General features: G+C 39.9%; 1 protein-coding gene, 2 long non-coding RNA genes and 1 pseudogene across 11 annotated transcripts in view; 2 read left to right on the top strand and 2 right to left on the bottom strand.

Moving 5' to 3' along the window:
• Nucleotides 1-20,064: 20,064 nt before the first annotated feature.
• Acvr1c (activin A receptor, type IC) lies at nucleotides 20,065-110,508 on the bottom strand. Of its 6 annotated transcripts, none has more exons than XR_374097.4 (10): nucleotides 110,220-110,506; nucleotides 68,405-68,635; nucleotides 48,538-48,777; nucleotides 40,293-40,523; nucleotides 37,444-37,611; nucleotides 36,001-36,157; nucleotides 34,209-34,333; nucleotides 32,851-32,981; nucleotides 27,472-27,655; nucleotides 20,065-25,449 (listed from the first exon to the last, which is right to left on the bottom strand). XR_374097.4 is itself a non-coding variant. In XM_011239108.2 (10 exons), exons 3-10 carry the CDS (start codon nucleotides 68,556-68,558, stop codon nucleotides 27,530-27,532), a joined length of 1,332 nt encoding a protein of 443 aa, XP_011237410.1. In that variant the 5' UTR covers nucleotides 68,559-68,635; nucleotides 71,186-71,333; nucleotides 110,220-110,288; the 3' UTR covers nucleotides 20,065-27,529. The 6 variants fall into 6 exon arrangements, 5 of the variants coding, with proteins under 5 accessions (XP_011237410.1, NP_001104500.1, XP_006498148.1 ...); XM_011239108.2 differs by adding an exon at nucleotides 71,186-71,333 and having other exon boundaries at nucleotides 20,065-27,655; nucleotides 110,220-110,288; NM_001111030.1 differs by having other exon boundaries at nucleotides 20,065-27,655; nucleotides 110,220-110,370.
• Nucleotides 29,391-39,514, top strand: Gm13544 (predicted gene 13544). The gene is made up of 4 exons (NR_040365.1): nucleotides 29,391-29,474; nucleotides 32,166-32,376; nucleotides 33,750-33,911; nucleotides 37,032-39,514. It is a non-coding gene; the product is annotated as a predicted gene 13544 (long non-coding RNA).
• Nucleotides 90,932-91,455, top strand: Gm13545 (annotated as a pseudogene).
• Nucleotides 110,509-128,210: 17,702 nt separating the features above from the next.
• LOC108168760 overlaps nucleotides 128,211-144,179 on the bottom strand; it is a 64,492-nt gene continuing 48,523 nt past the window's right edge. The window contains exons 1-4 of one of the 4 annotated variants that reach the window (XR_001783310.2): nucleotides 141,588-142,170; nucleotides 132,731-132,902; nucleotides 129,545-129,633; nucleotides 128,211-128,494 (exon numbers count right to left, since the gene is read on the bottom strand). This is a non-coding gene — a long non-coding RNA (uncharacterized LOC108168760). Of the gene's footprint in view, nucleotides 128,495-129,544; nucleotides 129,634-132,730; nucleotides 136,183-141,587; nucleotides 142,171-144,179 lie in introns of those variants that run through there. The other 3 variants (XR_001783309.1, XR_001783307.2, XR_001783308.1) reach the window with 3 other exon arrangements.

The following is a 144,179-nucleotide window of genomic DNA, read 5'->3' on the forward strand; positions in this document are numbered from 1 at the left end:
TAAAAAAAATTACCACTGACCTCAGAAATGAGGAGAATTTTGATTTAATGAAATATGTTTAGATCCTGACAAAACAGTAAATTAAAAAGTCAAAAACTGGTACAGGGTCATAGAGATGGTTCCATTCATAAAATGCTTGCTAGGCAAATATGAGGACCAGAATTTGGATGTTTAGAAGACACTTAAAAGCAAGACAAGCATAGAAGCCAGGTATAATCCCAGCATTCAGAAGACAGGACAGGGATGTCTAGGATGAGCTGGCTAGCTAGCCTAGCAGGAATTGGTGAACTCAAGACCATGCCTCAGTAAAGAATTGAAAGCAATGGAAGAAGACACCAGCCAACTCAGTCCTCTGTTCAGAGGCACACATGCATACACATACAGAAATACACACACATGTATCAACAGACACACATACGCATATACACACATGCATGAACACACATACCATAAATTATAAACACAATCTGAAAATATCTTAGCAACAATTCTATACCCACTAAAAGAAACCTTTAAGATTAAGATATTTGCAAACTGAAGATGCGGAGAGAATTTAAGCTTCCATAAATAGTGTTAAAACAAATATTTTTCATTTAAAATTTTAATTATGTAAACTATAATTGTTTTAGATGGAAATTATCAATACATTATAAATGCTATGGTAAGTCCAAGAAGAAACAGATTTTCTCCCACACCTTCTTTGCTCATTCCAACTCTTTGTCTTGTCACCAACACCCCTCTCTCCCTGGAAACACATAGCCAGTGAATCAATAGGAATCTTGTCTTCAAAATAGCTATTCTGACTATCTTCAAAGATATTACAGAGAATATGAATAAATCCAAATGCATTAATAAAATCTATGAAAACAAAAGCAGTGGAGTGATGAAGAAAACTGTGCAAGACATGGAAGTAGAAAAAGAATCTGTAAAGAAAGCCCAAAGAGAAAATTAGAGATAAAACTCAATCAGGAACTCAATTAGGAGCTGCAGAGGCAAGCCTCACCAAGAGAATATGAGAGAAGAAAGACAAGAGGTTTACCATTGAAGAAAAGCTAGAAAAAAAGGATACTTCAAAGAAAATACTAAGGAGAGAGAGAGAGAGAGAGAGAGAGAGAGAGAGAGAGAGAGAGAGAGAGAGAAACACAAGTCAAGGGCCCAGAAAATACTTTCTAAAAATCATAGAAGAAAATTTCCATAACCTAAAAAAGAAGATGCCTATAAAGGTACAAGAAGCAAACAAAACACTAACTAGATTGGACTAGAAAATAAATTCCCAAACACATAATAATGAGAACATCACATAAACAGAAGAAAAATATTAAAAGCAGCAAGTAACATATAGAGGAACACCTACTAGAATAGTACCTGATACTTCATTGGAGACTTCTAAAGCTCTAAGGACTTGGCAGGATGTTCTACACATTTTAATAGACCACAAACACCAGTCTAGACTATTATACCCAACAAAATGTTCAATCACAATAAACGGGAAAAAAATCAATGATAAAATTTATGTAATATCTATAGACAAATATAGCTATTCAGAAGACATTAGAAAAAATATTTCAACATGAAAAGGCCAAACCTGCCTAAGAAAACACAAGGCTTAAATCTCAGATGAACAAATCAAAAGATAGAAAAAATCTACACCACAACTAAAAAGTGACAGGAATCAACAAACACTATTCATTAATAACCTTCAGTTCCCTAATCAAAAAGACAGAGGATAACAACTTAGGAAACATCAAATTAGATAACAGATTAAAAAATAAGATCCATCCTTCTGTGACATCTAATAAGCACACTTTAACATCAAGGATGGATATCACCTCAAGGTAAAAGGATGAAAAAAAATATTCGAAGCAAATGGACCCACAAGACTTTGTATCCATTTTACTATCTGAAAAAAAAATAGACTTCAGACCAACACTAATCAGAGGAAATAAGGAAGGATACTACATACTCATTAAAGAAAAAAACTCCCAAGAGGACACTGCAAATCTAAACATCTATGCCATAAAAAGGTCACTCAAGTTCATAAAAGAAGCATGACTACACCTAAAATCATATATTGACCTCCACACAGTGATTGTGGACAACTTCAAACATCCAGATAAAAAACTAAACAGAGAGCATGCTGGAGCTAAAGGAAATCATGAACCAAATGGACCTAACAGATATTTACATATTCACAGAACATTTCAACCAGCATAGAAGGATACATCTTCTTCTAAGCACCCCATAGAACACTCTCCAAAATTGACCACATGTAAGAACACATAGGAAGTCTCAACATATATAAGAAAATTAAAACAACACCCTGAATCCTATGTGATCACCATGGATTAAAACTGAATATCAACAAGAACAACAATGACTCACAAGCACATAGAAACATATTAACTCACTATAGCATGAAAAAATGGGTGAAGACCAAGATTAAGAAAAATTAAAACTTAGAATTATACCAGGTAGCAGTGAAGCACATCTTTAATCCCCATACTCAGGAGGCTGGGACTGGCAGATCTCTGTGAGCTTGAGGCCTGTCTGATCTAGAGAATGCATTTCGTCCCAGCTAAGGCTTCACAGAAAACTTTTAGAAGTTAATAAAAAAGAAACAACATACATAAGCTTAGGGGAGAGTACAAAGTCAGTTCTGAGAGGCAACTGACTAAATAGTGCTGAAGTGCCACCATAAACACTGGAGAAATTTCCTGCTGGTAACTTAATATACCTGAAAGCTCTGGAACAAAAAACAGGAAAAAAAAGAAGAGAGAGAGAGAGAGAGAGAGAGAGAGAGAGAAAGGGAAAGGGAAAGGGAAAGGGAAAGGGAAAGGGAAAGGGAAAGGGAAAGGGAAAGGGAAAGGGAAAGGGAAAGGGAAAGGGAAAGGGAAAGAGAAAGAGAAAGAGAAAGAGAAAGAGAAAGAGAAAGAGAAAGAGAAAGAGAAAGAGAAAGAGAAAGAGAAAGAGAAAGAGAAAGAGAAAGAGAAAAAGAAATCACACTCAAATGGTGCTTATTGCAAGAAATAATCAAACTCAGTGCTGAAATCAATAAAATACAAACACCAACAGAAAAAAAAATAAAACGAGGAATTGATCAAAAGAAGAGTTGGTTCTTTGATAATTGATGTGATTGTCAAACTCTTAGCCACATTACCTAAAGAGCTGAGGAAGAAGACCCAAATTAATAAATTTAGAAATGAAAAGGGGGGACATAATAACCAACACTGACGTAATCTAGGGAATTTTAAGGACATAATTTGAAAAACCTGTACGCCACCAAATTGGAAAACCTAAAAGAAATGGGAAATTATCTTGATATATACCACCTATCAAAGTTAAATCAAGATCAGATAAGAAATTTAAACAGACCTACATCAGCCCTAGTGAAAATGAAGCAGTCATTAAAAGTTTCCCAGCGATTTAATACTAGGCACAGCTTTCTCATTGTAAAACAATCAATGTTGTAGAAATTTAACTGTCCCAGGACTTCTCGCCATCCTTGCAACTACAGTAAGTGAAAAACTGCTACAGTGAGAGCTAAGCCTATGAGGAACTAATCTAGTGAAACTAATTCATTTCCAAATATTAACACAGTGAAGAAAGTTAAACAAAATAGGTGCAAGACTAAGAGACGAAAATCCCTAAAACATTCCTGAGACAAATTAAAGAAAACACAAGAAATGAAGAGATACAACAATTAGATGCCCTCATAGTTTCAAGAAAGCCAATTTCTCCAAATTAAGCTATGGCATCAATCAAAGTATCTTGGTATTTTTTTTTCTAGAAAATTTAAATCTGAAAGGAGGGTTAAGCCAGATTAACCAAAACTAGCGATATATGAAGAACACTATGGAAAACTATTACTTTGTAAACTAATTTTTAAAACATAACCAAAGAACAGAGTTGAAACAAAGATATCCCTCATATATGTCTTCCCCTAGAAGATATGAGTCATTGGACTAAACTTAGTAACAGATATGGGATACCTCCCTCTGAGTTATTAGTTAGAAAAACTCACCAAGTCACCCACACCCCCACATCCTCACACTCCCAAAGGGCTATTATTGTTTTGGGTTTTTTCCATTACAATATGTTTTGTTCATGAGTTGCTCAAAGCCTACAGCTGAAGATTCCAATACATTTGATTGCAAGATATAGAGAACTCAGGGTAGAACTAACCTAAAGATATCCTTCCTTCATGTTGGCTACATTTCATGGTGCTAGAAGGTACTTATTCAAACTTCTGGGGGGGGGGGGCAACAATTCATGGTATTCCTCATCAGTGAATGTTTATGCTTTAACTAACCAGTCAGGCATGTTCTGCCCAATAGCACAATAGTGGCAAGAAGACTATGGAGATAACCACCTACTTTTTTTTTTTTTTAGGTATTTTCCTCCTTTACATTTTCAATGCTATCCCAAAGGTCCCCCATACCCACCCCCCCAGCCCCCTACCCACCCACTCCCCCTTTTTGGCCCTGGCGTTCCCCTGTACTGGGGCATATAAAGTTTGCAAGTCCAAGTGCTGTAAGATCAAGAATCGATAAATGGGACCTCATAAAATTGCAAAGCTTCTGCAAAGCAAAAGACACCATCAATAAGACAAAAAGGCCACCAGCAGATTGGGAAAGGATCTTTACCTATCCCAAATCGGATAGGGGACTAATATCCAATATATATAAAGAACTCAAGAAGGTGGACTTCAGAAAATCAAATAACCCCATTAAAAAATGGGGCTCAGAGCTGAACAAAGAATTCTCACCTGAGGAATACCGAATGGCAGAGAAGCACCTGAAAAAATGTTCAACATCCTTAATCACCAGGGAAATGCAAATCAAAACAACACTGAGATTCCACTTCACTCCAGTCAGAATGGCTAAGATCAAAAACTCAGGTGACAGCAGATGCTGGTGAGGATGTGGAGAAAGGGGAACACTCCTCCATTGTTGGTGGGATTGCAAGCTTGTACAACCACTCTGGAAATCAGTCTGTCGGTTCCTCAGAAAATTAGACATAGTACTACCAGAGGATCCTGCAATACCTCTCCTGGGCATATATCCAGAAGATGTCCCAACCGGTAAGAAGAACACATGCTCCACTATGTTCATAGCAGCCTTGTTTATAATAGCCAGAAGCTGGAAAGAACCCAGATGCCCCTCAACAGAGGAATGGATACAGAAAATGTGGTACATTTACACAATGGAATACTACTCAGCTATTTAAAAAAATGAATTTATGAAATTCCTAGGCAAATGGATGGACCTGGAGGGTATCATCCTGAGTGAAGTAACCCAATCACAAAGGAACTCGCACAATATGTACTCACTGATAAGTGGATATTAGCCCAGAAACTTAGGATACCCAAGATATAAGATACAACTTGCCAAACGCATGAAATTCAAGAAGAACGAAGACCAAAGTGTGGACACTTTACCCTTTCTTAGAAATGGGAACAAAACACCCATGGAAGGAGTTACAGAGACAAAATTTGGAGCTGTGACGAAAGGATGGACCATCTAGTGATTGCCATATCCAGGGATCCATCCCATAATCAGCTTCCGAATCCTGACACCATTGCATACACTAGCAAGATTTTGCTGAAAGGACCCAGATATAGCTCTCTCTTGTGAGACTATGCCGGGGCCTAGCAAACACAGAAGTGGATGATCACAGTCAGCTATTGGATGGGTCACACGGCCCCCAATGGAGGAGCTAGAGAAATTACCCAAGTACCCGGGAGCTCTTGTCTTTAGCTGCATATGTATCAAATGATGGCCTAGTCGGCCATCACTGCAAAGAGAGAACCACCTACTTTTGAATTGAGTTTGGGGCCTGCTCCACAGGAGGAAATGCGTGTCTGGTACTATAAACCTAGCTAGAAGTATATACCTCTGCATGTGACAGACCCAAGGAAAGGACATTTTCCTGTTGTTTTGCTAAACTGTCATGTTGTCATACCACCTTCTAAATGTCTATCACATTATGTATGTATCCAAAGATTAGTGCTGCCCTTGACTTTGGCCAGAAAAGTTCCTCTCTGCAGTGGTCAGGAATTCATAATAAGACTCTTAATTGGTCACAGTGCTGAGAAAGTCCTCAGAGTTCTCAGGCATGAATGAACATCTGTACCAACCCACACCTAAGGTGTAGAGAATATTATGAAAGAAGGAATGTTAAGAGCCAGAGCATGGTGAAGAGTTCTGGGGAATGGTCACATAGCCATTGCAATCACTGTATCTATAGCCACCTACACAAGACTAAGCTGACAAGATCAATCATGATTCCGAAATAAAGCAATAATTGAATGTTGTGGGTTGTGTTGAGGGCTCATGAAAGGGAGATGGAAAAATAAAAACAGAAGTGGAAGTCTGATTGGACAAGGTCTCCTGAAGCCCAAGGATCGATCAGCACAAAACAAGCTCAAAATAAAATGACAAAGTTGGAGGCATTGTGTTGCTTCTTTAGAGACTTATTAGAAGAATAATACAGATAATAATGCTTGAGTAGTATATTTATAGACATGCAGTTATAAGAAACAGAGCCAAAACCACACATCAAAGTAATTTTTAACATTGTCAATATTTAAATATAGGAAGAAACTCCTGTTGAAAGATGCTGGAGTAATCAGGCCTGCATACAGGGATGGCCTTCTTCCCACCATGCACAGAAACTAGAATAAGATGCATGGAACACTTCAACCCAAAATCTAGAACTCTGAACCATCTAGAATCCATAGAATAGAATTCTTTAATATTTTAGAGTAGAGAGAGATTAATTAAAACATAAAGTTACTCCACACATTACATAGACAACTAACAAATGGTTCTTAGTGATCTTATAAATTCAAATGTCTGCTTTTCAAAAAACACTGTAAGTTAAAATTAAATTATCAACTAAAACGTTTTTGAATTAAAGAGAACTCAATTTTGCATGGTATTTCCAATTCTGTCTTACATAGAGTTCTATTTACACTACATTGATTTCTGCAGCTTGGCCATATCTCGGAACCTTGCTAAATTATTTTTACTAGTTCTTGTAGAGTTTTTACAGCAGATTTGTCAAGATTTTTGCATATACATAATCACTTTATCAACCACTTATTTCTTCCTTTTCAATCTGTGTTACTTTATTTCTTTCTCTTATTTTATTTAATGAGTTATTTCTCTGGTGGAATGCTAAATTGAAATTGGAAAAACAAACATTATTTGCTCATCCCTGATCTAAGAAAAAGACATTCAGTTTCCAATTGTTAAATATGACAACTATTGCTGGTCCATAGTTTGGTTGGTTTTATTGTTTTGTTTTGCTTTCTTGTTTTGTTCGTGTTTGTTTTTTTGTTTGTTTGGTTTTTGTTTTGTTTTGCTTTAAGACAGGGTTTCTCTGTGTATTCTTCGCTGTTCTGAAACTCACTCTGTAGCTTAGGCTGACCTTGAACTAATAGATCCACCTACCTCTCCTCCCAAATGCTGGAATTAAAGACATGCTTATTTCTTTAAAAATCCATACAAGGATCCAACCATACATACAAACTTTACTTATCTCCTGTTTTCCTTTGTTTGGCCTACAGTGTGAGTCCATCTTTTTTATTACATTCACCTTGTATCTCCTAAATATATATATACTATCACCATCCAAGCCCTTCCACTGGTTCTTTTCTAAGGCTGCTAAGACTAAGACACTTAGCTACTTTAACAGTGAATAGTGGCAGAATATCTCACTGAAAAACACACTTAGAGTGAATTTTCTAGGAAAAATATATGATAATCAGGTAGGTTATACAAGGAAGTTCCAGAAACATAAGAAAAAATTCCAAAAACATAGATAATAAACATGAATTGTTCTGGTATTTGAGGTTAACAGACATATTAGAGAAAGAAATGGGGCTGATCCTGGACATGACAAGTGAAAGGAAGTGTTATTACAAAATATTAATATCCAGACTGGAGAAATGGTTCGGTGGTTAAGGGCTCTTCCATAGTGCGCTCTCTCTCTCTCTCTCTCTCTCTCTCTCTCCTCTCTCTCTCTCTCTCTCTGTGTGTGTGTGTGTGTGTGTGTGTGTGTGTATCTGTGTCTGTGTGTCTGTGTGTATCTCTTTTTCTCTCTCACACACACAAACACACACACACCTACACTAAAAAACAAAAATTTAAAAAGAATGGCCATTTAAATTCTAGTGCCTTGAAGTGGAACATTTTTAAACAGGATTTTAAAAGAGCAGGTGAGATGATACTTGTAACCAAAAATCACCATGTGCCTGCTTTGGCAAATATATAGCAAGGTAAACCAAAATGGACCACTCCTGACTCCAGTGTAGTGGTGAGCCATAGAGTGGAGACCACAAAGTCATAGGAAAGGTTAGACAGACAGAAAACATAGAAACAAGAGGACATGGCTATTGAGCAGAAGAAGAGGGACCAGAGGCAGGTCTATCATTAAAGAAACTGAGTTCCAGTTGGAAAGAAACTGACCCTATTATGAATATAATGTTTACTTGAAATTCAACAGTAAAAAAAAAAAAAAATCAATCAACCAAAAATGTGAACAAAGTAATTTAATGACCCAAATGCTAGATGAAGTCAGTGTCTACAGGAAAAGAAGCCAGGTAGAGTTAATGATTGTGAAGGGATAACTTAAAATGACAGTGAGGTATCACTACATTCTCAGCAGAGAAGATAAACTGACAGCCTGGGCATCTGCTACCCTCATGCATGGCAAGCGAAATAACACGGGACTAACCCATTTACAATTCCCACTGAATTAATATCTACACTAATCATTATTCCCCTAAGTATCTACTCAAGAGAAACAAAAAAGCAGAGCTTCTAAAATCTAGCACATGAATGTTTGTAGCAGATATATTCATAACAGCTTCAAACTGGAAACAATCTAAATATTCATCAGGTGAAGGGGAACAAACACCAAGTGAGAGGGGCCCGAAGAGCAGGATTATACCCAGTGAGGCACTAAAACAGTCTACAGCCCGATAGGATCTCAAAATCAATATACAAAGTCAAGGAAGGTGAAAACCAAAAGGCATCCTTTTCTCTGAAAGGATGGTATCATACTCAAGCCGATGCATCAGAAAGCTGCTAGACATCAGGCCTATGAAATGGAGTTCCCTAGGGGGTGTGGAGGACACACTCACCTAGGCTGACAATTCTTCAAGGCTGACTGGCTAGAACTTCAGGTTTGTAGAGAGTTGGAATGTGGCTGATCCAGAGCCAAATTATTATAGGCTTTGTTTAGCTCCCTTGATAAACAGTTAATTGATGTCTTATCTAGCATCCTTGTAGCTATCACACTGAAGATGGTTACCTGCAATCTATTTGTAGACTGAAAGCTTCCACTAAACTAATTTTTTTAAGTACCATCAGAAACCTGTAACAGGCCGCTCGACTCGAGACTCGAGCCCCGGGCTACCTTGCCAGCAGAGTCTTGCCCAACACCCGCAAGGGTCCACACGGGACTCCCCACGGGACCCTAAGACCTCTGGTGAGTGGATCACAGTGCCTGCCCCAATCCAATCGCGCGGAACTTGAGACTGCGGTACATAGGGAAGCAGGCTACCCGGGCCTGATCTGGGGCACAAGTCCCTTCCGCTCGACTCGTGACTCGAGCCCCGGGCTACCTTGCCAGCAGAGTCTTGCCCAACACCCTCAAGGGTCCACACGGGACTCCCCACGGGACCCTAAGACCTCTGGTGAGTGGATCACAGCGCCTGCCCCAATCCAATCGCGTGGAACTTGAGACTGCGGTACATAGGGAAGCAGGCTACCCGGGCTTGATCTGGGGCACAAACCCCTTCCACTCCACTCGAGCCCCGGCTACCTTGCCAGCTGAGTCGCCTGACACCCGCAAGGGCTCACACAGGATTCCACACGTGATCCTAAGACCTCTAGTGAGTGGAACACAACTTCTGCCAGGAGTCTGGTTCGAACACCAGATATCTGGGTACCTGCCTTGCAAGAAGAGAGCTTGCCTGCAGAGAATACTCTGCCCACTGAAACTAAGGAGAGTGCTACCCTCCAGGTCTGCTCATAGAGGCTAACAGAGTCACCTGAAGAACAAGGTCTTAACAGTGACAACTAAAACAGCTAGCTTCAGAGATTACCAGATGGCGAAAGGCAAACGTAAGAATCCTACTAACAGAAATCAAGACCACTCACCATCATCAGAACACAGCACTCCCACCCCACCTAGTCCTGGGCACCCCAACACAACCGAAAATCTAGACCCAGATTTAAAAACATTTCTCATGATGATGATAGAGGACATCAAGAAGGACTTTCATAAGTCACTTAAAGATTTACAGGAGAGCACTGCTAAAGAGTTACAGGCTCTTAAAGAAAAGCAGGAAAACACAGCCAAACAGGTGATGGAAATGAACAAAACCATACTAGAACTAAAAGGGGAAGTAGACACAATAAAGAAAACCCAAAGCGAGGCAACGCTGGAGATAGAAACCCTAGGAAAGAGATCTGGAACCATAGATGCAAGCATCAGCAACAGAATACAAGAAATGGAAGAGAGAATCTCAGGTGCAGAAGATTCCATAGAGAACATCGACACAACAGTCAAAGAAAATACAAAATGCAAAAGGATCCTAACTCAAAACATCCAGGTAATCCAGGACACAATGAGAAGACCAAACCTACGGATAATAGGAATTGATGAGAATGAAGATTTTCAACTTAAAGGGCCAGCTAATATCTTCAACAAAATAATAGAAGAAAACTTCCCAAACATAAAAAAAGAGATGCCCATGATCATACAAGAAGCATACAGAACTCCAAATAGACTGGACCAGAAAAGAAATTCCTCCCGACACATAATAATCAGAACAACAAATGCACTAAATAAAGATAGAATATTAAAAGCAGTAAGGGAGAAAGGTCAAGTAACATATAAAGGAAGGCCTATCAGAATTACACCAGACTTTTCACCAGAGACTATGAAAGCCAGAAGAGCCTGGACAGATGTTATACAGACACTAAGAGAACACAAATGCCAGCCCAGGCTACTATACCCGGCCAAACTCTCAATTACCATAGATGGAGAAACCAAAGTATTCCACGACAAAACCAAGTTCACACAATATCTTTCCACGAATCCAGCCCTTCAAAGGATAATAACAGAAAAGAAGCAATACAAGGACGGAAATCACGCCCTAGAACAACCAAGAAAGTAATCATTCAACAAACCAAAAAGAAGAGAGCCACAAGAACAGAATGCCAACTCTAACAACAAAAATAAAAGGGAGCAACAATTACTTTTCCTTAATATCTCTTAATATCAATGGACTCAATTCCCCAATAAAAAGACATAGACTAACAGACTGGCTACACAAACAGGACCCAACATTCTGCTGCTTACAGGAAACCCATCTCAGGGAAAAAGACAGACACTACCTCAGAGTGAAAGGCTGGAAAACAATTTTCCAAGCAAATGGACTGAAGAAACAAGCTGGAGTAGCCATTTTAATATCGGATAAAATCGACTTCCAACCCAAAGTTATCAAAAAAGACAAGGAGGGACACTTCATACTCATCAAAGGTAAAATCCTCCAAGAGGAACTCTCAATTCTGAATATCTACGCACCAAATGCAAGGGCAGCCACATTCATTAGAGACACTTTAGTAAAGCTCAAAGCATACATTGCACCTCACACAATAATAGTGGGAGACTTCAACACACCACTTTCTTCAAAGGACAGATCGTGGAAACAGAAACTAAACAGGGACACAGTGAAACTAACAGAAGTTATGAAACAAATGGACCTGACAGATATCTACAGAACATTTTATCCTAAAACAAAAGGATATACCTTCTTCTCAGCACCTCACGGGACCTTCTCCAAAATTGACCATATAATTGGTCACAAAACAGGCCTCAATAGATACAAAAATATTGAAATTGTCCCATGTATCCTATCAGACCACCATGGCCTAAGACTGATCTTCAATAACAACATAAATAATGGAAAGCCAACATTCACGTGGAAACTGAATAACACTCTTCTCAATGATACCTTGGTCAAGGAAGGAATAAAGAAAGAAATTAAAGACTTTTTAGAGTTTAATGAAAATGAAGCCACAACGTACCCAAACCTATGGGACACAATGAAAGCATTTCTAAGAGGGAAACTCATAGCGCTGAGTGCCTCCAAGAAGAAAAGGGAGACAGCACATACTAGCAGCTTGACAACACATCTAAAAGCCCTAGAAAAAAAGGAAGCAAATTCACCCAAGAGGAGTAGACAGCAGGAAATAATCAAACTCAGGGGTGAAATCAACCAAGTGGAAACAAGAAGAACTATTCAAAGAATTAACCAAACGAGGAGTTGGTTCTTTGAGAAAATCAACAAGATAGATAAACCCTTAGCTAGACTCAATAAAGGGCACAGGGACAAAATCCTAATTAACAAAATCAGAAATGAAAAGGGAGACATAACAACAGATCCTGAAGAAATCCAAAACACCATCAGATCCTTCTACAAAAGGCTATACTCAACAAAACTGGAAAACCTGGACGAAATGGACAAATTTCTGGACAGATACCAGGTACCAAAGTTGAATCAGGATCAAGTTGACCATCTAAACAGTCCCATATCACCTAAAGAAATAGAAGCAGTTATTAATAGTCTCCCAACCAAAAAAAGCCCAGGACCAGATGGGTTTAGTGCAGAGTTCTATCAGACCTTCAAAGAAGATCTAATTCCAATTCTGCACAAACTATTTCACAAAATAGAAGTAGAAGGTACTCTACCCAACTCATTTTATGAAGCCACTATTACTCTGATACCTAAACCACAGAAAGATCCAACAAAGATAGAGAACTTCAGACCAATTTCTCTTATGAATATCGATGCAAAAATCCTCAATAAAATTCTCGCTAACCGAATCCAAGAACACATTAAAGCAATCATCCATCCTGACCAAGTAGGTTTTATTCCAGGGATGCAGGGATGGTTTAATATACGAAAATCCATCAATGTAATCCATTATATAAACAAACTCAAAGACAAAAACCACATGATCATCTCGTTAGATGCAGAAAAAGCATTTGACAAGATCCAACACCCATTCATGATAAAAGTTTTGGAAAGATCAGGAATTCAAGGCCCATACCTAAACATGATAAAAGCAATCTACAGCAAACCAGTAGCCAACATCAAAGTAAATGGAGAGAAGCTGGAAGCAATCCCACTAAAATCAGGGACTAGACAAGGCTGCCCACTTTCTCCCTACCTTTTCAACATAGTACTTGAAGTATTAGCCAGAGCAATTCGACAACAAAAGGAGATCAAGGGGATACAAATTGGAAAAGAGGAAGTCAAAATATCACTTTTTGCAGATGATATGATAGTATATATAAGTGACCCTAAAAATTCTACCAGAGAACTCCTAAACCTGATAAACAGCTTCGGTGAAGTAGCTGGATATAAAATAAACTCAAACAAGTCAATGGCCTTTCTCTATACAAAGAATAAACAGGCTGAGAAAGAAATTAGGGAAACAACACCCTTCTCAATAGTCACAAATAATATAAAATATCTTGGCGTGACTCTAACTAAGGAGGTGAAAGATCTGTATGATAAAAACTTCAAATCTCTGAAGAAAGAAATTAAAGAAGATCTCAGAAGATGGAAAGATCTCCCATGCTCATGGATTGGCAGGATCAACATTGTAAAAATGGCTATCTTGCCAAAAGCAATCTACAGATTCAATGCAATCCCCATCAAAATTCCAACTCAATTCTTCAACGAATTGGAAGGAGCAATTTGCAAATTTGTCTGGAATAACAAAAAACCTAGGATAGCAAAAAGTCTTCTCAAGGATAAAAGAACTTCTGGCGGAATCACCATGCCAGACCTAAAGCTTTACTACAGAGCAATTGTGATAAAAACTGCATGGTACTGGTATAGAGACAGACAAGTAGACCAATGGAATAGAATTGAAGATCCAGAAATGAACCCACACACCTATGGTCACTTGATCTTCGACAAGGGAGCTAAAACCATCCAGTGGAAGAAAGACAGCATTTTCAACAATTGGTGCTGGCACAACTGGTTGTTATCGTGTAGAAGAATGCGAATCGATCCATACTTATCTCCTTGTACTAAGGTCAAATCTAAGTGGATCAAGGAACTTCACATAAAACCAGAGACACTGAAACTTATAGAGGAGAAAGTGGGGAAAAGCCTTGAAGATATGGGCACAGAGGAAAAATTCCTGAACAGAACAGCAATGGCTTGTGCTGTAAGATCGAGAATCGACAAATGGGACCTAATGAAACTCCAAAGTTTCTGCAAGGCAAAAGACACCGTCAATAAGACAAAGAGACCACCAACAGATTGGGAAAGGATCTTTACCTATCCTAAATCAGATAGGGGACTAATATCCAACATATATAAAGAACTCAAGAAGGTGGACTTCAGAAAATCAAATAACCCCATTAAAAAATGGGGCTCAGAACTGAACAAAGAATTCTCACCTGAGGAATACCGAATGGCAGAGAAGCACTTGAAAAAATGTTCAACATCCTTAATCATCAGGGAAATGCAAATCAAAACAACCCTGAGATTCCACCTCACACCAGTCAGAATGGCTAAGATCAAAAATTCAGGTGACAGCAGATGCTGGCGAGGATGTGGAGAAAGAGGAACACTCCTCCATTGTTGGTGGGAGTGCAGGCTTGTACAACCACTCTGGAAATCAGTCTGGCGGTTCCTCAGAAAACTGGACATAGTACTACCGGAGGATCCAGCAATACCTCTCCTGGGCATATATCCAGAAGATGCCCCAACAGGTAAGAAGGACACATGCTCCACTATGTTCATAGCAGCCTTATTTATAATAGCCAGAAGCTGGAAAGAACCTAGATGCCCCTCAACAGAGGAATGGATACAGAAAATGTGGTACATCTACACAATGGAGTACTACTCAGCTATTAAAAAGAATGAATTTATGAAATTCCTAGCCAAATGGATGGACCTGGAGGGCATCATCCTGAGTGAGGTAACACATTCACAAAGAAACTCACACAATATGTATTCACTGATATGTGGATATTAGCCCCAAACCTAGGATACCCAAGATATAAGATATAATTTGCTAAACACATGAAACTCAAGGAGAATGAAGACTGAAGTGTGGACACTATGCCCCTCCTTAGATTTGGGAACAAAACACCCATGGAAGGAGTTACAGAGACGGAGTTTGGAGCTGAGATGAAAGGATGGACCATGTAGAGACTGCCATAGCCAGGGATCCACCCCATAATCAGCATCCAAACGCTGACACCATTGCATACACTAGCAAGATTTTATTGAAAGGACGCAGATGTAGCTGTCTCTTGTGAGACTATGCCGGGGCCCAGCAAACACAAAAGTGGATGCTCACAGTCAGCTAATGGATGGATCATAGGGCTCCCAATGGAGGAGCTAGAGAAAGTAGCCAAGGAGCTAAAGGGATCTGCAACCCTATAGGTGGAACAACATTATGAGCTAACCAGTACCCCGGAGCTCTTGACTCTAGCTGCATATATATCAAAAGATGGCCTAGTCGGCCATCACTGGAAAGAGAGGCCCATTGGACTTGCAAACTTTATATGCCCCAGTACAGGGGAATACCAGGGCCAAAAAGGGGGAGTGGGTGGGCAGGGGAGTGGGGGTGGGTGGATATGGGGGACTTTTGGTATAGCATTGGAAATGTAAATGAGCTAAATACCTAATAAAAAATGGAAAAAAAAAAAGAAGTTTATAAATCTCTAAAAAAAAAAAAAAAAAAAAAAAAAAAAAAAAAAAAAAGAAACCTGTAACAGAGATTTCCTATAACCAGTACAGGTAATGCTTCTTCCATCATTACATTCTAAATACTTTAGTGTATGCTTTTTTGTTCTATAACTATAAAAACTTCATGAAGCTGTTACCGCATTGAAACATATCATTTGGGGCAACAGGATGGCAAGTTTCTGAACAACAGTCTTCTGTGTTTGAATACACTCTCCTCTATTCCCTTTGAGGTGAGCATTGTGGTTCCATCAACAGTTCTGGATCTGAGGAGGAAGACTGGAGCAAATTTGCAGATTAGGGAGTCCCCAGCCTTGGTAAAGACAACAATTAAAGAAAGTCAGCAAGAAGGGATATTTGAGAAGAATCTCAAGCATTAGTCCTGGGTAAACATTAGACTTTAGAAACATGGATACAGTCCTTGGTGAGCACAGAGAAAAGAAAGCATTCAGATGAGGGAACAAGAGTTCTCCTCTGGGAGGGGTAGGGCAGAGAAGCAGAAGAGAGAAGGCATCCTCCACCCACAGAAGCCTACGAAAGAAAGAAAAAAAGAAAGAAAGAAAGAAAGAAAGAAAGAAAGAAAGAAAGAAAGAAAGAAAGATAGGAAAGAGAGAGAGAGAGAGAGAGAAAGAAAGAAGGGAGGGAGGGAGGGAGGGAGGGAGGGAGGGAGGGAGGGAGGGAGGGAGGAAGGAAGGAAGGAAGGAAGGAAGGAAGGAAGGAAGGAAGGAAGGAAGGAAGGAAGGAAGGAAAGATACCATGTCTACATTTCCAAACATTACCTCCCTGCCTGCCTGTAAACTTTCCATGTATAAGTGCCTCTGGAAAGCAGGCTTCTAGTGGGATGTTATGGTATCACCCATATATTCTGACAAAGGAAAAGCTGAACTATAGAAATGAACACTTCATGAACTAGCTCATGGATTTCCTGAATGTAAAGATCTAGTCTGCTGCACAAGGTCGAAACGAGTTCTTGCAAAGCTATACATTGAACCTGGGCTGTATATCCTCGTTCTGGTTCACTATCTTATATGATTATGTCACTCTGTGTTTCTCCATTAAAAATAAGGCAAACTCAGCAATTCCTTTTTCTTACACCGCTTCAATAACCAGCACTTGCCATATTAGAAGCTTTAACTGGAAGGCTATAAAAAATATCTTATATACCCTAGCAGGTAACTACAGTGAAGCCAATTCTCTTTCCAGGGATGTAGCAAGGTCAAATGAAATGACCAGGGAAGGACAAGTTGTGATAGTGAATGGAAAGGCAGCTGATATTCAAAGGGCAACAGTACATTGTGCTGGGAACATTTTGTGTAAATGTTAAATAGGTTCCCGCATTTAACCACCTGCTTCTTGTTTAGAAGGGTTCAAATGAACAATTTCAAGCACAATTGAGTTACACTCAAAAGAAAACCAAGTGTAATTTCCTAAGTTGCTGAAGCAAGGGTTCTTCTATGGAATAGCCATTAGTAGCTCTAAATCCAATTTGACTGTATTTGAAATTTAATGCACACAGTTCAGTGGCACCTGGAAATTTCTTCATGTAGAGAGAAAATGATAAGGTAGTCTTTTTCCAATGGTGTGTGTGTGTGTGTGTGTGTGTGTGTGTGTGTGTGTGTGTGTGTGCTTTTAAAAATTACCTGGGTCATATTTACTATGCTAAATGATTTTAAGATGAAATATTTTACTTCTTTTTCTGCCTCTTGAGATACTACATTGTATTGCTTCAGAGACACAGCAGGTCATCTTGAAATTCTGCACCAATGTAACAACATCTCTAAAGATTTACTGATGAGAGGAGATAGGATACTGAGGAGCCTTCGTGTTATTTTGAGAAGATCTTCAAGGACATGCTTTCATCTGCATTTATTAAACGCAAGCTTTGCAATTAGTGCTCCTTTAGAGCCTTCAGAAGCTCCCTCAACAACAGTTTCCAACACAAAGGTCTGATCCTTGTACACACCTGTCTCCATGCATGAATGACATATGACATCCCTGCATCTCTTTGGGGAAGTTTCCTATCCGGAAGTTTTTTATATTGTTGTTTTGGTGTTTTTGGTTTTGTTTGTTTGTTTGTTTGTTTGTTTTCTCTTCTCATATTGGACTCAGGTCAATGTTTCCTTCCTGCAAGGTTCAAATTGCCAAGTTCCCTGATCTTTCATGGGAATTGACACTCAGGTCCTATGTCCTCTCTGATGTTTAATATTTGTCCCCATACCAAGCACGGTTATGATTTTGTTTAGAGTAGCTCCATTTGCACCCTCTAAAGTCAGACAGAATTACCTTCCTTACTTTTCCACTTCTCAAATCTGCAGCCTTGTTTTCTTGACATTAAATATGTTTTACCATCAAGATTTTGGGAGTTATTTAATTTTTCTCTGAAAGCTCTTGGAAACCATCCTATTTAAATAAATGTTTGCTTTGTATATCTTGTGGGTGTTATATCATTTTTTTATTACATAATACAAAAACAATATATGTTTTCCTGGACTGGCTTTCCAAATTGTATGTACTTAACTCATCAGTCAGATTTGAAATCTTCTGACAATGACTCTTATATTGCAACAGTATCTGATAAAGATTGATTGAATAATAGATGAAGGAAAAATAATATTAAAATATTTTAATTACAGTGATTATGATTATAATTATAATTATAATGTTGTTAGACATTGTAATAAGAACCACCCTCTCGGGAAACTGTTGTAATTAAATAGACTTTAGGAAAGCTACCCAATTCAAGATTTAGTAAGCAAGACCTCCTGAACACAGCTTTCCTACTTTCATCTTTTCTTATCTCCTGGTCCTTTCTATCAGGAATGTGTTGCAGAAGAACCACCTACTGGTCCAGATCAGTGAAAGTGTAAATCTAACCAGAACCTCCACGATTTTAACAGTACAGTTCACTGAGCTATATAGACTTTGGGTCTGGTTAATTTTGGTGTGTGATTTTTCTTTTCTTTGTATCTTTTTTTATTTGCAAGTTCTTTTAAATATATAAGTAGATAAAATAAAAGTTTTTATAAATAATAATTGCTTACAAATCTGCTTAGTATTTAATGCAAGATCATGGGGGTGCCTATTAAAAAATAATAATCCCTAAAAATAAAATTTAAAAGTAGCAAAAGAATTTCAGGGCTTTTACCAAGAGAAAAAAACAACAACATAGTATCCTGCCAGTTTTGCCAAGTGCTCAAAGCATCAAAACTGTAACATTATTCCCAAATAACCACCATTAGTTAGGGTCAAAAGTTCTCCTGCTTATTATAGACAGTTGGGGGTAATAAGGTCCACAGAGTTTTCTCATCGGGTAAAGTAATACACTACTCTTAAGGTTTTAAAACTGTGTCTCCACGTTCTGTAAGCCAACACTCAGGGAGTTAGACCCTGTGAGTCTATATCCACTATTTATACGTTAGAAAATAATGCCAAGTAGTACTAAGTGCAGTAAAGCACACCTGGAAGACGCAGCTCATGGTGGATGATAAGGGAAGACAGAAAAGGCAGCACCCTCCCTGGCACCCACAGTGCATTCACCTCTAAGGAATGGGCATTCTGGGAAAACGCCTGGGACAGGCTTATGCTTGGAAGGCCCAAGAAACAGCAGGAAGGCAGAATCTGGAGATGAAGATAGGGACCCCAGAGGTGAAGCCACTGAGTTTGCACTTTCTGGGAAGGCCCATCAATGACTTGAGTGGTTGTCACTTTTAAATGGGATAGAAGCAGGTTAAACTGGTACGTTCTCAATAACTTATGTTTAAAATTCAACATGCGGTAGGGAGATGGAGAGATGATTCAGTAGAGAAGAGCAATAGCTTCTCTTCCAGGGGACCTGAGTTCCATTTCCAGGACCTACATGGTGAGCCACAACCATCTGTAACTCTAGTTCCAAAGGATGCAATGCTGTTTTCTAGTCTCTTGAACATAGCATACACTTTGTGCACATAGACACATGTAGGCAAAGCACACAGATAAAAACTAAAAATGGGAAAAAATGAATGCAAAAGACTGAAAAGATAAACCCCGTAAGAATATATTGCCCTATGTGTCATTCAGGAAAAAAAAAAGCTTTAAATAAGTGTGTCTTCTGGCTTTGAAATTGTAGAATTCTATAAAACTTGGTAGGAAAGAAGGAAAGAGAGGAGGGAGGGGGGAAGGAGGAGATTCCAGCACTAGCAGAACCAGTTCTCAATCCCCAGTCCCCTGCCTGCACTCTGCATACAAATATAAACACAGTTGTGAAAGAGAATATGAGCACATGGACACCAACATATGACACGTTTTCTTTTATTTAAAATAGAGCTCTTTATGCTTTACAGAAACAAGTGCAACGAGTGCTTAATTCATTGTCTTTGCCACTTTCCAAAACAATATGCTTTCTGAAAATGCATACATAAAAATATAACATTTAGGCAGAGAAGAATGTACACCTGGAGGCGGCAAGAAGTTATGCAATTGTATTAAAAAGCTTTAAAATAAATACTTTTTTATGACTAGCTGTTGGCAAAGTTAAACATTTTGGTATGAAGGCTATCACTGAGTTCTTACTAAATTCTAAAATATGATTATTTCTTAACAATATAAGTATACATGACTATAAAATGCATATGTTCGCAGATCCAAAAGTCATGAAACATCTGAATGTCATCCACGACTCTGTAGAACTCTGTTCAACCTTCAACAATGAAAACACAGCCGCACGACGATGCCCATCTGCGCAGTTTAGATACAATTTATCGCCCAGTTCTTATTTTAAAACCCAATTTATTTTTTTTTCACAGTCCTTATGTACATTCATTTGAGCCTGTGGAAGCCGACATCTTTTTACATACTTAAGAATACCAGCAAGCTTACCAAAAAAAAAAAAAAAAAAAAAAATCTTTACAACAGTGATTCTGCTCACAGTAGTTCAAGAGTTCAAGGTGTGTTTCGCAATGTCAAAATGCAATGGTTTTGACATGTGTAATATGTTCTTAGGTATAAGAAGAGAATCACTACCCCAAGAAAAGTATAATTAGTATTAGTGCTTTGAAAATTAATACAAAATCCTTTTTTTTTTTTATAGACCTGAATCCAATTTTTTCTTTTGAGACCCTTTTAAAACCTGAAACAACAATCAAGTGTAAACAATCCTATCCAGTTCAGGGTCAGGAGAGTACAAGAGCTTGATATAAGCCATTCTAGAAATGAACTGGAGTCTAATATTTTACTCAGATTCTCTCACTTGGTAAAGAGAACAGGAAACTGCTACATCTTTAAAATTGCCTAGATACTACTGTTCTGCCAATGAAAAACCAAACATATTGATAAATCTCTTAGTATGGTTAACTTTCTTAGAGCCTGACACTCAAGCCTCCCTTTACAGGTGAAGCAAATGAGTAGGTTCATCCACAGAATGAAAACTTGGTGGATGTATAGAAATTGAGGTTACTGTGCCTTGCAGCCAATGACTTAGGTTGGGGAAAAGATACACCCATCACCAGGATAAAGAGTCCACCTTGTTACTCTTGTTACTCTTGGGAATACAGAGAAGAAAAGTCAGAGTATTCTATTCTTCCAAATTCTGTGTTCAGTTTGCATATGTCAAGAACCATTTCTAAATTTAGCATCTATTTCATAATGATGGATAAGCCTGGGCATTTTATGTTGATATAGAAACACACAATGTCTTTCTCTGTAAGGTCTAGAACTGTCTCTATAGGGAAGAGCTAGTTCCAGCGCTCACCCCAGTCCTCAGCTGCCCCAATCTGTTGAGTTCCCTGTGGAGAATTTATATGTGGGATGCTGGAAAGAAAGGTGAATTTCCTACCACACTCAGGCTGTGTGAACAGTCAGATTCCTAAAACCCGGGGAAGAATTGCATATTCCAATGAAAGTGTTGGGTCCAGGAGGAAATTTTCTTGTAGTGTAACATAAACCAACAAGGAGAAAAATACATTTCTGGCATTATTAAAATGAGGATGAGCTGGAGCTCATATTCTCCCAAATGTTGTGTTCATCTATGACTAACTGCAGGAGAATCCTGGCAGCTATCAATATCAAATTTTAAAGTGGAGATCGTTACCTAATTTCAGCATAATCTGCATTCTAAGCAGCATGGCACATGGCTTAGTCTAAAAACATGGCAGAAGCAGAAGAGAGATGGCTTAGCAGTTAGAAGCACTGGCTGATGCTCTTCCAGAGGACCAAGTTCTGGTTTCCAGCACCCACATGGCAGCTTACAACTACCTGTAATTCTAGTTTCAGGGGATCAGACTCTTTTGGCCTACCCAAGCACCGGATATGCATATGGTACACAGACCCACATTCAATCAAAACTCCCATAACACATAAAAATAAATAAATAAAAATATTTCAAAGGATGGCAGGAATAAAACAAACCAATGGCTCAATTATCACAGGCGTAACATGAGCAATCACATTATGGGATATGTATTTCACAGTCTTTGTTCAAGTCGCTGTTGAAGCTGAGTTCAGCATGAAAGCAGAAGCGGACATTCTTTATGCACTAGCCAAAAGCTACAAGATAACCAGACAGTCTGACTAAAATGGAAGAGAAAGAAAGTCATGTCTGCCATTAACAGAGCCCTCTTCCCAGTGTCAGGAGAACGATCACTAATGAACTGGTGAGCCGAGGCCTCTTATACACAGTGGGGAAATTAAAACCTTGTTAAGACGTTCCGTGTGTAACAGTCTGGACAGGGCTCAAATACATGAAAGGACAGAGCTGAGTAGAGTGGTGGGGGCAGGGCTCAGGAAATCTGCCACCAGGGGAGACAATGATGTCAAAGACAAAACAAACAAGAGAGAGACTATAAATGACACTAAACATAGTCTCCAGTTCGTGTACCAAATCACCTTTCACCATTCCAACACACAAGGGAAAGGAACAATGCATTCAGGAAGGGAGCAAGGAAGGTCCAGAGGCTTCGATAATCATTATTCATACTAAGAATGCTTTCTTTTATCCTTCCTTTCCTCCTTTCTTCCTTCCTCACTTCCTTCCTTCCCTTCTTACCTCCTTCCTATCTTCCTTCTCTTACCAGTGCTGAAAATTGAACCCAAATCTTTTCACTTTCGAGGCAAGTCCTCTCGGCCTCTGCTCTACACCTCCAGCCAGCACTAAAACCCTCCACACACTAAATTTCTTCAATTACATTTCCAAACTCATCAGTGCTTCATGGCTTTTCTGCCTATCTCGATAACAACTTTTAGGTTTTTGCTTTGTCTATTTTCATTTTTTCCCTAGTGACCTTGGCCTAAGCCATCTATTTTAATAGAAATGCATCAACAAGTAGGGTCTGACCACCAGCACTGAATGGCATGTGATGTTAATATGTGCATGAAGCAGTGTTAAATCCATGCTGATTGACTTTTCAATTTGTAAACGTGGGCGAGGCTGCAGAAGTAGGTGTCACCACTGTGTTTCTACAACCATTAGCTGCCATCTAATGACCGGTCTTCAGTTTCTTCGTCTACAAAATATTAGAACCAAGATCTGAGGCTCAGAGTCCCTTTAACTTTTACATTCTCATTTTCATTTTGTGCTGTGGCACATATAAAAGAATTTAGAACACTAAGGGATTTCTTCTCCATTATAAATGTGCAATTCTATAATGATTAAGTTAAATAATAGCTATGTTTAAAAATAATTAGGAAGTAACTATAATTTTGGAAGGTGATGAAAGAACATCAAGTTTAATAGTAGAAGAAAGATAATGAAACGAAGCTAAGGTGGAGGGTAAAGAGAAAGCCAGGCACCAGGGAGTTTGCATCAGTATCCTCAGAAGAACATGAACACTATAGAAATTCTGACTAATACTAGACTTAATGAATGTTTTGCCTTCTAGATTTTCTTCCTTTGCCTCTTTCTTCCTTCTTCCTTTCTTCCTTTCTTTCTCTCTTTCTTTCTTTCTGTCCATCTATCTGTTTCTCTATCTTTTTTGGTTTAGTTTTAAAGAATCCTGCAAAAAAAAAAAAAATTAAAAGCCCTTAAAATGATGACTGTCTTCACTAAGACAGTGAATAAAATCTAAGTGAATATCAGGATCTGGAATTAAAACACAGTATTGTTATTCATGGAGATAATACATTCCACAAGTGAAAAAAGAGAGAGGGGAGCTTCAAAAACTACAGTGACACCATTTTAGGACACTAAGCATAAACATTTCTGAGTGATTGATAATATTAGTTTTTCAAGTTACATAAAGGAAACGAATACTGAAGAATTCAGCAACCAACTTGGATGCATTTGTTATTGTTCCCTAACTGCTTGATAGAAATCAAAATTTCCACATTTTAAATGAATTAATTTAGCCATGTAAATGTTCATATTTCCTTTCAAGAATCAGTCAAAAATCATTGCCTGCCAAGTAATTTCAAGTTGTTCTCTTGCTCCTTGTATGATGGCAGATGCCTGCTCCCTGCCTTCAGGCAGTGCACTGCGGTCTTCCCTGGGACTTTTGCTTCCACTCCAAGATTGCCCTGAGTTTGCTCTGTCTCAGTAAGTCCCATGGTGGCAAAATTCCAGGACAGTAGACATTTCTTTTATTTAATCATTCTGCAATAGACGAAGCACTCAAAACAATAAGTGATTGTGGAACTTCTGATCTAATGAATGTGTTGTAGTTTTTTTTTTTTCATTTTAAAATAAACGCCGATTTGAAACTCTTCAGACATTGCGATCAGGTTACTATTTTCATACAATTATGGAAATTTAAAATGCAAAGTTAATTGAAAAGTATAAAGATGAAAAGCAAGTGCTGCGCTTAAAATAGAGCATGACAGTCATGTTTCACTTAACTCTCATGGCAGAACATAAATTAAGAATTCTAGATGTGACATGCCAAATATTTTAGACGTGGAAGGATGCATACAACAGAGTCAGTACTGATTACAAACTCAAAACGCAGGACTTATAAGGCAACAAATTCATGCTCAAATGTAGACAACAAATAATGCGTTCTGTATTTCAAGAAGTGATGCTGTATATAAACCCCACCATTTTTTGCATACAGTACTAAAAATTCATAATAGCATTCCTAAGCTCTATGTTATACCCAGAGCCAAAATATCCATAAGGAGCAAAGCAATGGTGTCACTTTGCACCTAACCTAAGAAGATATTTTTGCTCGTAACAAAATTTACAAGGACCAAGTGTTACATAAGATTCCATCAAAAACACATAATACAAAATTGAACTGCATAGATATATACAGTAAATATGCCTTATGCTCTAAAAATTACTCTATTTTTTATAAGTGAGCAGTATCTATGTAGAACTATGTTGAGAGTTAAGCAAAAACTACAACTTCTATTGTTCCCTGACTACTTCTGTGGCTCTGCTCTTTAAGATTATTCACTTAGGGATTACAGTTCAGCAACAGAATAATGAGCAAAAGTCTCAAAATGTACCAATGTGCAGATTTCTCCACTGTGAAATCTAAACCAAGAAAATATAAGTTATGTTTGTATATACCCTGAAATAAATTATAAAACATAATGACCAAAATAAAGATGTTACAACACCCTCTTTTAAAATCTAGAAAATATACTTCCCTAACAGTGGTGAATGGAACAGGATAGAGTAGGTTTTTTTCATTGGATATCTGGATACAATCATTGAAGTAAATAATTCCATTGCCGTCATGTAGAAACTGTGAAATAAGATAATAGACATAAGCCAGCTCTCCCTTCGCACGGTTCTTCTTAACATCCATTCACGTAGGCGCACCTTTTGATGCTGATGATATAATTAGGCTGTAATATCTAAATAAAGATCCCTTCTAAATGTGTTGCAAATTGGAAGTGATTTTAAGACCTATTCTAGAAGCCATTGTCACATAGAACTCAAAGGCATCCCACTGCATATTTTATCTGTCAATTTACTCGCTTCCCTCATACTCACATGTCTTTCCCCACTCCCAAATTAGACTTTAAAATCCCCGAGGGCAGGACCTATCTATCTTGTTATTCCCTCTTGTACCCAATATTGTGGCAAGTAAGTTATGGGGTGCCCTGTGCTTATAAATGGATGAGGACATGACTGAGAATGGAAGTACATGCAAACTCCACAGCTGTCAGCTTTTGTTTCTCTTATCTCCACTTAGTCAAATGAGATGGATCGAGTAGCATATCTCCATAGTGATATGTAGACATCAAGTTACCCTCTTATGGGATACATAACGTATTCTTCACAACATCATTTACCATGTTGGGCTTTAGAAGATGCTAGATAGTAAAACTTCACCTTACTCATAATAGAAAGGCTACAATCAAATATTTACCCTTAAAAATATCCATGGAATGTGTCTTTGCTGCTAGAACTATCAAAGAATAGAATATGTTAACATATCACTTTTCAAGACCTTGTTAGAGTGCACATCCATTCTAACAACTTCTAGGTAGATGAAAGTTCTAAGGAATGGGGTTCGGGAAACTGTTTCAGAACACTGAAAGACGTTGAGTTAAACCATCTTCACTAAAGCCTATAGGACATTTGAAAGAAATATCTGGTGTCCTGTTAAATATTCTGAACTTCAAAAATGGAGAATAGAGGTAGATCCTCCAAACCCTTCCATGCATGGTCCCTGTTAAAAGGCCAGGAATGCCTTGTAATCACTGATGTGATCTTCTGTTACCAGTAAGGGGTTACACTCCTTCGGGAGAGTTCTCTGAACTCTCCTCAAATTCTTTCCGTGTTTATCTTTCTGTCATTTTCTTTCCAACCATGAACCTCAAAAGCAATGACATCTTATGACATACATCTTTAGAAAATGGATGTTTATAATTGGTCAATATTTGGCAATGTTCAGAAAACATTTTTTTTCATTATCGAATGGGATAATGATGACATTTCTTTGATGAAATTCTAATAGATTGGTTCTGAAATTCTAGAAAATCTATTATGGTCTTACAAAATACTCAATGCATTCACTATGTGACTAAATTTAAAATATTATAACTGATGATTGATCTTCCCACTTGGGAAGAAACGCTCTATGGGAATTCAAGGGAGTATAATGGCCAGCAAACTTCACAGTGCTAGTTGTCACAGGGTTCGTAACCAGCTCTGGCAAGAGCTCTGTGACTCTGGGCCATTTCACAGTGTTTGAGACATATGGACCTCTGTTATGTATCAGGAGGAGTAATGGCTCAGGTGGTTTTCGAACTACTTAGGGACAGCTGTCGTAGTGATGCAGAGTGGCAAATAGGCAGAGAAAGCAAGTCCTGAGAACGTGGTGTCACTTTGTTACTCCACCTTTCCACTCTTTAGATGTTAAAATTCTGAGCAAAATTTACTTTTTAAGGACCCAGTTAATTTTTACAGTTCCATTTCACCATAATATACAGTAGTTCACATTTTAAATATGTCTTCATCTCATTTGTGGATGCTCTTGGTTCAAGTACAACAAAAATTTAATATTTTTTTTACCATTGTATGTAGCTTATCTTATACTCATAACATCTTCCTCCTTAAATAAAAAGAAAAAACGAGTCGTGTCCCCTTTAAACATAAAACTAAGGACAACATGGAAACTGGGAAAGTCAAGACCTGCCCATGCTTAACTTTAGCGTTATCTTTACATGCTGCCTTTGGGACACTTCAACACTGTAGTGAGTCATCCTTGAGGTAGAACTAAAATAAAACACAGCAGAAAAGAAGCAAAAACATTTACACAAAGCGGGAGACGGGAAGGAAAGCTGTGAGCACTCTTCCTTTGCCTGTACGCAGAGCTAAGCTTTACAGTCTTCCTTGACACACAGCTGGGAGATGGTCTTCTTCACGCGCAGGGCTGTCAGGCGTGCTGCCCCGTTGGCGTACCAGCACTCACGCATTATTCTTCCCATGACCCGCAGCGCCTTCAGGAGAGAGAGAGACAGCAAAGGTTTGAGGTGTGCAGAACAGAGGATAAAAGAAGTGAAGTCAGAGATCAGGGGATGATCGAGGAAACTGGGCCAAACTTCTGTAAAAATCCTGTTATAAAGACACAAACGTTAACCTTGCAAAGACTAGCTGAAACTTCTGGGATGCGATGATGGCTATTTTTGAACTCTGCTAAGACAGGCGATGATAACTGAGTGCTGCGGTACAAGCTCATAGTTCCAGTACTGGGGAGGCGGAGGCAAAAGCAGCAGGAATTCAAGGTCAGGCCAATTCCATGAATCCCTGTCTCAAATAGAACAACTAAAAGGAGTCATGAGCTGTGGAAGGCTGTGGAAACGGTATCAATTCCCAGTCATATTTAATCAGATGCGCACACGCGTGAAAAGAAAGTCATCAGACTGGCAACTAAGATTTATACTTTCACCATTCATATTGTGTGTGGCGAACGATGGTCTGAGGGTAAATAGAAAAACTCAGTATAAACGAACTGTCAAAGAAAAAAAAAAAAAAAAAAGACATCCACTTAGGCGAGAAGTCAACGTAAAAGCAAGAAACATGAGAGACCCGGGGAGTCGCTGAAGATGGGCACCCCAGTAGCATATGCTCAACTACTAATGTAGAACCTCGGAGATGAGGGACCACATGTGAAAGACAGGAAAGTCAACACAAAGCAGAGAAGAAGTTGCAGATGGGAAAGGGAGGCCCTAGATTTAAGCAGGAAGCTTGAACTAGTGAGATGGCTCAGCAGGTAAAGGCATCTTTCCACTGAGCCTGGAAATCTAATTCAATCTCAGGACTCGCATGCGCAACGAGAAAACTGCTCCCCGCAGGTTGTCCTTTGGCCATTGCCACTATGCTCTGGTACATCCATGCATGTCCACATACATGTAAGAAAACAAACATAAAAAAAAAAGTGTGCTTGTGAATCTTCCTCCAAATGGAAGTCCCTAAGAAAATTCACTTACTTTGACTTTCGGTAAAGAAAAAAAAAAAAAAAAAAAAAAAAAAAAGAAGTCTGTCCTAATTTTTTCAGTAAACCTGAATTCATAATGAAATCTGCATTCAGAGAGGGAGGGGAAGGGTTGCCAATAATCAAAAAAAAAAAAATCAATCAAAACAATAAAGAGCAAAATCAGATCCATAAAGGAAAATATATTAAGAATCAATGATAATAAAAATATTAAAAAAGAAATAGAGCTCCAACTCTCTGGGGCGGGGGCGGGGGGGGGGGAACAATACTTTCAGAACCAGTAAAAGTTCTTGGTACGAAAATAAAGAATCTCGTAGATACGTTAAGTGGCAAATGAGACAAACCTGAGGCAGAAGCAAAGAAGTGGAAAATGAATCCACTAGAACAAGTAGGAAATACAGGTGACACAAAGTAGAATCTGAAAGGTATAATAGCAGACACTGAGTTTTCCAAAAATAGAAATGAAGACAATGAGAGAAGAATTATTTGAAGACATATTCTTACAGAATTTTCTAGAACAGAGGAAGGTCACAAGTCCTTAGAACTAGAGCAGTCTTTGTTCAAACAAGTTTAACCGCAAAACTGGGTTCAGTGGTGCACACTGTGACATTAGCACTCAGAGGCTACCGCAGGCGTTGTAGCAGAATTTTCCACGTCCAATCTATTTAAATATTAGTGCAGTAGGAGGCCCGTGATTGGACAGGGAAAAGGGAGGTGGGGCTAAGAGTTGGAGAGGCAGAGAGGATTGGAGAGAGGAGAAGCCAAGATGGAGGCAGATGGACAGGAAGAAGATCCCGATCCCCCGAGGTTTTAAATAGTCACAGGTACATATGAGTATCATCTAGGGATAGAATAATTGGAATAGCTTGTCTGATCTAGGTGGACAACTTGTATCATTATCATTTGGCTCTGAAATTATTGTGTGGGCATCTTGTGAGTTGAGAATTTATTGATGTATAAATCGGACTTGTTAATTATAAGCTTCTAGAGTTTTGTTTTGCTGGATTACTGGAAGGTGGGACTGCTGACCACAGGGGGGATTATGGCTGAAAGGGTAAGGGTGGTACTGAGGCAGCAAAATGGATCGCGTGGCCGGTTGCTGATGGGGCTGGTCTAGAGGCAGAGGCACAGAGACCATGCCAGGGCAGAGAGTTGCCAGCAGTAGCCTAGGATGCCTGCTGGTCATTTTTAATATTTCCTGCAACAGGAGTGTGGGCTACATGGAGAGAATGGAGAGAGCTTCAAAAACAAACAAACAAACAAACAAACAAACCCTGAAGTACCTACAACCAGAAAGACTAGCCATGAGACAGAAATTGCAGAACACTAAGGACAAAAAAGTTCCTAAAAGCAAGTAGAGGGCCGGAGAAATGCTCAGTAGTTAGGAGCACTCCTTCTTACAGAGGACCTGGGTTCTATTCCAAATACTCACATGGTGACTCACAGCCACCCATGACTCCAGTTCCAGGGAATCCAAACCCCTCTTCTGGGCTTCCTAGGATCCAGGCCAACACATGGTATATACACATACATGCAGGCAAAACACTCATTCACATAAAGACTAACACACATTTAAAGCAAGTAGAAATGACACTGAGGCAAACTCAAATTAACATCAAAGTCTATTTCCTTTTAATCTAAAAGGAAAAATATGTAGCAGTTAAAAAAAATCTTTTAAAGAGCAAAAGGTTACCTGATACCACTTTCAGGTAAGAGATTCCAAAATCAGAGGAAGAAAGAATGAGCAGAAATTTCATCTGTCTAAGTGGATGTGTCAGAAGAACTAATAGCTTCAAAACTTGTTGGACATATATATTTATATACTGCCACTCTCCTTTTATAATTTTTAAGTGTGTTTGTGTGTGTGTGTGTGTGTGTGTGTGTGTGTGTGTGGTCATATACCCTTGAGCTGGAGTTACAGACAGTTGTGAGCTTCTGAGAACCAAATTCTGGTCCTATGTGAAAGCAGCAAGTGGTCTTAACCACTGAGCCATCTTTCCAGTCCTGCAAAATGGATAATCTTATATGTCAATTTGACAGAATTTAGAATCACCTTGGTAACACATTGGTTGCATATGTTCATGAGGTTATTTCCAGAAAGGATTAATAGAAAGTACAGGATTCATCTGAAATGTAGCTGACCTTATCCCATGGGCTGATGCCCTGGACTGAATGACTGCCTGTCTGGTGTCATGCACCTCTCCATGATGGTCAGGCACTCTCATGCTCTGGGACCATGAGACTCCAGCTAAATGCCTTCTTTTTAAGTTGCTTTGGTCATGGTGTGTCTTCACATCAATAGAAAACTAACTAAGACACAGTGTGTCCAGCTGCTGTGTTCCGGCTGGCATGCCTTTCCCATCATAATGTTGTTTCCTTCAAGCTTAGAGCTAAGCTTAACACTTCCTTCCTTAGGTTCTTGTCATTAGGTATTCTGTCACAGCAACTATAATATATTCACTATTACATTTAGTGGCATCCTTTTTAACAATGCTAACTATAAATCACATATGATAACTAATACTAGAACAAAGAAATATCCACACAGGAAAATGCTACATAGAAATGAAAATGGACAGATTTTTATATGTCTGTGTGTAATGAAAAAAATAAGAACACATGTAACAGGTTTTACTCCTAATTTTCATGAACACATAAATGCAAGTATTTTTCAGGATATATCTATATATGTGGTAAAATCTAAATAAAACCAGGGAATAATAAAATCATTAATATCAACATTAACAGCTCAAGCAGAAAATTCCTCAAAGATTTCTGAAAATAATCTGCTTTTCAAACTGTGTATTGACAGGTTTTCATTTAATTATTATCCTTTATATCCCTCATGTGACTACAACTAACAATATCAGAAAAATTAATTCTTTCAGTATGGTATACAAGTCTCTAAGTCTGATTCTCAGGTAAATATAGAGTTGAGGTAAGTAGACAAAAGACAAAAATACTAACACTTGCCTTAAAGGAAAGGATTAAAATCCTGGAAGAGGGCAACAGATGAAGTAAAAGAGCAACTAAGTAAAACAATCCTATAAGAAAACAAAAAGTAACATGTCACCTAAATGGCTTAGTTATTATGTTCAACTATGGCAGAAAATAAAGTGAATGGGACTGAGAGGTGGAGGCACCGAAGAGAGGAGCTCTGCCCTTCCTCTGTCTGACAAGAGCTTACAGGCAGCAAAATGAGCACTGCGTGCCCATCATGGCTTGGTCAGAGTCCAGTATTGCTTGTGCAAACAAGACAGATAACAACTGGATCTAAGGTGAGGGGGTTTATTGTATGAGGGAGATTAAGGTTTCAGATAGTCTGAGATCAAGCATAAAGTACCAGCTATAGTACAATTACCCACGGACTTTGCTCATGCCCTTCAGTTCCCAACTCCTTGCCCTGTGATGGGGCCGTGCCACTGGTTCTGCTAGGAGGCAAGAGAGGAAACTTTGTATTCCTTGTGGGGAACCCTGAAGAGCCACGATGCACCTCTGTTTCCTTTGTTGGCCAGATGTCCAGACCTGGATGTCAGGGAGCAGTGAGGATGAGAATTGAGCCACCTTGGGGAGGACATACATCCAGAACAATCACCCAAGCCAGAGAGGACTTCAGAGGAGCACTACTCACTGTCCTGTTGTCTAAAACCATCTGAGCTTCAGGGTTTGCGTCATAGACACATACTACCAGAGAGAATAAAATCCCTCTAAAGATGTAAAACAAAGGTACCCTTCATAATGGAATGAATTAAGCAACTGGGTTTAGGAAAAAAAAAAACCTACACATTCTCTGAAAATGTTTGCTGATGCTAGTCTGAACAACGAAAAAGAAAGAAATGTGTAAGAACATAGTTTATGTTGTTCTCCAGGAGATGAAGAAGGGGAAGAGAGGAGAAGGGGTGGAGGGCAGAGGAGAGTGACTGGGGAGGAGCATGACAGAGGAGGAAGAGACAGGGGAGGATGACTGGGGAGGAGCATGACAGAGAAGGAAAATGCAGGGGATGATGACTGGGGAGGAGCATGACAGATGAGGAAGAGACAGGGGAGGATGACTGGGGAGGAGCATGACAGAGAAGGAAAATGCAGGGGAGGATGACTGGGGAGGAGCATGACAGGGAGGAGGAAAAGACAGGGGAGGATGACTGGGGAGGAGCATGACAGGGAGGAGGAAGAGAAAGGAAGAGAACATAGTAGCCTTACTTCACAGCTTTGCCACTGGTTTGGGAGATTTGGTCGGAGTTTCTGATCACAGACAACCTTCCTCATTTCTTCTATCGAAGGATCTGAAGGCACCATGTCATAGTAAGGCAACTGGTACTCCTCAACAACTCCTATAAGAAAGATGAAAATACATTTTCCTACATGTATCATCAATAATGATGCATATTTCAAGTTAATAACACTGACTTCCGCCCAACACACACGGTATCCTGGAAAAATAGAGCCTCACATTTGTTAAAATAATATATCTCTGTAAAATAGACTTCACTTCAAATCACTCCATTAAATACTTATATAGAGTTATGATACTTATAATATAAAGTAAACTTTTATAAGATGTAAAGTTAATAAAGGTATCATATGTAATACATAAAACACTGCATAAATAATGTACATAATTTTACAATATATTATAAAACAAATATCATCGCCAATAAAAGCATTGTGACTTTTTATTTCATAAATTGTCACTATATAATAAAAATGTAATCCTAATTTCCCTAATTGCAATATCTATAGCAGAACATCAGGGCTCTGTAAATAGAGTATATTTACCTACAAAACAACTGTTTTGGTTTTAGAATGTCCAGGTATCTGGTTCATCAGGTACATTTCTACTGCCAAACCTTTCTAAATGATCCATACATATACAGACACATATGTGCACACACACGCACACACACACACACACACACACACACACACACACACACATACATGCATGCACACACACATGCACATAGGAAATCCTAAGCCAAGCTGCATCCTACCTGCATCTCACTTACAAGGGAATACCTGTAAACTGCTTTAAGCAGCATTTAACTTTTCTCCACTGATACAGCAATTTCATTACTCTCATTTCTCTTACGAATTCCTAGGCTCTGCAGAGCAGTCGTGGGCAAGAGGTGAGCTACCACTCATTTCTCCACTCTATTTAGTCTGGTGTTGCAGTTTACATCACGGGAGAAAGAGGAAGGAAAGCTTGGGAAACAGAAGGCTCACAGACCTGCTGCCTTGGCAAGCCATTTAGCTTCTCTGGGGTAAGTGTAGGGATACCAGCTGCCTCCAGACTCCAATCAGATAATTTTCAAGTGACTCAAAATAGTCATGTGGGCATCAGAATAATCAGAACTGTCACCCTCATCTAAGCAGAATTCAAAAGATAACCTCCACACACTCCACAGGAGGTTCCTCTTTTGCCTCTGTAAAGAAATCACTGAATGGAACTCTCTTAACTATTCAGAAACAGTTCAGTATGGTGAGGAGAAAATAAAGAAAATCACATCTTGTTCTCGGTGTCTAGGGAAGGGGAACAACGGGTATTTCCAAAAGCTTACCTCCAACTGAACACCTTCGAGCTATTTCCCAGTAAACCAGCCCCACCGAATAGATGTCAGCTCGCTTGAAGGACTCAAAGATGCTCAGGTTCATTGTATCATCAAGCATTTCGGGAGCCATGTACCTTCAAAAACGTGCACATTGAGCTTGGTGCAGTGAAACACGACTTTAATACATTTTGATACAAAACATAAATCAAAGTAACACATCAGTTTCAAGAGAATATCTCAGATACCATAATAGGGTGGAATAAAAGTAAATAACACAGTATTGACACAGCCATCATTTTTGAAACATTTTAAACAAAGGTAAAGGTTTTAAAATTTCACATTGTGGCAGGATCAACAGCAGCCCAGTACTTGGAAGGAGTAAATTGGGAAGGTCCACAAGGAAAGCACTCAATAACTGAAATGCAGCTCAATGCCTCAAGAATCTGTCATCATAGAAAGTTCCCTTCTAACAAGCAGGGGATTTCCCTCACCACAGGGGGCTCGATTGCCAACCCACAGCTACATGGTATTCCACAAATATTTTATCAGAATGAAGAATGTTATTACGTACTATGACCAAGAAAAGTATATCCTTGTTCAAACAAAGTTTAATGGAAGAAGGCTTATACTCACAGGACCTGACAGAGTCTAACTGGCCCATACAGAGTTGGGCATTTTTCCAGACTATATAATCTTTGGGATTTTTTCAAAGTATTGGGCTCCTCCAAAGAAAAGCAGCACCCAAGCCTTGCCTGAGTGTCCCTGATGGGGGACTAGTAAGAGAGATGCCCTTATTAAGAAAAGAAGAGATGTCCGTTAGGGCTGCTCATTCTGAACGTGCTTCGCTGGGGTGACACTGCCTACTAAGTCTACAGCAGACAGCAGATGGCTTGCACTCATTGTCCTGAAATCTCAGCTGGCTCAGTAGCCAGCTCTACCTCCTTAGAAATTCTCTAGTCTCAAGTGCTTTAGTGTGTCCAGGAAAATAAGTTGACTGTTGTGATTCCAAGGTCAAGAACTCTGGAATTGTGAAAAAGTACCACGAATCCCGGAACCCAAGTAAAGGACAGGGAAGTGAACTAGCTGAGGAGCCACCTGCTGGTCAGACAAGGAAACACAGCAGACACGTGGTGACTGATGAGCCTGTCACAGCCACAGCTGGCGTGCTCCTTTTACTTCCTGCCTCCCCCTGGTGACATCATACTCTGTCCCTTGGAGGTGGAAATGGAATTCAAATGCATATTACCGCAAAACACTTTATTCTGTGAGACTAGGGGCAAGTCTGGCTATCAATAAAATACAAATTGATACACAATATCTTTGTGTGTTAAGAGCATGGATTATCACATAAATGACTTAATTATATATCGTCCCTAACCTATCTATTCCAGTGCACTGGTTTTGCTTGGGTTCTTTAAAACTCGAGCCTGTACAACAAGACCTGAATTTCAGTTCACTGATGATACACAAGGGTGTTAGAGTTCCGAGGTGGTTTCTTTTGATTTTTCCAAGAAAGACATCAAAAAATGTGTCACATTGCCAGGGCATGCCAATTGTCTCTTTGCCACGGCCATGCGCTAGATTCTGGCCCCAATTGGCTACTTCACCTGGCTAAAAAGTCAACCCTCTGTCTTTGTAATCCCACCTTGTGGTCACTGGTGTCTCTATATCTCCAGAAAGACTTGGTTGTTTTTTTTTTTTCAGCCTAACATTTTTTCACATTTGGACACACATCACAAGTGCTCAGGGTGTTTAATCAACCATTTAAGCTTTAGTAAGCCACCAAGGAAAGCCATCTTACCTCTTGGTTCCCACTTTAGGATTCTGGGGTATGTCTATAGTGTTCATGATAGAATCGTGCTTCACAGCCAGCCCTAAGTCAGCTATGGCACAAGTGTCACATTTTTTGACTAGGATATTCTTTGACTTTATATCTCGGTGAGCAATAGCAGGCTTACCTATAAAGCATAAGAAAAGTATGTTAAATTTTTTTTCTCAGTGAAGCAAACCATTTAGAAGACTTAGCTCAAAAGTCACCTCCTCAGACACATTGTCTCTGACTGCACCCAAGTCCAGCTGATCTTTCTAAGTAGTCTCCTCTTCAAACTCCAAGCCAAGTGAGGGCAGACTCTTGCTTTGTGCTCAAGCAGTTCCAATATGAGGAGCACCAGGTGACCATTGTGAACATTAATAACCAGACTGTTCAGTAAATGACTTACAGCTACTATTTTGAGTGATTACAATAGAGCAAGTGTTTTCTAACAAAACATTTACTCAAACTTTTACTGCCCTAGAATAGTAATTCCCAAATGAGAACAGAAGGACCAAGGGGGTCCTTAAAACCACTGTACATATACACCACCATTTCTTCACTTACTTCAAACAAAACCATATAGGGAGACAAATAGTATAAAGAGGAGCATGTGTGAAATTTCAGACAATGGGCTAGATATTTAATATATTTTCAAAAATGTAAAACAAACACCACTCTTTTTACTACATTGCATTAGAAAGCTATAAAACATTTGGAAGCTGTTACTCACATTAATATTTAATTGGCTAATTACAGTCCCTTGAAGTAAACATTTTTTTCAATTTCTCAATGAAAATCTTTAATGTGGAAATTATTAATAAATATAACCTACATTTACCAAAACCTTGTGGCTTTCAATAATTTTTAAGAGTATAAAGGGGTCATGAACCTAGTGGCCTGTTTAAACTAATGACATGAGAGTCACTTTCCAGTAGGCTCAGCAAATCAACAAGACAGGGCATATCTTTTGGCCTTCACGTATGATATTCATATATTCTTTTCTATCTTTTTTGAGACAGTTCCAGCCTAGCATGGAACTCACATGGAGCCCTGGATGACCTCAAACTCACCGGCAATCCTTCTGTCCCAGCTTCCCCCCACCCGGTTTCTACTCACGGTCACATTATCTTTACCAAATTACATTTTAATTATCAAAAGCAAGCATTTATATCATCTGCAATAGATGACTGTATTTGCCTTGACCACCAAGACAAGAACTCCAGGTATGCAGTCTATTGGCAAGGATGGAGCTACTGAGATGAAAATACATCAGGAATATCATGTGTGGTGCTGAGACTACGAGAAAGATGCTTTCATCGTGACCAGAACCTCACTTTTGTGAAGGACTTCCACTGTTCCTCTGTATTTGGTGATGGTACTAATTAAAATAAAGTCAATACAAAGGCCAGCTTTCTGGAAGGCGATACAGACCTTGAGTACCCACGATCTCCATGTGCAGGTGAGCCAGACCACTCGCTATGGAAAGCGCCAGCTTGACCATTCCAGCCACAGTCACTATGTTTCTGTTCAAATAGTCATACAAGGAGCCCTGCTCGTGATACTCTGACACAAGCCAGAGTTGTGTCCAAGTTCCATTATCTGTTGAGAGAACATCATTTGTTGTTGTAAATGCTGAGGAAGAAAAAGAGCACTTTTTCAACTCTTGTAGATGTGGGTACCATGGGAGCTTCCATTGAAACAGGAAGTTGTGTAAGGTAGTTCTAATAAATGAGTGATCCTTCTCCTGTATGCATTCATCAGTAGTTGCTGGTGATAGTTAGAGCAGTGCAGGGCAACCTTCTGAGAGAGGCACTGTGGGAGAAACTTCCGAGAGGCAACTTTGGCCTCAGGATGGCCTTGCACATTACTATTAAGCATTTAAGAACGATTAAGGCAATAAATCCGAAGAAATTTACACCATAATTACTACCATGGGAGTGCTGACATTCTAACAATGTCCGAGAAATTTGCCTAAAAAAATAGGAAGTCATGCATTCCAAACAGTTTTATAAAGAGCCAAGATGTTGCTAGATATTCTCAGATAGCATGCCCATTTAAACAAAAACTAGCCTGTCATATTTTTTAAAAAGCTGTTTAAGCAGACTAGAAGTTAGCTTAGGGTTCCAACCGTTAGATGTAGCTCTCTAAACAGTGTCTGTGACAGTTTGGGCAACCCTGACCAGTCCCGAGATTCCTGAGCAGTTTGCTTGGATGCTGCCCAGCCAGGTGCTACATGTTCAGGAGCAGGAGGTTGTCCGAAGATCTCATTTCCACAACCAGGCAGTGAGAAATTTTCACGACTTACAAAAGCTCACTAACTCTAAAGCTCACTAACAAGCTCCAGACAGTAAACCCACCCTCGGACTCCCCGCTGATCCCATTCGTAGGCATTGTCTCTCACAAGGGCTATAAGTTAAAAGTGTGACTGTTATACGAAATAAATAATTTGTGAAAGTGATATCAGAGACCGTGTAGGATCTGTACAACTGACTGACAAGTAAGGATATGCCCAAGGCAATCCAGTTGCATGCAAGGAAACAAGAATGGCCTCTTTAGGGCACTAGCTTTAAACTAGTTCATCAAGACGAGCTGTAGGGCTGCTTCCTGCTGCACTAATATCACTGCTGGGTAACCTGACCAGGAAATAGCTCAGCTCAACATTGGCAGGGGTTTGGAAAGTGGGTCCTTAGCTGTGTAACAAAATGTCTAGTTTTCAAAACTCTTGGAGATAGTGTTAAAGTATATGTCCTTAAGAAGTTGGAAAGAAGGACTGGAGAAATGGCTCAGCAGTTAAGAGCATGGGCTGCTCTTCCACAGGACCCAGGTTCAATTCCCAGCATCCACATAGTGGCTCACAATAAATTGTAGCTCCAATTCCAGAGGATCCAGTGTCCTCTTCTGGCCTCACTGGGCACTAGGCACAGACATGCATGCAGACAAACTACCCAAACACTGAAATAATAATCATAATCATAATCATAATAGATAGATAGATAGATAGATAGATAGATAGATAGATAGATAGATAGATAGATAGAACCTGTGAAGAACTTTCTGTCTTAGCTCAGCTCTCCTTCACTCTCTCAACAAATCCTAACTAGAAAACTAAATTATAATCAAAATATGCAAAACTGTTAAAGATCTCTTTTTCCATCTAATTAATAAGAAATGCCAAATTATTATTTCCATTCTTAATATTAACAGTGATATTATTACAATATATTATATATTATTTTCATATTACATAATATATAACATATAACATAATATAATATATTGTTGATATTACTACTATTAATATTAATAATGAGTATAAAATATTATCATGTTTCTATTAGACAAAAGTGGAGGGTTTTTTTTTAATTTTCCAGGAAATAGTAAATGTGTAAAATTCACACATAATTTAGTTTAAACACTTTTGCTTTTTTTATGAGAATGTAACTGTGGCTGCATCAAAGTTCTTCATTATATTAAAATTATTAAAGTTCCAGTTTGAAACCTGACCGGATTGAGTTTCCTCATTTCTGTCTGCATTTCCTCTTTTTGTACAATAAAATGAGTCAAAGCTTTGTAGGAATGGGAAAGCCACAGAGGTGATCCACCAACTCCATCCTTCCCTCACTACCCCAGCATGTGTACAATATTTTGAGAGTACTGGCTTTAAATATACCAGATAGGTGATGATCTGTTTTTCTCTGGGACACTAAAACAACTCATAATTATTATCTGACAGTGTTAAACTTCAAATTCTGAGGCATGGTTAAACTAACAATGATAGCAAACACCACTAAAAATCTCCTAACTCATTCTCACACTGTCTAGGGGTACACGTGCTAAGATCTGGACACCCGCAGGAATAGCCTGTGATGTAGCCGATAAACCCAGCAGATAAACAACAGCCATTCAAAGTTCCAATAACATCCCACTGGCCAGCACACCTAAATGCCCTCCCTCCACATTCCAAAATGCTCCAGATCTTTCCGTGACCCAGAGTGACTAAAGACAGGACAACTAGACTACTAAAGACATGATAACTAGACTAGTAGATTTTCCTAGGATTGGTGCAAATATCAGCCTTGCTACGTCATCATGACTCTACACCAATCATTTGCTGCCGCACTTCACTGTTTAGTTATGTGCATTTGTATGTGGGAAAGAAAAGAGGATTTTCTTAATAAAGAAGATAGAGTTGTATGTGTTTTCCTGAGACACTGGTGAAGATGCTCCCAGGCAAGCGACCCAACACTGTTGCTTGCGGGTCCTGGCAAGCCTGACCTTACCTTTGTTGTCAGCTGCGATGAAACCGAGGATGTTCTCGTGTCTCAGCATCACCGTCTGATAAATTTCCGCCTCACGGAACCAAGATCTCTCATCCCTGGAGGAGAATATTTTCACAGCCACATCTTCTCCACACCATCTTCCGTGCCACACTTCCCCAAACCGACCTTTTCCTACGATTTCTTGAAGTACAATTGTCCTTGCGATTGTTCTTTGAACCAAGAGAGGCAGACCTAGTCAAAGAAAGGGCAGCCTGATCATTCAAACAAAAGTCACAATGCCAGTGACGGTCGCTGTGACATAGAAAGCAAACACTTAGGCACTTTAGCATGTTAAATTTGAAGAAATAAGCATCATTACAACCAACTGTAATGCTAAGGCATGACCTATAAAATATCCTAAATTAAGCCAGGCAGTGGCGGTGCATGCCTTTAATCCCAGTACTTGGGAGGCAGAGGCAGGCAGAATTCTGAGTTCAAGGCCAGCCTGGTCTAGAGTGAGTTCCAGAACAGTCAAGGCTATACAGAGAAATCCTGTCTCAGGAAAAAAAAAGTCCTAAATTATTAATTTCTCTTCTCTTATTCACAAACAAAACTTTTTAAACACAGCATGCCGCAGATATCTGATTTCTAAGAATTGTGGCAAATCCTGCTAATTTTCTCACAAAGCCAGTCTGACTCAAAGGAAACCATGCATGGCTAACACGTGAAATGCATGGCTCTGGTACTACTGCAAAGGGAAAACCTTCTTCATGATATTTTTTCAAAACAAAATTAAAATGTTCATGTAAGTAATCAAATTCAATGACACAGTAAGATAGGAACGCTACACGGAGAATATGTTTCTGAGAAATAAATGCCAAGAAAACACATTCTTGGTATATGTATAACGCTCATCAATTTTTGTTGTGGTTGTTTTAAGACGGGTCTTAATATGTATCCCTGGGTGATCTGGAAGTCACAGTGCAGAGCAAGCTGGCTTCAAGCTCCCAGAGACCTGCCTGCCTCTGACTCTCAAGTGCTAGGACTAACAGTACATTGCACCATGTCCAAACCGATTGTATTTTTAAAACAATAACTCTACTTCTAAAATTCTATTTTATAGAATTAATGCAAAATGTAGAGAATTTATGCAAAATTATAGAATACGTTGCTATTTATACTAAAGAAAAAGGAGGTCTTTGAAATGTGAAATATGGTGAGGATGTGCTAGCATAGATACATCATCTAGTCACTACAAGCAGGATTCTCATCTTCTGTGAGCTTTAGCCCTGTTCTCCAGGAAATGAGACAATATAAAAGTTAAGATGGAGACTGAGCAGCTAGCACTGTAGCTGGCATAATGCATGATAAATAACGGCTACACTCTTAATATTACAGCAGGCTTAGAATGGATCATGTAAGATGAACACTGATAGTGCTGTTAGTAAAGGTATTCCAATGACACCGGAGGCTGCTTTGCTACACTCTTAATTGGAAACAGGGTAGGAAACTTTAACTCTATGAGTTTGTAGCTTTTCAGACTATGGATAGAAAAGAAACTGAAGCACATGACAGAATCGGAGTGAGTTATAATATTCTTTCTTCTCACTTGCTTCATTTTCAATATAAGGTCCACGAGGTTTTATCATTCCTATAATTGTATTGCAGATAGGCTACAGCATAAGCGTATTGTAGAAAATCAGCTTGGTAATTGTCATTGTCCTCAGGTGGCTGGACAAAACAATGCCCGTGTGGCTCCTCCGGGCATTGTCCCCTGCTCCAAGAATGAGCCAGTGTTTACACAGATGTTCTCATCTCCAGTAGAACCACCCACGACGGTGAAGAGGCACAGACTATAAATTCACTGGTATGAGCCTCAACAATTAGTCACCAAGCCCCACAGTCCAAAAGTTCTTTGGGGACCATCTGGTTCAGCCTCATCATCTATCGATGAGAAAATTGGAACCTGACAGTAATCAGACCTAAAGGGAGTCTGCTGCTGCCAGAGGCTGTCCCAGAATGCTTTGTCCCCCAGAGGAGACAGACCTGCACTCCTCTCTATGGAAAGGAAGACGTGCAACAATAAATAGCCAGGGTTATCTTTGTAGGCTTCACTCAATGTGTTTGGCACAACGTGATACTAACAATTAACCCCTCTCTGCATCATCATTGACAAAGAAAGAAAGGAACCAGTGAAGTTTTCATGCTGTGGTTGATGCAACAGCCAATTGATGGACAAAGAAGAACGTGTAAGGGGGTCAGTGGGGTGAGCAGGGTGAGGCAGGAGAACGAGAGCTGCTTCACAAAGCAAATCACAAAATGAATGCTATACACCTCCAGGCTGCATTTGAACAGAAACTTTGTCTCTTGCTATGAGTTCATTTGAATCTTTTCACCAGGGATTATAGAAAGCTGATGTCTGGCTTGTGTCACCGTCTGTCAGAATGCTATACAGTAAAACAAAGAAGCAGGCTCCCCACTTCCTTAAAAAGCCGCCAGAGACAAAGCTCACTCTCAAGCAGAGTCCAATAAAACATCGTTTGTTTTCACTTTGTAAGCTCTCCGTCTCTTTGAAATTTGTCCCTGACCTGGTCATGGATAAGCTTCGTAATCAGGGTTTTTCAATATTCGACAAAGCTGCCTCAGATCCAAGGTCACCAACCAATTGAGAAAGGCAGAGAAGAAGCAGGTTGGTCCAGTCTCCTCCCTACAGGCAAGCTATTGTGGCAGAAGCATTGCTGATGGTAAACCTGTTCTATGATGCTCAAAGGCATGGGCTTTTAGCTAGGGGTCACTGCCAAACAGCTGTGGCTATACAATATGCCTAAAGCTTGTTCAAATTTGTCTTTAAGGAAATTTATCCATAAGCGGAGCCTGGTGATACCAATCTACAGATTGAAGTTAGGGACACCTTATCCCCACCCTGTGCCACACACACACAAGGTAGATAGATAGAAAGGTAGATAGATAAATAGATAGATAGATAGATAGATAGATAGATAGATAGATAGATAGATAGATGATAGATAGACAGATGGTAGATAGACAGATAAATGATAGATAGATAGATAGATAGATAGATAGATAGATAGATAGATAGATACATACATACATACATACATACATACATAATACATAGATACATAGATACATAGATACATAGATACATAAATGATAGAATGAGTGTCTCTCTCTCTGTGTGTGTGTGTGTGTGTGTGTGTGTGTGTGTATGTGTGTGCATGCGTGCATGAGTGAGTGAGTGAGTGAGTGAGTGAGTGAGTGAGTGAGTGAGTGAGCGAGCAACCCTGGGGATGCAGCCCAGAGTAAGAACACTTGCCCAAGAACACTTGCCCAGGATGTGATGTGTGAGGCACTGGGTTCAATATTCACTACAGAAAAACAAAAAGAAATGATCCAGGTTTGGGCATGTTTTCTTCTTCCTTTCATAAAATGTCTTAGAATGTTCTCAAAGGGAACAGTTCAGAAGCCAATAAATTCATATCCATGCCTGAAACATGCTTTTAAAAAACTTTCAACAACATGATTTTTAAAAATTTTTATTGTTACGTGTATAATACATACAAATATATAAATACAACCTGATGACTGCATTTGGTATGTCTGAACTTGGGGTCCCCATGAGATTTGGTGGCTTCATGAGATTTTGCCCTTCCACATTAACATGTTTATTGGTGCTGTCTGTGTTGTGGCCTTGTCCGGGCAGCCAAGTAATTGAGGTCTCACAGGTGAAATTTCTCTGCCGATTCCAGGAGGCACAATCTCACAGAAGACTTGCTGCTTCTCTGGCTCTTACAATCTTTCCACTCCATATTCTGGGATGTTTCCTGAGCCTTAGCTGTAGGAGTTGTGTTGAGGGTGTACGCTCTGGTACTAGGTACCTCATGATCAGTTGTTCTGTGAAATTTGAACAGTGTGGCTCTCTGAAATGGTCTCCATTAGCTGAAGAAAAAAAAAAAAAACCTTCCTACACTAATCTACACTAATCTACACTAATCTGGGTCTGTGCCACTTGTAGAAATTTTGTATTTTGTGCTCAGTTCATAACTATTTCCTATAAAAAAATTTATTGTAATTTGTGTGGAGGGGTACTATAAGGAATGTATGTTCAAAGAACAACCAATGAGAATCGGCTCTCTCCTACCATGTGACTCCTTGGAAATAAACTTGAGTCTTCAGGCTTGGCACCAAGCACCAATAATAGTCAGTGAGCCATCTTGACAGCTCATTACTTCTTTTATTTATTTATTTATTTATTTATTTATTTGGTGTTTTCTTCATTTACATTTCTTGACAGCTCATTACTTCTTTTATTTATTTATTTATTTATTTATTTATTTGGTATTTTCTTCATTTACATTTCAAATGTTATCCCAAAAGTCCCCCAGACCCTCCCCCACACACTCCCTTACCCACCCACTCCTACTTCTTGGTTCTGGCATTCCCCCATACTGAGGCATATAAAGTTTGCAAGACCAAGGGGCCTCTCTTTCCAATGATGACGGACTAGGCCATCTTCTGATACATATGCAGCTAGAGACATGAGCTCCAGGGGTACTGGTTAGTTCATACTGTTATTCCACCTATAGGGTTACAGACCCCTTTAGCTCTTGGGTACTTTCCCTAGCTCCTCCTTTGGGGGCCCTGTGTTCCATCCAATAGCTGACTGTGAGCATCCACTTCTGTATTTGCCAGGCCCCGACATAATCTCACAAGAGACAGCTATATCAGGGTCCTTTCAGCAAAATCTTGCTGGCGTATGCAATGGTGTCAGCATTTGGAGGCTGATTATGGGATGGATCCCCGGGTATGGCAGTCTCTAGATGGTCCATCCTTTCGTCTCAGCTCCAAACTTTGTCTCTGTAACTCCTTCCATGGGTGTTTTGTTCCCAATTCTAAGAAGAGGCAAAGTGTCCACACTTTGGTCTTCATTCCTCTTGAGTTTCATGTGTTTTGCAAATTATATCTTATATCTTGGGTATTCTAAGTTTCTGGGCTAATATCTACTTATCAGTGAGTACATATCATGTGATTTCTTTTGTGATTGGGTTACCTCACTCAGGATGATGCCCTCCAGGTCCATCCATTTACCTAGGAATTTCATAAATTCATTCTTTTTAATAGCTGAGTAGTACTCCATTATGTAAATGTACCACATTTTCTGTATCCATTCCTCTGTTGAGGGGCATCTGGGTTCTTTCCAGCCTCTGGCAATTATAAATAAGGCTGCTATGAACATAGTGGAGCATGTGTCCTTCTTACCGGTTGGAACATCTTCTGGATATATGCCCAGGAGAGGTATTGCGGGATCCTCCGGTAGAACTATGTCTAATTTTCTGAGGAACCACCAAACTGATTTCCAGAGTAGTTGTACAAGCTTGCAATCCCACCAACAATGGAAGTCATTACTCCTTTCTTAAATGACACATCTACTCGTCTGCTTCTTAACTTGTATCACTTAACTTGGAGAAGAAATCCTTGGGGTCAGATTCAATATACTTAGAAAGTAGAAAAATAAACTCACACCGTGACCAAAAGCAACTCGCAGGTTAGAGAGGGAACATTTATTTGGCTTATACTTCCAGATTACAGCCTGTTTTGAAGGAAGTCAGGGTAGAAACCTGGAGGCAGGAACTGTGGAGAAACATTGCTTGCTGGATGACTCCCTGGCCTATTCTTATTTATCTTTCTTATATGGTCCAAGAACATCTGCCCAGGGATGGTAGTACTTTTAGTGGGCTGGGCCTTCCTACATCAATCAGCAATCAAGACAATTTCATCATAGAAAGGCCCACAGACCAAACTGACCCGGGCGACTTTTCAACTGAGGCTTCTCCTTTCAGATAGCCCTAGGCTGTGTCAAGTTGACAATAAAAAACTAACCAGGGCACCACCTAACATCGTCAAAGGACCTAAGTTGGTTTTGTGGAAATTAAGCAGAACATTGTTCAGTCCTTTGAATGTTATAAAGAAATGTGTTTCCTTTGAATGTTATAAAGAAATGTGTTTGCCTGGTAGTGGTGGCACTTTCTTTTAATCCCAGAACTCAGGAGACAGGAAGATCTCTGAGCTCAAGACCACCCTTATCTATTGAATTAGTTCCTGGAAAACTAGGGCTACACAGAGAAACAGAGTCTCAAAGGAGTAAAAAAAAAAACAGAAAAAGAAAAGAAGATATATTTCTAGCAATTAAGCATAAATAAGACTTCTTCATGCCTGAATGTTGCCAGTAGTCAAAACCTTGGGGTAGAGTAGATCTCAATTCTAAAGAAGCAGAGTTTGAGTATTGAGGAATATTGCTTTTAAGATAAAAAGGTAAGCCTTCTATACGATGACATAATTTGGATTCCAACTTCATATGCTTTGTAATTGCAGGACTTGGTCTTCTCTCAGTTTTCTCTCAAAAACATCCCACTTGATGATATACTGATGGTTTGGCCCATTAGACTCTTCAGGTCAGTACAATGGTGTTCCTTTCTGATGCATCCAGAGCACTTCCTGTTAAATATGTGTGCCTGAATGATGTGGTGTGGTTTCCCTCCTGCCTCTCTAAGACTGTCTGCCTGGCTTCTGCCCACACCCACCAGTGAGAGAGGTCCTCAAAGCTGTGTGTTTGGTTCTCTTTGCTTTGGTTTCCTTTCATTTTTTTCAAAGCAAGGATTTGTCATGGAGCTCAGGCTGGTCCCTAACTCAGGAGCTTCTTGCTACAGCCTCCCAAGTACTTATATTACAGACAGGTACCACTGTCCCTGGCTGGAATTGAGACACAAATGATCTTTCTAATGCAAAGAGAGTTGTAAGGGCATATTAAGTGGCTCTTCTGGGTATACTCTTGGTCATATTTCTGCAAAGCCAGGGCTAGGGATTTCAAGAAATTCAGATGGGAAGAGAGGAATCCCTATAACTTCAGGGAAATCCTGCTCTGTTCCTATACTCCCTGGTGTTTTGTCGTATTAAGAAAGACTCTTTTACTCCATGATGCAGTCTGGATATCAGAATTTCTTCATCAGAGGTCTGAATCCATTAAAGAAGAAAACATAATGGTGGATGAATAGCCTTGAGCTTCAGAACCAGCTAGGGATGCCACAAGCTTCTGTCAGGCTCCTATTTATGGGCTTCTAGAACTTAATGTTGATTTAATTCCAGGGCAGCTCCTGCTAGCTTCAGAAAGCATATCCCCATGGGACACCTACAGGTCTACAAGCCCTCCTAGGGTCACAAACAAATGTCCACAGAAAAACTGATTTATTAACTAATTTCCCCACACTTAAAGGACTTAAACCGAACACCCCAACTGCCCTGATTTCATTAAACAGTCCAAGAGTGTGGCAGTGATGGCTCTGGCAAAAGGGGGAAGAGGTGGGGGGAAAAAGGAAAGCTACAACAAATAAACAAGGAACTAAACCCCACGGTATAAAAACAAAACAAACAAACAAACAAAAAACAATTAATATGTCCCAAGAGTTTTGAGACAGCAGCAGGAATCTACTGAGAATTCTACAGCAGGATATTGATGACATAAAAATATGTCATAAATTAAAACAAAGAGATAATACAATGATAGGCTCAATGACTTTCACAATGATATGTCCTTTCATTTTTATAAGAATTGGTTATTCACTTGTTTAACTCTGAGTTTGAATATATGTAGAAAAGGCCATATGGAATCTGCATTAAAAAAATAAATATTCCGGGAATTAAAAAACAAAACAAAACAACAACAACAACAGCAAACCCTAAACCCAAAGAAGCTGCAGTGGACATCTAAGAAGACATCAGGATAGTTTTCTTCTTCATCTAACACTCTCCTTTTTTAAAGTGGGATTTTTTTTTCTTACAATATATTTTGATCATGTTTTCCCCTCCCCCACCTTCTCCCCACTCAACTCCATGTCCTTCCCCTTCTCTCCTCCCCCCATCGCTATCTCTCTATGCTTGCAATGTGTGTACGTGTGTGGTGTGTGTGTTTCTCTCTCTCTCCCTCCCCCACTTCCTCACACACACAGACACAAGAAAAGCAGAAAGTAAAATAGGATGTAGTAAAGTGATAAAGAAGAAAATAAAGGCCTTTTGAAAAACTATACAGAACCCTACTACTGTAATCCTTCGGGCGATTTCTATCCACGACTTCATTTATTCTGTCCCGCAGTGAGCACTTTAGTTGATGAGTTCACATGGGACACTTTGATCAAAACCATTGTTCATTTATTTTTAAACAAGAGTCGGCTTGCTGCAAATATGCACGTACCAGAGCCTGAGCCAGAGGCAGTAGCATCGTAGATCAGATCCTTGAGTGTTTTTCCTGCATTCACAAGGCTGTACTCAGCCAGCGCTTCCTCCACGTTGTGTCTCTTAGTCTTCCTGTATGTGCACTGGCGGTCCTGGCACGCCCATATTGTTAGCATGGCGGCTATGGACAGGAGGCAAACCGGCACGGTGATAACAACCGTCAGCTCTGTGGGACCAAGTCGAGGGGCATTTGGCGATGCTGCCGTTTAAAAGGAAAGATGGAAGAAACCATAAATCAACTCTTATTCTGTCTATATATTGTTAGAATTTGTTTACAGTGATTAGTGGAGAGATTTTTAGTAACTCTAAAACCAAAGATTATTATATTTTTGAGACAGGGTCTCATTGGCACAGGTTAGCCCAAAACTATGCAGACAAAGATGGCCTTGAACTCTTAATTAATCTTCCTGCTTCCATCTCACCAGCACTGGGATTATAGGCATGTGCCACAAGGCATAATGATATATGCATATGAAATTTTCTCAACAAAATCCATTAATTACTTTATATGAAAGTTGAAAACAATGGTTTAAAAGTACTAACATTGAAAAATGTTTCAGATATCCAAATACTGTCACCAATATGATATTGGTGACTATAGTAGACTATACAGCCGCTAAAATATAGATTTAAATTCATTGCCAAAGGCCACAATGCAAGCAAAGATAAGAGCAAGATGTGAGCTGGCTACTACTGTGACAATGGCCTTGGGAGCCAGAGGTAAGGATATGGATGCAAAGGCTGGGAAAATTTGAAAAATCCTCCAAAATATTTGATACTTTTATTTTTATCATTTTCTCCTTGTTATTCAACAGTCTCGTCCTTAGAGAAAACCTGTCCATCCATTCACTCATTTCACAAATAATCCTCGTGCTCTTGGAATATGACTCCATTAGTCTGGGTGCTGGAAATTAAGGAGTGAAGAGGCCAGGCCTTACTCTCCGAGCATGCATGCTCTCATAAACATAGACAGCTAAGCAGACCACTGCATAGTAGCACGGACAGAAGATGGGATGAGAGTTCTGAAGGATGAATCAGCAGGAAACACATCATGAGAGTGAAATGTCACTTTAGATTGAGTGGACCTTGAAAGGTCCTCTGAGGAAGTGTCCTGGAGACAATGACACAGACAAAGAAGGAATGGCAGGCAGAGTTTCTTGATGCCAGCACGGGAGAGGGGGGAGCCAGTGCAAGGGACTCATTTATTTCCATTGCTACTTCATAAGTACAGTTTTGCCACTGCTATGAGTCATAATGTCCCTGTGCTTTCTGATAGTCTTAGGCACACCCTGTAAAAGGGTCATTGAGCCCCCAAGGGGGTCACGACCCACGGGTATCATACACATAAGGGACTGACTGGTCAGTTTGAAAACACGTCCTAGAGGGCAGGAAATGGGGAGCAGGAGGAAATGAGATCAGGGAATTGAAGGGAAACCTTGTGCCGTGTGTTGAAGGCTAAGGGAAGCAATATGAGTTTCGTTTCACACAGAGGCAGATGTAAGGTTTTGGGATATGTCTGAAGTTTTATTCTGAGTAGCCACTGTGTCAACAGATGCTAGAGCCGGAAGAAAGAAAATGAAGAACGGCCAGAAGCCTGGATCAATAAGCCTGGTAGAGAGTGATGGTCTCAGCTAACAACCGCACCAAAAAGTGCTTTCAGGAAGCCGGGCCCAGAGAAACATACTTACAATCCCAGGCACAGTCGGATTGAAAACCCAATGCCACCTTCAACTACATAATTTAAACTTCTCAAAATAAAAATAAATAAATAGAACGTGTAGAGATTTTAAAAGAATTCCATCCCAGTTTCCACTCACTTCCTGGGAACCCGCGATGCTTCAATTCCTGGCTAAGATCACCATTTGCCCGTTAGTTGACATTTTGCCTGTTCATCTATTATCTGACTTTCTCTGAGGACCATGAGCTTTGTAACAGGAGGAAACTGCCTGTGATATTCCTAGCTGAGTCCCCAGTGTTTACAACAGTGCCCTACTTACAGCGATTCACCAGTAACGAGTTCTTAACTGTTGGGTTACTGAAACATTTTATTCCTGATAAATAAGAAATCTCTCCTTCCGAAATGTTGATGTGGTCACTGAAATCAAATAATACTAAGACACGATTAGGAGAAGGGGAGATGGTTTAGTGCAATGGTTCTCAACTTGTGGGTCACAACCCTTTTGGGGGTCAAATGACCCTTTCACAGGGGTCACTTAAGACCATCTAAAAGCACAGATATTTACATTATGATTCTCCACTGGAGCAAAATTACAGTTATGAAGTAGCAACAGAATAATTTTATGGTTGGGGTTCATCACAACTGTATTAAAAGATTTCAGCATTAGGAAGGTTGAGAACCACTGGCTCAGTGGGACAAACACTCACTTCACAAGTGTAAGGACCAGAGTTCAAGAGGGCATGGAGGCCTGTCTGTAATCCTTGTATCAAGGGACAGAGATGGGATCTTCTGAGCAGGCTGCCTACCTGGACTAGCCAAATAGCCAAGGTCTGAATTCCGAAGACATGCTACCTCAATGCATAAGGCGGAGATCAATCACAGAGGACACACGATACCAACCTTTGGCTTCATAAACACACACACACACACACACACAGACACACAAGGAAAAAAGATATAATTATGTTTGTGGCCATCCTCTTAATAGAACATTAATCCTGCACTTCAGATTTTTCTTTTACAAATTTACAAAAGCAGTGATGCATGAAAGGTTCATGATGACAGACACTCTCTCTATTTAAGTTAATGTCTCCCTTTAAGTTGGTGTGTTGCTTGCCTCCTTTTGGTTCACTGAAGATTGCCTCTGCGCCAATCTAATTTTATAGTCATGTCTTATCCCCAGGGCTTCTGATTTCTGCTGTTTTGGTTTTGTTTTAAACTTTTATTTATGTTTATTTATACGTATGTCTGTTTGTCTGTATTTGTACCGTATGCAAGCAGGTGCCTATGGAGGCCAGAAAAGGATGTGGGAACTCCTGGAACTGGAGGTACAGACAGTTGTGAACCGAATGCAGGTTCTTTGCAAGAACGTTACACACTCTTAACCACTGATGGGGCCATCTCTTCATCGCAGGATTTTTGTTTTTAAACCGCCTTGAGATGTGTTTGTCAAACTGTTACAACAGAATTTAGGAGATTTGAGTTCTCAAACATCTCAAACTCCTGGAGAAAGGTGAGTCCTGCTCAGTTGTGGGTAACCTCCTTGGCATCCTGAATCTGGAGATCATCACCCCCTCCCTCCACATCCAAGGCTCACTTCAGCCTGGCTAGGAAAAGCTTAGGGACAGCCCACCGAGGGCACAGTGCCTGTGTAGAGAGTTCAAACGGACAATGAACTTTGTGAATCATGCTACCCTTGTGCTGTCAAAAGTGGACAATACGTGCACTACTGATACTTGTATTTCATTCAGGATATGGCAAAAGTATACGCAAAACCTTTGAGAACAATTAGGTTTGACAGAAAGACATCAACTTCCTCCCTGGTGTGCTCCATAGACCCACCAGCTGCCTGTCAGCTGTCAGCAGGTAAAGGGCTCTGGGGCTCAGTCCATTCTCTTGTGCTTCCACAGTACACGTGAACTGCCCACCACATATCTGTGTGTCTCAGGACTCCTCTGGGATCATTAGCAGCTGTGCAGAAGAGTGGCCAGAGCTTAGCCTGGAATATTCTCCAAGGGGTGCTAAAAAGTGTTCTCTGACAACTAGGTTTCAGAAACCCTTAACCAAGTCCTTGTGACGTTTGAAGCTTGCTATTGTAAAATAACATACCTGCCTATTCTACAATGATCATTCTATTTTTCTGTATCCTCACAGAGGATCGTAGGTGTTCAAAAAAAAAGCCACTGGGTACATTCATCTTCTGAATTAAGGTTTTTTAAAATACCCACGTGATAACATCTTTTACCTTCAGCTCTGTCATCAGAGCCATTCATATAGCTACATTTAATTTTGATATCTCCTGTTAGGAGCCACCAACATAAACATTAGCCTTTAAAAGCTATTGATTGTCTCCATTTGGGTAAAGCTCTATTAAGCAGAGCTCAGCTCATCACTATGGCAACTAATAGAGACAAAAGGTCAGCAAACGTGAGATCAGTCACCTGCCAGGGCGCCAGCAAATGCTCTCAGAGATGTTTACTGTGGATGGCCAATGTTTCTCCCTTTGCGAACAGATCTACTGATACGAGTTAGTAAGGGACAAAAAAAGATTACTCAGCTAGAAACAGGCTAGCAACACCAATCAGAAAGGATTCCTTAAACACTGAGCAATTCTAAAAGCAAATGTTTGTAAGCCCTTGCCTTAAACTAAATGTTCCCTGTAATCCTAATGCGAAAGTGGAGGGCGGGGAAGCAAGTGTATACCTACAGCCAATGAGTTTGGATAGAAGACCATGGTAGAAGATAGCTTTGATACAAACACTACTTTTGGAACAATAATGAGTTCACAGGAGAAGTTATTATTTGACAGTTGCTAGTGAAGATGATACTTTGGTGCCTGGGGGGCGGAGTGCATTGACTATGAGGGCACAAGTGACATCTGGTGAACGCTGCATCACTAAGTCAAAGCACTTACTTCCTCAGCCAATCAGATGAAAGAGAATGGAAATGCAAAAGTACTAGCCCAGGTGTGTGAAAAACCAGCTCTCAGCATCTCTCCAAGGCTCTGAAATCCCTTGAACTTGGAAGACAAATACAAGTCTCTTGTGGTATTTATGGGGAGTCATTTAAAATTCACACTCAAATCCCTTATATAAAATGCAATAGGACTTTTACATAACCCACACACCACTCACTCCTCCACACGCTTCAATTTGTCTCTAGATTACTTCTAAAAACTAATACAATGTAAATGCTATGTCATGGTCACATTGTGTAAAAGATAATATGAAAGAAAAAGCCTGTAGAGACGTGTTTAAACATATTTTCCCCCTAGATATTTTCAGTGTGCAGTTGACTGAATCTGTGGACGCAGAATTCATAGGTATGGAGGGCTAGAGGGATTAACAAGATAGAGGAAGGGAAAAGGAAGAGCAACCAGAGAAGAAGGGGGGAAGAGAGGTTGTGAAGAAGGGAGGGAGGGGGGAGGGAAGTAAGCAGATAAGGAGGGAGGTAAGAAGGAAGGAAGGAAGGAAGGAAGGAAGGAAGGAAGGAAGGAAGGAAGGGAGGGAGGGAGGGAGGGAGGGAGGGAGGGAGGGAGGGAGGGAGGGAGGGAGGGAGGGAGGAAGGAAGGAAGGAAGGAAGGGAGGAAGCAAGGAAGGGAGGAAGGAAGGAAGGAATTTCACTTGTGAATTTGCATCTTTCAATGCCAGGTCGAGCTGGTGGTGAAAGTCACCAGGACCTGTAGCAGAGAGAGAGCAGCTCTGTCACCCTCTCCCTGAACTGCTGCCCATGGTCAGCTCCCATGCACCACTTCCCATCTCTTGCTTTGGGAAGCAAACTCAACAAGTTGCAAAGAAATAGAGGAGACAACATGGACATGATTCTCATGGTTTCTCAACCCCCGCTGACCTTGTGTCTTTTATCAGAGGGACAAAATTTATTGGTATTCATTAGATGTATATGGCCCCAGCTTACCAATTTTACATTCCCTTGGTATATATTGAGATTGCTTGGTGGGATGCTATAGGAAATTGATTAGGACTAAGTAGAATTATGGTTAAGTGAGTGTGGTTAAATGCATTTGATTAAGTATTTCAAAAAAAAAAAAAAATAAATCCACATTGCTCTTGCCTTGAAAATCTTAGTCTAAGTCTACATTCAATTCATTGCAAACTCATTTCTCTCCCACCTTGAAATGGTATTACCGTGACTAAAATGAAGATGTACAATGAGGCAATATAGAGAAATGCCTGAAGACTACATAGATGAAAGCAAGTTTCACTGCTCTGGTACTCTGTCTAGAAAAGCTCTTCTTATATACACTATTATAATCTGGCCAAATTTTATGAATTTTTTTGTAGGCAGGTGACACATTAAAATATATTTCCTGAACAGCTTTACGTGGTGCATCTGGTTTGGGGAGGGCTTATGTACAGAATGCCAAAAGGCTGCAAACTCTTCCCCAATGCTTTTATGTTTTAAGGAAATAAGAGCACTGGGCTGAAAGATTACAATTATTGACCTAAGAGTATTTATAAATAAATAAATAAATAAATAAATAAATAAATCCTTCACTCAAGGAGAGATGAGATTCATAGACTGTTGGAAGATGGAGAAAAAAATGCTCACTGTTTGAAAGTGCTTCTTGCTAGTCCAGAAAGCCAGCAGTCATGATGGGAAATGGCCACAGCTCCCAACACCTATGACTCCAGATCCCAGGGTTCCAATGCCCTCTTCTGATCTCAACGGGTACCGACTTACATATGATATACAATCACACAGATATGCACATAAGGATACAAAATCTTTGGATCATTAAAAACATAAAATATTGGAAGAAAACCCAAATAGGTTTCAAAATTCATTTTCCTTCACTTCAGGCCAGCAAAGGACAATCACTCATCTTTCATCTCTGCAGTCAAGATCTACGCCAGTGGTGTGTGTCTATGAGGACATTAGATGCCAGTTCTTCAAAATATCGTCTAGGCTATCTTCCACCAAAGGGAGTCCTTTCTGTTAGAAAGATGAAAGTCTCCCTAGCTCACAGCAGACAGCCTTGCTCAGGCAAAGGTTCTTAACAAATTGATGACGAAGGACAAGCTACATGTCTTTGTCCCAACGTCTTCACTGGGGTAAGCTCTAATGTATTCCACAAAGCAGCTTTGCTTGCTTGGAAAAGATTAAGAAACACATTTTGACCTCGTTGAAGGTCTCATCCATGTTACCAAAACAGATTTGAGTGAGGCATAGAGGTATTTACATGCATAGAGCCTTGCATCGTACAGAATACTCAATTTAAAATTGGTTATAAATTTTATGTTCAATCTCCCGTTTCATCCTTCTGAAGAAATGTTTCTCATTTAAATCAGTGTACTTGTTTCTGGAAGCTAGAAATGTTTCTTCTATTCAATCTCCAAAACACAAGTTTGATTTCTTGGAATGTTAGAGTTAATTGAACTTAGAAAAAAAGTAAAAGATAGCACCTTTCACTTTCTGGTGTGAGGTGGGGGGATCCTGCCTGGCGCAGCTGTCAGGTGTGCACCACGCCCTTCAGGAGAGCTGTGAAGGGACTCATTCCTGAGATGGTGGAGCAATCCCATAAGGGACCAGGAGTGGTTTCTCATGCACACGTGACCTCATTCTGATTATAAGCAACGAATTTGTGTCTCAAGCAGAAAGCCAAAGTCAGAAGACAATGATGGACGTAGCACATTCTCTAGGAACATCTTCATTTTTCACAAATCAGAGTATATTTTCAAATAATTGATATTTAATAAAAATTGACCTTTTGGACAGTTTCTCTGTCTTCAGATAAAAACCTTTCATTTCACGAAAAGTCTCATTTAGACATGTCCCTTATGAGTGGGTGTCACACACCTCACAGGACTGATACAAATAAGTCTTTTATTTTTTCTTTACACAATTAAAAATAGGACAGGGAATAAGCTTTGGTCAAAAAATTATCGAAGCACACCCCTTTTACTGTTGTACCTAGTACTTTTTTTAATTTAAAATGACTACTTAAATTAGTGAAAAATAAGGTAGTTGTTTTAAAGTAGTACGTTGTAAGGTAGAAGGGGGAAGTGAGACATCACAGTTCCATTGCCTTTATGCGGCACTATATTTTGGTAGCAGACTAGAAATAAAGATTGTATAGCTTGAAGGTTGTTGGTGGTGAATAGTCTATTTCCATATGATTAGCTGTAATTAGTGTAAGCAGTTCCTCCCCCAATGAACCCTATAAACTGACTCCTCTAGCCCAAGCGGCCTCGCTGTGTGCTGCTTGAGTTTTCACAGACTGTAGAGTGCTTTTGACATGCCTTGATAGCACAACTATTTCTCTAGGTGTTCTCGATATCAGTACTGAGAGTCACCAGAAAACATTTGTTAGAAACTGAAATGCAGGCTAGCTATGGGGTGGGGGGGGGGGGGGGTTGGTGGGAGGGAATCTAAAACTAAGTATGTTTGTTCCCATAGGAAAAGATTTTCTTAGATATTAAGGAAAAAAGTAAGATATGAAATTGTACTAACCTGAACAATTCGATATATTAAAATAAGAAATATAGGGGATGAAGAGATGGCTCAGTGATTAAGAGCACTAGCTGCTCTTTCAGAAATCCTGTGAATTCAATTCCCAGAAAACACATGGTGGCTCGCAAAAATGTGTGTGTGAGAGATCTGACGCCCTCTTCTGGCATGCAAGTGTGCAGATAGAGCACTCATACATTAAATAAATAAATAAATAAATAAATAAATAAATAAATAAATAAATAAATGAAATATATTATGCTAACCTGTTGATTTGAGGAATTATGTGTGGCTTATAAGCAGCATAAATTCTGTCTCATAGTTAGTTCTGGAGGCTCGGAAGTCCAGAGCCAAATTGCCATCAGATCTTGTGTTTGCTGAAAACCTGTGTTCTGGCTCATGCTGACACCTTCGTCTGTTTTCAAATATTTCATATGTTTCAAACGAACTGCCTCAGACATCCTTTATAAGGACATTGATCCCACTCCTGAAGACTCCACCCTCCTGACATAATTACTTCCTCAAAGGCCCCACACCCCAGTAATCCTTTCAGATTAGTCTCTTGAAACAAACATAAAATGAGTTATGGGCTATTTCCTCTGAGTCTGTGCTTTGAAGAGTCTAGGTTGGAACTACCTGTCCTTGGAAGCTTGGCAGGGTTTTCTGGTGGATCCTCTAGGGAAACTTTCTCTAAAGGAGTGTCTTTAAATTACTGACTCAAGTTCTTTAATACCACAGGACTATGCTCATTGGTAAACTGTAATTTTACAGACAATTATCTCCCTATTGCAGGGTCTATTAATTAATATTAAGTTAAATAATATTAATTGATTGATTATATTGTGCTTTATTTGTTAAATTCTCCCTCTGAGATTGTAGACATGTCTTATATTTCCTTATGCTTGGTAATGCACTTATACACACAAGAAAAAGAGATTATGCTCTGGATTGTACACAATTTGATTCTTTTTCTTCGTGTGTGTGTGTGTGTGTGTGTGTGTGTGTGTGTGTGTGTGAAGTGCAAGCCCACAGTGCTACAGTGTTTGAACAAACCATTTTTAAACTCTAGCAACTCTTCTGCATTAATGTTTATTCTGTCTGCTAAATATGCTAATTTACTTAGCAAAAGTAAATTATCTTCATTTAATGTATATGTTATATCTTCTCTATAAGAATAATTTTTAATGTTTGTGTAAGCAAGTCTTCTACCTTGCTCTTCACTATTGAGAGGATAATGTCCATCTTCCCTATGTCTCTTCTGAGTTTAGTTTACCTTTTTACCTCTGAAAAATGTAAGCATTTCCCTTTGTGTTGGTATCCAACAGTTAGTTATACAATATGTCAGGGCTTTCTTCTCACTTGTCCTGGTGATATTTTTGAATTTCTGAGATTCTTGGACTCATGTTCTTCCTCCATGTTGAACTATTAGTTGTGTAGACAGCTCTTCTTCTCAAAGATATTTGTTTTCCTTTCTTTTGTTTTGTTTTCTCTCTGCTCTTTTGTACCATTATGTAAGGCCTACCTGGTGTTAATCTTTTCTATACTTGTCTTTTTGTTACTTTGTCACCTCTCTTAACTTTTTCCATCATTTATTATCTATACAGTACACAGGAATCAATTTCATTTAGCCTGAATCTTAGATTTATAGCTCTTCAGTTGTTAAGCCTATTTCTTCAGCTTTTAATTTCAATTGTATATTTTTATTAATGTTTTCTTCTGCTACTACTCACATCTACTAGATCACTATTTTATGGCTTTTCATTCTCTATACTTATTTTCAAATTTGCTCTTTGTTTCCTTAAACTAAGGAGAGCACTGAGTCTATAGTCATCCTGTTAGTTCCCTGTACATGCATTTTTCTATACTGGTTTCTATGTTTCTAAGACTTATTTAACTTTTAATGGATATGAGTCCTTGCCTGCAAGGATATATTGTACACCTGCATACCTGGTACCCATGAGGGCCAGAAGAGGGAATAAGATCACACAGAATTGGAGTTATAGACAGTTATGAACCACCATAAGGATGCTAAGAACTGAACCCCAGTTCCCTACAAGAATATGTCTCTTAATTGCTGAGCCATCTCTCAAGAGCCTGGTTCTTCCTTTTGCTTTCTTATACTCCCCTGTGTTAATTATTCTGCACTACGCACTGGTCATGTGCTTCTCTGCCACCTGAAGGCCTGATGTTGAAGTACCTTCATCCTGAGCACATGTACACTTCCTGCCAGGAGGCAGTTGGCATGGTTGAAGTTTTCTGAAACACAAGAAAGTTTTTTTTTATATCTGGAGGGTCCTGTATCACTCCAACATACTAACAAGATCCTGAAGTCTGCAAGATAGCCAGTCCCTGCTTACAGTCTATCAGGAATGGTAGCATTTCTTTTTTTTCTGCTCTATGTAGGACTAAACTAAAGGTCTTACATAGGGTAAGAAGGGGGTGAGATTATATGATTGGTTTAAACTTACATCAAAGAAAGAAACTTAATATTTCATTTGCATATTGTCAGCTTCTATTAGATTGCCTAATTTGGCAAACTATGCTTCCTGACATTTATCACTCTTGAAACTTGAACACCCTAATAACAAAATGCATTTGCTTCATTAACAATGGGAGATCCACGTGAGCCAGAAGACAGCAAATAGACAGATCAGAAAGTTTAGTAAGAATGTCCTCACTGGTCAAGATACTCACAGGACAGCGGCATCATTCAGTTCCATTACTTAAGAAACCACAAAAGAACTCACATGATATGCACTCACTGATAAGTAGATATTAGCCCAGAAACTTAGAATACCCAAGATACAATTTGCAAAACACATGAATCTCAAGAAGAAGAAAGACCAAGGTGTGCACACTTCATTCCTCCCTAGAATGGGGGAACAAAATACCCGTGGAAGGAATTACAGAGACAAAGTTTGGAGCTGAGATGGAAGGAAGGACCATCCAGAGACTGCCCCACCCGGAGATCCATCCCATAATCAGCCATCAAACGCAGACACTATTGCATATGCCAGCAAGATTTTGCCGACAGGACCCTGATATAGCTGTCTCTTGTGAGTCTATGCCAGTGTCTGACAAATACAGAAGTTGATGCTCATAGTCATCTATTGGATGGAACACAAGGCCTCCAATGTAGGAGCTAGAGAAAATACCCAAGGAGCTGAAGGGGTCTGTAGCCCTATAGGAGGAACAACAATATGAACTAACCAGTATCCCCAGAGCTCGTGTCTCTAGCTGCATATGTAGCAGAAGATGGCCTAGTCGGCCATCATTGGGAGGAGAGGCCCTTGGTCTTGCAAAGATTATATGTCCCAGTACAGGGGAATGCCAGGGCCAGGAAGCAGGAGTGGGTAGGTTGGGGAGCAGGGGGGGAGAGGGTATAGGGGGCTTTGGGATAGCATTTTAAATGTAACTGAAGAAAATACTAAAAAATTGTTTAAAGTTTAAAAAAAGAAACCACAGATTCTATTACATCCCAATTTCTTATTATCATGTTCAATGAACCTCTTTTTTATCACTTATGGTGTTATTATCTAATTTTCTGATGCCTCTTAGTTGAAAACATCTTGACTAATCTCATGGGTAGAAAATTGTATATGGCCACATTAATGAGCATCTCTTTAGCTATTAGTGAGGTTGAGCACTAGCTCCGTACTTGATTGCTTTGGAACTTCTCGACCTCTATTGTAAATTTTCTAGTCACATCCCTTGCTCTTTCCTGGATTTTCCCTTTAGAATCCTTCTCTCTTCCTTTCTTTAGTCACTCACACAGAGCACACAGGCGTGTGCACACACACACACACACACATACACACACACACACAAGCATTTTCTAAATAAATCTATGTCACTTTTTTCTCAGTCATATATACTACAAATAGTTCTACCCGATATTTATCTTTTAGTATTATTTATGTTCTTTTCTCATTCACTTTATTTTAGTTTTCATGTACTCAATTATATTTGTCTTTTCCTTTTATAGATCTAAGTTTCCTGTCTTATTTAGGAACAGTTTCCATACTATAAAGTCATACACTCTTTTCTTCTAAATTTGCCTCTGACATTTAAAATTGTTCTGTATGTCACAATTAGATATTTGATCAAGCTGTAATTTATTTTTGTATATGATGTGACACTTGATACAACCCTGTTTTCTTCCAGATGGATAGATATTTATGCCAGTATCCTTTCAAAACTAAGTCATTCTAGAGTTTTCCATCTTTGCCAAGCTCCTCTTTAGATGGCCACGGGCACGCTTTCTCGTATTGTATACATTGAAATGCTAAGTAAAATAGAAATGATTTTCTTCTGTTTCATGGTTGGGACAGGAGGTGGGGGAGGGGGGGAAGATGGGGGATGAATTGCTCAGCTGCCAAACTTACAGTGAAAATCCAGACCGTGCTTAAAGTATGGGAAGATCTGCCAATGTACCCTGGAATTGTCTGCCCTGTCGTGGTGGCCAAGTGCTTACTGTACAAAGACAGGAGATAAAAACATAGTCCAGAAACAACGAAAAGTCAGGCCTGAGATGCCTAGGTGAAACAGGCAGCTACAGGTGACACTGCCTTGAAAACAAAGGAAACAAAAATATTCAACAGAGGATGACAGAGTATAGTCTTCTCTCTCAACCATTGTTTTCAGTAGAACAGAAAGAGAAGGAATGGACAGGGAAGGGGAAAGGGAAAAAGAAGTGGAAAGGGGAGGAAAAGAAGGGGAAGGGAAGAGGAGGGGAAGAGAAAGACAAGTGGAAGGAAGAAGAGAAGGAGAAAGAGTAGGGGAGGGAAGGAAGGAAAAGCAGGCTTAGAACTCACTCTCTATATTCACCCAAAATAGTTAATTACAACATGGAACGGATTTGGGTGGACGGCACCCTGAGACACTTGACAAAAATTAATCTCAGTCTTTTCTGAGGAAATTCATTTAAGCTAGGATTTTACCATTTCTCCAGCTAAGGATGCCAAAACAAACGCACATACAAAAATCACAAACAAGGAATTAAGCCAGGAAGCATGAATCAGCAGTCCCCAAAGCTGCAGACTTCAGCCCACAGAAGCTGTAGACGCTGAAGTGGTTAAATGTCAAAAGTGGGGGGGTGGGGGGTGGAAGGAGGGCGGAGTTTATAAAGTCCAGTTTATACCAAGTCGGAGTAGAGAAGAATTCCTGGAAGGGAGCTGTGCTTCTCTAGCTGACAGACCCGTTACAATATCAATGACACAGAGAAGTTTGGAAGTCACAGGTCCGAGTCTAAAGTCAATTTACTCTGAAATATCTTTAGAGCCAATCTTTGCTTCCCTCTGTGGCAGACCTAACATCAGGGAGCTAGCAGATAAAGCCGAACTGAACATCCTGATAAACAGATTTAAAAAAAAAAAGCTTTAGATAATATTCCTCATCAATCAAAGGACCAGTGATGCCCTTTGAGGTGAGAGCTGTGCTTTTGTGGTAACATTCGTAAAGGAATGTGAGAAAAAATGAGGGGAATGGACTATGGAACTCAAAGAAGTTATTGTGGGGACAAATATACCCTAGGTATAGAAAATGTTTGCCTATTATTTGTTTGCTCTACACAGATGTTTGCCTCCGTGCATACTAACATATGCAAATCAATATATTCCCTTTGAACTAGAAATATTCTTGAAGGGCTAGGATTACTTCTTTTACTTCTGAAAGTAAAATATTCTAGCCAAAATATCATCTCTCCGTATTTCAGAGGAACTGAGAATGAACAGCCTGTAACTGTCATATCTGTAGGGAGGACTACTAGGTGGAAGGGCACAGGGTCAAAATGAGAAGCACAACTCCAGGAAGAGGCAGTGAGTAATACAGGTTTTTCCTTCTGCTCTAAAAGTAGACACGAAAAAGAGATTAGACAGAGAAAGCTCTAGAAAACATGAGTTTCTCTTGCTTAATTAATTTGCATAATCTATATTAAAATTTTAAACATATGATTCCACATTTGTTTTGTGGGCTTGACATGTTTGCTGTTTGTAAAGGCACGAACTTAAGTACTAGTCCAAAAAAAGGTTAGTTTGTGAAATGGTTGTTGCTTTCCAAATTAAAAAAAAAAAAACACTTATATTTGTGCTCATATTGAACTTGGAAAATTATTTCTTTCTTCAACAACATCTCAACAATAACTGTTTTAATAAACTTCAAGAAAGAGAGAAAATTTCCTAGTATTATACTTCTACCAAAATATAAGCTTATTTCTATCAAATAAAACTGCTAACTCCTGAAAATTATACCCATGTGTAAAATTAAACCAGAAGGTACATTTTAAGAGCAAATGATTCAATTTAAATATGATCTAAATTAAATTTCAGTCTTAGTGATGTGAATTAATTTGTCTGAAATCTAATCAATTTTAGGCCATTTAAAAGAAAAAATGTGTGAAGTTAAAATAGTAACTAACATTTTGAATAGTTTTTTTTATACTCATGAATTAAAATAATAAATGCCCTTGCTCCATTTACAAATTCTACCCTTTAACATCAGTTAAAAAGCGGTGTTTCTTAAGCTGTGAAAAAGCCTATCCATGGGAGCCGACGGGCACTTTTTTTTTTTAAGGAAATAGCAATGATTGAAGTACCTTATACATTTTAAAGATTTGTTTTGTAAAAATCTTGTTCTATGTCCATGTGAGGTGAAACAAATTATACAAAATGAGTGTCTTTCTGTGTCACAATAGAAGCTTCATGAAAGCCCCTATAAGCTGTTAGGAATTAGCATCAAACATTTAAAAAGCATTTTGAAGAAGGAAGAAAGTAAGCACCAGCAGTTTCCAGCTGTGTGTTACTAGGACCACAGCAGTGTGCAAATGGGGTGGAGGAGGCACAAGCTTTATTCAATGTCGAAATTTTGTCACAAAGAAAGGAACCAAGAGGTCAGGTACTACAAACAAGACCTGAGGAAAAAAAAGAGGGCCACCTGGTTCTTCATCAAATCACCCATCCACAAATGGCCTGTAGGGTGATGGATGAAAGGTAGGAAGCATGGGGGCAAAGATCCTTTCACAATCCTAAAGAGAGGTTCCACATCTACACAACAGCTTCTGGTCAGCTCCTGACTCTTTCTGCAGAGCTGACCATGGACATGAATCTCGCTGTCAAGTACTGCAGAGATAGCACCCTGCTTTTCAGAGTGCTTTTCTATATTTCAATATGTACATGATCACATTTGAAACTGACATCTCCGGAATAGGCAAAGCATGGTTACCGACCATACTCTCTGATGACATGAAAATGGTGCAATTGTTGGCACCAGTTGTGCGGATGTTTAGCTTACAGTTTTTAGCCTTTCTTCATATAGCTACTGGCCCATGAATTGCTAATAGCCATTTTTAGCTCCTCCCCCACCCCTTTACTCCCATCCCGACCAGAACAGCACCATAGAAAGACTCTACATGTCCTACAAGTAGCCCTATTCAATTTAATCCCCATTTACCATAAACTGCCACTAGATGGTACGAATCCTTAGTTTCAATAAAGGGGTTGGAATTCAATGACGTACACAGCATTTCTTGTAGACATAATAGTTAATGGGTACAAAACATACATTTCCTCTTCTATGGATAATGTTTAGAACTCAATTACGGCAACCTATTGTCATAGAGTAATCTTAATAAAGTCATGAAAATGCTTGGGCAAAAATGAATATACACTTAATAATTAAAAAAATGTTTCACCTAAATGAAAAATAACAGAGAAATCTTTCCATTAATACTGTTAACATAATAATTTGACACAATTCTGTAAACCTCAGTATTTTGGAATCTGGAGACACAAAGATAGCCGTGAATTTGAGAGCAGCTTGAGCTACAAAGTGAGTAGGAACAAGCTATATCTCAAGCCAGAACCGCCAGCAAATATATAAACAAAGTAAAAAGTAAAAAGGGGCAAAGCACTTTCCTTGGAGACAGCAAGTCTTTTCTTCCACAACCTCCAAATGTTAACCAAAACATTATGTACGTGATCAATATGTACATGATCACATTTGAAACTGACATCTCCGGAATAGGCAGAGCATGGTTACCGACCACACTCTCTGATGACATGAAAATGGTGCACGGCTATCTTTGTGTCTCCAGATTCCAAAATACTGAGGTTTACAGAATTGTATCCAATTATTATGTTAACAGTATTAATTAACTGGTTCCCAGCTGTGTAAAAACACAAGAAAGAGAAACTAAATGAACACAAGTCAGAATGTAGAATTTCAAAATGACTATAGGACACTAGAACTAATACACGGTCTACACAATCCTGATGTAAGATCAATTAACAAAATTTACTTTTTCACATTGGAGAAATCAACATTTACAAACTGAGATATTAAAATGCCATTCATGCCAAGCAATGTCTGGTCTAGTTGGAGTCCCACACACCCACACCTGAAGGCCCAGGTCCTATACTGCCTCAGTGATCAGGAAGTGAAGCCAGGATATCCCAGAGTAGAACCAAATATGACTGGCATTAAAAAAAAATCAATGAAATCATTCCAATGTTCTGATGTATTCATAGACTCATGTAGTTCAGTCACCGTCAGAGCAGATGCCCACAGCAACTGTTAGGAGCAATGCGGACACCCACAGACAAACACTAATCAGGGGAGAGTCTAGCTTGGAGGTCTCCATCAAGTCCCTCCCCTTGGAGGTCTGGGCACCCTCCTTTTTATTATTATTATTTTCTTTTTGGTAGTAAGCATAATGGTGGGTTTTTTTCTGTTTTAACTTATTTATTTATTTATGTATTTATTTATTTATGTATTTATTTACACTCCAGATTTTATTCCCCCCGCCCCCTGTCTACCCTTCAACTTTTCCACATCTCATACCTCCTCCCCACCCCCTGTCTCCAGGAGGATGTCCCTACCCTGCACCCCCACCCCCAGCCCACCCCCCGCCTTTAAACTCCCTGAGGCCTCCAGTCTCTTGAGGGTTAAGTGAAACCCTACTTAAGATGAGGAAGAATTGTAGGAGCAAGAGGGGTCGAGGTCACAGGGAGATCATAGCCTCAGTCTTAAGAATCAACTGAGCAGGGCTCATAGGGGCTCACAGGGGCTCACAGGGACTGAAGCTGCTACAGCAGAGCTTGCGTAGGTTTGTGCTCGGTCCTCTGCATGTATGTTATGGTTGTTGGTTTGGTCTTCAGGGAGACTCCTGACTGTCAGACTCAGGGTGTCTGTGACTCTTTCCCCTACTCTTGGGCTCCTTTTCCACCTACTAGGTTGCCTCACCCAGTCCTGATGTGAATGTTTGTGCCTGCTCTTATTGTACCAAGTTCCAGCAAGCCCCTGGAAGACTTGCTCTTTTCTGGGGGCAGACAGGAGTAGGGGAATGGATTTGGAGGAAAAGAAAATGGGGGCGGGGGCTGAGAGGAATGGAGAGAGGCAGAGCTGCGCTGGGGATATATTGTATGAGAGTAAATATTTTTTTAATGACATTCACAATCACATTGAAGAGTTTAGTAAACTTGATGAAATATTCCTAAGATATATTCCCTGACAACTATGAAGCATGACTAAGAGTAACTGGAGAACAAGATCAATGGGAAAACATACTATGTTCATAGATCAACATTGTTAGCATGACTATTTTCTCCACATTTTTCTATCCATTCAACCGAATTAATCAAAATCTCAGTATGTGTTTTGTAGAAATAATCAAACTGACTCAATGAAAATTATGTATAATACTCAAATAAGTTTTTTAAAACAAGTTAGAAGAGTCATACATCCCAATTTCAATATTCATTAAAAACCTGTAATAATTAAGACAGTTCAGTTGTAGCCTATGCCACATAGCAACTACATAGCACAAAGCATCCATAAATGTGCCCACTTAAATATATATTCATATATACACATATACACATGAATCTACCTTATTTTCAACTTAAATATCAAAAAACTCTATACAGAAAGGATAGAGATTTTAAAAACATTGTTATAAATAGAGATGTTTACTTTCATGTGTTCACTAAGTATGTACAATGCTCACAGGAGACAGAAAAGTCAGAAGAGCCTTTTGAAATAGAGTTATAGAGGGATATATAGGTTGCTCTGTCGATGCTAGGAAACAAATCAGGGTCTTCAGGAAGAACAGCCAATTCTCTTAACCCATGAGCCATCTCTCCAACCCAAAGGCCAGAGCTTTTAACAACCTGTGCTGGTTGTTGAATCAACTTTTTACCACATGGGAAAAAATAAATTAAATTATACTTTTCCCTCACTATTATGTGCTGTGTCATTTTACACAAATTGAAACTGAACATAATGTTTAATGTAAAAACTAAAAAGAGCCAGTCAGTAGCAGTGCATCCCTTTAGTCCTAACACTCAGGAGGCAGAGGCAGGCAAATCTTTGAGTTCCAGGACCGCCAGGTTACACAGAGAAACCCTTTCTTGAAAGACAAACTAAACAAAGAAACAAACAAGACTTCTTGATAAAAAGTAACTAAATGAATTAGAAAAACCAATTATATAATTCAATATTATTCAATATAGTTTGTTTTTTAAGTGTTTTGGATCAACATAAATGAGTTGTACACACTAACAAAGTTCATTGTGGTATTTCAGTGCATACCTATTTGCGCACAGATGAACTTCAATATCATGGTTACCACTTTAATAGTTAGCTAAAAATTCTCAAAAGTACTACTATGGTACCTATTTCATGCTTTAGGGAACACTATTCCAAGTATAACTTCACATCATTCAACCTGGTAAGTTATAGTTGGCCCATGTCATGTGCTAAAGCCCCATAGTGTGGGTTTAGATGGTATTTCCTCTCCCTGTCTTATACATAGCTTTCCTGGACTTGGTGATGATCTGAATGGTTATGGACATGCCCTTCCTTAGTTTACCTGAGATCCAGAGGCATCCTAAAGTGAGACTTTATATTTACTGATGGTCTTATCAGTGACAAGATCCAAAAGGTACAGGGTCTGAAGAGGGAAGTCCATTGGCTATAGCAGTAGCCTATCCTAAGGCCAAGGTTGGTCAGTAAGCATGAGGACAGGACAGGACCCTAACAACATCTCTTCCAGGACAAGATGTTGCCATGCACTTGGTCAATCAAAGGGTCTTGGGTGGATAGAATATACCTTGTTAGGCTTCTCAGTCAGGAACTAGTCTTTCATTTTTTTCACATTGCAGTGTTCGTGAGGGGTGATTTTTTAACATAATAAAGCCTGCATGCTCTAGAAGTGCAGTTGGATGAAGCCTAAGTGGTATATGACCATGACACGGCTGTCATTCTAACCACTCTCCCGGTTCCTTCCCTTCTACTGGGGTATGCCAATGGTCTTCTATCACTGTAGGTTAGATAGTTTCTTTTTCTTTCTTTGATAAAAAGAATTCACAGAAACTTAGATTTTAGTTTAGGTCCATTAATTATGTCAAGAAACCATAACTCATTTGGTCAAATTTCCCCAAGATTATGACACTGTTGTCACCATTTTGACAAGTGATGTGCAATTTTAAAAATAAATTGTTTTAAAAAAAAAAATCAACCTAAGCTAGACTCTAGAGAATTCCACCAGCTGAAAACGAGAAGAGCTGCAAAACACACATTTTTTATCTTAGGAAACATTAGACAGTTTGTTTTCTGCCATGCTATCATCTTCCAAAGCCAAACTGAAATGTGATTAGGAAAGAGTGTGGTTAAGCAACTGTCTTACCTGTGGGAAGGTGCAGTGTGATATTGTTGCAGAAGTCTGTGAAGCAACATTCGGTTTTGGTCACGTTGTTGGAACTGTGACAGAAGACCTGAGCATTTAGTTCCGGGAGGGACACACACGATTTGATCACCTGCTCTTTCCCGTTGGTTAGCATGACGGAGGCCCAACATGCTCCTTCCGTTTGGCAGGTGAAGTTTGAAGAATCACACAAAAGACACACACACTTCAGTCCTGGAAAGAGGACGGCAAGAAGTTTTAGAAGGCAGACATGGCAGAGGGAGTTATAGTGTGGTGCTTGAGACTAGAAACTCAGTCTTAACAAAATGTGGAGACAGGTTTTAAAATGTGATAAAGATGCCCTCTTGATCCTGTGCTTCATCAAATAGGTTACTCAATTACTCCTCCTTTGTATAGTTATTATAATTTATACAGTTGTCCCCTATAGTTACTGTTTTCCGGGTCTGTGCTCTAAATCCTTCTTGAGCTCCATCAGTTTACTCCCAAATCGATAGCTCCTATGAAATGCTAGGAAACAGTAGCTCAGCAACAAGAGGAGCCTGCTGGCACGGCTTCCAGAACAATGACGAGAGGCGAGGGCAACTGCTACCCAACAAGCCAGCACACCCTGTTCACTTATACTTCTCCAAACTTTTAAATGAATGTGCTCAACACAAAACAAATTCCAGAAACACATAGGTCTAAAACCATCGGTGATGCTTCTATTCGTTGCATCTCAAGGCTGTGGTGGTTGTTGTAGGCACCTTTAAGGCATTGATGAGCCATTCTACTTGTCCTCCCCTCCCACTAAAGAATGTGTTTTAGAATGGCAGCCATTTGAATGCAGACTTTAACCTTCAGACAATTTTTTAATGTGTACCTCTATTCCACTGAAGAAAACACATTGATAATAGAGTTTAATATAATGTTGACAATAAAACACTCAAAACATTGGCATTGTTAAATTAATCTGTTTATTAACATATCATCTTAACATCATTTTTAGCATACACGCTCATACTCTCACAAATATACGCTCAAGTGGTTTGATATTTCTATCTTGATATGAAATGTTGTCAGTAGAGTACAGAGGTTGTAATTTATTCAGATTTTCATTTCAAACGATCATTTCTAAATACTGAAATTCGTAGTATTTCTGTCATGAATTTAATGAATATTTTGTTAAATCATAACTGCCCCCCAAATTATGTTAATATCCAATATTGTGCCATACAAACACCGGTAATAAAATTAGTCTTTAAATTTCTAATTACTAAGGCTAGACCCAATTTTATACTAATAAAATATTCAATTTATAAATGACTAATCACGAATAAGTACCCTTTCTATCAATAGTAATGAGCTGTAGTAGGATCAGATATTTTAGGTTGGCTGAGATTCCGCAGAGCCAGGTGTACAAAACCGAATGATTAAGAAATGTGTTAAGAAGGCTGGAGAGATGACGCAGTCATTAAAGGCTGAGGCTCACAACCAAAGAAACTAAAACATGTTTTAAGATGGAGCACACCAGCCGGGTGTGGTGGTGCACACCTTTAATCCCAGCACTCGGGAGGCAGAGGCAGGTGGATTTCTGAGTTCGAGGCCAGCCTGGTCTACAAAGTGAGTTCCAGGACAGCCAGGACTATACAGAGAAACCCTGTCTCAAAAAAACAAAAAACAAAACAAAACAAAAGGATGGAGCACACCTTTAATCTCAACACTCAGGAGGCAGAGGCAGATGGATTTCTGCAAATTCCAGCCCAACAGGGATCCATAGTAAGCCCCTGTCAGAAATGATAACAGAAGCCCATTAAATCAGTGTCCTTATATAGGAGAGTAATCACCTGAAGAGCAGCCTTTAACCCAGGCATCCCTGACTGTGGAGTCATAGCATTTCCCAACCTGGCAAGTGTCTTCAGCACCTGATTGTGCAAGCTTTTCGATCTTGGGCATTATTTGGTCCCTTTAGGTCTCATCTGAAAGGTGCTAACTACAATGACAACAGACTTCCTCATCCTGTTGCTATGGAGAATAAATTAATCATATAAATCCTTTGCACCCATTTCTGGTACATAGGAAATATGACACAAGCATTCGTAAGAGCCTCTCCTAACACTCAAGAAAGTAAAACTAGTTTTCTTACAGAAACCATCAGCCGACCTCCATCCTCCACGCAGGAGGATGCTACATGAAGCAGGATATACCAGCCGCTTAACAAGCCTAACAAAGAAATGGGTCTCGGCCAGTGGGACTGAGTGTCCTTGTGCTTTGTGAGGATTTTTCTCTGATCCCACTAGTTTTTAGCATCTGGGAATAAGATATAAACCTCATGTAACAAACAAAAATAGCAGTGAAGGAATAACAACTAAGGTTGATCTGTATTGTTTTGATAAATTTTAATACATTTCTTAAATTTTACCACGGTTCGTGCAAACAAGAAAGGAAATCTCTGCCTGGCTTTGGTCCTCACTTGCTGGCTGACTTTGGGGAACAAGAGCGTCCTTTGCAAATGAACCAAAGTAAGTGTACCAGGTCCAGAAATCATGACATCCCCAGGGGAGGATGCACTATCTGCCCTTGACAGATATGATGACTCTAAATTTACAATTTGTAAAAGTCTGATATTATAAAGCATGAAAAACATTAGCCACTCTAGGTCTGGTCTGTACCCTCAAAAGTAAGGGGCTGGAAGTCAGTGGACTAGCCCTATGACATACTAGTTCAAACCCTTTATCACTGTGGTCATTCAAATCTTAAATTGTCTGGACTAGAGAGCTGTCTCACCAGTGAAAAGTGCTTGATTCTCTTACACAGGACCTGGATTCGCTTCTTGCCACCCAAATGGATGCTCATGATTAACTGTAACTCCAGTTCCAATGTATTCTTTGCCCTTTTCTGGTCTTCCTTCCCGAGCACCGCATGTGCATGGTGCCTAGACATACATGTAAGAAAAGGATCCATACACATGAAATAATAGAAAGACATCTTTCTTAAAATCGTAGTTCTTTTGTTTCCAGGAGGAGCTAAGGTGGGAAGTCAAGGCAACCAACTAAGGGATGTAGGGCCCCACTGACTGAAAACAGCCATTATGACCTCAACATTTAAGCTGACTTCATGTGCATTTATCATGGTGTACAATTCTCAGGGCAACTTGGTTGTCAGTATCTGCATTTTACAGATATGAAATGAGGCACAAAAAAATCAAGTAATTGACTGAATATAACAACCTTTAGCCTACACAAGCAATCTTGTTTCTGTCCCACCAAAGCTGCCATGGTAGCAAGAACTAGTCTTGTCACCCCACTAGTTTCTAGGTGCTAAATATAATATAACATTAATATAAGAGAAAAAAATTAGTTAATATTATTGATACCTGAAATTTTGATCAGTATTATTTCAATGAAATTCAAGACCAGGTAGATATTTTTCTATCTACCAGTTTACTGGCAGGATGCATAGTCAAATAAAAATCAGTAGCATATGTCTTACAGCTAGAACAAATATCTAAATTATTTGTTCTAAATTACTTATCTAAATTCTGCATTAAGTAGGCCTCTGTGGATCTCCCAACCATATCCCCTATATTTCTTTTCAAATCACTGACAGGATCTTTATAAAAATTATCATATAGTATTTCTTACCAAGGAATGATCTTCATTTTCCACTCATTCCTTAAGAGGCTATAGAATTTCTGTCAGTTTAGAATAAAAGTTACAAACCAAGATAATATAGACCATAGAGAAGACACAGAAAACAACACCCGACTTTAAACCTTGCATAATAAAACACGCTGACAAAATTGAGGATTGTTAATGGTAATGGTTTCAAACATCTGTTCAATGTCCCCACTTACTCCAGGTCAGTTGGCAGACTCCTGCACCGACGAGAAATATACAGCAAATTAAATGAGACCTACGATGTAAGAGTAATACATGCCATATCCTATCTCTCCTCTCTGACTTCTCACCAATCCTCTATGTAGTTGCACTTGTATAATTAGAGAATATTTACATCAACCATCCTCAACACAGAACCTTAAGCTGCCAATTAAAATGGAAGTTGCCATTATTGATTTGATTTATGCTTTCCTATTTTGCTTTTTTAAACCTGATGCTAATTGAGTCAGTTCTTCTAGAATATTCCATGGCAGGATAAATCTGGTCGTTAGCAGATAGCAGCCCCTCCTTGTAGTTCTCTATCTTATACTTTCCCTTCCAATGTACTTAAGTCATATGGTATAAGACAGCAAATGAAGTTGAAGAAAGAGGCAATTATCCGTAATAAGGAGGTCTATTAGACCTTTTCCCAACATGAGGACTGCACTTTTCTCGTGTCTCTTCCCACCCCTTTAATTATCTCCCTTTTTCTCCCTCTTTGCCAATTAGTCTATAAAAGCCAAGACATCTGTTACCCAAAAGACATCTGTTACCCACATCTACCAAAGGATGTGCACATTCCTTATCAAACAGAAAGTAAATTTTCACCCATTTTTACACATGATGACTAGCATACCCTGTTGACCAAAGTGTAAAAATTATTAAGCTACAAAGTGTGTGTGTGTGTGTGTGTGTGTGTGTGTTGTGTGTCTTTAGATCCTATGTCATTAAAAAGACAATTTTTTGACAAATAATTTGGGATAGTCCTTTCAGTATATCAGCTTTATCTTACCTGTTTCCTACATCTTGAAACCATGTGCTGAACTATGTAGTGACCACCTCGAACATCTGACTCCATACTCATGCCTCTTTCCCCAATAATTAGTTTACTTTGTCCACTAGCTCCACTTTTATCCCAGGCTATCAAGACCGATTTTCTTTTTTAATTGAGAGTGTGTTTTAGATGTGACCTGCTCATCGTTTGTAGGCTTCTAAAATAACAGGGGGAATAGTCCAAGCTCATCAAAGAGCTGAAAGTGCACAGGAAAGACACAAGGCAAGTGGCAGTAGAGAATCTGAACAGAATTTCCCTGTTGTCCTTTCCTGCCTCCCTTTTAGAATGATCTTACTATGTCACTACACTGCCCAGGCTACTACTGGATTTAGGGAATTCTCCTGCCTCAGCCTCCCAAGGGCTTGGACTATAGGTACATACAACCATATCTGGCTTTGCCTTCCTTACTGGTAAGGAGAAAACAAGACTTAAAAAGAAAACAGTGTTAAAGAAATATGGCCAACAGAAACGCATCGCTTTGACCTAAAGGGCTTTTAATACAAACTCGTCACAGAGAAACTCTATTTGTTGGGCTATCTGTGAGAAAATGTTCTTTTGTTCAATGTGGCAGTTATACCTCTAACTCAGGAAGCCATGCCCTGCTTGCTCAGAAGCAGTGCAATACCTGCCAAGAGGGAGCCCATCTGGGAAGTCTGATTTAACTTCTAGCCATGAGGCTCAGGAAGAGCACAACGCACTGACCATTTGGAGTTCCTCAGTGGAAACATGGTATTTAATAAAATGTGATTAACTGCTAGGACTCAGGCCTTAGTCAAATTTCTTAGTCTCTTCCAGACCCCAAACAGAGGTCCTGGTTTCTGTTGCTCTGAGCTTGCATCATTATCTCGGTGTAAGGGCCTTAGCAATTCTTATCTGTCATGGAGAGGAAGATAGCACTGATGTTGAAACATATGTGCACCCAAAGAAGGCAAGGTTGATCCTCTCAAATCACACTAATGTTTCAGGTAGTGTGAGAGCCCTGCTATTTCAGTATCCATTCAAACTTCTCTGGTCGATGTTAAAGACCATCTACCTAATAAAAGAGTAACATCAAATGAGAAGACATTGTTCTTTCCATTCTCTTCAAGTTTTAAGGAAATAAAGGGGGAAGGATGGAAACCTGAAGGTGTTGCAGGCTCTGTGAGTGGTATTAGATATTCAGAGACAGATGCTTAATCCTTTAATCATACATAGTATACCCACTGTCATAGATCACACACTCAAGACCAAAGGCAGCTTGTGCGTTCCACACCCAATCATCTGAGGACTCCAGATTCTCTCATGCAGAAAGAAAAATGTTTCCGAATAATGTTTCAAAATATAATGTGTAAGTAAGGCCAAAGTGTGTTGTTTACTTATAGCCTCAAAATTGTCACAAGGCATAGAAAAGATAATTATGGTGACATGAGATCATAACGCAATTTAAAAACCAGAGAGTTCTCATTTGCATGTTTTTGCTTATCAGCATAGATTCTTTTCAAGGATCTGTCTCAAAAAGATTAGAGTATTAGCCTCATAGACCCTACAATATGCCACATACAGAAGTCAGCAATTAGGGGGTATTTCCTAGTTAGCCAATATGTGACAAAACTTTTTGTGTAGATCCTATTAAAATATCCCTTAAAATAAGTGAATACAAAATAGAAATGTTAGATGGGAAGATGGCAGTCAACTCCTTCAGATCATTGAAAGTAAGACACCAATGGGTAACAGGCTGGGTAGCCAGGGTGGGACCAGTGTGGTGATTGCAAAGTGCGGAATTATCTAAATACGTTTCCCCTTAGAGAGGGCACAAACTTTCTTGAGTCTCTTGACCAAGTCTCGATTTAGTAGTAGTCTTGTACAACAGGAAGTACCCAATCTGGAGTATCTCGTCAGAAAGCCACACACATTCTCATCAGGAGACACTGTTCCTCTGACACACTCTTAGGGTAGCAATTACTCTCCCTCCATCCTTTAAAATGTACTGTCCACTGCTCAGGACACAAGCAATGCTCAGTTGTCTCCAGTCATGTCTACAATAAAGTAAGTCAACAGTGCTAGAGGTCCACAGGCTGAAAGTCTGAGCTCTTGATGCCTTTTTAACCTTAGGTTCAGATCTCTAGTCTCCTTTGTATGTCTCATAAAGTGACTCCTCCCACCCTCACCCGAAGCACCTCTCCCCTTCCTTCTAATTCTTCAGGCCTCAGCTCAGATGTCTCCACCTGGGTAAAATCTCCCAAAATCCCCCTGATCAGGAATCTGTTCCTTGCTTTTCTCGGTTCTTCCCACAAATCTATAATTAGTTCATTTGTTGTATTTGTTCCAGAATAATGAAAATGTTACAAAGCATAATGCCTTCTCCATTTCTGTCCAAGCACATTCCCAACACCTACAGCAGAGTCTCACTGTATGATACCGGTGTGCTAGAAGTGTGCTGAACTATATGGGGTGGGCTGGACTATGGGGTGGGCTGGAATACAGAGGTGGGCTGAACTACAGAGGTGGGCTAGACTACAGAGCTGGCCTGGACTCAGAGGTGGGCTGGACTACAGGGATGGGCTGGACTACAATTTGTAGAAAACTGAAAACTACATATGCATTCAGAGCTAAAAATCATACAACCTATAGTTATTTTTGTCACCACGTGTTTTCTTCCAGTCTTACACATGAGTTGTTCATATGTGAATCTATTAACACAACTTAGTGCTGCTCATACATTCATTTCTTCCGTTGACGGCACGATCACAACATTGTCTTTGTTATGATCATCTAATGGAACGCATAGAGCTGTCATCACTGAACATGGAAGTAGACAGCATTTTCTTATTTTTAGGCATTTTGATTGTTTTCAGTTTTTTGCAAATAAATAACCCTGCACTGAGCGTTTGCTAGGCAGGCATCACAGACTGCGGTTGCAACATTAGACATTCTTGATAGCTATTGTGAAAGGACTTTCCAGTGAAAGTTTCCACTGGTATTGTATGAAAGCACCACAGGACGAGCGTCAGCGTTTGGTTCCCTGCAATCTAAATAAGGTGACACGTGACAGTTGTAGCTTATACTAATCCTCACTTCCAAGTTAAAGGAGTTAAACCTGTTTTGTTTTCCAAATATTTATTTGGTTTCCTGTTGGGTAAGATTTTGGTTGATTGTGCTCATCTCCTGTGAATCTTAATTTTTTTTTCTAACTTGTGAAAGCATTTGCAAAGATGGAAGCCCTCATCATTTCCCCACTTCATAGGCCTGCTTTCTGTTAACCCTGTCCTCCTCCTCCTCCTCCTCCTCCTCCTTCTCTTCATCCTCCTCCTCCTTCTTCTTCTTCTCCTTCTCCTCCTTCTTCTTCCTCCTCCTTCTCCTCCTCCTCCTCTTCCTCCTCTTTTTGCTTGTTTGGTTGCCTGGTTGTTTCCTGCTGTGCAAGGGGTAGAAGCCCAAGAATTCTAACATGAGTAGTTGGCTTTTTGGTTTTATGATTCTCTCCTTGTCAAAAACAAATCCAGCAATATGCATGCTATTGAAATGAAAGTAAATTACCCATAATCCTCACATTTCCAAAATGACTACTGTTATTAGCGGTCTCCAAATCTCTCTATATCAAATTCATACTTACATACATGTAAACTCATGTTTTACTTGAAATTTCTCCCTTCTCTTAAATCTTGGCAAATCTTCTCTCATTCGAAGTGATTTTTAAAATTATTTTTTGCTATAGCCCAAGCCCTGGGTTAAGAAAGAGAATGGGGGAGGTCGGAGGTTAATAGCATGCCTTAAAGGACGTTTGCCCACTAGGTGTAAGGGCTGGTGTGTTACAACAAGCATGCTTGAATACAGGCTGTTGAAACACTGAGGTGGGGCACTGCTTCAACCTGCTAGGGCTGGGGACAAGAAATTCAAGGCAATTGGACGGGGACCCGGAAAACCTTCTTTTCAGTCAGCTCTGCCATTGTCAGACAGCCAGGAAAACCACAGCAGCCGGGGAAACCGCGGCAACCCTCGCCCACCAGACGGGCATGGAGTGTCTCGCCTGCCCCCTCCCTGTCAGCGGCTTCTGTCACTCCCACTCTCCAGCTGGAAGAGACTCCCAGCTTGCCGCCCACCCCATCGCCACCTCCGGTGTCCCAGTCACCAGCCTCCACGGGGGGCCCTAGGGCCTGTGCCACGGGGAATGTTCAATCCTTTCCCCTGGCTTGCAAAGAGAGGCTCCGAGCCTCCTGGACGCGAGTCGCCTAGGGCCATGTAGGGCACTGCAGAACACCTCTTTGTCCCCACCTCGCAAACTTCAGGCTTGCTTTCTTTGTCTCCTACCTCAGAGCCCAGCCAAGGGGAACTGACTGCAGGGATGGGATGATTTCGGGGGCATCTGGGTACCACCTAGTGGCTGCAAAGGCAGTATGCAGGCCACTGGGCCACTTTTTACACCTTGGTGGCCTCTATTCAGATCACGAACAATAAAATGTCATATCCCAGATTCCCCTTTGTTGAAACCTTAGAATCCCACCACTGCAGTGTGAGCTGCATGTACTCTGGAAAACTGCTTCTCCTCAGTTATGTCCCCAACCAGGTAAGGTGGGACATGTATCTCAGAAATAAGGATGTTCTAAGTCCAAGATCAAGGGATTGCCTTTGGAAAATTTCAAATGCCAATACTAGCTATCCTTTAAAAATGTTAAATTTATTTCAATTTCCTATTTTCAAATACAAGTTGATGAAACAAAATTTCCCAGTAAAGGCTCTGTCAGAAGTAGGGTACAAATCCTGGTTTTTGGTCAGCCTAACCTTTTTGTTGCTTTACCAGGAGCAGAAATAATTTACTCATATATGCTTTAATTGATGATAAATTGTTGTTTACAAGTATACCAATATACAATTTTAATATTTTTCCATGGAAAATAATCAGTAATTAATGTCCTCTCTAGCAGAATGCAGTTTCAAGCAAGAGTATGTACTATTGCATGGGAGAGTGAACGCAGCATTTCAGGAGCCCTGTGCCAGCCATGACAGGTAAAAGCCAAATTAGATGTAAGGTTATAAGCCTAGCTTTAGTCACATAGTCTTTTAAGATGATGTCTCAATCAGTCACTCTGAGAAGGTATTCTTAGATGATCATGAATGTTCCCTTTCAGGTCTATGGTAGTTTGAATAGGGATGGCCCCATAGACTCACATGTTTGAAAGCTTGGCCCACAAGGTGTAGCACTAATCACATGTGTGGCCTTGTTGGGGGAAGTGTGTCACTATGGAAATGGGCTGTGAGGTCTTATACATGCCTAGGTCTGCCCAGTGTCCTTCTGCTGCCTTCAGATCAGATGTAGAGATATTGGCTCCTCAAGTACCACATCTGCCTGTCATGGTGGGAACACGATAATGATAATGAACTTAACCTCTGAAACTGTAAGCCAGACCCAATTTTATCATTTTTTTTATAGAGTTGCCATGGTCATGGTATCTCTTCACAGTAATGGAAACCCTAACTAAGATAAGGTCTAAGATTCTGCAACTATAAGAGATGAATGTGTCATGCAATGGTATCTGGTATTGCCATACCATGAGAGCAGTATCTGTGTGTGAGAATATACTCAGAGAATCAAGGACATCCCATGTTGGAACCACAGGTTAGGAAGAATTATGTTTCCAGAGAGTTTACCCTGACCAGGCTGAACTTAATCATCAGAATTCATCATTTGGAGGTCTCTGAAGTCATAAAGGTCACCACCTGATACTTAATCCAGTGAAGTGTAGAGAACCCAAGAACCCAATGGGAGAGGACCCCAAGAGTGTGGATGCACTGAGAAGAGGAGTGTGTGACATATGCTGTGGGCTTGAGAAAGCTGGCATCCACTCCTAAGTTAACAATAAAGACAGTAAGAAGACGAATGAATGCCTGTCTTGCTTCAAAGAAGAAATTAACATTGTAAAGGAGAGGCAGATGATCAATTGGTAGTTCATCGTTAAATTCCAGGGCTGGAGGAAGTAGTCCTCAAGAGTTCTCAGGGGCTCACTTCCTGAAATGGTCACCCTAGGAATGTGATGGAGACATCACAATTCACATGTACACTCCCTGCAATGATCAAGAAGAGATGAGTAGAGAAATAACAGGGAGCTCTCTGAAGGAAGAAGTGGATCTAGGCAAAGAATGACAAGGGAGGTGTCTTAGTTGGGGTTTTACTGCTGTGAACAGACACCCTGACCAAGGCAACTCTTATAAAGGACAACATGTAACTGGGTCTGGCTTACAGGTTCAGAGGTCAGTCCATTATCATCACACTTCCTCCAACAAGGCTACACCTACTCCAAGTCCACACTTCCAAATAGTGCCATTCCTTGGGCTAAGCATATTCAAACCATCACAGGAGGAGTTAAAACGGGAAGAGTAGGGCAAGTAATTAGAGAAGTGTGTGTGTGTGTGTGTGTGTGTGTGTGTGTGTGTGTGTGTGTGTATGTATGTGTACTGATCCCATGTCTCTTTCAAATATTGACCCCAATGCTCATAGATCTAGCCTGGATACTCACAAGAATTTATATAATGCAAAAAGAAAGGGTATCAGCTCCTGGCCCTATCTGCAATGAAGATGGGTAGGAGTGGGAGCTGATGAGTGGGAGGTAAACTTCTTAAATCCGTAATTAAAAAAAAATACTTCTAAAAATATAATTCTCAGACTTCTAGGGATGATCACAGACACTTTAGGAGATGAAGTTACATGGTTTCTCCTGGATTCTCTGTCTATCAACATATCACTCAACATAATAACTGCCCTTGCCTAGAGATACACAGGCAAGAGAACAGAGAAAAAATGGAACTCTGCGAATGCTCAGGCTCTGTCTCAGCCAGAGAAAGTGGAACAGCTTGCCCTACATTGTTCTGCCTCTTTGGTATAAATGAACGTAACACAAAACTAATCATTAGAAAACTAACAAACAAATGAAAAACCCTGTCTTCCTGTCTGTGTTGAGTCCAACTTAGTCAGAATTTCACCAGGTTTAATACTAAGGACAGTGTGCCTTGAAAAACTTTCTGCCCATGATTGAAATCCTGAGCCCCTCTTAGACCAGTCCTGTGGCCTAAATAGGTACTGCTCCTCTCTAAATTGGTCTTCCACACTGCTGATAAGGAGGGAATTTATCCCACAGGGTTGTTTTGAAGATTAAATGATATAGACAATACATTTCATGTGTCTCAAAAAATTAAAACTACAACTTTAATCTCCACCATTACAGATAGTGGATTCCCAGCTCTTTGGTCATGACCCAAGCCTCACTTCTTAACATACAACTTTCAGAGTTCTGGAAAATCTTTCTAGTTTTGATTAACTCTTGCTTTTAGAGCCATAGTACCATAAATTAAATAAAACCAGTGGTTCAAAAACAACAGAAACGCTGCAAAACAGTAACACCGGATTATGATCAGAGGGTAGAAATATCTGGAAAACTGACTCTCATACTCAATATTATACTAAAATTTCTCCTTCTCAATTAGCTGGCTTCTTTTTTAGATTTTACGAACATTTCCACAGAATAATGAACAAAGTATATGAACAAAAATGAAATAAAAAACCTGCCAATCCCATTAATATTCAAGGAAGAAAGCAAATTCAAAGATGTAATCTTGATGTCAAACTAAAAATGATTTTATAAATTATAATAACTATAAATTGGTGGGAACTTAAGGCTCAGAGATCATTGCAGAGGGAGAGGCAAAAAGATTGCAGAAGACAAAGGAACAGGAAGTTTGCTCTAAGAGTTTGTCTTCCTAGAAATGGTAAAGTAGCTACACCCATAATGTCTCACCAACACAGCTGCCAAAACAAAGTCTGAACAATAACAAGACCAATAGACAAGCTAACACGGAGCAGGGAAGTCTCAGGAGTACCCCATCCTAGATGAAGAACTACTGGAAACAAGGGATGATACTGGGAACAGGAGAAATATTCTTCCCCAGTGAAGAGCATGCCAATTGGTTATCCAATACCAAATGGTGATCCCTGAAAACAATGCATACAAGTAACATTTTACAGGCACAGAAAGTTATATTTATATATTTGGGGAGATATAGATAGATAGATAGATAGATAGATAGATAGATAGATAGATCAATAGATAGATAGTAGAAAAAGATGATATAGATACAGATAGAAATAGATGATATACAGATAGAGATAAGTATAGAGATAGATGATATATACAGAGATATATATATAGATGTGTGTATATGTATGTGTACATGTATATGTATGTAAACATGTATGTGTATGTATAAACAACAGCTAAGAAAGCAGGCCATGAATTTGAAAGAGACCAAGGTAGGCAGTACATGGGAGGAGCTGGTGAGAGAAGAGGGGCTAATGCTATTATATTATAACCTTAAAAAAAATAAAATACATATATTTAAATCAGGGGAAGGTGATGGATAAAATATAATCTCCACATCCAGTTCAATTAGGTAAACTGTATAGTCCTAAAATATTGGTTAATTTTGAGATTGTATGTAGAACTCTCCTTTGAGACAAAATGATCAGTTTATTTGGAGTTTCTTGTCATTTATAAGACTAAAACATGGAAACAGGTGAAGTATTCCCAAGTCAAAATATTTAAGAAGATTTTGAAATGTAAATATTGCAAAAGATCTTCCTTTTTAGTAGTATGTAATTATCGCGGAACTTGCCAACTATAAATGTTTAAAGAGCAGAATCATCAAACAAATGTGCTGACACAGAGACTATGAGGAAATACCTCAAAAGCATGGTGCTCCCTGAGGGTGTGAAACTGAAGGGGACCTCCAACACACTCCTCTAACTCTCCATGCTGGACGCATATCAATACTGTAGTCGGACATTAAGATGATTATGTTAAAGTCATCTCTTGATCTGCCAAAGTAGTTTGCTCACATGGAGGAGCTGAAGATGCCATGGGGGTGCCTTCCTTCAGCCGTGTTGAAGGTCTTTTATAATAGCCTTGATAGCAGTCTGGGTGAACACGCACAGGCCCTGCTGCCATGCTGTCTCACCCCACAGTCCCAGAACTGAAATTGGTACTCCAAAATCAGACTAGCATACTGAATGCAAGGCTGTCCATGACCTATCCAGATAGACGCTCAGTCCCAAGTTCTCTCTTTCTCTACGCCAACTTCTCTAATAATGCAGGCACAAACCAAATGCCAGCATAGCCTGAGAGGTCATCCTCCTGTTGTGGCAATTGTCTTGGAGAGGATTAGGACAGACCTGGTCACTTTCCTGACTATGGAAGATAATCAAGAAAATGCTGACGGCCTGCTGTATGCATGATAATATAGTGAACGAGAGGACCAGTAACCTGACTCAGCAAAATGAGACTTGTTAAAGGCATTCCTGAGATTGCAGATACAAGCAAAAATCTCCGTTAAGTAAGCCTCACGGTAGAGTTAATGGGGCAAGGGAACTCATGAACTCCCAAGTGTTCCCTCCCCTGTCAAACTGAATGCTTTCATTTCTAAAGGGATACACAAGCAACACTACAGTCACAAAGAGCTTTGCCTATGTATGTATAGTCTGCTCTCTCCTTTGACCATGTAAGGTGCCTCTGCATTGCAGTCTTCTTTCCTAAGGGCACATGCTACTCTATGCTAATTAATTAAACGTACTGTAATATATCCAAGATTGATTTTGCGGTTTTTTTTCCTACTTTGTATCATTTTACAGAGTGAAGACGATACATGCAAGAAAGTAGTATATGCAGAAAGTATTTACTTAATTAATACTTAAGTATTACAAAGGAACTTCTATGGCAAAATCAAATCAATTATTTATGATTTTAAAATATTTTGTTTAATTAATATCACAAATGCATGTGGAAAAATAATAATAATATAGCAAGAATTAAAATGAAAATTGCATCTCCCTGGTCTCCTTCCCAGAGGCATCGTTTGGACTAATTGGTTGTTTCTTTTTCAGATATCCATGCAGGACCATAACATTGAGAACATACTGCTGTTTCTGATTATGGAGTTTGAAACATCGTCCAAAGCTCCTGATTTGTATAGATTCAAAGTTTCTATACACCCCTCTTTTGGAGAACCCATCCCTTCTAGTGTACACAGTTGGTTAGTGGCACCTCAATTCCCTTCCCCAGGTCTCCTCCTTCCTTCAACATAACACCTGCCTCTTCCTACCCAGCATCTGGCAAGCAGTGATGTGTTCTGGTCCTGAGTCTGCCTTCTCCACAATGTCAAGGAAATGCAGCCTTCTAAGACCGGTTTGGTTTGGTTTGGTTTGGTTTGGTTTGGTTTGGTTTGGTTTGGTTTGGTTTGGTTTAGTTAACGTTGCCTAAGGCGTTTCACATCTTGAAGGCCTTGGGTTTCTTGTGAATAAAGGTACGAGTCTGTATATTCACTTGATAGTTAAAAGATGTCTGAATTTCTCCTGGTTTTTATGGATAAAAAAATTTTACAACAAGCATTTGTTAGTGGATGGTTCTTTGAGAACTCTAAGAAATGTTGTTTGTGCTAAGTTGCTAAGTTCAGAAGACTTCAGTGTTAGCTTTCATAGTTTGTAGTTTAGATTTTATTGTTAGGTCCTTGATGTATTCTGACAGTTTCAAACATGAAGTTATGCTTTTATTTGGTTTGATTTGGTTTGGTTTGGTTTACTGATGACCAGATAGTCCAGCATCATTTGTTTTGTTTTGTTTTTTTAAATCTTTATCTTCTTTAGAAACTTATTTTCTTTAGAAACATTTTACTATATTCATATACTAAGTGTGTGTGTGTGTGTGTGTACGTGTGTACGTGTGTGTGTGTGTGTGTGTGTGTGTGTGTGTGTGTGTGTGTGTGAAGTCAGCAGACAACTTTCCAGAGTCTGCACTCTCCTTTGACCATTTAAGTCCCAGGAATCAAATCAGATCATATCGATTTAAATGTTTCTATCCGTGGAGGTATTCAAGCTGGCCTTCCATTAGATTACATCTCATCTCTTAAAATAAAGCAGTTGAATTATGTGTGAGGATTTACCTCTCGTCAATTACACATTCTTGTTTAAATTTTATTTATTTATGCATATGGGTACTGTTTGCATGTATGCCTGCATGACACAAGAGAGTATCAGATCTCATTGTAGATGGTTGTGAGCCACGTGTGGTTGCTGGGAATTGAACTCGGGACCTCTGGACAAGCAGCCTGTGCTTTTAACCACTGAGCCATGTCTCTATCCTGAATTACACATTCTTAAATACTGTATTTTGCTGTTGTTTGTTCAACAGTGCTAGAGGCATACCCAGGGCCACACATAGACAAGTAACCTATACCAAGCAGCATACTCAGTCAGTCATTATTGTCAGCTTTCAAGCCCTGAAATTGGGTACCATAAATGTTCCAACTTTGCTCTTCCTTAAAATTTGTATAAAAATGGATACCATATTCTCATATATTTGAATGCTTGGTTCCCAGCAGGTGGAATCGTTTGAGAGGATTAGGGGGTAAGGCCATGTTGGAGGAGCATGTAGGCTTTGAGGCTTCAAAAGCCCATACAATTCCCAGCTCTCTCTCTCTCTCTCTCTCTCTCTCTCTCTCTCTCTCTCTCTCTCTCTCTCTCCCATGTTTGTGGACCAGATGTAAGCTTTCAGCTATTGCTTTGTAGATGAAAATGTAGACATGACCTGGCAGCTAGCCTACCTGGCACACTGCACATCTAACAAGAAGCATGGCACGCCATGTTCCTGAAGTCAGAACCCTGAGTTCTAAAGTTGCATAAGGACCTGGCACATGACTTGCAGGGGAATCTGTACTCTCCACATGTCCTTTAATGTGCCTCTTCTGCATAGACACCCTGATGCTATGATCACTCACTACCCATAATGAGGCTTCCACTATATGAATGGTTGTTCACAATACAGCAGATGCTGTCCCCTGAAACTGTCTCCAAAGCGGTTTATCTCCAAACACCTTGCTGTCTTGTCACAGGACCCCTTTAATAACAGCACTGCTCCATTGTCCACTGCTGATGGCCATGAAACTCTCTATTCTGGGCATTGCCTTAGTCACGATGTCTCATCAAAGCAATAGAAAAGCAACTGTGATGAGTTTCCTTTACTTTACACCTAAATTTTAGAAAATTGGCAAATTCTATAAAAATTTCTGCTAGGTTTTTGTTTAGGATATGACTGGGATTATGTGAAATCTATGCAACAATCTAGTCTTAACTAACATGCTAACAAATGTGGAAAGCCAGGCATGGTGGCTCACACTTGTAATCTCAGCACGTGGAGAGATGAAATAGAGGATGACTAGTTTGTACATACAGAGAACCTCTCTCAACAAAACAAAAATGAATCAAAATCTTACACAAGCCTCCCATTGTGGGAATACAGTATAGGCCTTCATTTATTTAACTCTTTAAATTCTCTCAACAGTGTTTGGTAGTGTAGCATTATTGTCTGGGTTTTAGCTGTTTTATAGTCTGCTGAGATGGTGATCCACAATATTATGTAATTTTAATGTCTCATCAGACAGTTCATCCCCAGGTTAAACTTCATTTGATTACAACTCATTGCCCTATTATTATGCTTTCATTGACCTTGATAATATTTTTTAAGATCTTGCATCTTCTTGGGAAATATTTGTTAGGGTTTTGTTGTTGTTGTTGTTGTTCTGGCTTCCAAGTTATGTTGGTTCTATGACCAGAAAGCACTTTCAACACTTCAAAAAACTGTAAGCATTTATAGAAAACAAACATCTTCCTAAAATTTAAGGTTGTAGAGTCTCCTTTGATAGAAAGATTTGATCCCCGTGTGTTTGTGTGCATCCCTTCCTAATTCTATCAAGGTTTTATTTTCTTTTGAAGTTCCATAGCTGGATCCACAAGCATTTAAGATTATTATGTCTTCATGACAAAGATATTCCATCATTATTATAGAACTGTCCTTTGTAGTATCTAATTAACAAAGTGTACAGTATTTGTTACTAATATAGTTACTTCAGCTTTCTTAGAATTAGTATTCACATGAAACAGGGTTTTTCCCACACTTTTAACCTATTTGTTTTTATATTTAAAGTGTATTTCTTATATTCAGAGAGGGATTTTTATAGACAATAAACAGCTGAATATTGCATTTTCATACACTCTGATGCTCTCATTCTTTAATTGTTTTATTGAAACCATTTACACTTGGTGGTTGTTGATAGGACTGAATTAAGCACTAACATCTTGCTAATTGCATTTTGTGTTTATATCTGGTTTTGTTGTCTTCTGTTTATTTCTGATTATATAACTTTATTATCAGCTAATAACCAGTGCAAAAGTATGCAAAGTTTACCGACATTTAAAATTTATCCGTCTGATGGTTATAAGTTGGTTACTTGTCCTTACAAAAAAAAAAAAAAAAAAAAAAAACCTAAAATCAGAATAAAGTATAATGGTGATATCACAGATTTATGGGCCAGAATGTATTCTCAATTAGTAGTTTGTCCCAGTAAGATTAGGTGCCACATTTGACCTCATGCATTTGATGCGTTCAGTATTTTGGGTTTCATTTATCAGCGTTACTGTTTGGTCTCTTATTTATATTTCCTTTAAAATATTATAAGTTGCCCTGTGTAAACAGAATACGCTTTAAATCGCAGTACACTATACTTAACATATGTTCAAATAATATTATAACATTTTTGCAGTCGTTTAGGGAATTTAAATTTGTAAATTCCTGTTCCCCTTCCTATGTGATCTAAGGCTATGATTGTACACTTACCTGTGAACATGGTATCCATTCACACACACTTGTTACTAATTTTGCACTAAAGATTCAATGACCTTTTTAAATGTTTACACTTTAAAAATGTATTTGTATTATATTTTATCATTCCTGTAGATCTTTGTTGATGTATCTCTGATAGTCTGTCTGATGAATATTTATTTTGTCTTTAAAAAAACATAAAAATGTGTTAAAAAGCAGGTCTGTGGACAACAAATTCATTTTTATTTCTTTAAATTTTTAAAATTTCTCCTCTGCTTTAAAAGATAACATCCCATGTTCTAAATGTTGATCATACTTTAGTTGGGGGTTGTAGTCATGCTGACTCTTTGAGCATCGTAGGTTTTGTGTTTCCCCTTTCAATGCTATCAGTGTTGCTTCATGGGTTTGAAGCACAACAGTTGAGCACATATACATTTAAGATTGCCATGTCTTCTTGGTGAATGTCAGCATTCATTATTGTGGAATTTGCCTGTGTTCCATCCCTATTTCTGACATGTGCATTGACTGCTAATAATACAACCCACGGAAACAAGAAATAATTTACTTAATCTCATAATCTCAGAGCTTTACATTCATGGTCATCTCAATTCATTGTTTAGGTCTGTTGCAAGATAAAAACATGGCAGAAGGGCAGGGCACTTCCAGGCAGCCAGGAAGAGAAAGTGAACAAAGCCAGGAACAGCATAAGCCTTTCAACAGCACACTCCTAGTGACCCACTTTATCCACTCATCATATCACTTCACAGTTTCAGCACATCCTGATAATCCATTCCATGATGAACCCATCAAGGCTTTGGACCATTCATTAGGTCAGTATCTTCACCATCCAGTCACCTTCCAATAGCAGCTGGGGACAAAGTTTTGGGGATGCTCTTCAGATCTAAACCACAACAGATTGAAAGTTTTCTTTTTTAAATTGCTATAATTATATGTGACTTGTTTTCTGCTTTTCATAGCTTCTGATCATGGTGCATGATAATTTTTCTACATATGCAATGCATCTATTTTATTCAGATTTTTCTGAATCCTACCAATTAAAGTATGATCTATCTAATGGTATAGGTTAAAGAAAGAAGAGACACTTGTCATTCTCTTTGGTTTTCTGAGTTTCTGTGATTAAATAATTTGAAGTCTTTTATTATATCTAAAAAAAATTAACTGATATTCCTTCGATCACATGTACACATGTATGATGCTAAGTACTGTCTGGCACTTTGGGTGTCCTGCTTTACTTCTTGGTGCCTTTTTTCTTTATACACTGATACCTTAGGTTTTAGTATAATTACTTTAATAATGATATAATTGTATTATTTTAAGGTAATTTCTGTCTTCAAATTTATGATACTTTCTCTAGATGTGTCCATTCTGCTGAAGAGCCATCAAAAATCTTATCTCCTGTTCTTCAGGTGTAGTAGTTCTTTCATCTGAAGACTCACATCAGTTCATTCATTTGTTACCCTGGACATTCATTGGGGCTACTTACATATCTATATGCTTTTTCTAACATCATCATGACTAAATCTGCTTCACACATCATTTTAGTTGATGTAAGTGTATTCCTTATAAAGTTAGCCATGCTATCATAAAGTCTTTGTGTTTAAAATAGGGTGTGTTAGGGTAAAGATGGATGTGTGAAGTAAGAAGATGGAAGTGTGAACATAAAAAGTAAGGATAAAACATCACCATGTTGACTGAAAATGAACATTGAATTAAGAAAGAATAGATTTACAGCAACATAAAAACATTAACTAAAAAGCAGAGTTAAGAAATCAAGGTAGCATAAATAGAAATGAAACACTAAATATAGTACCAGCTCTACAAAAAAGAAAAAAGAACAAAGACAAAATAGAATGATTCATGCCGATATCAATTAGGATGCTAAATATGAATGGGACAATGATCCTAATTAAAGTCAGTGTCATTTGCCCAAGGGTTAAAAATCAAGAACCAAGCACATGCTGAAGGATGTGCTTCTATCATAACCCATGGAGCTCAGGATGATAAAAAAACACAGATAAGTTGTTAGTAAAATGGTGGCAAAAATAATATACACAAACATAAAACATCGTGACTTTACTATGGCTGCATCAAGATAATATTGCTGAAGCTACATAGAGTTATAGCAAAAAAAAAAAAAAAAAAAAAGTGGGTCCATCAAGAAGACATCAATACTAAATGCATTAGTGTACAATTAAAAGAACTGATACAAAATTCGACAAAACTAAAGCCAGGAAGGCAAGGTGGCTGAGTAGAGGTATGTGCTGTCAAGTCTGACAACCTGAGTTCTATCACAACCCATATAATAGAAGGAGAGGACCAAATCCTGTAAGGTGCCCTCTGAACTCTACACACAATCCATGGCACATGAGCACACACACCACAGACACACACCGGGAGAAAGGTACACAAATACAAACAAATTAATAATAGCAATAATAGCAATAGTAATAATGTTTAAGAAAGAACTAAAAGAAAAACTAAACAAATACTCAACATGATGGGAAAGTTTTAACACAGTTTTCTCAGTAAAAATATACACAATTTGAACAATACTACCAACAAACTTAACCTAATTGGCAGTTACAAATCCGAATTTAAATAATCAAAACATATCGACGGAAAAAAGAAAATACCAGATGTCTTTGAAAGTGAGGCAGTCCACCATTGGGAGGTTAATCATTAATCTTTTAAAGACTCGGTGAGTGCATTTCTCAAAGTGAATACACAGAATATCATATATAAATATTTGATCACAGGAGAAAAATGTGAACAAATATTGAACTCTGTATAATATGCATGCTGAAGTATTTAGAAGGAAACATGCTACTGTCTATAAGTTACTTAGAAATACACAAAAATGATATGTATTTAATAGGAAAATATGTGAGCAAATGGGTCAGCATTTGATAAAAAGCAACCAGTAATAGAAACGGGGATAGAAAGGAGATGAACAGTAACTGTAAAGCTATTTAAGTTTTGATATTTTAAGATTGATAAATTAGTTAATAAGCTGGAGGGTGAAGGAAAAGTAAAATAAAACTTCATAAAAATAAAAGCAAACTAGAATTCATGGCCAACAGAGTGCAGTAACAAACACAGGGGAAGAAAATTGTTCAGACTAAAGCAAAAAATAATCCAGTTGATGAAAGAAAGAAAGAAAGAAAGAAAGAAAGAAAGAAAGAAAGAAAGAAAGAAAGAAAGAAAGGAAGGAAGGAAGGAAGAGAGAAAGCAAGCAAGCAGGGGGAGGGAGGGAGGGAGGGAGGGAGGAAGGAAGGAAGGAAGGAAGGAAGGAAGGAAGGAAGGAAGGAAGGATACTGGCAATGATAAATATACAGGTAAATGGAAACTGGTGTTCATTTCATTAATTTATTTAAACATAATTAAATGTTTAAACCACAATAAGCAAATATATTTGATGGTTTAAAAGACATTTAGAAGTATAATGGTCTCAGCCAACCATCAGACTGAGCACAGAGAGCCCAATGGAGGAGTTAGGGGAAAGACTGAAGGAGCTGAAGGGGTTTACAACCCCATAGGAAGAACAACAAAACCAAACAACCAGACCCCTCAGAGCTCCCAGGGACTAAACCACCAACCAAAGAGTACATACACAAAGAGCATATGTAGCAGAGGGTGGCCTTATTGGAATCACTGGGAGGGGAGGCCCTGGGTCTTGTGAAGACCTGATGATCCAGGGTAGGGGAATGCTAGGGTGGGGAGGTGGGAGTGGGTGGGTGGGGAAGCACCCTCATAGAAGCAGAGAGAGGGTCTTGGGATAGGGGTTTGTGGAAGGGAAACTGGGAAGGGAGATAACATTTGAAATGTAAATAAATAAAATAACCAATAAAAACAGAAGTATAATGGATGGCATTAACAGCACAAAGACAAAGAGAACTGAAGCACATGATGAAGTTCTTAAACTATGGTCATCTAAAGATGGAGGCAAAAAGTTTTGAGGCAATAGCCAAAACAAAGGCATGTGGCTTATAAATTAATAGTGGAAAAAATATCTAACTAATACCTGTCCTTGGTCCAATATATCAATTGAAGGTAAGGAAAGAAAGGCAATGAACACTTTTTTTAAAAGTGACAGCTTTAGTTTTCTCTTTCTCTTCCGGTCCCAGGCGCTGCAGGAGCCGCGGGTTGCCGTGCAGACATGGCCAAGTCCAAGAACCACACCACACACAACCAGTCCCGCAAATGGCATAGAAATGGCATAAAGAAACCCTGGTCGCAAAGATACGAATCTCTTAAGGGGGCTGACCCCAAGTTCCTGAGGAACATGCGCTTGCCAAGAAGCACAATAAGAAAGGCGTGAAGAAGATGCAGGCCAACAATGCAAAGGCAGTGAGTGTGCTCACAGAGGCCATCAAGGCCCTGGTGAAGCCTCAGGCCATCAAGCCCAAGATGCCAAAAGGCCCCAAACTCAAGCGGCTGGCTTTCATCGCTCACCCTAAGCTTGGGAAGTGGATTCGAAGCTACATGGCCAAGGGACAGAGGCTCTGCCAACCGAAGCCTAAGGTTCAAACCAAGGCAGGGGCCAAAGCTTCAGCTAAGGCCCAGGCTTCAGCTCCAGCCCAGGCTCTCAAAGGTGCTCAGGCCCTCAAAGGTGCTCAGACCCCTGTGAAGGCCCCGTAGAAAAGGTTCCTGCCAGTGTGAAGACAGAGGGACTGCTGTGACACACCTCCCCACACACTATGTCCTATGCTGTTCGTACAAATAAACTCAGGCAAGATGTGTTAAAAAAAAAGTGACAGCTTTAAACCCAACTATATATATATATATATATATATATATATATATATATATATATATGTGTGTGTGTGTGTGTGTGTGTGTGTGTGTGTGTGTATTTTTATATGTATATGTATTCTGTATACCCCAGTTAAAAGGCAAGTAGGTAACAGTGAGAAAGAAGTACCTATATGCTTGCTACAAAAGAAAAATTAATTCAACATTAAGTACAAAGTCATATGTAAAATAACAACAGGCAAATGAAAAATCTGGGATTTTGACTCAGGATCGGCGGGAGCCACCTTGGTTCCCGGACTCTGCAGAAAACAGCCTGCACAGGTGAGAGTGTGGATTACAGAAGCTAACAGCTTCTGAGACAGGCGAGAGCTACAGAGCTTCTGAGGCAGCACCATTTTCGGGCTTCAGACATCCGGCCACCTTCCCGCCATTGGTCAGGTGTCCGCCCGGCCCGGAAAGTCCTAGCCTCAGGATCCGCCGCGGGAGTCATTTTGGTTCCAGGTCTCCGCAGAAAGTAGTCTGCACAGGTAAGAGTGTGGACTACTGAAATTAACATCTTCTGGGACAGGCCAAAGCAACGCAGCTTCTGGGAAAGGTCTTGTTTTGGCCCTTCATCTTCAGCCAGGATGAGGTCCAAACGCCAGATAACTGTGCACCTTCCCTGTAAGAGGTGAGCTTGCCTGCAGAGACTGCTCTGACCACTGAAATTCAGAGGAGAGAGCTAGTCTCCCAGGTCTGCTGATAGAGGGAAAGAGAATCACAAGAGGAACAATCTCTAAACAGAGACAACTATAACAACTAACTCCAGAGATTACCAGATGGCGAAAAGTAAATGTAAGAATCTTACTAACAGAAAACAAGACCACTCACTATCATCCATCACTCAGCACTCCCACTTTGCCCAGTCCAGGGCACCCCAACACACCCGAAAAGCTAGACCCGGACTTAAAAGCATATCTCATGATGATGGTAGAGGACATCAAGAAGGACTTTAATAACTCACTTAAAGAAATACAGGAGAACACTGCTAAAGAGTTACAAGTCCTTAAAGAAAAACAGGAAAACACAACCAAACAGGTAGAAGTCCTTATAGAAAAACAGGAAAACACATCCAAAGAGGTGATGGAAATGAACAAAACCATAATAGACCTAAAAAGTGAAGTAGACACAATAAAGAAAACCAAGAGTGAGGCAACGCTGGAGATAGGAACCCTAGGAAAGAAATCTGGAACCATAGATGCCAGCATCAGCAACAGAATACAAGAGATGGAAGAGAGAATCTCAGGTGCAGAAGATTCCATAGAGAACATCGGCACAACAATCAAAGAAAATGGAAAATGCAAAAAGATCCTAACTCAAAGCATCCAGGAAATACAGGACACGATGAGAAGACCAAACCTATGAATAATAGGAGCGGATGGGAATGAAGATTTTCAGCTCAAAGGACCAGCAAATATCTTCACCAAACTTATAGAAGAAAACTTACCAAATCTAAAGAAAGAGATGCCCATGAACATACAAGAAGCCTACAGAACTCCAAATAGACTGGACCAGAAAAGAAATTCCTCCCGACACATAATAATCAGAACAACAAATGCACTAAATAAAGATAGAATACTAAAAGCAGTAAGGGAAAAAGATCAAGTAACATATAAAAGCAAGCCTGTCAGAATTACACCAGATTTTTCACCAGAGACTATGAAAGCCAGAAGAGCCTGGACAGATGTTATACAGACACTAAGAGATCACATATTCCAGCCCAGGCTACTATACCCAGCCAAACTCTCAATTACCATAGATGGAGAAACCAAAGTATTCCACGACAAAACTAAATTCACCCATTATCTCTCCACGAATCCAGCCCTTCAAAGGATAATAACAGAAAAAAACCAATACAAGGACGGGAACAAAAAACAAGAAAAAACAAGAAGGTAATCCCTCAACAAACCTAAAAGAAGACAGCCACAAGAACAGAATGCCAACTTTAACAACAAAAATAATAGGAAGCAACAATTACTTTTCCTTAATATCTCTTAATATCAATGGACTCAACTCCCCAATAAAAAGACATAGACTAACAAACTGGCTACACAAACAAGACCCAACATTTTGCTGCTTACAGGAAATCCAGCTCAGAGAAAAAGATAGACACTACCTCAGAATGAAAGGCTGGAAAACAATTTTCCAAGCAAATGGTATGAAGAAACAAGCAGGAGTAGCCATTCTAATATCTAATAAAATTGACTTCCAATCCAAAGTCATCAAAAAAGACAAGGAGGGGCACTTCATACTCATGAAAGGTAAAATCCTCCAAGAGGAACTCTCAATTCTGAATATCTACGCTCCAAATACAAGGGCAGCCACATTCATTAAAGAAACTTTAGTAAAGCTCAAAGCACACATTGCAACTCACACAATAATAGTGGGAGACTTCAACACACCACTTTTGTTGGGAGCCGCCCTCACATTTGCCATTATAAGATGGCGCTGACAGCTGTGTTCTAAGTGGTAAACATAATCTGCACACATGCAGGGGCAGTTTTCCCGCCATGTGTTCTGCCTTTCTCGTGATGACAACTGGGCCGATGGGCTGCAGCCAATCAGGGAGTAATACGTCCTAGGCGGAGGATAATTCTCCTTAAAAGGGACGGGGTTTTGCCATTCTTTTTCTCTCTCTTGCTCTTGTTCTTTCTCTTGCTTTCTTGTTCTTGTTCTTTTTCTTGCTTCTTGCTCCTGAAGATGTAAGCAATAAAGCTCTTGCGCTCTTGCCCTCGCTCTTGCTCTCTTACTCTCTGGCTCCTGAAGATGTAAGCAATAAAGCTTTGCCGCAGAAGATTCCGGTTTGCTGCGTTCTTCCTGGCCGGTTGAGAATGCGGGTAAGAGTTGGTGCTGAGACCCAGGACGGGACGAGAAAACCCGGAACGAGAAAACCCGGGACGGAAACTACCATCACACCGGCGCAAGGAAGATTCCTCATTCCGGAACCAGAACTGCGGGTTATGGTAATGAAGTGTTCCCGTAAAACAGACTGTTGAGAAGGATCCAGCCTGGATTCAGAACTCCTCAGCTGGGGAACGGAGGTAATGAAGTGTTCCCGTAAAACAGACTGTTGAGAAGGATTCAACTGCGTGAATTCAGAACTCTTCAGCTGGGGAACAGGGTACCCGTAAGTATAGCTTTACAAGGTAAGTCTGGCCTTGAACTTTCTAACGAAATTCAAGACAGTCTATCAGAAGTAAAGTGGGAAATAGCTTTACAAGGTATGTTTGGCCTTGAACTTTCTCTAGTGTTAGGAGCCCTTTTGTTCCTTTTCACATGTTATCAAGTGGTTAAGGCAGGGCTGAAAATTCTGGATGAAATTCAGGGCAATCTATCAGAAGTAAAGCGGGGAGAGAGAGTAGGAGCAAAGAGGAAATATGGTACACAAAATAAGTATACAGGCCTTTCCACGGGTCTTGAACCTGAGGAAAAGTTTAGGTCAGGTAAGAATACCTGGGGAGAGATTAGAAGGAAGGAAAAGAAAAAAGATCAATCAGCGGAGGTTTCTAGGAGAAAAAGCCTATACTCATCACTAGGTGAGCTCAAGGAGCCAGTTCTTAATAGTTCTGAATCAGATGAAAAGGCTATTAGGGCCTGGAAGGCGCTCTCCGGAGCAGGTGAAGCCACTGGACAACTAACAAAGATCGTCCAGGGACCTCAGGAGTCCTTCTCAGATTTTGTGGCCAGAATGACAGAGGCAGCAGAGCGTATTTTTGCAGATTTGGAGCAAGCCGCACCTCTGGTAGAACGCAGGAATGCAGAGCGGCCATAGCCCCAAGAAAGAACAAAGGCTTACAAGACTGGCTTAGGGTTTGTTGGGAGCTTGGGGGACCTCTCAACAATGCAGGCTTAGCGGCCGCCATCCTCCAATCCCAAAAATGCTCCATGGGCAGAAATTAATCAATGCATAGATCTTATCCAGGAACAACTAGATGTATTATGACAAATAGCTCAGCTGAAATGTGAACAAAAGTTTCCGGGATTGTGCGTTACTTCCATTCAGTATGAGAAATTTACTAGGGCAGCTAACTTGTCAAAAAGTCTTTCTCAGTATATGTTACAGAATTGGACGGCTGAATTTGAACAGACACTTCGGGAATTGAGACTTGCCATCATTCAGGTCAACTCCACGCGCTTGGACCTGTCCCTGATCAAAGGATTACCCAATTGGATCTCCTCAGCATTTTCCTTCGTTAAAGAATGGGTGGGATTATTTGGAGATACACTCTGCTGTGGATTAGTGTTGCTTCTCTGGTTGGTCTGTAAGCTTAAGGCCCAAACTAGGAGAGACAAGGTGGTTATTGCCCAGGCACTTGCAGCTCTAGAACATGGTGCTTCCCCTGATATATGGTTATCTATGCTTAAGCAATAGGTCGCTGGCCACTCAGCTCTTGCACCCCACGAGGCTAGTCTCATTGCACGGGATAGAGTGAGTGTGCTTCAGCAGCCCGAGAGAGTTGCAGGGCTAAGCACTGCAGTAGAAGGGCTCTGCGGCATATATGAGCCTATTCTAGGGAGACATGTCATTTTTCAAGAAGGTTCAGTGTCCTAGTTCCCTTCCCCCAGGAAAAACGACACGGGAGCAGGTCAGGGTTGCTCTGGGTAAAAGCCTGTGAGCCTAAGAGCTAATCCTGTACATGGCTCCTTTACCTGCACACTGGGGATTTGACCTCTATCTCCACTCTCATTAATATGGGTGACCTATTGCTCTTATTAAAAGAAAAGGGGGAGATGTTGGGAGCCGCCCTACATTTGCCATTATAAGATGGCGCTGACAACTGTGTTCTAAGTGGTAAACATAATCTGCACACATGCAGGGGCAGTTTTCCCGCCATGTATTCTGCCTTTCTCGTGATGACAACTGGGCCGATGGGCTGCAGCCAATCAGGGAGTAATACGTCCTAGGCGGAGGATAATTCTCCTTAAAAGGGACGGGGTTTTGCCATTCTTTTTCTCTCTCTTGCTCTTGTTCTTTCTCTTGCTTTCTTGTTCTTGTTCTTTTTCTTGCTTCTTGCTCCTGAAGATGTAAGCAATAAAGCTCTTGCGCTCTTGCCCTCGCTCTTGCTCTCTTACTCTCTGGCTCCTGAAGATGTAAGCAATAAAGCTTTGCCGCAGAAGATTCCGGTTTGCTGCGTTCTTCCTGGCCAGTCGCGAACGCGTGTAAGACACTTTCACCAATGGACAGATCATGGAAACAGAAACTAAACAGGGACACAGTGAAACTAAAAGAAGTGATGAAACAAATGGACTTAACAGATATCTACAGAACATTTTATCCTAAAACAAAAGGATATACCTTCTTCTCAGCACCTCATGGTACCTTGTCCAAAATTGACCACATAATTGGTCACAAAACAAGCCTCAACAGATACAAAAATATTGAAATTGTCCCATGTATCCTATCAGATCACCATGGACTAAGGCTGATCTTCAATAACAAAATAAATAATAGAAAGCCAACATTCACGTGGAAACTGAACAACACTCTTCTCAATGATACCTTGGTCAAGGAATGAATAAAGAAAGAAATTAAGGACTTTTTAGACTTCAATAAAAATGAAGCCACAACATACCCAAACTTGTGGGAAAGCATTTCTAAAAGGAAAACTCATACCTCTGAGTGCCTCCAAAAAGAAACTAGAGAGAGCACATAATAGCAGCTTGACAACACACCTAAAAGCTCTAGAACAAAAGGAAGCAAATTCACCCAAGAGGAGTAGACGGCAGGAAATAATCAAACTCAGGGGCGAAATCAACCAAGTGGAAACAAGAAGAACTATTCAAAGAATCAACCAAAAAAGGAGCTGGTTCTTAGAGAAAATCAACAAGATAGACAAACCCTTAGCCAGACTCACTAGAGGGCACAGGGAAAGCATTCTAATTAACAAAATCAGAACTGAAAAGGGAGACATAACAACAGATCCTGAAGAAATCCAAAACACCATCAGATCCTTCTACAAAAGGCTATACTCAACAAAACTGGAAAACCTGGATGAAATGGACAAGTTTCTAGACAGATACCAGGTACCAAAGTTGAATCAAGATCAGGTTAATGATCTAAACAGCCCGATATCCCCCAAAGAAATAGAAGCAGTCATTAATAGTATCCCAACCAAAAAAAGCACAGGACCAGATGGGTTTAGTGCAGAGTTCTCTCAGACCTTCAAAGAAGATCTAATTCCAGTTCTTCACAAACTATTACACAAAATAGAAACAGAAGGTACTCTACCAAACTCATTCTATGAAGCCACAATTACTCTGATACCTAAACCACAAAAAGACCCAACAAAGATAGAGAACTTCAGACCAATTTCTCTTATGAATATTGATGCAAAAATCCTCAATAAAGTTCTTGCTAACCGAATCCAAGAACACATCAAAACAATCATCCATCCTGACCAAGTAGGTTTCATCCCAGGGATACAGGGATGGTTCAATATACAGAAATCCATCAATGTAATCTAGTATATAAACAAACTCAAAGACAAAAACCACATGATCATCTCGTTAGATGCTGAGAAAGCATTTGACAAAAACCAACACCCATTCATGATAAAAGTCTTGGAAAGATCAGGAATTCAAGGCCCATACCTAAACATGATAAAAGCAATCTACAGCAAACCATAGCCAACATCAAAGTAAATGGTGAGAAGCTGGAAGCAATCCCACTAAAATCAGGGACTAGACAAGGCTGTCCACTCTCTCCCTACCTATTCAACATTGTACTTGAAGTCCTAGCCAGAGCAATTAGACAACAAAAGGAGATCAAGGGGATACGAATTGGAAAGGAAGGAGTCAAAATATCACTTTTTGCAGATGATATGATAGTATATATAAGTGACCCTAAAAATTCCACCAGAGAAGTCCTAAGCCTGATAAACAGCTTTAATGAAGTGGATGGATATAAAATCAACTCAAGCAAGTCAATGGCATTTCTGTACACAAAGGATAAACAAGCTGAAAAAGAAATTAGGGAAACAACACCCTTCTCAATAGTCACAAATATTATAAAATACCTTGGGGTGACTCTAACTAAGGAAGTGAAAGATCTGGATGATAAGAACTTCATGTCTCTGAAGAAAGAAATTAAAGAAGATCTCAGAAGATGGATAGATCTCCCATGCTCATGGATTGGCAGGATCAATATAGTAAAGATGGCTATCTTGCCAAAAGCAATCTGCAGATTCAATGTAATCCCCATCAAAATTCCATCTCAATTCTTCAATGAATTAGAAAGGGCAATCGGCAGATTCATCTGGAATAACAAAAAACCTAGGATAGCAAAAACTCTTCTCAAGGATAAAAGAACCTCTGGTGGAATCACCATGCCCGACCTAAAGCTGTACTACAGAGCAATTGTAATAAAAACTGCATGGTACTGGCATAGAGACAGACAAGTAGACCAATGGAACAAAATTGAAGACCCAGAGATGAACCCACACACCTATGGTCACTTGATCTTTGACAAAGGAGCTAAAACCATCCAGTGGAAAAAAGACAGCATTTTCAACAAATAGTGCTGGCACAACTGGCTGTTCTCATGTAGAAGATTGTGAATTGATCCATTTCTATCTCCTTGTAGTAAGGTCAAATCTAAGTGGATTAAGGAACTCCACATAAAACCAGAGACACTGACACTTATAGAGGAGAAAGTAGGGAAAAGCCTCAAAGATATGGGTACAGGGGGGAAATTCCTGAATAGAACAGCAATGGCTTGTGCTGTAAGATCGAGAATCGATAAATGGGACCTCATAAAATTGCAAAGCTTCTGTAAGGCAAAAGACACCGTCAATAAGACAAAAAGACCACCAACAGATTGGGAAAGGATCTTTACCTATCCCAAATCGGATAGGGGACTAATATCCAATATATATATAGAACTCAAGAAGGTAGACTCCATAAAATCAAATAACCCCATTAAAAAAATGGGGCTCAGAACCGAACAAAGAATTCTCACCTGAGGAATACCGAATGGCAGAGAAGCACCTGAAAAAATGTTCAACATCCTTAATCATCAGGGAAATGCAAATCGAAACAACCCTGAAATTCCAACTCACACCAGTCAGAATGGCTAAGATCAAAAATTCAGGTGACAGCAGATGCTGGCGAGGATGTAGAGAAAGAGGAACACTCCTCCATTGTTGGTGGGATTGCAAGCCTGTACAACCACTCTGGAAATCAGTCTGGCGGTTCCTCAGAAAATTGGACATAGTACTACCGGAGGATCCAGCAATACCTCTCCTGGGGATATATCCAGAAGATGCCCCAACTGGTAAGAAGGACACATGCTCCACTATCTTCAGCCTTATTTATAATAGCCAGAAGCTGGAAAGAACCCAGATGCCCCTCAACAGAGGAATGGATACAGAAAATGTGGTACATTTACACAATGGAGTACTACTCAGCTATTAAAAAGAATGAATTTATGAAATTCCTAGGCAAATGGATGGACCTGGAAGGCATCATCCTGAGTAAGGTAACCCAATCACAAAGGAACTCACACAATATGTACTCACTGATAAGTGGATATTAGCCCAGAAACTTAGGATACCCAAGATATAAGATACAATTTGCTAAACGCATGAAACTCAAGAAGAATGAAGACCAAAGTGTGGACACTTTGTCCCTTCTTAGAATTGGGAACAAAACCCATGGAAGGAGTTACAGAGACAAAATTTGGAGCTGTGACGAAAGGATGGACCATCTAGTGATTGCCATATCCAGGGATCCATCCCATAATCAGCTTCCAAACGCTGACACCATTGCATACACTAGCACTTGCTGAAAGGACCCAGATATAGCTGTCTCTTGTGAGACTATGCCAGGGCCTAGCAAACACAGAAGTAGATGCTCACAGTCAGCTATTGAATGGATCACTGGGCCCCCAATGGAGGAGCTAGAGAAAGCACCCAAGGAACTAAAGGGATCTGCAACCCTATAGGTGGAACAACAATATGAACTAACCAGTATGCCAGAGCTCTTGTCTCTAGCTACAAATGTATCAAAAGATGGCCTAGTCGGCCATCACTGGAAAGAGAGGCCCATTGGACTTGCAAACTTTATATGCCCCAGTACAGGGGAACACCAGGGCCAAAAAGGTGGAGTGGGTGGGTAGAGGATTAGGGAGGTGGGTATGGGGGATAGCATTGGAAATGTAAATGAGGAAAATACCTAATTTAAAAAAAAAAAAAAAAAACAAAGAAAGAAAAAGAAAAATCTGTAAAATGCAGCCCTTCCCTTGGCCCCAGAAAGTTATAATAGCTATCCTAATAGGTTTTCTAAGTAGATCTAAAAATATTGACTATCAGAATAGTAGAACTACATGCACAGGATCGACTTCAAAGCAAATAGTGTTACCAATTATGAAGAGCAGTGTGTCATCTTAATAAATAACTCCATAGGTAAAACAGATTTCCCAATATGTATCAAAAAGACATAATATGGGCTGGAGAGACAGCTCAGTGATTAAGAGTATTGGCTTCGAGATGTCCTGAGTTCAATTGCCAACACCCAGATAGTGGTTCACAATCACTCATAACTCCAGTGTTAAGGGACCTGATGTCCTCTTCTGACCACCATGGGCACCTAGCACACACCTGGTACATGGGCACAAATGGTGGCAAAATACCCATACACACGGAACTATAAAATATATTTCGACGAGAACTTTTAAAAATCCTATATGTGGGGTTGGGCAGTGGTGGCGCTCGCCTTTAATCCCAGCACTTGGGAGTCAAAGGCAGGCGGATTTCTGAGTTCGAAGCCAGCCTGGTCTACAAAGAGTGAGTTCCAGGACAGCCAGAGCTACACAGAGAAATCCTGTTACAAAAAAATCCTATATGTGAGCGGATCCAATAACAAAATTGGAAATCCAAAAAGCAAAATCTGGGAAAGCTAGAAACATAAATAGACAAATAACACGGGTAAATTAGAGAATTCAACACTCCTTTAGTAACTGAGAGAGCATGAGACAAAAATTCAGTAAGATACACAAGCTTTGAATAGCACTGTCAAGCAGGCTGAGCCAACAGAACAATGCAGCCCATGCCAAGCAGAATCCTCCCCTGCATACCCACTAGGTCAGACCTAGAAAACACATGCTGACCTAGAAAACAAACACAAAGTCGAATCATTGAAACCATACAGGTTGTGGATTTTCTTTAAACCAACAATGGGGTTAAATTAGAATTTATTTTTTAAAATCCTAAAACATTTGTACATCAAACAACAGATATCTATATTCCATATCAGTCCCACAAAATTAACAAGAAAATGAGAAAATATTTTAAATTCAATCAAAATAGAAGCACCACCCAGATGACCCTGCGTGGGTGGACTGGAGCAGCTTGCAGCTTATATATGTATGTTAGAAAAAAACACAAAGGTCATGAGTGAATGACAGAAGAAAGTATCGACAAACTCTAGTCTGAGTTGTTTATAAATAAAGTTTTATTGAAAGGCAGCAAGCAACACCTATCCAACAAAGACTTTAGGACACTGATCCTAAAGCCTGAATGTATGTGCTACTAGATCCTATAGGGACAAGCTGCCAACACTTGATCTAAGGTACCATTTCAAGAAACCAAACAAAATAAATAAATCAAACCCAAAGTAAGCAGCAAAAACGAAATGATGAAGCTGAACAAGGAGGAAAGTGAAAAATGAATCAATAAAAACGATAGCTATATATTTTGAAGAAATCAACAAAATTGATAAACTTCTAGCCAGATTTGCCAAGGTAATGAAGAGATGGAGTTCAAATTCCCAATGTCAGAAATACAAAAGGGAGCACCCAGAAAATGGGTGACAGGTGATGAGCTATTACAAAATCCTCTATGCTGGTGAAAAAACCCCAAGTGTCTTGAGCCTGATTCACTAACCCCCAACTCTTTGAAAGAGGTCCAAGTGTTTTACTGAGGGCAACGTTCTGCACTCTGCAGAAAGCAAGGCCTTTTAGTAAAAATATAGCTAGAGACCATCCCTAGGAAATAGTTTCTTTAAAAAATTAATTCCATTCAAGCACACATTTATTATCTTACAAGGAACCTTCTAATTCTAGAACTATCCTTCCACTTTTCCAAGTTTAGTACATTGTCTATTTCCTGGAAATACATATTGCAGCCTGTAAGTGGAGTTTAAGTGAGAACACGGTCTTACTATAACTCTAAGAGCAGGGAAATGTTCAGAGAAGAATTTTTTACTCTTGAAGAGTGGTAATGGGGGTGGTAAAGAAGAAAAAAAAATACACGTCTAGGAGAGCAGGCCAGGAAAGTGTCATCAGACAGAACTGTGAGCTGTGAGGAGCTAATACTTTTTAATATATTCTGGCTCTGTTTTAAAACAGCCTGTTTTATAAAAAAAAAAAAATAACCATTCTAATCTGGATTACCACTCTCTCAATTACCATCTTTTGGATAAGCATGCATGTATGAAACATTTTGCAATAGAATTACCATTTCCCAGGTCCTGATGGGCTAGATTTTGTCTTGTCCTATTTTTGACCACACACACATACACACACATACACACACACTCACAAATCTTTCTTTAAATCAGTCATGAAGTTGTTCAAAACTTTTAATCAGCACACAGAGATGTGGCACCTATCACTGTCCTTGTGCCTTGCCATGAAATTAAGATGACGAAACAGACTTGGGAGGGGGCTGCAGTTCACCTTCAAATTTTGAGCATTCCAATGGTATTTCTATGTGAAAAGTTTAATGAAAAACTAGATTGCTCTAATTTGGGACGTATAAGTCATTGCAAATTTAAATTGTTTTAAAAAATAATAAGCAAGCTCTTGAGTCATACTGAATGATTCAGCCATGAATTCTTGAGAGGATTAATTTAAAACAGCTCCAAAGACACAGTCATGCCTACTCTCAGAAAAACAGAAGAGAATAACAGAAAAGGTAAGTGATTTTAGAGGCGGGGGATGGGGGTGGGGGGAGTGAAGAATCAGAACAAGTAGAACCTTGCTAGCCAATCAGAGCAGGGATGCACAAGAGGGGAGGTGGCCTGTGGACTTGGGTGGAAGCAGTCCTCAGAACACATTTCACATTCTCACCATCTCCTTCTCCCTTTTCCTTCTTACTGAATTCCTAAAGGCAAGTAGATGTTTGTATTGTTCACGTTCTAGGGACCAGGAAGCCCTCACGTTTTGAGATCCAACTCTCAAAAAACCAAGAAATATATAGAAGTCAGAGTCATAGTTTTGTCTTCTCCTTCAGAAACAAATCCAGAAAAAGTTACTGTGGCCTCAGCACAGAGAAGGAACTCTGCATTCCTTCCCAGAGACCCAGTGCCTGTGCCTTACTTCACATCATTGTCACCTGTGTTCCTCACAGTTTGCCTGAGAGCTGTACTAATGTGGAAAGGAACCCTGGGGGCCTAGATCTGCCTCTTCCATAGTGCCTACTTGTCAAACAATTGGTGGCCTTGAAACGATATAGTGTCCAGATCTAGAATTCTGGGTTATCCGTGCCCTACATGGCTCCCTCATTGATTCATTGACTGTTGAATTAGTAGGGATTTAGGAAGGTAGAGTATATTGGAGTTATGCCATGCAGTTATGGGCTACATAGCAGGTTACAAAAAGTTATTTTCCTTTGTTCTGACACAACCATCCCCCTTTTCTAGGTCTTCCTTTTATTTTATTTTTTTTTCAATTTTTTTATTAGATATTTTCTTTTTTTACATTTCAAATGCTATCCTGAAAGTACCCTATACTCTCCCCACACCCTGCTCCCCTACCCACCCACTCCCACTTCTTGGCCCTGGCATTCCCCTGTGCTGGAGCATATAAAGTTTGCAAGACCAAGGGGCCTCTCTTCCCAACGATGGCTGACTAGGCCATCTTCTGCAACATATGCAGCTAGAGACACGAGCTCTGTGGGTACTGGTTAGTTCATATTGTTGTTCCACCTATAGGGTTGCAGACCCCTTCAGCTCCTTGGGTACTTTCTCTGGCTCCTCCATTGGGGGCCCTTGTGTTCCATCCAATAGATGACTGTGAGTATCCACTTCTGTGTTTGCCAGGCACTGGCATAGCCTCACAGGAGACAGCTATATCAGGGTCCTTTCAGCAAAATCTTGCTGGCATGTGCAATAGTGTCTGTGTTTGGTGGCTGATTATGGGATGGATCTCCGGGTGGGGCAGTGTCTGTATGGCCCATCCTTTCATCTTAGCTCCAAACTTAACTCCTTCCATGGGTATTTTGTTCCCTATTCTAATAGGTCTTCCCTTTTAACCAAGGAAAGGCATTTGAACCAAGATGATATTTAGGTTTTCCTAATGTAACATATAATATATATATATATATATATATATACTATATTATATATAGTGTACTATATTACATACTATATAATAAAAAGTGTTGCTTTTATATTACTTATGAACGTATCACATTATCTTTTTATTTTATGTATATGAGTACACTGTAGCTGTACAGATGGTTGTGAGCCTTCATGTGGTTGTTAGGAATTGAATTTTAGGACTTCTGCTCACTCTGTCGGCCCAAACATTTATTTATTATTATACATAAGTACACTGTAACTATCTTCAGATGCTCCAGAAAAAGGACACCAGATCTCATTACCGGTGGTTGTGAGCCACCAGATGGTCACTGGGATTTGAACTTGGGACCTTCAGAAGAGCAGTCAGTGCTCTTGCCCGCTGAGCCATCTCACCAGCCCTCACATTATCTTAAAATAAAAAATAAATCCTTAAGTTTGGTAACTGGAAGAAAATAAATCTTAATATAGAGCAAGCCAAAGCACCAAAAGATCCTGAAGCAACCTCCAAGATGGCGCAATAAGGTGCGGCACGTCATGCCCTTTGTTCTTAGAAATTTTGCTTTGTTGCTTTAGTTTATCATCGATACTTGAAAATTCACTTCATCACTTGTTAAAAATAAGTTATTTCCGTATGAGAGAGTTTATCTAGAGCCTAAGAATCCGTGAACACAGCATGCTTACATGAAGGTGGGGCCAGCCAGCTGGTAACAGCAGTCATAGGTGGAGGCTAAGCCAGAGTAACAGTGAAATCGCCTCTGGCGGCTATTTTTACATTCTGGCTCCTTTCCCAAAAGCCTTGCAATAATTCTTTTAAATTGTGGCCCCAAACCACAAATTGTGTTAGACAGAGCAGGTCCTAAGGGGCTTGACTACCTCCCTAATCATGACCTTGTCTCATTCCCCAACCCCTAACTTTCTGATTTGCAACAAGCAACTGATTTGCAGTAAGTTAGACAAGAACTACTGAGAAAAATCAGTCAGTTGGGTGTTTACTACCTGGAAGAATTCCCCCTAAAATAGAGAAAACACAAAATATTACTCAAAAGGAAAAAAACCCTCAAATGGCATTGATAAATAACAATCACTTTCAAAAGACTACAGATTTGAGTGAAAACAACTGTTTCGATTCAACAGTCACTTCCAGGGTTCCTAGAGAATTATATTTTTCTCCTCTGCCTAGGTTCTTACGTTGAGATATTCAAAATCAGATTCAAAAAGGCTAGAACTGCTTCTGGCCACACAGGAGCAGGGGAACTTCTTGTTCAAAGAGCTCACAGTGACCTATCCTGAGATGCAACCTGGGACAGAGGCAGAGCCAGAACAAAAGTTCTAAGAGACCTGACACAGAAATAGGTCTGTTCTGTTCTTTCAATAAAAAGAGCCAGGAACATGTGCAGCAAGAATTCATATTATCACAGTATTTCTTTCTTGTGAGCTGCAAGCTAAAGACAGAGAGTTCCCATCTAACTGAAATTTACACACACACATAATATTTTGTTTGTTTATTTTCAAGACAGGGTTTCTCCATGTAGCCCTGGCTGTTCTGGAACTCACTCTGTAGACTGGGCTGGCCTTGAACTCATAGATCTGCCTGCCTCTGCATCCCAAGTGCTGGGATTAAAGGTGTGTGCAACCACTGGTCATCACAGAAACTGATTTTTAATCTATGTATGTCTGGTGCTATATCAGTGACACATGAAGACTAAAAATTTATTCATTATTTACATGAAACTCAGTTTAACTGAGTCTGTGCTTCATTTACTAAATTTGAGAGCCTGGCATATCTTTCAAAATTATCTGCAAATGGACTTGGCTCAGAGTTTTTGTTTGTTTGGTTTTTGTTTGTTTGGTTTTTGTTTTTTGTTGTTTTTTTTTTACCATTAGCCCAGACATGTCCTTCAGACCCCTAAAACCAATTTATTTCTTAAGATGTACACTTTAATGTCTAGTGGGCATTGAAAATTCAACTGAATAATCACCTCCATTAATCCATAGCTCAGCTCCTGCTATCTGCAGATGCCCCTTTCTCTCCCTAGACTAGATCCCTCCATAATCTCTCCTGCCCCTGACAGGTCCATTGCTTGAGTTAAAGATTGTCCTTCTTAATTACAATGTTCTGCCACTTCAAATAACTTTCTGTAATTTTCTTTTTGCATAACGTACATGAATCAGGAGAGCTCATGATTTTGCATCCCTGTAAGTCTGAGACCAGGCAAAAGCCTTGGGCAGTTCAGATGATGAAGAAATAAGCCCCAAGGGTGCCCACACATTTCTCCTCTGCCAGAGATCTCTCTTCCTTGGAACCAGAGTGGTTCTTGCCACATTTGTGCCCATCAACCAATAAATGCCTGTGCCTAAAGAAGGGCAAAGGTGGCAACAGCTTCTGCATTTGTAAGCTCGGCCCAGGTTTTCCCTTCCAGAAGCTCCTCTGAGAACCTCTGTGAACTGATAACTCCTGCTTGTGGGGGAAACATCTCACCGCCTGATACCCTCAGCCCCATAGCAGTTATTAAAGGAAACACTTAGCTCTGTACTTCTAGAGAGACACCTCTTTACTGACCGAAGGACAAAGGAGTGGGGTGACATCAAAAGAGAATGCACAAGATGTAACCCTGCAAGGTCCCGGTGCAGCTCAGAGAAGAGGATCCTGGGATATTCCTGCCTGTTCTTTCTTTGTTTGGTATGAACAAGGAGTGTTGTCAACGCTATGAGACTTCATCCTATCAAACAGCGAGGTGTCTAAGAGCCACATAACAAGAGGAGCTCTTTTAAATAATGTGTGTAGATCAGTGAGTAGGGTTTCTAAGATTCTGCCAGCTCTATGACTCTGGAATCAACTCTTCTGTGACTTCATGTCACCTCAAAGGTAACAAAGATGCTGGAGAGGATCAGCCAAAGCAAAAATGGCCAACTACTTTATCATGGTTTCAGATATTCAGGGCCACTTTGAAAGCTGGTGTTTTCTGTAACACAGTCTCACTATGTCTTCCTGTCCAGAACAACTTCCCATATACCGTGCCAACCATGTCAAGTGCACATGTATAAATGCTCAGTAGGGTTAATGACATAATTTTCAAAAATAGGGTAGAAAGCATTTGAGAACAAAAATTAAATGTTGGGGAGGAAACTACCTAGAATTCTGTTATCAAAACAGCAAAGAGGGCCTGAAGCCACAGTTCAGTGGCTAAAACACAGGGTACTCTTATAGAAAACACAGGTTCATTGCCAGGACCCACCTGGTAGCTCACAACCATCTGTAACTCAAATTCCACAGGATCCAACACCTTCTTCTGACCTCCTCAGGCACCAGGCAAGCACATGGCACGCACACACACACACACACACACACAGAGAGAGAGAGAGAGAGAGAGAGAGAGAGAGAGAGAGAGAGATGTTCATATATATAAAATAAACAAAGCTAAAAAGGTCATCAAAGAATTATATAAAACCTGGGACAAATAACGTAAATATCAACACGTGTTGCTATGTGAGGCACAAATAGGCTACAAGTTCCAAGAAAATCTGAAAGTAATTGTATTGGAAAGAAAAATTGGCCACAAAAGTTTAATTTTAATAAGGTTGCCACTATTGTGACATGTTAACTTCCATATTATGCATTTTTCTATTATCTCAGTTTTTAGGAAAACAATCAGATTTAAGTGGAATATATATCATAATGCATATATATTGGATTTTAGTGTCAAAAGTTTCTGTGCCTTGTCAAAAACATGTGGAACATACTTTATTATGTTGTTGTGCCTTAGTTTCTGTTATAAGACAAAATGCATCTCTCAAACATACATTAAAAAGTATAATTATTTCTTTCTATTCACCCAAATTAAAAAAAAAAGGTAACTTGGTTAACCTAGACAGACAAGTAGCCAATGCAAACTGTGAAACCTGGAAGCTGCTTTGGGGGTTTTGTAGTTTGGGGTGGTAAATTCTTTTCGGTTGTCAAGAACATACATTCAGCACCCCAAGTTAGCAAAATGCTTGCCCATGTTCTATGAGGACGTTGGCACAGTCGATTTCATTCCCACCGATGAATTTTGTAAGCTCCGACACCCCGCCCCCCAACCATCATCCTCCTGGCTGCAGTAGAGTGATTGCTTTCCTAAAGATGGCTAAAATGTTTTCATCCTCCAATTTTATCACTTAATTCTCTCCAATTATCGCTTTTTAACTTGAATATTGTTCTTGGTAATTCTCTCAGGCCATCTGAAATCTGTACATGACAGCAATCATACGACTCAAAACAATCTCTTGCACATGTCGCCACGAGGAAACTACCCACCCTGAGTATAGCTATTAATGTCAAACAGATTGTCATCTGCAAAAAAAAAAAAAAAAAAAAAAAGCATCAAAATCAGCTTCGGACAAAGTACTGCTTTATGGAAAAACACCAGGTTGTTTTGGGATTTTGGGGGTTTTTTTTTGTTTTGTTTTGTTTTTTTAATGTACAAATGTCTTTAATGTCTGGTTGAAATTTTTAAAGAATGAATTAGGTTGGAACCTGTCCCTGTTCTCTGAAATCCAGGGCAATGTACAGAGTATAGTTCCAGAGCAGACTTTTTTTTTTTAAGCAAAGATACATTTGCCTCAGTTTCTAGTAAACATCGTAAAAGAAACGTTTGGATTCTAGCTCGGGTCGAGGACTCTATTTAGCCTATCGCAACACAGACCTGTTATAAACGCTGGGACGCTTGCCATACCCCCACTTCCGGAAACTGAATTTAAAAAAAAAAAATCATACCTCGAAAGCAACATGCATTGTGAGCTACGCGTACGTAAGCCCCTTTCCTGCCTCCCGAGATTGACACCAATGGCCTTTGGAATATACTTCACCTCCGAAAACTCAGACTAAGTTGCCAACTCCTCCCCCACCATGCTCCCACCCTTGGTGCGTCTCTCTCGGGCTCCACACAGTGCCACCCCCAGAGCGCACCTGCACCCCTCCAAGTCTCTGCAGTGTGAAGTAGTGGCTCCCAGATCCCAGCCAAGCAAGCACCTACAAATGCTCCCCTACTCCCTCTGCTGCAAACTGTCCTCAAATTAATCACCCACCTCAGTCCCACTCTCCAAGCCCCACGTCCCTGTCTCCTTTCCTCCCTTGATGATTTCGTCCCCCAAACACCTGTACACCCACGGCTGCCAGACATCAGGTGCCCACGCTGCGCCCTGCCCTACGCGCTCTCAGCCCACTGATGTTTCCCCATTAGGCTTCCCGGACGGCCACCTGGCCCAGAGTACCTTCCGTCACCTCTGATCACCCGCAGACCGCCCCCACTGCCACCCCCACTAGCTTGGGAAAGAGACACCCACTATACCTGCCGCAAGGTCGGCGGCCAGGGCCACCAGCAGGAGGGCCAGGCTCAGTGCGGAGCCGCGCGCTGGGGTCATGGCCACCCGGCGGCGGTGCAAGGCTTCGGGGTCCCAGAGCGCAGCCCGCAGCGCGGGCCGCTTTGAAGTTCCCGGGGCGCGGGAGGGGAGCGCAGCCGCGACACCCTTCGGAAGTGCGCGGTTGGCTCTAGTGACAGCGGGCGCTCCCCTCCGCCGCCTCCCCCATCCCACGCCCCCCGCGGCTGGCGGCGCGCCGCTCCTGCCACTGGCCCCGCGGGCTGCCTCGAGGGACCGGGCCCGCCCCTGCCGCGCCTCCACGGGTACGGCTGCCAGCCACCCTCCCGAGGGCGGGGCAGGAGACCGAGGGCGGAGGGGTGGCGGGGAGGTGACACCTCTTGTGGGCGAAGAGAAGCGGGCCGCGCCAGGTCCCCGAGATTAGCTTTTCCTTGTGGGGGTGGGAGTGGGGGAGTGGGTGAAGGAGAGCAAAGCCCAGCTGAGACTTTAAAGACACGTAGGACGGCAGCAGCTGCTTTCTCTACAGTCTCCTACAGAAGATCCACCTTTCTAGATCTCTCCACATTCATTTATTCGTCCCCTAAATGTAACTAGCCTGAGCCATGACAACACCACAGGCTGTTCCTCCAGACCTGCCCCACCCTGACAACCCCAGCTCTTGGGTCTGTGAAAGTGCTCTCTCTCTCTGTGACTCCCTGAAAAGGACCCCAAGCACCATTGCCTTCAGACCACACAGCTCTGTTTTACCAAACAAACTCCATTCATTCCTGTCCTCATCTCAAGACTTCATGTGCCCTATAAAAACGATGCACAAAGCTGAGACAACTGTGCCAGGTGGCATAGCCATCTATAATGAGGAATGGAAGTAAAGGACCAGACACAGACACAGACACGTAGAAGGTATCTCTGCAGTTACAGAGTTAGCAACTGGAGGAGGGAGGTAGTTAAAGAAAAGAAAAAGGAGAATTGCTCACCATCACCACCACCACCACCACCACCACCACCAAACTTGCATCCTCCTGCAAAAGCTTACTAACAAATGGCTGCTTCCCATCCAGATCCGGGCCCCAAGATATAAAAGTAGCCATCACCAATTAAATAGAAACAAATATAAACTCCATTTACTCATGCAGCCTGAAAGGGAAAGTGAATGGGATTGTTTTCATTTGAATGACACACAAAACCAAGACTACAAAGCCTGTGCTATCACTGGTGGTAGAAGGCTCCTCCGAAGCGCTTGAGTCACATCAATTAATTTCTTTAGAGTAAGAGATACCTCTTCACCTATCTCAGCACTAAACGGCAAACGTTCTTTCTGAAGCTTGAGAAAACTCTGTAAAGATGCCTTCGCTGTCAAAGGATGATGGCTCTGTTGGAGGCGGGATGCGTGATGGACTTTGAAGCACGAGAGTGGCAGTCCTGGGGGACTTTTGTACCACCAAGGAGGATGAATCAAAACATCCCAGAGTATAAAAAGACTTCATGCTCATTTCATCCTGGATCCAAACCCCCCCCAAAAAAAAAAAAATGGAGATGTGGTACACATCTGAGCCCTTCCAGACACCCACAACTAGACACTTAAAAAAAATTAAGCAAGAAAAGCCCAGTATACTGTGGCGTTGCCCTGGCCCACAGCTGGGTTCTACTTTAGTACTGAACAGGCCAAAAAGTGACAGTGTGAATATGTGGCAAAAGCACTCAGCAGACACCAGGTGTTTAAAATTAAATACTTGTCTTTAATACAGAAAACTGTGTCCTCTGCAAGTTGAGATGCTCTTATTTTCTAAGAAAGAAAGGTTTTTAGGCCAAGAAGTCAGATGTTGAATAACTTTTAACACCCCAAACGAACGCTGTAGTTTTCTCAGTCTGATGGTGCACTGTCAATATGGTCTCTACAAACAGCAGGTGGGTATCCAGTGCTTGCAAAGTGTCCATCGCAAATCGATATGGGCTGTACTTACAAAATCCATACGATGTTGCAAAGACTCTGTGCAAAAGTAGAAATGTAAGATACATTACAAATGAACAAAATTTGCCTTGTTTTAAAAGTCAACACTGTAACGTTTTGGCAATTGGAATAAATAAGTCAGAATGTATGTGATAGGGGTCTCATGAGACTATAAGAGACGCAAACAAATGGTCCTGTCTCCAAGAGACATCATACCCATCAGAAAATGTACTTTTTTGTACAGAACATGTACTTTAAAAATGTTTTCTCATATACATTTATTTATTTGTGGTGGGCTCTGTGTGTGTGTGTGCACATATGTGTGTGTGGGGGGGGGGGGGCATTTAGGCTTTCTGCCAGACTTTGCAGGGTAAATGCTGAGCCACCTCACCAGCCTCAAGACTCTTCCTTTTGATGGGGTACTAGTGTAAAATAGAAAACCTATTCTACTATGAGTCACATACAATTGTGCACAGCACATAATACTTGATAACAATAAATAATTGTTTGGTTTACATATGTACTACACTATATTTTTTATTTTCAAAGTGCACCCCATCCATTTAGACATATTTATATCCACCTGTAAGGTAGCTGCCCCTGGCAGGATCTTCAAGAGGGTTCCAGAAGAAGGCAGTGGCACAGTAGAAGGTGGCAATCCCACGCATGTATTGACCATGGAGACCTTTCCTTGGGGACTGACCATTTAAAGACAGGGTTTACCAATGATAACGAGAACCTTGACCTTATGTAGGCTCTGAATCTTAGTTTTAAAGGCAAAAGAGGTTTAAGAAGTAAAAGTGGGTCAATACGATGATTCTGCAGATAAAGGCACTTGCTGCCAAACCTGACAACCTACACTTGATCCCTGAGCCCCACATGGTGAAAGGAGAGAACCAACTCTCCAAATTTGTCCTCTGATCTTCACATGCACTATTATTCCCTCCCTGGATGGATAGGTAGACCGATCAGTAGGTGGGTGGGTGGGTAGGTATGTAGAGGTAATAAAATATTTTAATAGAAGTGAAATTTTAAGTAGACTAAAGCTTACAGAACAGAGATATAAATAAAGAACTATATTATTTGTGTTTTAAGTTAAATAACATTACAAACAAGTCAAAAAGTTTCTGTAGTGGCTATTCCTGGTTGTCAACTTGACTATATCTGGAATGAACTACAATCCAAAATTGGAAGGCTCACCAGGGACCCTAATCTGGAGACTGGGAGATAGACGTTTCTGACCTGGATCTTGGTATGGAGATCTTGAGGCATAGTGGCTATGGATTCCAGAAGATTAAGACAGGGAGATCTCAGACACACACCTTTAATCTGGGCTACACCTTCTGCTGAAGATCATATAAGGACATTGGAAGAAGGAACACTCTCTCTCTCTCTCCTTTGCCTGCTTGCAGTGTGGGACTGAGCAACTGCTAGATCCTTGGACTTCCATTCACAGCTGCTACTGACCATTGTTGGGAGTTGGACTGCAGACTGTAAATCAACAACAAATTCCTTTACTATATAGAGACTACCCATAAGTCCTGTGACTCTAGAGAACCCTAACTAATACAGTTTCCAAAAGAATTAAGGTTATTAAAGTTACTGTAAACTGGGCTAAATTTATTATTAAAGAACAGTTTTATATATATATATGAACAATTATATATATATATGAACAATTATATATATATATGAAATTTATTGTACCCTATGTGTAAGGTATTCCACAGTGAGATTTAATGGCTTCTTTGAGCTCACTGCTCACTCACAAGTAGCCTGGAGCAACCCCCAGTCCTTTGCCTGGAACAGATTTTCTTCTTGGGGAGTGCTCCATGTACGTAGTCACAATGTATTTCATGATGGCTGCCTATGTTTGGATAGAGTTAGGCACAAAAGCAATTAGTGTTCTGACATAGTTGTCTAGAGAATCAGTTCAGAAACATGCTGTGAGGATTTGTAGCACAGGACCAAAGGTTACACCATATAATATAGGTGTGTAGGAGGCCACACTGTCTAAGTTCAGGTCATTCTCTATGATGGTTCTGTAACAAAGAATTTGCCAAGTGAATCATTTCTAAGAACTTATTCCTTCATAAGGCTATCATTGCTATCTACTATTAAAATTAATGCTATTTATCCCTTTTTACTTTTTAGTATGTGCTGTGTTTTGCACAAGTGTTCCCTTCAGGTTCATGTGGTAGAGGCTCGGCTGTTCTCTGTGCTGCTACTGGCATGTGGGGGTGGCTCTAAAAAGCAGAGTCTAAAGGTCTTTGGTTGTGGGGACATATCCCCAAGAAAGATAGTGAGACCCAAGGCCTTCCTCTTCCTCTGTCTTTCACCTGCCATTTATGAGGTAAGCTGTTTAACTCTGTCACTCCCCCAACCCATCTTAATGTACAGGTCCAAAGCAACGGAGCCAACAGATAGCACTCTGAAACCTCTAACCATGTGAGTTAAAATAAAACCCATCAGGACTGGGGAGATAGCTCCATCCAGAGATTGCCTGGCATGTAATCACTAGGGCCTATTTCAGATCCCACGGGCCCACATGAGGGCACAAATCTGTAACCCCAGCCCTTTGAAGGTAGACGTGGGTAGATTGCAGGTGCTCATTGGCCAGCAAACAAAGCTGAATTGATGAGGTCTGGGCTCAAATGAGAGACTCTGTTAAAAAAAAAAAAGGTGATAAATGATAAATGAAGACTCAAAACTCAGTCTTTCATGACCTCTGGCTTCCATGCCTGCACACACGGACACTTACACAGACACACACAGGAACATGTGCACATAGCATAGAGAATCCGATTATCTCAGGTTTTGCTGTATTTGATAGAAAAACTGATGTGTGTGTGTGTGTTCTGCCTGTACCCTGTGTGTGCTTTTTCAGAGGCCAGAGGAGGACACAGGATGTCATTCCCTGTCACTTTACACCTATGTCTCTTAATACAATGTCTCTCTTTGAATTTGGAACCTACCCTCCCACCACCTGCCACAGCCACACCCCCACCCCAATTGGACTGGCTACTATCTAAAACAAACAAACAAATAAACAAACAAACAACCCTAGCAATCTTCCTGCTTCTTCCCCAACTCAGTGTTGGGGCTACAGGCCTGAGTGTAGCCATGGCCAGCTGCTTAGCTGGGTGTTGGGGACATAATTCATGCCCTCATGATTGCAAAGCAAACATTGCTCCTTACTCACTGACCAATCTCCCCAGCCCAAAAGTAACTTGACACAGTGTGCCTAGGAGAAATTGTATATTGCATATGAGGCACACAATCTACCTCTTTTGGACAGTTTTGGCTTAAAGAATTCTTATGGCATGGTAGAGTTGCTTACCTTGTCTTAAGAACTGTGTTTTTTAAAACCAAAGCTAAAAGAACAAGAAATATTTTTCTAGTCAACAGACAAATATTCTTGATCTTTAGAATTTTGTGTGCAATGGTTTGTGATACAACCTATGGTTAATATGTCAAATATTTAAGTTCCTAGGCTAGACTCATCAGTTATGAATACAAAGAGATCTTTTAAAGGATCTAAGCTTGGTTCCCAGCACCGATGTTAAACAACTCACAACCATCTGTAACTGCAACCCCAAAGAATCTGACCCTTTTCCTTTTCTTTTTCTTTTTGGCTCCATAGGCACACGCACTCACACAGGCACATCAATACACAGACTCACGCACATAGCCACGTGATTTTAAAAATTAATCTTTAAAAAATTAAGTTCTTAATTTTAAGACTAGTTAGTCTACACTAGGTTCTTAAAGGCCATATTTCCTATCTTTTATGAGTATTAAATATCAATACCATGAAAATGTTGAAGAAAATAATTAGCCACTGTAAATGTATTGAATCCTCAAAGCTGGCAAATTATAAGTTTGGCAATGAAAAATGCTCTTAATATGTTAGGGTCCTTAATAGCATCTTCAAGGAAACTGAGAGAAGATCTTTTGATGTTTCCCAATTTATATGTGGAGTGTACACACACATACACACACACACACACACACACACACACACACACACACACACACACATACACACACGCACACCTTTATGGAAAAATTCAGTCTTAATCTTTTAAAATTAACTGGTTGGTTGGTCTGTCTCTCTGTCTGTGACAGAGATCCATTAGCCATTTAGGCAAGGCTAGCCTTGAGTTGATTCTCTTGCCTTCAACTCCTAGGTGCTGAAATCATAATCGTCTGCCACAATACCCAGCTTAAATGAACTATTAATAATAAAATTATCATCATAGCATATGAACTGTTTCCTCTAATTTAATATAAACAATGGAAATCCACATTTCATGTGATAAACATGTCTTTAATATTTTTGTACATAACAGAAAATATTTCATATGCAAGACTTAAATTTCATGAGAGAGAAATTTACACACAAATATGTTTCTCAAGATTTAACGTCTCCCGTCCCTTAATCATCTAGCTGTACATATCCATTGCCATAGCAACTCGCTACCATAACTCTCAGATTCTCATAACCAAATGAAAACAAATAATTAAAGGGTTCATAACCCTTCACTCAACAGACTTTGTGTAAATCTTATGCAAGCAATCTAAGCCAGCATCAGGACGTTAAAACACAGCAGTACAATATATTTGTAGAATATCATTCTACATGAGTAAGGCGGACAAACTGGTGTAATAGCTGAATATGAGGGCTGTTTATCTGAGTGTTTTTTTAGAAACTTTTATCATATACATTTCTTACCGCTACCCTTTCCATAAACTCCAAGGTTGTCTCCATGCATTTCTCATTTCCTTTTGAGTCATTATCTTATCATGAAACGAACATACAAGAAGTAGGCACACTACACTAACCTGCAAGGCACTGGCAAGGCTTAATCTTTTGTTTTGCTGAAACTTCCCTTCACTAACCCTCTATGACCCTGACAGAAAGTCTGGTGTGCCATCTCCACATATCTCAGATTTCAATTTCAGAAATCCCTGAACTGAGAAGGCTTGGATGTATGTCTATTGTCTTTAAAATCCATTTACATACTATAAAAAGGTCTCAGTGTCCACCTTCAATGAGTGTACCTACCACACAAGTCAGCTTACATTTCATAAGTAAGAAAATACACATTAAACCTCTTGTGAACACAGGTGATAAAAGGAGATTGGACAAGTACTTAGCTCAGCTACGGCTTGGAGCTTTAAGGCTGTCTTCAGGATTTTAATTTTTCAGTTTGTCCTGCCTTCTCTGGACCTCACTCTTTTACTGGTTTCCATACCCTCCTATTACATTGTCTGTCCTCTTATTTAATCAGTCAAACTGTTTGAATGACCTCGGATGAGGTACACTCAGTACCAGCCCTGGGAGAGGCTGTGGAGTTCTATGGAAGCAAACCAGTGCCACTTAGATCATTTCCTTAGAGTGGATCTGTAATGACACCCTACACAAGCCGGGTCATCAGGAGGTAAGAGAGTTAGATGACTCAGTGCAAACCTACCAGTTTCTGGGAAATGAGCTCAAAAAGAACAACGTTATTAAAATGCCAGGCCAAAAAAAAAAAAAAATGGGTTTCTGATCATCTTAAGTCAAGAAGTGGATAAGAACCTCAGTGGGAAACGAACAGCCATCAGTCAACAGTGGCTATTGAGAACTTGACATGTGATTTCTGGCTGATATGTAGTGTACAGGTTAAATACATACCAGATTTCAAAGACTTAACACAGAAGAAATGCTTAGGAATTTATTAATAATTTTGCATTCATTGCATGTTGAAATGATAATATTTTATATACTAGGTTAAATTAAATATTAAAATTAATTTCACCGATTTTAATGCAGTCAAGTAGAAGTCTAGATTTCATTTATGAGTGTCTCTGTATTGTCAAGGGAAAATGGTACTCTAATGAATGGGTATTGGGTACCAGGGACCATTTTTTCCTATAGCCGATGGGTGGGGACAACCAGATGCTGTCCCCTGGGCACATTGTTCCTATTTGGGTTATCTTTCCCTCCTTCCCCTCCCCAGTGCTGACACATATTTGGTCAACAATTAAGTCAGTTACATTTCTTCTGTGTTGTTACTGTCATTCCTGCTATTGTTTCTATAGTCTGTTCCCTGAGTAATTTCATACCTGAGTTGTCATAATTAGCTATTAAATCATGCCTGTCACTTCACATTATCCACATCTTAATGTGTCATCCTCAGGGCTACAACCAAAACAACTTTCTATCTGTGTGGTTAGGATTATGTCCTCATTGCCCTGATTTCTTGAGTCACCATCCTTGCCCTTAGACTCAACACCAACTTCTCTAGCATACCAGCTCTCAAGCCTTCTGATATCATGGCCCCTAAATGGTCTCTAGAAGTTCAGCGGGCCCTAAAGAGCTCATGTTTAGGAGGGTTACATCTCTTAGCATCAACTGTCCTGAAAATGAAAATAGAGAAATTTCTTGAACACAGGCTTGTAGGAGAAAGCATCGCACTAGCCCTGCAGATCAAGAATATCATCACACACCCTGCAGCCTCTGAAAAACACCAGCACACCCTTGTGGGTGACCAGAAGGGAGAAAGGCCAAAGTCTTGTTGGTGTTACTTATAGAACTCATTTCTACCTCAGGGACACTGGAAAGTTCTAGAACATTTTCAGGGGATCTTTGGCCATTCCTTGTGAACTGCTACTCCAGCAGGTCTGAGTGAGGTCATCTATTCCCATCAGTAGGTATTATGTATTCAGGCCTTCAAATCAACCTCTAGGCCTTATCCTGCATAAGCTCTTTCTTCTTGATTTTTGACCTCAGTAGTTGTTACCAAGGCAGATGCCCTCCCTTTGTCTTTTCTTCTCGTCCCTCAGCCTAATCCTTCACATCGAATTAGTGGCACTTAGTTGCTTCATAAGCATTTTTTGGATGAATGAGTACATGCCATTTAGGTTTGTCCCCCACATTTCCCCCACACATGCTTCTCCTGGTGTATGTCTGTCTTTCTCTCTGCTCCTCATATCACTGCCATATGTGTCGAAGCAAGAAATAAATTCAACAGCAGCAACAATTTATAACTAAAGATCAGCCCCCTTTGTACCCAAATTGCCAACCCTAAGGCAACAATTTGTATATAAGGAAGTGCTATGGAAAAGTGTGAGAGACCGGTAACATTGAGAAGGACGAAACCGCCAAGCAACCAAAGCACTCTCTGGCTTCCTGCCTATGCGATCCTAGCAAAATACACTGCAGGTTATGTCAGTCAAGGTTTGCAGCTGCGGACAAATGAAGCACGCTTTCACAAGTAAACGTAGAAACTCAAGTTAGTAAACCATTTGATGTAGGTCACATCTCCAGAATGACCCAAGAGTCATATACATGAACAAAAACAATGCCACATTCTTCCATGTAATTGTCCCTGCAGGGGCTGGAGACCCAGATTAGTAGTTAAATGCACTTCCTGCTCTTGCAGAGTACACAGGTTCAGTATCCAACTCCCGCGTGGCAGCTCACAGCCAGTAACTACAGTTCCAAGGATTCTGGTGTCCTTTTCTGATCTCTGTGAGCCCCAAATGCACCCATGGTACACATAGATACACACAGGCATATACACAAAACAAAAATAAATCTATCTTTAAATTTTGTAATGTCTTTAGAAAGCTTCTGCCCTGGTCTTTCACTGGTCCAAACAATGCATTTTATACTGCCAAGGACATGAGCTTCGGTGGGTATTTGTGCTATGATCTTTTTAGTGACTGAACATGGCAACTGGCTATGGCTTTGCTCACCCTCACTATAGTGAGGAAGCTGAGGGACTAAGTGTCTGGCTTTTAAAGAGACAATCAGAGGGGAGTAGGTAGGAAATTTTCTCAAAATAATATGAATGTTCAAAGGGGTTAATCAAAAACAAAAAAAGACAACCTGGGATCCAAAATCCTAGAAGTCTAGTCCTGCTTGTCTAGAATTTTAAAAGTTATTGAGTCCTTCCAAGTCACAGCCGGAAACTGAGGGTTCAGACCGCTTATAACTCTTACTCAAGCATAATTTTTCTACATTCTGCATTCAATGATAAAATGAGAAAAATGTACCCTGTTTTTTAATGGAATGCTTTCAGACTATTAAGCAATTATAATTAGTTACTATTAAAATTATCACAAATGGGGATAACAATATTTTGCCATACACAAAAACTTTGATAATTAGGTAAGATTATGGAAGTCTTATTTTATTCATTTTTCCGGTAGCAGACCAAATAATGGGTTCATTAGGACATTTTCATACACGGGTGCCACGCCACTTTGCACATATTTGCTTTCCCACAGGAAAGTCCTTTTAACCCGAAAGAAAATACATCAAACAAATGCACAAAACAGATTCTTGATAGCGCACATGAGCAAAGGGTAGAATAGTAAGCATAATTAAACTTTGCAAATATTTGGGTATGTTGTTTTCAATGAAAACACTAGATCTTTCTTTCGTTCTCTGCTATGGTGATATCTTGGTCCATTTTCTAGGACTATAACTTCATAGCACAGTTAGAAGCTTAGTCCTGCTTCCCTGGGCTATGATAAAAGCCCTGGATCCAAGCAAGCCAGAGGAGGAATGCTTTATATGGCTCTCATGTCCAGGTTATAGTTCATAACAGAGGGGAAGTCAAGGCCATAGGAACTTGAAGCAGCTAGCCGCAATACATCTTTAGTTAAGAGCAAAAAGCAATAATTCATAGGACATGCTCCACACTTTCCAGAATCCCTAGGGAATAGTCTCATCCACAGTGGGCAAGTCTTCCCAGCTCAAGTAACAAACAAATACATACTTTCACATGCCATTAACATTGGGGCACACGCCCATATGCATACAATTTAAATAACTAAATATTCTTACAAGCCATTGAACTTGACTTTGGGAGGTAAATTTGTAACACATTTCAACTGCAACAGCAGCGTGTCTCTAGCTGCATATGTATCAGAAGATGGCCTAGTCGGCCATCAGTGGAAAGAGAGGCCCATTGGTCGTGCAAACTTTATCTGCCTCAGTACAGGGGAATGCCAGGGCCAAGAAGTAGGAGTGGGTGGGTGGGGGAGTGGGTAGGGGAGCGGGTGGGGGACTTTTGGGATAGCAAATGTAAGTGAAATAAATACCTAATTTTTAAAAAAAACAAAATTAAAAAAAGAAGAAGTAATACTTAAGACTCTAAATTTTCAGAAAACACCCATCTCATTAGGGAAAGTTTGAAGACCATGAAAATACATGAACTCTTGCGGCTTTCTTTACTGCTACCTGTAAGAAGATGAGAACCTGCTTTTATCAAGTCGAATGTCTTGTGAAGTTTCAGTATCCAGTGTGTTTTCTAACAAGGTTGAGGTTGGTGGCAGTGCCTTCTAGTAATCAAATCTCCTATCATGACATGGGCCCAGAGGGAAGGGACACAGGAACACCAGTAGAAGAGAATGTTCACCTCTAATTCCAGAGAGCAAGCATGGAACAACTGTTCTAAAATTCCCCGTACTTGTACCCACACAATGCTTGGGCATTTAAACCAACATCAGTTAAAGCTCAGAGATAATAAAAAAAGACTCAACATAAAAGGGAACATACATTCAGGCAATCCAGTTGATAAAATATGATTTACTCGTGCTTTATCCTGTGTCCCTCTAGAAGCACTTACCTGCTCCCCAGCCCCAAGCTCGTTTCTTCCAGCGGACCTTGTGGCAGAGACAACTTTAGCCAGAGCGAAAAGCTGATACCCCCGAGAACAGCAGGTTCTCCCTCTTGTCTCTCTCAGATCCACCTTCTAAATAGTCCCTGTTTCCCCCTAGTCATCTTCTTACACTTTTGGTTGACTCTGGGAACGGTTAACTCTCTGGTGAGACCCCTCAGTCTGTGAGCAGCCACACAGCTATGCCTCTAACCTTTCTCAGAAGAGCCCTGTCAGGAATCAAGGAGAAAACAGCTCCAGAGAAAGCATGGATCGGTGCTCCACATACACTCCACACGCAACCATCTCCAATCCCGTACATGGCGTTGGTCTCTTGGATAACACTCAAGTCTCCAGTCAAAAACACCAGAAATAAGTTTCTCTTGGTGAGGATAGTTATCCCATTATCCTGCTGCAGCTGTCTCTTAAAGAAACCAAGCCCAGCAAACAATGCCAAGCCTAGAGAGATATACAATCTGTTATCATCTGCTTCTCCATGGTCTTAGGATCTGTCGAAGCACAGAGATTTCTGGCCAGGTTCTATGCCCTTAGGAAAAGGGAAAGCAGGAGGGAGGCCTCTTCCAAACCTTTCAAACCCTCAAACACCCAAGGCACAGAAGTAGACAGGAAACTTACCACCATTTTCTATCTCCGTTTGATTGTCTTGTTCACAAACCCCAAAGGCTTACATGTACATCTATGTCACTTTGGTTTTGCACTTCTGAAATTGCCCCTAAGGCCTTGGACTGAGTTGGTACACATCATATCACAGAGTCATGCCAAGCTAGGGTCTCCTTACCTTAGTTAACAAAATTTGCATATTGATAAATTCTTCCCACAGGGACAGGGTAATCACATCTCCATGTTCATCATGGCCTCCAGTTCTCTGAAGCAAGAAGGAATGGTTGTTTGGATAAATTGTCAAATCATCACCATCCCACCTTTACCATGTGTCTTAGTCAGGGTTTTTATTCCTGCACAAACATCATGACCAAGAAGCAAGCTGGGGAGGAAAGGGCTTATTCGGCTTACACTTCTACACTGCTGTTCATCACTTAAGGAAGTCAGGACTGGAACTCAAGCAGGTCAGGAAGCAGGAGCTGATGCAGAGGCCATGGAGGGATGTTCCTTGCTGGCTTGCTTTCTCTGGCTTGCTCAGCCTGCTATCTTATAGAACCAAGACTACGAGCCCAGAGATGGCACCACCCAGAAGGGGACTTCCCCCCTTGATCACTAATTGAGAAAATGCCTTACAGCTGGATCTTGTGGAGGCACTTCCCCAACTGAAGCTCCTTTCTCTGTGATAACTCCAGCCTGTGTCAAGTTGACACAAAACTAGCCAGTACACCATATGGCAACCGTTCACCGCAGTCTAACTGCTCCTTGACTCTCTTCCCTATCCGTTAATCCTCACAGGGTGATTGTGGGAAGCACTTTACAATTACTTTTAATTGAAGGATTTAAGGGCCTTGCACTTGTCCATTGTCTTCTTTCCTACTTTGAGCTAATATTTGTGCCAAGAATTGATTTTCTCAACATTAAGTAGGAATAGTTAGCAAAATTATTTTTAATAATTTTCCCAAAGTAAAATTGGATAACTATTTAGAGCAGGACTTTCTAACCAATTCAGATAGTTTAACCACACTTATTATTTAATTCATTTATTAATTCAGCACTTATATGTACAAGGCACTGTGACAAACACTGAATATGCAGTATAAAAAAAAAGATATCATTCACTGTTTATGAACTTTGGGTCAGAGAGAAAGATCTTAATCAAGAGGTTACACAATTAATTTAAACTTAATTTAATTATTTTGTTTAACTAAACCATAATAAATACTAGGAAGAGTACATTTACATATATATGCATGTATATGTAAATATGTATATGTATATATATATCATAATGGAGTTAATATTTCAGCATTGACAAAGAAGGTTTCTTTTTTTAATGTGGTGAGTACTGAGAGCTCCAAACAGAAATTAACTCTGTGTGTGTGTGTGTGTGTGTGTATGTATGTGTGTGTGTATGTGTGTGTGTATGTGTGTGTGTATGTGTGTGTGTATGTGTGTGTGTATATGTGTGTGTATGTGTGTGTGTGTGTGTGTGTGTGTGTGTGTATGTGTGTGTGTGTGTGTGTGTGTGTGTGTGTGTGTGTGTGTGTGTAGAACTCAGAGACAGACAGTTGAGTTTGGAAAAACCAGAAAGACATTAGGGTGACAGGGTATAGAAAGCACTAGAGATGAATCCAAAGAAATAGTGAGTTCAGGCAGGTTAGGTTGGGGTTATAGTTCATTGATAGAGCATTGCCTTAAAAGTAGAAAGCAGTAGATCCAATCTTTAGCACAGCCATAGATATATAGACTAAACAGATGATTGCTTGATTGATAGATAGAAGATAGATATACAGACAGATAGATGCATACATTCATAGATACATAGATAAGTGAAGAGAAAGCTTAGCCAGTAATGTACTAGCTTGCAAGCACAGGGGTCTGAGTTCAAATCCAAAACCCTGGTTAAAAATAGAAGAAAAAAAAAACACAGGTGTGGCAGTGAGTGATTATAATCTCAACACTGAGAAGGTAGAGATGGGTGAATTCCCAAGGTAGGTTGGTCTAGCTATTCTAGCCTACTTGGCAAATTCTAAGACAATGAGAGAGCCTCAGAGATAGATAGATAGATAGATAGATAGATAGATAGATAGATAGATAGATAGATAGATAGATAAGACAGATAAATGGTACATAGCTCCAGAGAAACACAATCGTTATCTGGCATACATTGATCACTCATGTACATATATGCAAATCAGTAAATTAATAAATAAGCAGTTAGAATGTTACAAATCTAGAGCCTAATACTTTATCTTGGGCTATCTTTATACTCATAAAGAGCCATTCCTTGTCTACCTTCAGGTTGTACCTAACATCCTGCAACTAGCAGACAAAGCTGAACTGAACATCCTGATAAATACTTTGTAAAGAATTTACTTTTCTCCACCATGGAAATGGCCATTAGTACTATCATCTAGCACCTGAGGCTGACAGCTGGGGTTTCTCTGTGGTGCTGTAATCCCCTACTTAATGCTTGGACCACTGTATTTGAAAGGTGCAACGATTTATGGCTTTTCGTGGTTCTGTTACTATAAGAACTTCAGGAAACTTCTCCTGCATTGAAACATGGAATTTGGGGTAATGCATAACTATGTTCCCAGGCCATGCTCACTCATATTTGGAATAAACTATCTTTCATTCCCTTTGAATAAGAACTGCATTTTTCCCTAAACAGATTTCTGATATATTTGTTCAAATGAGGCATTCAAAGAAGCTGCTTTGGGGAAACACCCTGATTTTTTTTTTAATAATCTCTCAGCAGTGTTCTCTCAATTGATTTGACCATATTTAAAACATTTTCAAGGTCCATGCTATCTAGCACCAAGATTAAGAGTGTAAACTCATTAGTATAACTGCTTTAGAAAAAAACCCAACATTCCTCCCAGAGAAAAATAGCGATAGTGTAGACAGTACTCTGCCAGCTGAGCCTGGGCTGCTCTGTTGACCTTTTGGCTAGAGGAGATTTCAAATTCACATACTTAGCTATATTTCGTTTAAAGGAATGTTGTCCTTTCAAAACTGAGATTTAAACATTGATGGAGTCAGAGGCAGGGGAAATCTCCAAGTTTGAAGCTAGCCTGGTCTATCTACATAACTAGTTCCAAGCCAGCCAAAGCTACATAGTGAGATCTAGTCTCAAAAAAACTACAAAATAAAAAGCAACAACTAAACAACAACAACAAAACTGGGTTTAAAAACAAGTCCCATTCTACTCAAAGCCATTACAATAAAGTAGAGAATACACTGTGAGTGGAAAAAATTATATTGCCTGAGATAACTCTTTCTGCAGGATGGAGACAGCATAGTATCTTTCCCTATTAAGGTGAAGAGGAGAAAGAGGAGGAGGGGAGGGGTAGAAAGAGGAGGAGGAATAAGAGGAGGAGGAGGAAGAGGGGGAGGAAGAAGAGGAGGAAGAAGAGGAGGAGGAAAAATTGGTGTTGGCCACCAAAAGTGTTATGCTTTTTTACTATCCTATCTCCCTAACTGGAGATCGTTTCCTTGTATCCTTGAAAGTTAAGATACTGAAGAACCAATTTCTGTTTTCAAAGCTATGTCTTCTTTTAGCATAGGCTGGGAAACCAAAAAGAGAGAACTGGTTGAATTATAACTTATATTCCTCTTTAATTCACCAAAGAATCTGAGATCTCTTACAAGAACACATTTGGTGTAATATGTAGTTACCAAAGGGAAACGAAAATTAGAGAGGTTGTCCACGACTGACAGTACAAATGTAAGTACAGGTCAAGGTTCTTTCTTGGAGACTGAAGTTGGATTCCAGGTTGGAGTCTGAAATTCTGACTTTTAAGTAAAAGGAAACATCACTGAAAAATGTCTTATTTTGTCCAAAAGCAATTGATTGCTTCAAATCTTATTCTGAACACACTGAAATTATGCTAAAAACATCCCTAAAGTAAATACTGCCATAGATTTAGTAGCATTGCTAGTGCTGCCCCTTAACCCAAGATTTAAACTTAATTATTAAAACAACTTAATAGCACCAAGTCTTCGATGTGGTAGAAGAGGAAGGAAATGGTCACTGTGACCCAGGATGTGGCTCCTGACAGTGTAACTTAATCCAGAGCTAAGACATGAAATAGATGACTGCGTAGTGTCTGCTGGATCAGATGGGAGCTACTAATATAAGAATCCCCCCTTAAAAAAATCACACACACACACACACTCACACACACACACACACACACACACACACACACACACACCATTGAAAATAAATGCTGATTTTCACAATTCTTTTTTGTTGGAATAAAAGATCTTGAATATCTACAAAGAACTAAAGATATTGTAATGAGGTGCCTCAGAGTATATGTTTTGTTATCAAAGAGACCTCAGTTTGATTTCTGGCTCTTCTTATTGGCTAACTACAGAACTGTGAATAAGCTATTTAAGTTCATTAAGCCCCAATTTCACATCTATGAAAATGGGACCAGTAATATTGTTTATTTTATAGGGTAGGAATGATAACTAAATATGATAAATCAAGTGAAGGGCATGTCTGTAACCTACTAAGGATTTAATGAATAGTAGTAGCCAATAGTTATTGGCTTAATTAATTCTTAATTAATTAAAGTATTCCTTTTATAAGGAAAATTGGGATTCCCTTTTGGATTCTCAACCTTGTTAACAAAAGAATTTGAAAACAGACTCCAAAGAAATCTCAGAGACAATTTAATTAGAGTTTGAGATATAAACAAGAGGACGGTCAAGCTGTAAATGTTGGCAGCTCCAAGACGGAGGTTGATGAAGAGAGGAAGAGAGAAAGCATGCCTTCTTCACTCAGGGTCCAAGAAAGCTGGCGTGCTCATTAGTGGAAGTTGGCAAATAGCTGCAAAGCACAAGTGGGGAGCGGGAGTCCAGAGTTATCAGGGAGAGCATGTTTAGGCTTTTGGCCAGTCTCTGGGAAAAAAGAAACAGCAAAAAGAAAGGAAAAGTTACACTTTTTTGAGTTAGAACTCAGCAAAGTGGACACACTCTTCAGTGCTATGTGGCTGACAGTCTTGTAAGCAGCTACCTTTGGGGAGGGGCTTCTGGGAATAAAAGAACACTATCTCATTAAGGGGATAATTATTCCTCCCACCTTCTTAGCACACACTCAGGGGAATCAGCCTTCCTAGGGAGTGGCCTTCTGGACAGGCCCAGCTCCATTACTTTTAAAAGAAAGAAGCAAGAGTGTGGGGTATTACCATGTCACCACCAGTCCTAGAGGCAGACTGGGATTTTGTCATTTTTGACCAGGAGGAAGCAGTTTTCCCCTAAACAGCCTCAACAAAACCAAAAGATCACTGCTTGCTCATATGTACTTTAAATCCAAGGAAGAGAAAATGTGATGTTTCTCTTCCAGCATCACCAGTTAACAGGAGGTAGGGTCCAAAGTGAATCATGAGGGAGGGATCCATCCTCAGTGGTCACACAGGCTACTACTTCTTGCAACACTCCTCTTTCAAGAACTGAGACCATAAAATAATTTAGGAGATGGGCTATAATTGAGGCATAATTGGATTTAGGGCCTCTACTCTTGATGATGTTCCCGCATTGGAAAAGAATCAACTGTAGGCTCTTTGCCAGCAGGTCCAGGAGAGAGGAGAGAACCAGGTCCATCAGGGGCTGAGCGGGATGGTGAGTGTCGACGGCCCAAAAGAAGCACACGGGGCCTGAGTCTGGTCAAAGTAGGAACTTGTTTTATTAAATCAACCTCTAGCTTGTATAGGGTTGAGGGGGGGAGGGGGGATTTGGGGGGGATGAGATGAGGTAGGAGGTGGGGAAGGGTGATGGAGGGCATGGGGTGACTGGCAGAGCCAATGAAGTTATTCTACATCAGCGGTAGCTAGGCAAAGGTTGGCTTAAGGAGGTCGTGCTTAGTCACTCTAGTACAGAAGCGAGCGAGGCAGGTATCCGGACTTGAGCCAGCCTTAGGTCTTTCCTTTAGGCCATAGATGTTTGGCTGAGTTAGGCCCAACAATCCATAGCACTCAAATAGATGGACCATTTTGAATGTAGATCAACTCTAAAGAAGAGAATAGTTTAAAACAGAAGTGAGTCCACACGATCCAAAGATGGACAGCATCATTACCAAAATTATGGTAAGAACAACACATATACACCATTTAGAGCTCCTGCTCTAAAGCTATTCACCCAAAGGTTGTCCTGGTTGGAGTTATAGTCACACGTTCATTGTATCATTTCCAGCCTATGTAAAAAAGATAACAAGAAACCAGACCAGACACTAGGATCCCAAAACACCTCTTGTATTTCTGTCCTGTGTCTAGGAGAGTGCCAGGGACATGTCTGTCTGCCGGCCAAGGACAAAAATGGAATTGCTGCTCTCAAGGTCCCTGTCCTCAACTGCCTGAATAGTTTTTAATCTCCTGTTCTCATCATCTGTGCTATAGTGCATGTGTCTCCCCATACCATCATTTAAAAATGAATCCCACAAAACACTGTGTTTATATGTAAATGATGATCATTTCCATGATCTTTTACAAAGCTATGGATCACTGGCCAGAGATAAATGAAAGTCAGGCCTGCGGTGACTGACTCACAGGCAGTGCTTCACAAATGTTCCATTTTCACAACTATTCTTGGGCTCAGCACTCACGTTGAGTTGTGTGTGGCTTTTGTAAGAAATGATCATGGCCTCAAAGATGATTAAATATCACTGAGATTTTGTTGGCCTGATACTTCATCTGGACCTGCATCCCAGACGTTAATGCTGCTTACACACAACGGAGGTTTTTTGATTGTTAGATCATTGGCTAAGTCAGAAACATGTTGACTTTAGAAATGACAGAAAATCTCAACAGTTAGACCACTTCTCCTGCTCTGTCTATATTTCTTCTCTAATTCCAGAGTGATTTTATCCAGTCTTTTGCTATCTTTTATTCAATTGCTACATTCCACATTTGTCCTCAAAAGCTGGAGTTGAGCAAAAGTATTGAGTTGTAGTTGGACGCAAGTATTGGGGTGTATCCAACTCCATCCTGCCTCTCACTAACAGGGTGAGTTAGGGACAAGTCATAGAGGCCTCGAGCTAGATGGTGCAAGAGGAAAAGCCTACCTTACAGAGCAGTTGAGAGGTGGGTGACCCCAGAGCAAACAGGATGTGCATGGGTATAGGTTGACAGTAGGCACCAGTAAAAACTAAAACTGGAAGAAGAAGATAAGAAACTGCAAGTTATGATAAGATATCTTTTTGTGGCCCTAACAGAGTAAATCTCTAAATGTCTACTCTACCCCAGATTATATATTACATTATCATCAAATTTTGGGGTGTTGTTGTTGTTGTTGTTTTGACGTCACTAGAAAAGTGTCTTTGTTGCTTTCTACTTTCTTCCCTCTTCAGGACAATCCTGTCACTTGAAAGAATCTCTTTCCACATTCACAAGAACCTACTCTGTTGGCAGGGAAGTGTTAAAGCTTTCGGAAAGGCAACCTCCAAAGGCCTTCCAAAATCGGGGTCACCAGAGAGGATGAGACCAGAGGATTAAAGAGCTTTGTTTGGCTAATGTGTTTGAGTCCTGTGTGGCTGGAATACTCTGCAGTTCACTTGTGCCCTTGCTGTTTTCTGTTTTTTAACATGCAACGTAAATATTATGGCCATGAATTTCTTAGTCCAAGTAATCATTTCCTATTTGAACAGGATTCTTCCTGCAAACAAATCAACCTCTTATACATGCCTACAGTGAAGTTAAATATTTATAGTGCAAGCTGTATGCGGGGACGTGCTCTGCTGTGGCTGCGTACAGTTTCCTTTGTTTCTGCTCTGTCTTGGGGACAGTTACTCTCCTCAGATTACAGGTGACATAAAGGAAGACTCAGAAGGTTGAAGGGGTTTGCTGATTCTCAGTGAGCACGGAATTTTGATTTTTTTTTTAAACGTAAACCCCTTGCTTCACTCACAAGTCAGGAAGGATCTAATTAATTTCATCAGCAACAATAAAAGGACTTTATAAAACTATGTAGTTTTGAGCCCTTGATGCTAACAGTGAGTAGATTCTGGTGGCGCCTAGGAGACTGGAAAGGACTCAATTAATGATGTCTATCGTTAGTTATTAGTTACGCTGCTTCAGTTCTTCTAATAGGGCCAAGAACACTAGAGTAGAGGTTATTAATATTCAAATCATTGTGCAGCTATGCAAATGCACCTCTCTGGGAAGCATTCCACAACTTTGTTCAGATTCTCAATGAGGCCCTTAAACCCAGAAGGTTAAAAAATCACTGGATAGAGGCAAACAAAAGTTAGCTTGCTCTATTTAAAAAACAAAAAACAAAAAAACTTGAGTTTGCTGCTCACATCTGACTACCTCTCACTCTCAGCTTAAGAGCATCTTTGTGCTTAGAGCAGGCATGTTGGTTTTGCATGTTGTAAATCTAAGCTCTCCGGGTTTTAACACGACTCTGAGCTTTTTTTTTTTTTTTTTTTTTTTTTTTTTTATGAAAACCATGGGTTTTGACACACTTTCTGTCCTCCAAGTAGCTACTGAACAGGAGTCTCAGATCCTCAGATCCCCTTTCATGCTAGGGGATCGTTTTCATCATCCCAGCACTAGAACGAGCGTCCTGGGCTGTTGTCTAAACTCATCTAAACTCAACACATTGCTCACTACTCCCTGCCACTCATTATCCTCCCTGAGTTCTGCTTGTAGCATGCCCAGCCCATCGAATGAATTGCCATTGGTTTGACTAATTTACCTTTGCCAATAATTGGTCCAGTAAAGGATTTAAGACACTGGTGGTATAAAAGGAGAGAGTGTACCTAGGACTTCAGAGTCTTTTCTTCCCAACATGAGAGCTGTGTTCAAGGAGAAAGTTCCCCTTTGCTCCTGCTCTTTTCCCTCTTGTGGAGGGAATATTTGGACCCAGCAGCTAGGCTCAGGCTATAGTCTCAAGCAATACTTGTTTACAAACAAATCAGCCTCTAATTTACAAGGTAGAACAAAAGGAAAAGAAAACCTTGGTTCCTGCTGACGATGTTCTGCTGTTGACCCAAGATGGGGCCACTCACTTGAAGTTTACTGATACCACAAACACATGGAGTGTTAATTGCTTGCTTTTAATCAAAACCACTAAGTGTTTTCAAATAATAATGGACTTCAACTCTACACACAGACATCTCAATTCTCCTCAAAATTATGACTAACAAGAGAGCCAAAAGAAGATATTGTGATTACTGGTGGATAGGTCAGAAGGAATGGGACATCTTAGGAATAGAGTTGCAACCCAGGGAGCTATGCTATGCTTCTCAGGCCTAATTAGACTAATGTCTAGGAAATAAAGATCGAAGCCCATCAGTTTTCATCTTTCTAGAAATCTGAGTTTAGAAACCTAGAATATCTGAGTCTTGACTCAAAATCAGTAGCTTGGTCTCTCCCTCTCCCTCTCCCTCTCCCTCTCCCTCTCCCTCTCCCTCTCCCTCTCCCTCTCCCTCTCCCTCTCCCTCTCCCTCCCTCCCTCCTTCCCTCCCTCCCTACCTTTTTCCCCTCCCTCCTTCCACACTTCTGTCTCCCTCCTCTCTTTCTTTCTCCCTTTATACTTTCTCCATCTCTCCTTCCCTTTCCCATCACACAAACTTAGAGAAGAAGATAGGGCAACATTACAAAGAGATTTAAAGTATTTTTAAAGCAAAAATCCTGCCCTATGAGCCATGGTCAGAAAAAAGAATTATATAACCATCTCTCTCTACTAACCTGTACCCCAGGCATACATCATTAAAAGATCGCCAGTCTTTCCCCACAGACCCTGCCACAGACTGACAGTCCTCCAGTCAGTGTTCCAGACAACCACCATTAATGGATTAGAATTTGCATTTAACATAGATCCCATCTGCCATTCCAATTATAGCTGATTGGCAGCTAGCCAGAGACTCTTGTTGAACTAACTGTATGTATTCAATGGAAGAGTTTATAAAAAAAAATATATAGTTTCCAATGCATGTGAGTAGAAACCAATAGCCTGCATTATTGAAAACTTCAGCAAAGAGTGAGTAAGGACACACTGCAAAGTTTGGGAGTCTGTGACATGGAGTATTTAAGACCGCCTGAAAAAGTGATAAATGTAACGCTGCAAAGTGGTGAATATCCAAATTCCAAACTTGGTTGTAGTAAGTTGTATAGGGTTGATTAAGTGATGGTAGAATTTTATAATACATTAATTTTAGATTTGTGTTTCCAAACATTTGGAAGCTAACAGAAAAAGCATACAACATTGGGGCCTCTTGCTTCTCTTTAAAAATTAGAAAATTTACAACTCTTGGCCTCCACTCGAACATGGATGAAAACCAACAGCAGCTGCCTTCTTTGGATGGTGTGCCATCAGTCTGGTATGTGTCCCAAGTCTTCCGTACTCCCAGCTGCCTCTGCTGCAGCTCGCTGAGGCCAACCTTTGCATTCTCGGTGTTGTTCTCCTTACACAGATCTCTGTCAGAAGCAGAAAACAAATGACAGACCCAAAAGGCCAGTCTTGGAGGCAGAAAATTCAATGGTATGAGGGCATCCATCTATTTCTCAGGAAAATTCAAGAGAGATTAACGATGCCCTTGTTCAACAGCCTTGCCAACCAGCTCTAAGTCAGTTTCACAATTAATGATAGCAGGAGGCTTCATCCTGCCACAGCTTTTCTTATATGTTAAAGAGCAAAAGTTCAATGGGATACCAGCAGAGAGAGACAATCTATCCCAGGACTTGACAGTATTCTCTGCAGTGTGAAATTTAGTGTGATGGAACAAGGTGTAGTTTGTCAGCAAAATCACCTCATTACACCCCAGAGCTCCCACTCTAATGAGGATTTAGGCATCATCTTAAAACATGTGCTGATGCAGAGCCGGTCCTGTGTGCTGTGGTTCTGAAGAGTCCGACACTATACTGTGAATCATAGAAGCCATGATCTTATAATTGGCTCTCCAGTTGTACTCTGTAAAAAGTCAATTATCCTGGGCAAGATTTCAGAAGTGACCATTCTGTTACACTTCACAAGAAATACTACTGTGCAATAATAACTAATGTTATCGTGTTTCGTTGAGTTTCAGTTACATGAACACATTTATAAGCCGTTTGAACCTCAAAGCGGTGCAGGGGATGAAAAGGAAACAAACCCCTTCCCCACCTGCTTCAATTCCCCTACCCTGAAGATGCCTTACTACTTCTCGGAAACACCACACTCAGGTTTTAAAACACAAGTCCACAAAGTCGGTGCTCTGTATATTCTGTAGCTCTAAATACATTGTGGAAGAAACAGTTACCAGGGTTCAATCAGCCTACTTAGCATCGCATTTTCCCGGACCTCTTCCAACATGGTTGTGTGTGTGTGTGTGTGTGTGTGTGTGTGTGTGTGTGTGTGTGTGTGTATCTGTGCTTTTGTCTGGAAGCTTCCTCTTCACACATGGACCTTGCTTCCACTTACAATAATGTCTGTAGGAACTCTCCATGTCAATCTTGGCCAAGGGATTTTTAATCATTATGTAACACTAGGTAGCAAGCTTATTGTACTTGCAGAACTCCATCTGTTTCCACTTCTTCATAATATAGTAGCTCCTTTCCTTATCAGATAGCTTAGTGCGCATGCATTGCTATGTAGAAGAAATATCTCTATGTGACATTTGCTGATCCAAAGCATACATAAAGTCTAAATTTTTAGGTACTATCACACTGAATTCTACCTACAAAGTGTGAATAACACGTTGTTATTTCCCCAGATCTTGGCTATTATAAATATTTTTAATGTTTTAATTTGCATTTGAATCTTTCTCATACTTTTGCTGGCTGTGAATTATCTTTTTCATCTTAATGTTTATAAACTCCTTAGCTGTTGCAGTTATTAACTTTTTTGTATGTGAGCAGGTGGCTAGTGGTTTTTTTCGCTTTACTTTGTGACATATAGTTACAGAAATTCTAAATTGTGAACTATCTGGTGATGCTTTCCTTATAAAACTTATAAACACTATGAATTACCAAGAAGGTTTTCATCCCTGTTCTTTGATTTATATACCAGTTATCTACCAGGCCTGCTGATCCATGGTTAAACCTTATAGTTAAATGAGTGGAATTTTCATGGTTCCCAAAAATCTGTGCATGAAACATAAACAGCATCAAGGGATACTACTGTGAAATAATAAACCCTATATTTTATCTTATGCAGCACTAAAGTCTCAGGCTTTGGAAACAGCTTCTGCGGAAGCAGCACCTTAGGTGCTAACACGTTACAAAGTTCACTGGGATCAGCACAACTCCACCAGATTAGATGACGACAATAATAGCACTGAAAACAATGGCAATATCCAACATGGACAGCGTATGCGAAAGCATTACCACAATATGATCATCAGAACCCACCAATACTTTCTGGGGTGTCCCATTTGGTAAATAGCTGAATGACGACTTAAACACCATGTCCATCTGACCCTAGAAGCCACAATTATATCAAGGAATTACCTCATGCTCAAATGGGTCATGAAATAATGCTAGAAACATGCAAACAGGAACTAAGGACTAATGGGGTGGTTGATATCTTCAAATCTGCCAAGTGAATGCTAAAACACACAAGTAGATTTGAAACGTGATATTGAAAAATGAAACAATTTTCAGATATATGCAATTCAAAGATGAAAAATAAGGCACAGAATATTAATAAGATAAAGTGATTTTTTTAAAACAATACAGAAGAGAAAATGACAACCGCCCAAATTTCATGATTAACTGTACTACACAAAGTTAGCTCACTGCAAAATGACCCAGAATCCAAATGACAAATGACAAGCACTACTAGGGAGTAGGTTTGTTATTGATATTACTGATGAACAATTAATAGCTTTAAATGTGAAGAGTTCACTCAACTCAGGAAGCAAAATCTGAGAATCAAATTGGGAAGAAATGGAAGATGCATAGTAATAAGAGAGATAATATAAGCAGTTATTAAACACATGAATTATTGTTCAGCCTCACTGATAATTTTAAAATACAGAAAACAAAATCATAATGAAGTTCTATTTTCATCTACCTGCTCAACCATAATGAGAAAAAAAAGACACTGAGAGTATACCTCAAAATTGAAAGGAAAGTTATCTTCCACAAATTTCTAGTAGAGTATGCTGTTCCCAAGCACCATATACAAAAGCTCTGAAATTTGAAGTCCCCCCCCCAAAAAAAAATCGCATATTTTGGAATTTAGAAATTCCAAAGTTAAGAATGATGCTTCACCATAGCCAAGAAATGTAATCAGCCTAGCTGTCCATCAACCCAAGAATGGATAATGACAGTATGGTACATATCCACAGTGGAATTAAATTTTGCTATATTGAAAAATAAAATTTGCAAGGCAAGAAGTGGAACCAGAAGAATTTATAGGAAGTTAGAAAACCAGGTTCATGAAGATGAACCCAGTATATCCCCCTTCATATGTATATCCCTGCTTTGAAGTTTTATATATGGTTAATTTGAGTTATCTGGAGAGGTCAAGGCACATGACCTGCTGAGGACATGTGGAGGCAGAGAAGGGTCTTAAGGAAAGAGATGGGAGTGGGACACATGTGGCCTGAAAGTAAAGGTCAATACTGGAACTGTAAAGGTCTAAGTGGGTATGGGAGAAGAGGAGGACAAGGAATAGAAGAGAGTGGGAGCGGGGCTCGCCAAAATTCAGGATGTATAAATGACCCTATGGAAACCCACTACTTTGTAAGCTAATTAAGTATATATATTCAATTTAGATATATTAATCTATATGTAATTACATATGTTTAATTTATATATTTTATATAATTATGTATTAATTTAATATATAGTATAATTAAGCTAAATAAATATACAAAATAATATTCTAAAGAACAGAAAAACTGAAGAGGAGTAGAGGAAGGGCAAACTGTAATCACAATATATTGTAAAAGAAAGGAATCTATTTTCAATAAAAGGGAAAAAATAAAAACATAAAGTTTTAAATTATATTTATAAAGGGAGAAAGGGAAGAAAGTGGACCAGGAGATCAGGGTTAGCCTCAACTATTTATTGAGTTTACAGCCAGCCTGAACCACATGAGATCCTGTCTCAAAACAACACACACACACACACACACATACACATACAACCCACATTGACTTATTTTTCATGTTTTTAAAATATGTTATTGTTTGTCTATCAATACAGTTCTGGTATATACGACCAGTACTACTAAACCAAATAAAAAAAATAGAAAGTGTTTGGACACAGATATCCTCCATGATGGATAATATTTCCCCACAAGACAAGGTTAATAAAATAAAAATCTCAATAGTAGGCATGGAATATCTCCTTACAAGTGATTAGTTACAGAGGCCCCAGAGCCCCAAGTCTCTGCCCCAACAAACCTGGTTATGGTCATTGTTCCTGATTGCCCATCCTAACTAGTTGGGAAGACCCTGTTGCTAAAGACATTACATGTCTCTGTGTCAGTTTCAAGAGCTAGAAAAATCAAGCTGGAACTGACTTGAAAACTTCTTTTCTAGCTCACAATGTTAGAAGGGGTCATTCAGGCCACTGGGGGAGAAAAGTCATCAGAGCTAGTACCCAGTAGTTAACACCAAATGTTATGGTAGTGACCCACCAGACAGATATGCCCACTGGCACAATAGTGGCATGAAGATTTTATATGAGTAACCAACCACTTTCTGGTTGGACCTGAGGCCTGTTGCACAGAAGGAAATGAACATCTGACACTATAAACTAGTCCAAAGTCAGTCTACCACTTGAGAGGTTATAGTCTCTAAAGGGAAACCTGCTACTACTTGGTCACTAAATGGGCATGTTTTCAAACTGTAGTTATACCCATACATTAATGCCACTTTCAACCTTAGCCAAAGGTTTCTCTCTGCCATGTCAACAGATAATGCAGTTGACACATAACTGGTCAAAGTGCTAAGAACAAATGGTGGTTGAGTTCTTACACTATACACAGAAAAAACTCTGAGTTTTTTTCATGGACAACTCTCTGGCTCTGGCATTCCAGGTGGTTGTGAGTGCCTGATGGCTCTGATGAGAACTCAAGTCACAGCAAATGTTCTTAACCACTGAGCCGGGAAGCACAATTTCACCTGAAAAGATACTGAGAACAGCTTCAATGTCAATCAACAAAGAAATTATTCTTGAGTGGACACCTGAATAATGAATGGATATCAAACACTATTTAGTATTTCTACATGGTTATACACAGGCAAGATCAAGAAAACTGGCTCCTATACAATACACATAACTTGATCTCAGTGTTCCCAATACAAAAGGTACATGTATGTGTACATATGTACGCAAGTGGGTAGATTTATGAAAGACATGCTAAAATATACTATGGATGATATGTAAAGAGTGGATTGTATAATTACTCTTTTAAAATTCACATTTGTGTTGTTTAAATTTATAAGATACATAGCACACTCAGGATTAAAGACATGCTGTCCATACTTTAAATCATGCGGCTGTTACTGAGAAGTCAGGAAATTTGTGTTACATAACATTATTTTACTACTTTTTTGGTCTCTGCTTCCCAGAGATTCATGCATTTGACTTAAAATAATATGGCCAAATATTCCAGAAATACATATGAAATAACAGAAATATTTGTCTTCCATATGTTAAAATCAATATGCTGAAATTAATGTACAATCAATGTTTAGATCTCCAAGAAAAGAAAACCTTAAAATAAAAGACACTTGATTGACTCTGAAAACAGCACAGATTTCAACTTAAAAAAGAACAGAATTCTAACTTAGAATTTTTTTTCTATGCATTTATTCTTTTGAAGTCCTGTGTCAGGCCAGTTTACAGATGGTCTAGTGAGCCACAGGAAAATAAGTGTGCGTAGCTCATGAATCATAAACAGTTACTCTAAATAGTTATTAATGAAACTTCTCAAGACATCTGCCTTAACCCAAGGGAATCTTTTACCCATAAGTTTGAATCTTGCTCAAAAGCAAAATAGGTAGATTGATGCCTTGCTTACAAGCAAAACTGCCTCATAATGAATTCCTTTGGGTACTTCACAATCTAAATTCCTCACCACAGAGAGAGATTAAAATTAATTCATTCTAACTAAATTCTGTTTGGTAATTAACAGAGCTTATAGGAAGGACTGTGTTCTCCAGTTTCACAATTGAATATCATTGGGAACTCTAAAGTGCCAGAATATTTTACTTCTGTCTTTACTGGAATGCTATTTATTTAATGGGCAAAGAGCTCATTAAACACAATGTATCCATGTGTTCTTAAATGGACACAAATAAAAGCTGTATTTAACAGGTGCTCACTAACAAAGCATTTTTAAATATTCAAGAAAAGCCATTTATTTATCATACATATGTCTAAGAAACTAGTCAAGGTTGTCAGTGGGGTCCCTTCAGGATGGGTTGATGAAGGCAAATCAAACCTTATGCAAAATTCATAGAGTACTGCCCAACTCTATAGCATGAGTCTACAGGATGTTTGCAATGGAACTCAGCAAGTTTCAAAACGGTAACACGATGATACATATAAGAACATTGTAAGAGAGCACTAGTTAACCTAAGGACTTAAAAGATGTTGGGATACCCTCTCATGCCACTTGTAAAATATTCCAATTGACAGTTTCACGAGTTGCAAAAAACATAAAAGGTTCCATTTTTACACTTGAATTTTAATCACAATATCTGTCTCAATCATTACTCTTAATATTTTATATACAGGTATGAAAACTTCCACATCTACCTTTTTTCCCTTTTAAGGCAGACGTTCTGGGGAAGAGTGTGTGGCTGAGAAAGCAAGGAATGATCTATTAGGGAGATCACTGGTCTGGAAATCACAAAATGAGAGCTTGAATGACAGCTTTCAGGACCTGGCTGAGTGCCAAAAGAAAGACACCTTTTTCTCTTTTTCTTTTTTCCTTGAACCTCAGTTCTGTCATTTTGCAAACTTAAAACTGCCCTGAGATCTCACCAGACCTAAGACAACATACACAAGATTATCCTCAGTGACACTTTGACCTACACATGGATGCTTCTCGGTCATTTGCACATAAAGTGCTGATTTTGACTAGCTGCCCACTCATTCAAATGAATTACAAAAACACAGGACTAGCATGTACAACCGGGAAAAGCAACTCAAGAGATCTGCAGTGGGCTAGGGGGTGTAACTAAGTAGTTAGGATGCTTGCTGGCTTGTAGCAGGGTCTAGATTCAATTCCAGCATCCCAGAGGAAGAGATTAACATTGAACTCCCATAGATTCTGTTATCCTTCACAAATTTTCTTAATTTCTTTGTCTGAACCAACTCTCTCTCTCTCTCTCTCTCTCTCTCTCTCTCTCTCTCTCTCTCTCTCTCTCTCTCTCTCTCTCTCTCCTCCTCCTCCTCCTCCTCCTCCTCCTCCTCCTCCTCCTCCTCCACACTTCTTCTCCTTTTCCTCCTCCTCCTCCTCCTCCTCTACACTTCTTCTCCTTTTCCTCCTCCTTCTTCTTCTTGGTGCTGGTAATCAAATCCAGGGCCTTGTACAACCAGGCAGGTATTTTATCACTGAGTTCCAGCCTCATTCTGTAAACAAGAAGCTCTGCAAAGTGTTTAGGCCTCTACCTGCCCCTTTCCTATGTGACTCAAAGAAAAGCAAAGATACATAATTGGTATCTCACCTCTAGATTTTAAAATCCACTTTTAAAAATAACAAACATATCATAACTATTTTCAGTGTCCAAGTGTCAAAATGAATCCTTCTAGAACTTGCTTTTTCCCTACCCTCCACCCTCTGCCCACTTGAGAATAGAGCTGCCATCATATACTGTTTCAGCAGTCCTCTTGGAAATAATAATAAAAGTCCTCTTCCTATAATAAAAGGCCATTCTCTGGCCAGTAAACTGCTTACCATCTGTCACCAGAAAGTAGTTCTCCAAGGCAGCAATCCTAGTGGCCAGAAGTTTCACCCCTGAGTTCAAAGTATGTTCAGGTTTCCCTACCAGTTCACAGGGCCCGCTTCCCTGTGAGCCTAGCTGTTTCCAAACACACCTGTCCGGTGGCTAAGGAAAGAGCAGCTTAGATGGGCCTCCATGAAGAATGAGCTGAACTCCAGCTCAGGGATTGCCACCTCTGGTCTACATCTTCATGAAACTGAGGGACCACGAGAAGATTAAAAACTTCTCTGGATTATAGAATTCTATAGCTGGTAGTCAATGGGACCTGTTATCAAAGCACTACAGATTGTCAGTGCTCAGACTAATGAGAGTTAAATGGAAGGGAACAAAGGGTAAAGAGCATACCTAAGTTCTGTGAAAGGATGAGAGAGGGAGAGAGAGAGAGGGAGAGAGAGAGAGAGAGAGAGAAAGGAGGGAGGGAGGGAGGGAGGGAGGGAGGGAGGGAGGGAGGGAGGGAGGGAGGGAGAGAGGGAGAAAGGAAGAAAGGGAGAGAGGAAGAGAGAAAGAAAATGGTTTTGAGAAAAGACTATTAAGCTTAGTCATGTTCTTCAAGAACAAAACAAATCAAATACATTTTAAAAATTCTTTGTGCTTCAAAGTGTTCCCAATCCTGCTTCCCAGGTCAGATACTTTTCTATTAATATGGTTTTATGGGAAGCTAACTCTCTTTCTTTGGGGTAGTGCCTAAGGAACAAACAGGTCCCTTTTTTCAAATGTGTTGTAAGTTTCAAGCAGCTATCCAACAGCGTTAGAACTCTGTGTGATCCGGGAATACACTGGTTCAGACACAGACTCGAGATGGTTTTCCTGCAGGAGAGCACGTGAGCCCTAGTCGTTCTATTCAGTCACTATTTGGAGTCTTCGGAGGTTTCTTTTTTTTTTTTACTTATCAGATTGATGTTATTCTTCATATTTTGAGAATCCTGAATTAGTGGGTTGTGAGAGTTAATGAGAACATTTGTCATCACCCATATGGTTAATTAGTCATCTCCGTAGGTCTATTATGTCTGTCAAGACGTGTAAACACGCAAAGAGCAAAGGCTCTGTCTCAGCTAACATCGTGTAGGGCCTACTTGGCACAGGCCAGATAACAAGTACACTCTTAAGGCCAAGTGAAGGCATGGGGGGAAAAACAATTCAAATTCCTAACGAAAGCAAAATCTGTTTCTTCCTCTTTGGCAGAGTCCCACAAGAGCAGAAACAGTGACTCATTTACCTTTGTATCCTCAACACAGAACGCAGTGTGTGTCTCACCACATATTCATTATCCCAATGGTTGCTTGATGACAATGGGTAAGTAAGTGAGATCTTCATAGCCCACTCATGAAACCATGCAGCAGGATGCAGTGAAGAGACGGAACATGAGCCTGTCATCCACCAAGTTTCCTCATCTGTATGTGAAGTAGAGTTATGCCAGTCCTGTAGGTGACAAGCAGAAACAGAAGCAAGTGACTATGTGGCACAGGGACTTCAGAGGGTGTGCTGGAGTTCTTCCTGGTTAAGAATCCCTCATTCTTTAGACTGAGTAAAGAGATTGCAATTCCCCATTCATGAAGCATATTTAGATCAGACCAGCCCACTACAGAAGGGAAAGGGCCACTCGTCCTCCATCTGCACAGTGTTTACTCATTTGCAGTATCTGTTCTCCACACATGTCGAATGCATCACGAGTACCAAGGAACTGGATGAGAACATCTTCCAGCACCTAGAGTCCAGTGTCTGTTTAATTGCTCCCTTCACTCTGTGCTCCTGCATTATGAGATGCAGAATCATCTAGAGTGAGAGAGACACAGGACTAGGCATGCATCTCTAACCCAGCCCAGCCTGTCTATCTATAATCATCTATCTATATCTATCTATCTATCTATCTATCTATCTATATATATATATATATCTATATCAATATCTTTCTATCATCTCTCAATCTATCATCTATCTATAATCATCTATCTCTATTATATTTATTTATGTCTTTCCATATATCTATCAACTTATGTACCTACCTATCATCTATCATCCAGCTATCATGTATATGTCATCTATCATCTATTTATCATGTATCTATGTATCTATCTCTATCTATCATCTATGTATCTATATCTACATTTATCTATATTATATCTATCATCTATCTATAAATATCTCTATAGTCATCTATCTATGATCTATTGATATCTATATCTCTATATATCTATCATCTATGTATCTACCTATCATCTATCTATCTTATATCTATGTATCTGTATATATCTCTAACAGCTATCTATCTTCTATCTATGTAACTATTTGTACTTCTATCTATCATCCACCTATAAATCTGTCTGTCTGTCTATCTATCTATCTATCTATCTATCTATCTATCTATCTATCTATCTATATCTCTATCAACTATCTATCTATCTATATCTCTTCTTCCCTCCCTCCTGCCTTCCTTTCCTTTCTCCTTCTCTTCTCTTAATTTTTATTTTAACTGATTCATTTGAGCTTGTATCAGGGAAATGGAAAAAAGAGATAAATTTTATCAATCAAAGTTATTATTTGCTAGCTATAGAAATAGTTCTGAGACCAAGGTTAGTGGATAAATATCCTTAGGAAAGCAACAGCAACACAAGAGAGAGGCAAATCAGCTTCCTGTGTCTGTTTTGTGACGGGTTATGGTGAAGAGGCCAGCAGCAAGATTTATTAAATTTTCCAGGTTGACACACTGTGTTTGCGTATTTGCCACAACAAGAAAGCAGTCTATGGCCTTGACTCCAGGCTTTGTTGTAGATTGTTTTGGAAGGATAAATACATCTGCTGTTCTGAGATGGCACATCCTGTGCTATTGGAGACTTTCTCTACTTTCCAGCCCGAATAATTTACAGAGCATGCCACAGACCATAGTGGTATTTGTGTACAAGCTTTGACACCAAACAATTTATTTCCTGTGTATAACATTCTCATAATATGACACACATAGTATAATTCTTCAGGACTCCAGGAACCATGCTCACAATGGTTCAAAAGCAAATATTATCCTTGTTTTGGGGTAATTTTTTAACTTTAGAGCCCTCCCCCAAAGGAAAACAAGAGACAACAAATGACAGTTTCTGAAACACTGAATTCATCTCCTGCTTCTCCAAGCCATAGCACCAATCAACTGCGGCTTTTGGAAATAAGAACTCAGAAATAAGGAGGCAGGGAAAGAAAGAGAAGTAAAATGGACCACAACGGCGTGTAAGAAAACATCCCCTGCTTCTGTACTGTGATGCTTAATCTCCTGTATCCATTCTCAAGATCACAAAAAGAGAAAAAAATAAAATGCTCAAGGTCAGCTGTATTCACAAAGTGTATTGTCACCAAACGTGATTTAAAATTACTTAGAGTCTGCCCCCACCCCTCAATACTCACCCTATCAATTCCCATAACCCTATGAATCTTCATTAGGCTGTGTTCTGTTCATGCACCATTTAAGACTCTATTCATTGGAGTATAACACATGGCTTGTTAGTACAACCAATGCTCCTGAAACTCATGCATGCAAACATCCCTTGTCCTTAGTGAGTTTGACTGGGACTCTTCCTCAACCTCTCGAGATATCTAGATCAAGGTTTTGCTAGTGTTAATATACATGGGTCACCCAGGGAGCTTATCAAAATGCATATTCTAAATCAGAGGCTCTAGGCTAGGCTCAAGATTCCTGTGTCCATACTAAATGCCTCGACCCTACCTACTGCTGCTACTGCTTCTGCTGCTGGTGCTCCACTGAACACATTTGGAGCTTCAAGCTTCTAGATTTTTCCCAATGTCTTGTGCATTGGTAATGAAG

The sequence above is a fragment of the Mus musculus genome, chromosome 2 (assembly GCF_000001635.26).
Source record: "Mus musculus strain C57BL/6J chromosome 2, GRCm38.p6 C57BL/6J".
Lineage (NCBI taxonomy): Eukaryota > Metazoa > Chordata > Mammalia > Rodentia > Muridae > Mus > Mus musculus.

Bases quoted from the DNA above. Each gene is read 5' to 3' on its own strand.
- Acvr1c (NM_001111030.1), bottom strand. From the start codon at position 110,292: ATGACCCCAGCGCGCGGCTCCGCACTGAGCCTGGCCCTCCTGCTGGTG. The intron at 48,778-68,404 runs GTAAGACAGTTG...TTTAAACGGCAG, and splicing joins CACACTGCACCTTCCCACAG to CATCGCCAAATGCCCCTCGA. The intron at 40,524-48,537 runs GTACGTGCATAT...TTCTTTGACTAG, and splicing joins TGCCTCTGGCTCAGGCTCTG to GTCTGCCTCTCTTGGTTCAA.